Below are 125937 nucleotides of genomic sequence, written 5' to 3'. Positions count from 1 at the left end.
AGGTTAGGCATACAGCCAACAGTCAGTTACCATGGTGATCTACCTCGCTTTAAAGTGAGCCACTGTTGTGAGACCGAAAAGTCAGGGTTAAGCCCAAAGTTAGCTCGCTAACCCTCTAATCTCGCTTCGTGAGACAGGCCCCAGCTAGGTCTATATATTTGTGTGTTTGTGTGTGTGTGCCTGTGCAAGTGTTTGTATGTGTCAGTCTTTGTGTCTGTGTTTGTGTGCATGTGTATTTACAGCAGTGCAGTCTGAGTTGTTTTCTTTGTTTTTGTGTTCTGTTGAAACTGTCCAGGGTTGCACAATGATTTGTGCAGCTGTCTTTGCTTGACTCCTCTCTACCTGCGAGGTAGATAGTGCGTTGAGTGAAGGCTTGTCAGCCTGTTTGATAACAGTTAAATCAAAGTTCTGCTCTGGGCGTACTGATGGAGCACCCTACGTTACAAAACACAGATCTGCTTTTCACTGACAACCATCTCAGCTTTGGCAGCAAGAAGTTAGGCCCACATAATTTCTGGCAGACTCTGAAAGCTTTAGAAATTCCTTAGACTGGCAAAACTCAAAGCATCTAGGTGATACACACATCTGTGTTGTGGATTTACTTGAAGCCAAGACCCAAATGGGCTCTTTTAAAGGTTAAATCATAAACAAGGAGGGTTAAGAAGAAAAATGCATAGAGACAACCTTGGATATGTGGGCTGAGTGTGCCTCTGTGTCTCTTGGTTTGCAGATTAATTCAAAGCTTGCGGCTCTCAATGAAAGCAAAAGTCAAAATCTCTCTCACTAATTTGCAACAAGCTTGAGTGGACCTGGAGGAAATCCTCTGGCATTTAAAGGTCCCATATTATTCACTTGTGTATGCTTGTGTCTGATATATATTTTAGGTGTTTTATTTTATGTTTTTGTGAGGTATTGTGTAAAACAGGATTTCCCTGGCCACTTTGATTATAAAGGAGTTGGATGTGCTATCTAAACATGAAAGTATCAAAACGCACAGTAGCCAACTAAATCCACACAATCCATATTAGAAAACCGAGCCTCTAAACGAGCTGTTTGGACTTCCGTAACTTTGTGGCCTCACGGAGGTTTGTTTTTGTAAGAAATAATAGACTAACACTAAAACTAAGTGTTTTTTTCAAAGCGGTTATCATTGTTTATTACCAGAGAGCTTTCCCTGCCTCTCGCTGTCTGCAGCTGCCGGCTCTGTGGTGTCTCACGTTTCACTCTTGAAACGGTTAGCCAATCAGAACAGAGGTCATTAATATTAATGAGCCTTAAAGGCACAGCAACAGAAACAGCCTGTTCTTGGCGAGGCTCAGAGAGATGCTGGAAAATGAACGTGTAAAAGTGGATTGAGAGTGTTTTTGGTACATGACACCACTTTGACACCGCTTTGAATGGACCTCACCACATAAAATAAAACACTGGAAAGGGACCTTGAAGGTATGAATAGTGAGATGTCTTTTACCGTGCAGCAGTGTCTCTCTCATCAAGACAAATTTCTCCCAAGGGAGACAATAAAATAAAACCTTAACCTTAACTTTTCATGATTTCAAGATAAGGTTTCAAGATAAGAACAATTTGCCTAACCCATGTATTACAAATAAATGTATTTTAATTAAATAGCGTATTTCCCAGTGGCTCCATATTCAGTGAATACCATGGATCCTCCCTTCATTCCAGTTGCTGTAGCCTTCAGTTTGGACCTTCAGGGGTAATTTGGCCTCCAGCTCTTCTGGGTCGGGTTTCCCACCCCGACTCTGACTAGCCCCAAAGGGACGCTAGATTGCTTTGATTTTTACGTGCAATTACTGGTGTCCCAAATGCTGCTCTACAAAAACACCAACCAGGCGGTTTCCAAACAGCTGCTCCTTGGTGGCTCAAACTTTCATTAAGACTCCTTGGCCTTAGTATCATGTTCACGCCACCATAAAAGTTCCAATAAAGTCTTCCTAAAGCTAATGCTACCACGCTGATGAAGGCGACTACGCTGCCACACGCACAGGTCACACAGCCCTTCAAATGCTCCTCTGCAATATGTCAAAACCTGTGAGAGAGAGAAGGGGTGCGCACAATACTTTGCAGGTTAAGAAGCGACTTCTGGATGACAGAAAGTCAGTTTATACTTTGTCTGAAAGATTCTACTTAATCTCACAGGTTTTGGTATATTGCAGAGGAACCTTTACTCCGAATGGTCGGCGTCATCAGCGTGGTAGCATTAGCTGTAGCTCCCAGCTCCCAAAAGCTGTTTTGTGAAAACGGAAGACTTTATTGGAACGTGTCCATGATACTAAGGCCAAGGAGGCTTACTGAAAGTTTGAGCCACCAAGGAGCAGCCGTTTGGAAACTGTGACAAAATGAAGTGCCTGCTAGGTGTTTTGTAGAGCAGCATTTTGGATGGCAGTAATGGCACATACAAATCAGAGCCATCTAGCGTTCCTTTGGGACTAGACTCTAGGGTCTATTTTCATGACAAAGTGGCATTTTCGTTGGGTGCACACAGGTTTTTTTTCTCACCTGTGTCCGTTGGTATTTTAGTGACTCACTGTGAACTTTACCAATGATGATCAAGTAGCACAGTCCAATTTTAGTGTCAAGGATTACCGGGATCCTTTATAGATGTCAGGGACTGGCTGGTGGATGCTCCCTTCCCTGCAGTTCGTCACCAACTTCTGTTTGGTTGTTTGCCAAATATCACTGAACCATTTCCTACATTGAGGAACAGTTCTGCTTCTAGGACCGGGGAAACACGGTGGCTTAATGTGTCTCCTCTCAAGCTAATTTAAGGTGCCGAATATTCATGTAGATTCTGCACCTCCCAGTTTCCTCTTGGGAGACGCTTTTGTGGTGAAACCATGGTGGACTGTGTAATGCGCTGCATTTCAAGGGAAGGAAAAGAGGTGACTGTGGCGCACGAAATTGCCAAAACATTACCAAACACAGAGGCCTTTACACATGATTGCCAATTTGCTCTTTGCTCACGGTGAGATGAGGCGCAGAGCCGAACGCTGAAGCAAAGCAAAGAGGAAAAAGCACAAAGCTACGTCATCAAGAAGCACGGCGGGTAGATGGAAAAGCAGGCAATTTGAAAAACATCCTTTCATAAACTATATGCCAACTATATGCGCAACACCCAAGGTGGCGCCAGCGCAAGGTTAGGCATCAGCGCTCTCTCCATAGGACAGCAATGGCTCAGCTGGCACAAAGTGATTTTGCCGGTGCACATGTGTAGGTAGCTTAAGTCGCCACGCCCTGTGCGCCCACGCCATGCACCATTGACTGTGCTTTGTGCCATGCACCGTGTGCCATTGATTCACAACATACGGCCCTGGGATTGTCATGCTCAAGAAAGCTAATTCTTTCAAAGTTAACCAAGAAATACCATATTAACTGCACAAAATGTATTTAACAAAACAAAACATCATAAGGCATGTTCTTACTGCACATTTTAAAACAAATATAATGAAAAGTGAAAAATATGTGACCCTGCATGCTTGTTGGATCATGTAATTAGTTAAGGAAAGCAATTGAATAGGTCGGTATTTCAGCTATTGTTTAGATGTGGACCTTAGATCTAGACCTGCGCCTCATTAGAGGGTAATTGAGATAGCAATCATTGCACACAATACGCACAATATGACCATTAACTCTCTAAAAGACCTCTCTATTTGTCTGAGATAAAATGTTAATGTAAGCAAGTTCAGTTGAACTAAATGGTATGTTTTGATTTAATCATCTCAACTTTAATTAACGTTTTCAAAATGAACACTGGCAAGGGTGTTCTGTGTGTTGGGTTTTCATTTTAAAAACTCTGTTAGACATTAGAGAAGCCACTCTACCTCAACCTTCTGAGCCATCTAAGCACAGGGAATTTCATCATCTGCTTAATTGCTTACCCTAATTTGCTTTGCTGGCATTGTCACAATCCCATTGTACTGTTATCAAATTACTGGGCACTGTAATTAACTTTACATTGTAACCACCACCACTGTAACTGGCCTGGACCAGCTGTCAAATGGTTTTAACTTTGTTGTCTCTTTTCTTCCCTTCCAGAATGAGTACACGTGTCCACGCCCGCTACCAGGTGCCTGGCTGGGAGACGTGCCTACCATCCACTAACTAGAAAGGAACTGCTTTGAATGGTGCAGCAAACCACACTAAAACAGGGATACAGAGAGAGAGACCCAGCCCGACCCTACTCCCGTAACAACTTTTACATCCAAGGATACAGTGAAATGGTACTCTGTGATCCAAGGACAACCTTGGACCAAGATAAACAGGAAGAGATACTACTGTTTTTTGTTTTTTTTTCTTAAGATTTTCTAATGTTATTTGGCCTGTGGTCTTTGGTCGTCAGCTTTGCTACATTCCATCTTGCTTCATCATTACGTAAACACTGACACACCGTTCGTTGTGGAAATGAAGTTTTACGGTGAGCGGCAGAACCTTGGAGGAAGACTCTTGGGAGCTAATGGATGGTTGTATCTAACTATGGGAGCTTACAAACCACATCGGCTTCTTGTCTCCACCTGGAGAACATGGCTTTGTTTAACCGCAGACAAAAGACTGTACAAATTTAAGAGGCTTTAAAAAGTGTTAACTGAGCAATGAATCATTAATGAACATGCACCGAACAAGTAGCTGTGACTGCTCTGCTAACAAAGCTGTGTATATTTAAAGAGTTGACATCTTTTAATGCCCTGCAAAGCATCGTCTTTTCATCTTTCGATATTTTTTAAGGAGGATTCATCAAAGACCGCGATGGTGTAAACATGCCCTCATTGGAGCAGCAAAGGATTATGAGAGGAGTCACTGGTTTTCAGTGTACCTGTCAGTTCAGTAGTATCTGATTTCATCCAGCTCCCTCGGGGGGAAATCAAGTCAATAGCTGGAGGAGTGTTTGAAGTCTGAGAAATGCTGCCTGAAAAAAGAAACCCATACTCCTGCCAATGAAATTTGGTGGAGATTCTGTTTCTTTTTTTCTTTTTTTTGTTGCTGTCAAACCTCTACTACCTAGTTTCATTTGGAGGAAAGAGGGGCCAATCAGAAGCAAAAGGGAAGAGTTCCTCTCAAGGTTAAAATGTAATTTTCTGAAATTATACAGTATGTTGTACTTTATGAATATGTGTTTCTACCATTTTCAACACCAAATACCAAATAGCCAAATGGATCTTTTGGCTTTTGCCTCTCCCAAACATCTGGGGTCTGGGGAGAACTCTCTGTCACATTTCTCTATTTCTGTAAAATTAAAGAGGCTGTAGTGGATCCAGGATTCTTTCTTAAAATCAGTGAAAAATCAAAAAGCCTCAACTTCTCTTATGTCCAGCAGTGCTCCGTTGCTGAATCAGCTTTCATGTGTGTAATGTGTACGTCTTTGTGAACAAGTGATCTTGCAGTGACAGTCTTCAAGAGGAAGATTTTGTCTGAAAGATAACTTTGAGCACTGCTTACATCTTATGACTTTTGTTGAATTCATTCTCTATCAACCACCACCCTCCTCAAATGACGAGACTATTTCCCTGAAGAGAGACTGCAAATGTTGCCGTGCGCATTTCTGCGCGTGCTCGTGTCTTTCATCTGTAATCAATTCTTAATTATATTTGAGGGGCATTGAGTTGTGAATTGTTTGTTTCATCTTCAAACACTCCTATTAGATTTCTACACTGGAAAAAAGTAATTTTCTATTGTAAATTTCTGCTTTTCCCCCTAAATTTATTGATATTTAGTAATCAGCTGTATTCTTTGTTCACTTTAAACAGTCTGTTTTATAATAAAAAAAAAAAAATGACTTTATTGGTGAGCAATATGAATTGGTCAAATTAAAACATTCATTAATCATTTTTTGTGTTGAAGGTTTGTATTTGAATGTCTGAAACATTTTCTCACTGTGTGTGTGTGCGTATGTGTGTGTGAGTGTGTGTGCGTGTGTGTGTGCTCGCCTTCTCCACGGTAATGTAATAAGGTTGCACACATTCTGTTCATTGTCTCCATACAGACTTTTTGAAGTCTGTCTTATTCCCCACAGATCTTCAATGATGAGGCTGTCACATCAACATTAGCCTCATTAATTTAGAGAGCAGAACATTGATCTCGGTTCGACCATTCTGTTCATGGTGACACTCACTGTGGGCGCTGGTCTGCTCCACCAACCCTCTAATTACGCTTCTTGTGTAATGCGTTGCATATTTCAAGAGGGGGCCAACTTCGTGAATTTTCTCCATGTTCGCTGCACTTGGAACATGTCAAGCTGTCAGCTCAGAGGTCCAGATGGCCAATCTGCCCGACGCTCCCTGTGGTGTTTTCACACACCCCTCTCTACCTATCCCTCTTCCTACTACTACATTCCGCCCTCACACATCTCTCTTCCTCTCTGTTTGGTGCCCACAGCTCACTGGCTTTGCTCTCTTGCCTTCATTTCTCATACTTTTAGTCAGTCTGTTACATCTCTCCCCATCGCTCTCCATCTCTGAGCTGCATCCTCTGTCTCTCTTGCATATCTTTTTGTCTTTCTTTCATACATACATCTCTGCACTTGATATCGTTATGTATTACTCTGTCCCTTCGCCCTCTCTGTTTATCTGTCTTATTCCCCTGTCGTCCTCTATGATCTTCCTAACTCAACCTCTATCTCTGGCACTGCATGTGCAATGGCAACACAGACAGCGCTGTATGCCTGTGAGCAGCCACTATGCATTATTCATGTGGTTCAGGCTCCATGTTGACCAAAGTCCAAACAGTTGGCAGTCCATAACGCTTCCACTGAAAGGCCCCGGGAAGAACATGTTCAGCTATAAGCAAAATAAACTGATGTGTGATTTATCAACTCACCATCGTGGCATTTGTAAGCAACTGAACTGTCACACATACAAACACACTGGTACATTCTGGTGAGTGAGACACACACACACAACAACAGTAATACTACTTTAGGGTAACTACAGAGATTTGAGTTGAAGATTAGAACAAAGCACTTCATCTTCATCTTCTTAAACTGCCTGCCGGAGATTAGTGATGGAGAAAATGACTCTACTAGTGAGTTTCTATCTCACCCCAAGAGTGAACTGCCATTCAAATTGTATTTATTCTTCTTGAAGTTGCGATTCAAGACCAGAAATAGCGGCATATAGGTTCAATGTACCATGACCTGTGCCTCTCTGACTGTTGATTGTCACCACAGTCAGAGAGAGGCTGAAGATTGAGAGAGGTGTGGAAGTCAGCCATCTTTAATCATTACAGCCCCAAGCGAGGCTACTCCTGCATCGATTCACAGTGATCCTTTTCTTCATCCACTCGAGCATTTTTCCCTGCGAGTTGTTTACCTGCCCAGCAGTGGCTCGGCTCTGTCCCTCACGGTATGATCTATTGGGTTTGTGGGCTCTTCATGATGTTTGGTCAATTGGGAGTTGAAAGTTATTGTACAGAAAAACTTTGAAAGTTGAATTTCCATGTTTTCACCATGAAAAATGGCTGAAACGGTTGGCTAAAGTTTTCAGCAACCTTGAATGCAATCAAAGTGCTAAAATTGAATCCAGCTGTGTGTACAATTTTAAATAATAACGGTAAATAATTAATAATGTTAAATAGAACTTGGGTCTAGCAATTATCTTCTTCAAATTATAATGTGCCATTAAGTTCACCTCTCTTTGTGTGTGTGTGTGTGTGTGTGTGTGTGTGTGTGTGTGTCTGTGACTGTGTCTGTGTGTGTGTGTGTGTGTGTGTGTGTGTGTGTGTGTGTGTGTGTGTGTGTGTGTGAGATGCAGGAGGATGAGGATGAATAGTAATCAGATTGGCCAAACCATCTAAGCAGGTGGTCAGGGATATTGTGGCACATTACATTGAAACCCACTGTAAAAGCACTAGTTTCCAAGCCACATAAGTAAGTTGAAATAAAATCTGAAATCTGAAAAGTATTTGTTTTTTTGTCCTCCCCTTTGTGATAAAAGATTATTCAGACTTACTAAAGAACAACAAAAACGTAACGTAGAACCAGTAATAATGTTGAAATACAGAGGACCAGCTTTTGCTTTGAGTATTTTTCAACACAGAGCAGAGTGCAAAAACTAGAGGAAATAGCATACATAATTAGCAAAAAAACTTGTTATCCTTGATACATATTGCCCAATCTCTATTTTTTCACAACCCTTGGGAGGTTTTCCTGATTGACATGTAAAAGAAAAAGTGCACGTTGCATTTCAACTCTTTTCGCTCCTGTGTTCCTCCTCGTTCCGGTCCTCGCCTCAAACAAATATCACATTAATGGCTGTGGATAACATAGTGATGGCTGACTCATCTTTTTAAACAAAGTGCGTGATCTGATTTGACTCGCACGTGATCAAATGGAAGTTTCATTCAACCGCGGCTTTAAAACAGGAATGCAAATGCCTCTTCAGGAGTGAGTCCCGATCACTCACAACCTCACAGATTATCTAACTTTTTCGTTTGTTGAATACTCATTATATTACTCCAAGTCACTGCGTGGCTTTCGCTTTAATAACGGTCTGAACAATTAGTCACAGACTGATCAAGAGAAATCAGAGCCAGAGACTGAAAATACCAAAGTACATCATCAAACAAATGGCTACTCATTATGTAAGCGCCAGTTATTTCAAAACAATCACATCATCGCTTTAGCAGTCCGCAGCATGAGTGGCATTCACCGGATCGTCTGCTTCAACCAGCTGCTCCTGGGTTCTCCTTGAGACACCAGGGATACTCTCTCTCTCTCTCTCTCTCGCTCTCTCTCCCTCTCATATCTCGCCAAGGATTAGCAAACGTTGCCATGGAAGGTTAGGTGTTGTTATTGCAGTTTCGTCTGCCTTTCATGGCTCCATGGTTGATTCTGAGGCTGCGGCATCGAAAGCACCTCCTGTCCTTCAGCATTCATCCAGTCTCACATGGCCTCTTCAGCCTCTTCAGAAGCAACTGTGATATAGCTTTGATACCTGCTGTAGCAGCTATCAAAGTAAAGCAGCTAAAAAGTAAAGTAACCTTGTTTAAAAGAATAATAATATCAATGATCCCTATTCAATTTCTATTATCCCAATAGAAGCCTAATTTAGCTAGGCCGTTTCTGGCAAAGTAAGAAGGAAGTTGCATGGCTCTTAAGTTGAAAATATCGAAAAGTAGTTTGTCTAGCGAGGTGTGAAAAAGACACACAAATGAGTGTTATTTATGCCTAATGTTTTCCAATTGGCCCAGTCAAGAATTTGGTTGTTGATTTGTATCCATTGTAATAAAATACAGATATTGTGGAATGAACTGGAAACATTGCTGACTAACAAGCTGTCTCCTTAACAAGCTGTCTGCTTAACAAGCTGTCTCCTTAACTCCCGAGATTTGTCGTCTTCATGACATTACCGCAGATACACCATGGGTGGATTAAATGGGTTGATAATAATTTATTCTTCCATTATAATGAAAAAACAAACTCAGCTCCTAGTATTTTAGTATTTTGAAATGTACAATGTTATACAACTTGAGGCTAGAGGACGATAGTGGAAAAGGAGGAGAAAGTGTTTGGTGCAAAATTTTGGCGGCACTGCAGAGAGAAATGAAAAGGTAAGCCAATAATAAACCCACATGTATACAAGTAATAATTATTAAGGGGGGAAACCTGCTTGAGTGCTGCTACTCCCCCTCATCCCCCCCATGTCTTTATGTATTGCGCTGTTATAATGTGCAATGTCCATGCATGTAAAGCTTGTATTTTGTTGTTAATTGCTGGTTACGTCCTGAGGAGGGGAAGACACATGGATTCACTTTAGGCTCTTTCTATCAGTTTACCAGTCCAATTAGATACAGTGTAGTAGTAAATATTTATAATGCAGCACTGTAGGGGTTGAGCGCCCTTAGTTATTACTTTGACTACTTTGACTACTTACTTAAGTGAAATGTGGGTGTGCTGTGGAACTTTCTTTCCCTTGTTTTTTTTATTTCATTTATTTAGATTTAAGGTGGATCTGATTGGTTCTTCATCTGCAGAAATTCATTGGGTTATTAACATTGCTGTGCCCTTTTTGTTTTTTTTATTTTGTTGCCCCCTTTTTTTGGAGTGTATGTGACTTTGTGTGTGTGAGCAGGTGTGTGTATGTGGGTCAGTGTATGCGTGCAAGTAGGAGTAGTACAGGAGTAGATAATGAATTGCACACAGATTATGAAAAAGAGGGTTGGATTTTAGGCTCACATTAACCATTCAGTTAATTGTGAGGCTCGCCATGACATCACTTGCATCGACATGGGCATGGTGCTCAGAGTCTCGTGCCTCTGCAATTACAATTACAATTTACAATTTCACATTTGGCAGACGCTTTTATTCAAAGCGACTTACACATGAGATTTGCATACAACACAAGCAAGTTTCTAGATAGGAGAGAACAACAAGAGTAAGTGCTATAGAGCTAAGTTCTGGTCCAACAGGACAAAGGTGCTACGAGACAGTGCAACAAGCTAAGTTCTGGTCCAACAGGACATAGGTGCTACGAGGGAGTGCTACAAGGCAGTGCTATGAGGTAATGCATAGAGTGCATCAAAATTTTTTTTTTTTTTTTTTATGAAAGGAGGTATTCGCTAAAGAGCTGGGTCTTTAGCCTTTTCTTAAGGATAGAGAGGGATTCTGCAGATCGAATGGAGTTTGGCAACTCGTTCCACCACCGGGGAACCACAGAAGAGAAGAGTCTGGCTAGAGACTTAGGGCCTTGCTGTGGTGGCAGCACCAGGCGCCTACGCAGGCAACGTTTTAGTGCAGATGCTGGCTACTATTGTGGCTTTAGTTGCGATTAAGGCAATAATGCAAGCAAGTCAGAGTCTGTACTGGGCTAGATTAAGGGGTGATTCTTACCAATATCTGTCATCCACAATGTATGTACTGTATGCCTTCCCTTTCGGTTGATAACTCAGTATTCCACACAGCTTCTGAGTTTGTACAAATCATCACGGGTGCAGAAGCTGGAGCAGTGACATCCTGGGTGCACACTGGGTGCAGTAGCTCACATGGCTCCATTCTAAAGTTCTCTCTCCACTCTGTGTCACTGAACTCCCTCAGGACCGCCTGCTCCCGCCAGTATTCATGCCATGTCCATCATGGTTTGAAATGCGGGGGAGCCAGGGGGAACTGGACTCCCCTGAAAGAGACCTGCGCTCCCCTGGAAACCGTGAAAGTATACATTTGAGGGGGTCTCTAACAATTGCAAAAACCTCCAACATTTTAAATATATCATTTATATAAAATTAAAATATTTTTAAATTATTATTGGTGTCCAATTGATGGTGAGACATCTCTACTACTAGTGGCTGCACTTCTTCATCAAGCCACATACGTAAGTCGCTGCAGGTTGAAGTAGGAGTGTGGAATAACAGTGCGCTGACTGTCAAATATTAGGTTATCAGTGCAGGGCAGTTGTGTGTGCACGTGTGATTTGGTGGAGGATGTTATTGTCATATTGCTGCATAGTTTTATATTGATTACTGTTGACATTGACTAAATTGCTTTCTGATCAGATGCATACTGTCTGAGTGTCTGTGTGTGTGCGTGAGTGAGAGAGGGAGAGAGAGAGAGAGAGAGAGAGATGTGTCAGTGAGTGCGTGTGTTGACTACTGACTCAGTTGGTGGGGGCATACAGTGACAACGATGATATTCAGTAATACACACATCAACCTACTCCTCAATTTAGACATACAGCAGTTACATAGTACAAGGCGTATTTGTTTCACACATTTGTAGTCGGTATTTAATTTTTGTGTGTATCGCATTGACTCCCGGACATAAGACCCCGACCTCTCCAAGTTCTATCTTTAAAGACCCCCCTGAGAGCCAAATCATAGCTTGATCCCCATCAAAAAAAAAAACAATCCAGAAAAGTTGTTGCTGGTGGTGCAACAACTGCATACGTTGTCTCACCAGAAGCAATGTATTTTTTTTATTTGCAATAGATATATACCTATGGCTGCAACGAACAACATGATGTGGAAGAACAGAATCGTGGCTGTGAACTGACACCATCGTCCACTTTTGCCTTTATTCGCGAACATTGGTTCTGTGCACTACTGCTGAGTAAAAGTTTCTCCTTTGACTCTCAGCAGAGGCTCAGTTCAGGCTATTTTGATGCACAGTGTGGTGCTGGACATTTTGGTAGCTGGACCTACTAAAAGACTTTTTAGGTAATTCCAGATTTCCACCGAGTTTCGCTCTCTTCACATAAGAACCAAAGAAATTTCTCCCGAAATTTCATGAAATAAGCACAAAGACTTAAACTGCAAATACTGTGCACGAAAAGTGAGGGAATTACGCGTTCTCAGCACGAAATTGTTTGAAACGAAACAGTAGTCTGACATTGAAATAGCACGGTGGAAAATGAGGGTGTTGTGGTCGGGGTGGTGGATGAGCGAATGCGCTTGCCTTCAGTGTCGGTGTGGCAGCGGGGTTTATCGCGGCCTGCGAGGGGAGAGCAGGAGCGGTTCACTGGTCGGCAGACACACCTGTAGAGAGTTAAGCTTAATCACTCACCTATTTGTGCTCCTCTCTGCAGTGAGGCTGGGACCACGCCACCAGCCACCAGCCACCAGCCACAGAAAGAGACGACAAGCCCCAGTTAACCTTTGGACTGAGCTGTACGAGCAGTCATTTAAGTTTCCCGCTGTTGGCAGGCTGTTTTGTGTGTGTGGCTGTGTGAATAAACCGTCTCTTGGCAACAGTTACTGTGGTCTGCTGTCTGTCTGTCCCAGCCGAGTAACATGACAGTGAATGGAGAGAGAGACAAGCACAATTCTCCAATCGTCTCTACTGGAGCCCCGGAGCAACAGATAACAGAATCAAGGATTTTGGGGTTATATCATGGCCAGGAAGCTACACAACCCAAGGTACTGCCAAAGTTCAACATCACTTTAAACAAAGTTGTTTTAGTTGCCTAAACCTAACTGTTAACCTTTAGCCGAAAATGTCAATTTGTGTCAAATTTGTGTCATTATCACAGAATACAATTTGTGGTGGAGGAACGTAATTTTAACATAATTCTTGCTCATTTCATGAAATTTTATTAGATCATGTTGGTATACACACATATATGCACTTGTTCTACTGGCAACGTTCTGTATGCTGGCATATCCCCACTTATTTTCTGTGTATATTATTAACAATCTGACAGTAGTGGTAAGTACAGTCGTAACTTATTTAACATATTAGTTGCTGGTTGAGTATATTAATGGCCCAGTTACTGGGTCTGCTGGTTTTGGGTCTTTTTGCTGGGTTATTTTTTTAATGTGGCAGAAATATTGAGCCTGTGATGGTTAAGGCAATGGGATCGCCTGTCATCAGTAGGTAGTTAGTTAGTAGGTAGTAGTAGTAGTATCACTGTCATCACATAGTTATCTTCATTGTGGTGCATTTTTTTTTAGATTTTAACATTAAATAGCCATGGTTAATATGGGCTTTTTATCTTTATACAGAGGAGAGTGCCTTTTTTCTTCTATTTTTTCCTTCACACATAGTGATCTTTAAACACCTTTTTACATCCATTCACATTATTGTCGACTTTTTAAAGTTCAAGGGAATTAAAGCAGGAATTGTTGCTGTTTTGCCATGTTTTCCTTTTTTGTGTGTGGTCAATGTTACCGTGTGTGTGTGTGTGTGTGTGTGTGTGTGTGTGTGTGTGTGTGCTGTGATAGTCACGTCGCTGTCCAAGGTTATGACTCTCTAGAGCATTTCTCCATAGCAGGCCAAGTGAATTCAAATGTTTTTTATATTAACATCGGGACTGAAAGTCGTCGGGGAGACTGATGTTCAGATTAATAAAATATGCATGAAAAATAAATGGAAACTTCTATAAAACCACTGTACATTATTTATTCTGCATAGATGAATACAAAGTCAAGTATTTTTATAAAGCACATTTTTAAAAACAACCAAGGTTTACCAAAGTGCTGTACAAGTATTAAAGTGCAAAAACAAGAATAGAAACGCACACAGATATATTTGCAGGCATGTCATGCAGACTCAGAGGCTGAAGAGTAAGGACGGGTGTTGAGACAGTTTCTAAAAGTATAGATGCAGTGTGGGAGGCTGTGCCACAGTCTAGGGGCTGCAACCTCAAACGACCGATCTGGCTTAAGCCTCAGCCTAGACCGAGGAGCAGCTACGAGGTCCTAGGGGTGGAGGAGGGGCAGAGGAGGTTGGATAAGTAAGCAGGAGCCAGCCCATTCAAAGCCTAAAAAAATAAGCAACAGAATCTTGAAGTCAGCTCACTCCAGTCAGTTCTGGAGTGAGCTGGGAGCCAATAAAGGGAAGCAAGTACAGGGGGTGACGCAGTCTCTGTTCGTTGTGAACTAGCTGTAGGCGGGACGGGAACCGGTGACTAATGACAGAGTAAAAGGAGTTACAACAGTCCAGGCAGAGAGGAGATGACGGCGTAGATGACTTTGTGAGGGAACTTGGACAGAGAGAAAGGTTTTAATTTTGGAAATGGTCCTAAACTGGAAAAGCTTTCACTATTAGGTTGATTTGTTTGTCAAACTTGAGGCTTGAGTCAAAGATCAGGTTTGTTTTTTGGAGGTTTTTGTAGGAGGATTTCATATTAGGAGACAAAGGAATGTGTGATTGTGTGTCTTTTGATAAATGGTTGAGGCCTGTGACAAAAATCTGTTTTATCAGAATTTAGTTGGATACAATTCTGTGCCATCCAGGTCTTAATGGCATTCAATCTTGTCGAATTGCTAATCTGCTAAATTCATTAGGGTTTAAGGAGCCATACAGCTGTGTATAGTCTGCATAGCAATAATAAAATAAGAGGCATATTGAAACTGACAGGTTATATGTCCTAAGAGAAGCACTGGGAGAATAAAATTGGACACAGAAATAAACCCTGAATGAACAACTGGGGAAGCCTATAAAATGAAATAGACTACAGTAGACTATAGTGATGTTCCTAAATCCCAATTCCATATTTAGCAAAGGACTAATAATGCTTTTTAAATAAATATTTGCTCCTTCTGACTTATTTCAATACTATTAGGATGTTTTAATAGTATGGCTATAATTGTGGAGAAAACATATACCTTGACTGTCTTTTCTCATTGAAGTCAGAAGAGATTGTTTCTGTTCCCCAGTCAGTCAGTCTGTCACACACACACACACACACACACACACACACACACAGCTGCAATAGAGAGGGAAAAAGAGAGAGCTGCTTGCTTGTACAGTTTATGTTTGCTCCAGGAATAGTCTTATTATTTTGATTACTACTGCATTAGTGAGGCCATATATTTTAAACCATGATCTTTTATTGATCCTTTGTATGTAACTCATTGTATGTTATGTCCTGTTTGATCTTTTTTATCTGGACCCTGGTCTGAAATAAAGTTTGAATGAATGAATGAATTATTGTTTGGATTAGCTACAAGAGAGTCCTCCTTGTAAACCTATGGCTTCTGACCTCTCCTGCACAATAACTTTATCTCTTTTTTTTCTCCTTTGTATTATTATTTCTACAAGTGGTAAAAAAGCTAAAAATGTGGGAGATTTTTAATGCTTCCCTTTAAGCCATACCCACTTCTCATTTAAGCCAGATCCACTTCCGGTTTTATTCAAATACAAATACAAATTGGTTGAACAAATACAGACACTACCTCCACTTCAGTGGCTGCATCTGATGCTCAGTGTGTTGCAGTTGGTTAACAACTGTCGACACAACAGTTATTAATAATATCTAAAGGCTCATGCAGTAGCCTGCAACAGTATGAAATATAAACCTTTAACCTTCAAAAATGCATAACTTTTTCCAACATGAAATCATGTTTTTCATCAAATTTTGTAATTTGCTGTTGGCATAGAATCTGGAGCAACTCAATATCCAGCACTTCAGTGCACTACAGTTCAACTAAAACATCTGTGCTTTTCTGATCATGTTGAAACCCTGAACCTGGTATGTTTGTCACTTCTCAAGTGCTCTTCTCTCTGGTAGCATTTAAAAAAAAAAAAAAAAAATGGATTAAATAAACTTGCAAAAACAGCATCCTGTTAGTGGTTTTAACCTGCCCTTGTTGAAGTGCCGAGGGGATTACCCTGACAACTCAACTGATGCTGATTATTCTGATAACTCAAGTGCAATATTTTATTACTCACTCCTGGTGGCTCAGTGGACCAAGGCTCGTTCTATGCAACCCTAACCCTGGGACCCTTGTCGCATGTCACCGCCGCCTCTCTCCTAATCTTTCCTGTCTTTCTCTACTGTCAACTATCCAAAATAAAGGCGAAATGCCCAAAAAACTGGTATATATACTGTATATATATACAGTATATATTTTTTTTTTAAACAAGAGAGCAACTCTGTTCAACTCTGACTTGCAAGCTGTAAGTATATGAGCTTTTCTTGAACTGGGAGGCACAGTTAGAGTGGCAGATAAGTCAGAAATGGAGTATGTTATGGTTACATGCATGTGATGTTGTCTGACTGTTCCCTATTTGTCTGGAGTGCTTTATATTAAATATTTTTTATTTTAAGTTCCAGATGACTAGACCAGAAACGTCTATCATCATTCTGGCCTCATGCAGCCTGCAGGCTGCTGGGCTTCTCTCATGATGATGCAGATAGGTTAAGCAGCTAATTTGATCTTTTCCTACTGGGTTAAGTTGGTTGAATAGGTTAGAGGCTAATATCAACATGGAAAAAGCAATGCTGACATTTTCAGTGCCGTAACTATGATCCAGATAGAGCCAACATATGTGTGTAGCCGAATGCCACATAGTTTCACAGAATTACTGCCTAATAATCTGTGTTTTCATCAGTTTGTATAGTCTGTGTATAAGAGCCATACACTTCTTATCCAGTATTTTGGAGTGTTATGATTTCATGATTGTGTTACTGTACATAACTCAATATAATGTTTTTCAAAACTACTGTTTTTAATTTGTGATACAAACTGAACCGTGTAGAGTCTCCATATCCCCAGTACCAGCCCAGGACAGTGTCATCCCAGCCCAGTCTCCAGTCCACAAAGTTTGTTTGGACCACTTTTGCACAATAAACATAATTTTCAATATTTTCACCATGTATTTTTAAACTGATGCACTGATAAAGTGAATTTGCATAAGTGCAGCATTCTTTTAGTATAAAATAAAGTCAAGAACTGCAGTTGTAGTCTGGCAATTTTTGACTGATCATTGCTCTTTTTTATAATGGTAAAAACACATCTGGCATCTCACTTGAGGCAGAAAAGGCTGCTAATAGACAATGGGCCATCATGAATGAATTGAGGAGAATTCTATTGATCAATGGAACAATGGAAGTTGAAAGATTAAACGTTCAGAGGAATGAGACAACAAAGACAAAGTTTGCAGACAATTCAAAACACTTATTCAAAAAACGAAATGCAATCTTTCAAAGTCAATACATTGTATTTATGTCAACAATAAACACAAATTGTACTGAATTGAACTACTGCAACAAAGAAAGCACTTACATTCAAACATTCATTTCTTTGAGCCACACAGTAGTGTTGTAGTCGAGACCACCTAAACCGAGACCGAGTCTAGACCAAGACCAGAGCATATCAAGTCCGAGTCAAGACCAAGACTTTGAGGGGGGCGAGACCGAGTCAAGACCAAGACCGAAGGGGGGCGAGACAGAGTCAAGCCCGAGACCAGACCAATGCGAGTCAAGACCATGTAATCAGAGTGATGGCTCAACATTTACACCATTTCTCTAAAATTCAAGAGAGAAAGCATTATTTAGGAATTTAAGTAAAATACGAATGGATGTACAGTATGTACTCCGTGACAGAAGGCAATCCTTTGATCTGAAACATTGCAATTTGATTTCACTGACCTTTGGAAAGGCTCAAGACACTGGGCAGAATGAAACAGAAGTGTTAAAACACCCTGAGCACAGAGCTTCACTAAAACATTAAAAATTATTATCAGGTTATAGCTGACCCTTGCTTGTATGTGTCACAATGTATAATTATTTGGTGCCTGAAACGAGAAGAAACACTCTAAGATTTTCATAATTTACTGTCATGTATAGGCTACAAATTGTTTTTATGTTATAGTGTTTTGACTTTGACCAATGTGACAACTTGCCCCGCTCTCCCCTACTCAATCTGCCAGAGCCCCGCTGTGCAGACGAAAGTGAAACTTAAAATTCCACAATTTACTCGCCTGTGTTAGTAACGGTATACACAGTAACCTGATAACACGTCTTCTGCTGCACTACAGACTTCAACGGTAACGTTATTACCTTGTGGAATTTAAGTAACGTTAGTGAAATTATAATTTAACCGATAACTGTGTCGCAATCATGTAGGTCCACATCAGGATTGATCAATTACATAACTAAAGGAGATAGTGGGACTTGGTCCACCACCTACAGAATAGAGAGAGAAAACCATTCTTAATCTAAGGCTGCCCAAATAATAACTAAAACATGCATTTGTGTCAAGTATCTTATTCCAAACAACAGGTCATGCACAGTACAAAATACCAAAACTCATTGTATTGTAGTGCACTAAATGTGCACTAAATGCCTCAAACTCAAGCACCAGTCCAAAGTTGGAGCCGCAGAGTACTTGGCCTGAAGTGGGGGAATTTTAGTAGCACCTTTTTGTTCCAGCAAGGTAGAATACATTTCACACTGTTTAAATGTCTCACACACACACACACACACTGTCAAAACTGATTTATATGCAATTCCCCACAGTTTGCAAAAATGCAGTGTGAAATGCAGTGAAAAGTGTGTTTGTGCATGTATGTTAATAATTTTTACTGTCTTATTGTGCTTATTGTTTCACAAGCATGCCAGCTAATGTTAGTTTGGGCATTAATGTCAGTTTAATGTTAACTAGAGTGGTAGAAGCATTAGCATGTGATCTTTACAAATCTGATTAAAAAGCTTCTCTCCTTTTCTTTGGGCAGAAATATTTTCAGATGCAATGTACAGTAAATGGCTCAGTGACCCAGCCAGCTGCAGAGTATCTGTACGCATCGGTGCTTCTGTAAGGCCTTAAAACTTTCTCCACTATATGGAGAGGGACGATGCTAGATATACTGTATGTAGCCTAATGTTAAATGTCATGAAATGGGCAAGGTGTCCAACAAGATAAGTGGTCTGAAAAGGTCTGGAGAGATGTAAGGTTCACACCGAACGACAAGATATTTTCTCTGTATATCCTCTCAGTTCTGCGCCTAGCATCGCTTTCTTTGCTGCTAATACACAAGCTCACTGTTTCCGTTCCCAAACTGCTAATTCTGATTCAGTCTCATTTTAAAATTCAGTTCATTCGGAACAATTAATTCAGACCAGCACCATGCAGACACAAATCTTCCTGATGATGCGGTACCATTGCTGTAACATACCATTAGAAGCCACGGTAAGTCAACATAACGTATACAGTAGCAAAGATATCGTATGAAAAGAATAAGGCTGGTCAAATCCTATAAAAATAACAAAATCAGTAATGAATTTATTTTGCTAACAAGTCTCGTCCATGTAGCCGATGCCCAATAAAGCCATGTCCCAGTAGCCATAGAACTCCATTGTATTAAAAAAACTATTAAAATCACGTCACAGAGCCATGCCGTTGCTCTGGGCAACATATTTCATCATCGCAATGCACCGGACCGGCCGACTTTTTCCTCAAACAACTTAATAAGCTGACCGTAAACTCGTTTTCCATCTCAGGAAAGTAGTTCTGTAGCACTGAAAATAGTCCCCGTTGTAATGAAGAATTTGTTCCCATTTGAATTTGATCTGACTTTTCATGGTAACAGTTAGCGAAACTATGTGAGCTGTATTTCAAGGTTTTTAGCTTACAATTGGAGCCAATGACTTCCGGGTTGAAGGCTAAAAAGGGAACGTGGGAAGTCGGAAAGTAACGGGAGTAGGGTTAGCAAACGCATTGTTGATTTTGTTATTTTCATAGGATTTGTTGACGATAAGAAATGTATTTAAAAACACCAGCGGTATCCTTTAATGCAATAGGTTCAAGTTTTAGTTCATGTGTTTTTTTGCCTTTGTTCATGTTCACAAATATTGATTGGACTCTCCTTGGAATAGTAAGGATGCTTAAATTTAGTGGTATTCCACTTAAAGGCAAACTATAAAGCAGTTCTTTACTAGGCCACTGAGGCTACGGTAATTTCTACCCCAGCGCTGTCACAAAGTCACATAGTAACCAGCAAGGGGGCAATCTGAGGAGGGCGCTATCGTCAAAGATCCACTTCCACTAACCTACCAGCGCGGGAACCATCAACGTGGAACGCTCACTCAAACAAATGCACAGTGACACAGCTACATGCTGCAGAGAGCCTGTTCCCTGAGTCCCATCTCTGCTGCTGTTTCCACCTGGATGTGAATCACGAGCGCTGCACTTGTTTCTGTGGATATTAGCGCTGATCGCGGCCCCATCTCTCTGCCGCATGTTGCCTCTATCTGCCTCATCTGTTTTTCTCACGTCAGTTTACAAGTTTACAAGTTTTTCCTTGTGTGCTTCGAGGTTCTAAGGCTGGTGGTGTCGGTAGGTTAGGCTATGTAGGATAGGTAGGCTGTTATGTCTAACTAAAATCTGTTTTTGTTTGTCTTGTGCTTTGTTCTGCATCCTTATTTTTATCCTTCATCATTCTGTTCTATGGTTCATTATTGATCAGTTAGATCTAGTTAGGCTTAGACTTTACATTCTCTGTAAAGTCCTTTGAGAGATGCGTGTGATAAATGGCTATAGAAATAGTTGAACTTGAACTTGAAATTGAAAAAGCACCAGAGAAAGGGAGAGTGGATACATGCCGTTTGTCCTCATCTGTTTCTCATCCTATCAATTAGTTTTGTTCAGTTTATTTACACACACACACACACACACACACACACACGCACACACACACACACACACACACACACACACACAGTGTGCTGTGCTCTGTGGAGTGAGCATAGAATAGAATAGAATAGAATAGAATAGAAAGCCTTTATTATCATTGTACAGAATTCAACAAAATTAGGAGCGCTACTCCTGAGCAGTGCAATTAAAAAAAGACACAGGGAACAAAACAGCAACAAAACAGAACAACCTCAGCAAAGAAACATCCACAGCCAACAACATAGGTTCTAGAATAATAAGTAAAAATAAATAAATAAATACAATGTGAGCCAGTGAAAGGAATGTCTGTTCCCCTTGTCTCTCTCATTGTCAGTGGTTTACTCATTTGTAACTGTTTTTCACCTTCATGACCATAGTATAGAATTAAGAAGTAGAAGGAAACTATGCATTTTTTCTCTATATTATGTGATGACTTTGTATTATAAGGGAATGCAGGCATCTGCACATTGGCACGCAGGGTTCAAAAACTGATTTCTGAGATATAGATATATGTTTTCTTTGAATTTATCCATAAACTAGAAGGGCACTCGGAGAGCGCAGACCTCCGCCAAGGTTCGTGCTATTATTGCTTGTTCGTGAGTCGAATCCAGATCTGCTCCAACATGTAATGGGTTCTTCCTTGGCCCATGCTAAACCCTTCCACGAAGTTTCATGAAAATCGGGCCAGTAGTTTTTCCGTAATCCTGCTAACAGACAAACAAACAAACTAGAAGAGCACTCGGAGAGCGCAAACCTACACCAAGGCCAATAGTCCAGTCTGCTATGATATGCAAATTTCATGAGTCTGAGTGCTACACCCTTCCATGAAATTTCATGAAAATTGGCCCAGTAGTCTTTCCGTAATCGTGCTAACAGACAAACAAACGGCACCAAAAACATAACCTCCTTGGCGGAGGTAAATATCAGGGACGTTTTTCATCATTTGTATTAACAAGGGCCAGCGCCACTTACCCCTCCTCCAGTTGGCCCCCGGTTGTACCATTTGGTCTGCAATTGTGAATGTCGATTTTGGGCCTGAAAAAAATGCACCATGTGTGAGAAGAGGGTTTATGACATCTTTGATGTTATTATTCACCGACACAATAGTACACTAGACTTGACGGCGTGTTTTAGAAAAACTCTTCAAAGGAATGCTCATCACTTCACAATGATGATGCATCCTGCATAGAATCCAAGAACCGGATTGCATTGAACGACCGCAAAACAGCAGCTGACAAGGCAAGCTGCCAATCCCCCAGATGGTACATTACCACATGCATGCCTTAAGCTGGCGATGACATATACCGTAAGAAGGAACCACCGCGCAGCACAGACGCTGAAATAGCACACCCATCCGCTTTGCTCTGCCTCTCAATGGGGTCAGGCGGGACGAAAGAAGTGGATATTTTGTGTGTAACATGAAGTGCAGTGAGAAACTCAAAGCCACAAAAGAGCCATTACTCTTGTGACTGACCTCCCAAATGACCAAATCAGTGACCAAATGGCGCCAAAAACTGACACATATAAAGAGATGCTGGACTGCTGGCCTGATTCAATCAGGACTGGCTTAAATGAAACCAGGGAGAACAAGCAGTTGATCCAGTGCAAGCTAGTGATAACAAAGACAAATAACAAGCCGTGGCACCAATGGAGTCACAGACTGCTGTCCAACAAACAGTGGGTGTGTGAGATACTCTCTAGGAGAGAAATGGGGACTGACAAAAAGCCTTTCGATCAACTGTGCAATCAAGTGATAGCGATTAAATCACTTTCTCTGGGACGTTATCATTGTATGACCGGTTCATCCATCTTACACTCATTCGAATGTCTGTGGGTGTTTTGGTGTGTGCACAAACGTGCATGCATGCATATGTGTGTGTGTGTGTGTGTGTGTGTGTGTGTGTGTGTGTGGGTGTGTGTGTGTGGGGGGGGGGTGAATATGTGTGTTTGTGAGCCTGGCATTTCCTGGGCTCTGCTCCAAGCTTCTCGAGCAGGTTTTGCTGCTCTTTGGGAAACAATACAAGGCAGTATGACAGCACCATTTTCACAATGCACACTGTTTTGAGCGTAACATGGTGTCAATGAAGCCCTTACAATCTTGGTGACACTTATTTCAATATTTTTATTTTTAAGATTGCAAATAACATGGAATGTTTTTCCTATTGTATGAGCATTATCTACTGCTAGAGACATGATTTTCTTTTTTCATCATATAATTTGAAATGAGCACATGATAAAATCTAGGATAAATTCAAAGAACAGAGAGCCTGTCCATTCAATCAGGAATACCATGGTCCCCTTGTCTCTCCCTTCAGGAGGTTTTATTTTTCTAATGGAATGAAGCTGAGCTTGATTTAGATCTCTGTCCATTTAATATCATTAATATAATTTGCAAATAAGATTGGACAAAGGCTTCAAAGGGCTTGAATAGAAATGGATTCTTTTTACATGCATTTTTTGTAAAAAGGGCTCTTGGAATGATTAAAAAAAATGTTTTGCATTAATAAATCAGAGAATCAAGCACTATTGAGATAAGAGAATAAGAGCATTTTGTTCGATTAGAATGTTGTGAAACTATCATTTTTTCTTTTAAGCACATCAGTTCAATCTATAATAGTCATTAATTTCATAATGCTATACCACAACACAATTATGGTGTAATTATAAAAAACCTATGTGTTTGATCACACAGCACATTGCCTGAGTAGGCATGAGCATGTTCACTCAGCATCACAGGACTCAAACTCCATCCACTGTCCATCCATATAAAGGCAGATTTCAAGATAAAATTACAAGGATTACAGATTAACAAGGATTGAATGCTCCATAAGCGAAAAACTGATGTTTAAAGATGTTCTATTTTCCACTGACTACAATGGTTTCCCTAAGGGCAGAATTCAAATAATTTTTTTTAATTACGTTTTTGAGAAATCTTGTGAGTTTCATCTATGAAGACAACAGAATATTTTATCTTTTTTTACATGAAGATTAGACATCGAGTAAGCAGCAATTTACAGTGGCTGTTTACAGTACCATTTACAGTCAGTCAAACCTCACAATAATTTATATTTGTGCATGTTGCCCTGTAGCGATTTTCACATAATTTCTGAAAAGTATATGGGCGTAGTTAGGGTTAGGATTAGACTTAATTAGTTTAACAGTTTTTGAATAAAAACAGAGGTTAATAGGTAATAATTAAGTATAGATACCAATGTACAGTTTTCTCTCATTTGGGCCAATAGCCTCAGAAAATGGCAGAGCTGTAGCAACTATTGTTGATTTTTTATGATTTTTTTAGACGTTTTAAACTTTAGACCGCTGCTGTAGAACCATCTGGACTATTTGCCCCAGACTAGTGAATGTCGTTTGGCATGGGACTGGAGCTTTGTGCCAAGTATTGTGCATTTTCACGCATTGGAAGGCAGTAGAAAGAAAGAAAGAAAGAAAGAAAGAAAGAAAGAAAGAAAGAAAGAAAGAAAGAAAGAAAGAAAGAAAAATACATAGAAATACAAGAGGGACCGGCAGCAGAGCAAGTAATGCCATAATTTGAACTAATATATTACATTATAATGCAATAATATAATGTAATTTAATCTAATTAATTGTAACTTTATAACTTTGTTAGATGGACTGTACAGTATGTGTCTCGAGCCAATAAAATCTGATATCAGTAGGCAGAGCCAACTTCCCACAGAGGCCCTTTGGAAAAAGAGACATAACTGTTCTTTTGTCTAAATCAACACTACTTAGGTAAAACGTTCACTTGTTTTACAGGTTTCAGTCACACCTGGAAAATATTATACTTGGTAGTTGCAAAATATCTCAAGTAAGTCTTGACCCTGAGCAATTCATTTTTACGCTGAGCCAGCAAGAGAGCAGCACTTATTGTAAGGGTTGCTATCACCACCGCTCTGCGTAGGTATAAGAGCTTGGATGATGATGAAGAGGTGGTGTGCTGCTCTGGGAACTTGGCCGTGTTACTGTGTCGCACTGCTTCCTGCTCCTCCTGGGTCAGGGTCAAAGGGCACAGTTCAGCCAGGACCTCCAGAGCGGCTCGCAGCCCGGCCTGCACTGCACCGCTCATGTAGCCGCACCACTGGGTGGCCGTCTCTGTGCCTGCCCAGTGAATCCTGGAGATCACAGAAATCAATGAGTCACAAAAATGTTAAATGTGAGCTGAGGAAAGTGAGGAAACCAATCACTACACTTTATGATCGCTGACATTTATGTTCCTGTTATGAAAGGCATTTATTGCCTATTTCCCTTAGGAAGAATTACATCTCTGTTAGCACACTTATTTACTGTCTTGAAACAAGCAATGAATACTTTCATTATCAATTAACTTGAGTGAAAAAAAGGATGCTGTTGGCTGATAAGATTTCCAGACTGACAAACTGTTCTCAGTACAATGAATAAACTAGTAAAATATACACATCAATTCTAATGCTTGGAAAACTATTCCTTTCAAGGAATATAATGATTTATTTTAGAATTATTCCGTGTTACAGTTTTTCTATGATAACTTAAATGACTTAATGCATTTTCTTCACTGCTAAAAAAAATAATACGGAGAGCAGCAGCGCAAACAAAAAACAGAACATAGAGCTACTTTTCCACATCATATTTTTGTTTTGGAAAATTTGTAATCACACTGTTTTCTTCTAAGCAACTCTTCTCAATGCGCAGTGTTTATTCTCCATGCATTATAGATCTGTTAACTTAGTAATGCATGAACCCCCCGGAGTCAATTTATACTTAGTTCTTGGCACCTATTCTTTGCTCTTCCTCTTTCTCTTCTCTTCTCTACTCTCTCTCTTTCACCGCACCGTGACGATCCGTAAAAGATGAGCGGGTCAGGGCTCCTTATAAATTATCTAAAAAAAACTTGGACCTTGCATCCACTAGACATAATTACTCTGAGCATACCATAAAAGAAAACGACACCATGATCAGTATTCAGACACATACAATCCCTTATGAAATCCCATAATCTGTCCGTTATTACTGGATCCATTGGGTCATTGTGTTATTACATGGGTTTGCTGCATCTGTGTCTTTGTGTGGGCCTTTCTTCACTGCATGCGTCACATTTGTGTCAAGGTCACAGTGTCTCCTTGAGGATCCATTTCCTATATGGGGTAGGAGGAACGGGGATAAAGTGTACCGCTCCTCTCTCCTCTTCTAGTCACGTTATGTAATGAGCTCCCTCTGCTCCCTATGGACTTAATGCCATTATGGAAATGCATTACCTGAACCCCACTCCCCCCCCTCCCCCCCTCCCTCTCCCCACCTCTCTGCCATCCGTTCAGCTTTGTGCATCTCCTAACAGGCCCATTAGAAATGGATTATGGGACGTTTTCCCATGAGAACACCATTCCTGTTGACCCCTTGTCCATTTCTTTAGAACTAGACTAATGCACGTCAGTGGAGGCATAATCACTCACACTGCTCTTCATTCTGCTCAGGTCAATGATCTGCAGGTGCTGGGTGCAAGCGGGTGATACCACAGTTGTTTGGTGGCAGGGTGCGGGGCAGACATCGTTTCAGAGGTGTAGAAGCAGCTTGTATAACCAGAAACCACTGCTAATACAACATATCTATATTTTCTTGTAACTAAAATGTAACTATAATAATGTAACTGTAACTGTAACCGTGCCATACTTTATTTGTATGGCGCTTTTCTAAAAACAATGCTTACAAAGTGCTTTACATGCAATAAAACCCCAAAGAGACAGTGATATATAAGTACCACAGTGAAATAAAATAAAGCTGAATAAAAAAAGAATAAATAAATAAATAGAAATAAAAGGTAATACAAGGGATACACAGATACAACTAGAAAACAAAAAGAGATACAACAAAACAATTAACATAAAAGTGTGTGTGCCTAACCACATGACAGTCAACACAAGTTGTCCCCTAAAGAGACAGTAATAAAACTAAGTAAAAAAAAACAAGTAATAACACGAGGAACACAATTACAAAATAAAAAAATAAAATGATACCATTTACCAAAATGTGTCTGAAAGACCTCTACGATATCAAAGATTGTTAAAGTCTCTTGCTGGTTCACATTCCACTACATCTTCCTGCATATAAGTTAATGAGTACAGAAATGAAAGGTGTATGAGGGAGAAAGAGAGGTGTGATGCTGGGTGTATATTCATCATCAGCTGGTTGATTACCTGCCGCAGGGTGTCCTCAGGCTGGGGTGGTAATACGTTAGCAGACCCGGTGCCATGACATTAACAGGGCAACCCCCGCTGTAGTCCTCTTTAGCCCAGTCCTGTAATACAGGAGAGGAATGACAATAATAACACGGCATTTCACAGCGCAGCACACAACACCGCGGCTTTGCTTCAACAAAATGGCACTTTGACGGCTCTCCTCTCCTCTCATCTCATTGCAAAGCACAGCATGAAAACACAACATATCATATATAGACCACAGACCATAATCAGAATCCAGTGGTGGAAAAAGTACTCAAATCCTTTACTGAAGTAAAAATATCAATACTATAATGGAAAAATACTTCATTATGAGTAAAAGCCCTCCATTCAAAAGTTTACTTAAGCAAAAGTATAGAAGTATTAGCAGTAAATTGTACTGAAGTATCAAAAGTAAAAGTACTCATTCTGAAGAACAGTCCCCTTCAGAGTGTTAAATTATTGATGCATTAACCTGTAAGTAAGTTTTTTAATGTTGTCAGTCTAACTGCTTCATATACTGTTGGGGAGTTTAAACTCTAACAATGCAACATATTTTATGAGCTTATTATATGTTTTACATGTAAAACCTTATTCTGCAAAATAACTAGTAACTACAGCCGACAGTTAAATGTAGTGGAGTAGAAAGTACAATATTTCCCACTGAAATGTAGTGGAGTAAAAGTATGAAGTCTCACAAAATGGAAATACTCGTAAAGTACTAGTAAAGTGCCAGTACCTCAACGCTGTACTTAAGTACAGTACTTGAGTAAAAGTACTCTGTTATTTTCCACCTCTATCAGAATCAAACATAGAAACTGAGTTTAAATCCAGAGTTTAATTCCACAATGAGACATCCGACATTTTAAAAAAGCGACGCATTCAAAAGTGATTTGAATTGAACTTGCTGGCATGAATGCCACTATTCAAACCAGCTTACTATTGAATATTATTTGTTGTATTTGCTATCTTGAGCCCTTTTCTTATAATACTTAGCATAGGTACATAATAATGTGACTGGATTCATCGGTATATTTTCTATTTGAATAAATAATTCCAGGTATGACATGTTTAAATAAGACATTCCGATGTACGTTCCCAACATAAATTTTACACGATTTTACAAACATTTATTCTTCTTATTGCTTTCTACAAGACTTCATATACAGCTAATCCTCCTTTGTGAATTGATGATATTGCTCTGTTTCATAACCACAAGGCTTCAATAAATCAAGTCAAATTTGTCTCTTACCACTGTGCTATTTATCTATCAGGTATCTGCTTCTTTCTCCTTTCTCTTCACTAAGCACTGACTTGTTGAAACCCTGTTCTATAATATTATGTTCCCCTTGAGCCTCATAGTCAGTCAACGATGGAAAATCATGATCTCTCTCTTGACATCCCTCCCTCAAGTCTCCTCGGGGCGATTGTTCCTTGCCATACAACACTTAAGTGAGGGAAAATCAGCCCAGGGACCAAAATGCTAACATACTGCAAAAGCATACATCTGTTATGCCAATGTGCTCTTTGTCAATTTGTATGCTGTATGCTATGCAGCATGTAATGGAGCCAAGTACTCTGTGTGTGCAGGCGAGTGTGTGTTTGTGTGTGTGTACATGCATTTGACCGACCCAAAGCATGCATAATACCTCACTTTATCCAACAGAGATGAGCACAGCTCTCTGGCAGCTGTAATCATAATAAAACCCATTGATGACAATGTTAAAAGAGAGGATGTAAGATTTGATAGAAGTGCTGTAGCAACTAGTCACACTCACAATATTTTTGTTGGTTTTTCGGGTTATTTCAAAGGTTATGAGGAACTCCACGTCAGGTTTTTGGCATTACAAAAATATGCCTCAAACTAAAACATTATTTTTAGTCTGACATCACACACCAGCCAGCCAGTGAAACACTTACTTTCTCTTCGTAGTGGATGAAAGATGCAGCCTCAGGACCTAGGTATTTCACCAAACTGGCAACCACAGCTTCTCTCCTCTCTCCAACCTGCAAAAAGGAGGAAATAACTCTCTCAATGTGGTACTTGTATTACATTTCCTCATCATTCTCAGAAAAATAGGAGCAGGCTGCTGAAATATGAATGCATATTCAAGAAGCCAATCCAAGCTGGACACAGGCAGCTGCAATCAATGTGAATAACTCAACCCCGGTTGCCACATGCTCCTGGTTGTGAGAGCGCACACAGTGAATTATGTACAGAGCAGCAGGGGCCTCAGGACCAAAAAGCCTGAACACCATAAAGCTGGGTGACAGATGTTGCCAAATTGTCTAAAATCCCTCATCTGCATGTCGCCTCTACCTTTGCTCTCAGCACACTGTCTTGTGCAATAATTCAGAGTTGGAGCTCATAGTCACTTAATTACACTCCTTACAGGAGAACAAGGAGGGAGTGGAAGCACGGTGCCAGATTGCCTTCGACAAGGAATATATAAAAAGCCTCAATGAATTTGCTGCAGGACTGCTAATGGCATCCACTGAAAATCCTATGAAAGTATGTAGCAAATGAAAATGTCCTTTAAATGCCATGGGCCATTTTCACTCTGCCCATCCAAACCAAAGTAAACAAAAATGAATTGAAAATTCAACCAATTGCCACATGTGAGAGCTAGGAAGCTCGCCAATTACACATATTTTATTTTATTTTATTTAGCATTTATTTAACCAGGTTAGTCCCATTGAGATCAAAGATCTCCTTTACAAGGGAGACCTGGCCAAGAGGGCAGCAGCATAGTCACAGTAAAAACAATAAACAACAGATAAAGTTACAACATTAAAACCTGCTCACATAAAAACACTTGCACACCGACAAGGTAGACTGCAATGATTTCACCAGAGCTTTAAACTCATTCAGTGTAACAAGGGCTTGAAGTTGCAGTTGACCTTGTAATTTATTCCAAGCATTAGATGCCGAAAACCTAAATGCTTTCTTGCCCAGTTCAGATCGTAACACATAAAATTATCAACTCACCAAGTGCCTGAAAATTTGACCAATCATTGCACTGCATATAGTGCATGTAATAATGTAATTTACACACATATAATAATATATATTATTATATATTATATTATATTAAATCCTACTTAAACAAACTGTCAACTGTCATTTGACAGTTAAATAAATCAGTGTAATTCTGATGACCACCCGTCTCTCTCATACACCAAAATAATTTCCCTATGTTTAGCATGAAAATAAGGGTTAATTAATTAGCACTCAGCACTGTGCAGCATGGCACACAAACACAGCTACTGTTCAGCTGTGTAGCATGTCAGGAGAAATGACTGAAATGCCAAACCAACACCGGAGATAAATCACCATGACAGAGGCTGATGCATTGAAGTCAGTGGCAAGTATTATTAAAACAATATGGCGGCTGGATTTATTATTTTAGAGAGAGAGAGAGAGAGAGAGAGAGAGAGAGAGAGAGAGAGAGAGAGAGAGAGAGAGAGAGAGAGAGAAAAAAAATGTAAATGGGGTTCTTCAGTGGAAGATGACAATTTTCAATAACAATCTTCAGTTGCGGGGTGGATATGTGAAACATGTCCCCATCACTTGACAATATAGGCATAAAGGGAGATTAGGTCTGCATGAAACCAATACCAAAGCCGTTGCAGCAGGAATTGACATGGATGACCCTAATAATAAGAACACGCTGGCATTTCAAAGGGAGCTTCATACAAACTTGATATAATGTTGTTTCCATAACAGCCTTATCCTGTCAGGTATTTTTTTTAAAGCCATGGCTTCTGGGATTACTTGTTTACGAATATAAATTATTAAAGATCAAGTGCCCTGTTACATTTTAATGGAAACACTTCTCCATTCTATGACATGTTGTGTCTGTTCCACCTTCCACCATTTCATTAGAAAGCTTATCACCTGAGGCTAAAAGTGAATATTCATAGTGTGCTGCCTATGTTTTCAAGGTAAATGATTAATATGTGCAGTTTTCCCAGGGAATGGAGATGGACAAGGGTGTGTCTGATTGCAATTCACAAATACTACACAAACAAATCAAAATTAATTAAAACACATTTTGTATTGAGTTAAATAATCAAATACTTGTTTACTTAATAATTCACAGAACTGACAAAACACATCTTCAGAGAAATGGTAATAAACAGTGCATAACCAAAACCTTTGATTGCAAGTTAAATTAAAAAACTCAGTGGAAGCTATTTATGAAGTCAACTGCTGTGCCGCCTTAGTTTGTGGAATGTTTTTTTGTGCCTCTTTCCGCATCTCTCTTTGCACGTAATGCTCAAGGCTAACCTGATCTAACTGAGCAAAAATATAATCACAACGCTTTTGTTTTTGCTCCCATTTTTCATGTTTTCATTTTGTTTTTGTTTTTGTTTGTTCACAAATTTGTTTAAATCCGTGTTAGTGAGCACTTCTCCTTTGCCAAGATAATCCATCCACCTGACAGGTGTGGCATATCAAGATGCTGATTAAACAGCATGATTATTGCACAGGTGTGCCTTGGGCTGGTCACAATAAAAGGCCACTCTAAAATGTAAAGTTTTCACACAACACAATGCCACAGATGTCGGAAGTTTTGAGGGAGCGTGCAATTATTTCTCTCAAAATTTGAGAGAAATAAGCCTTTTGTGTGCATAGAAAAAGTCTTAGATCTTTTATTTCAACTCATGAAAAATGGGAGCAAAAACAAAAGTGTTGCGTTTATATTTTTGTTCAGTATATATACACAACATGCACCACATGTAGGGCCCCACCCTCCTTGAAAGTGACCTGTCTTGGATTTTTGGAGTCACTATTCCAAAAATCGTGTGGGCGAGACCCACCCGCCTATGCATACGAGACGTAATTAGAAGAAGTTGACATTGTTTAGGTCAGAATTGATCAGTATGATGAAAACTGAATGGAAAATAGTGTCTAGGTTGAAAATGTGTGGAATTATCCTTTAAGTTAAGTATCAGTTAGTTTTCAGATTTGGTTTTGTAGTTTTAATTTAGTTTTCTGGTTTCATAAATGTTTCAGTTTGTATTTAATTTAGTTTTGGTCTGTTAAATATATTTTATGCATTTTAATTATTTATTTATTTATTTATTGTCTTTTAAATGTGATTTTAATGTACTTTCACTTGTAATGTCTTTTTTGTCAATTTTTCTTTAATTTATATACAGCACTTTGAATTGCCGATGCACATGAAATGTGCTATATAAATAAACTTGCTTTGCCTTTTAATTTAGACTTTTTGATTCTTCCTAGTTATGCCCAAGCCTACATAACATATCAATTAAATGTTGTCTTTTGCCTATACCTATACATTTGTTCTTTCTCACATTCTGGGCCCTGATCGCCACATGCAAACTATTAATTGCACTGATGACATTTGGAAAGTCACATGGAATCAGTCCTGTGCCGTGCGTTTTTGCACATCAAATACATATACACCCTGCACAGTATTTTGCTAATATCAGGTAGGACTTTATTTTGCCTTCTTCAACACATGGATTCAACTAGGTGTCAGAAATGTTCCACAAGGATCTTGGTCCTTGCAGATTTTGTGTCGGCACATTCATGCAACAATTATCCTGTTCCACCTCATCCCAAAGGTGCTCTCTTCAGAGATCTAGGCCATTAAGTAAAATAAAGTCACTGCTATGTCCCTGTACCCAACTTGAGATGAGATGCTGCATGCTTAATGACAGAGGGCATTATCCTCCTGGCTGGAAGTATCAATTTGGCAAAGGGTAGACTGACCATGAAAGGATGCACCTGGTCAGCAACAATGTTTTGGTACGCTATGGCATTGAAATTATGCTCCACTAGAAATAATTTATGCCGCGAAAACACTCCTCACTCCATTACCACACCATTATACACCTATTTGATGCACTTGGCATTTACTAGTATGCATATTTCTTGTTTTACATCCGGAAAGTGATGGGAGCACTAGACATATTGCTGAGTTTCAGGTGAGTAAGGAAAGGCTGAATGCTCACTGGACTTCTTAGTCTGAATCTGTGTATCATAATGTGAAGGTGGACATGCCTATATTTAAATATTCATCATCATCATCATCATCATCATCATCATCATCATCATCATCATCATCATCATCATCAAGTTTTTGTAGCTTGATGTGCATGAGCTCCTTATGAATGCAGATTATTATTATTATTAAACCTTTATTTAGACAGGTAATCTAATTGAGACACAGGGTCTCATTCACAAGAGAGACCTGGTCGGGCAACAGCAGCAGTACAACACAAAAGTTACAGACAGACAGGACACTCAATACAGAGACAAGATGGAACACAATCATAAAAGTGATAAGTGCCAAAGTGGTAGCCAGATTTTAGGCACTATGTACAAGAGCAAACCCCCACAAACGCTCTCTCCATATTTCTTAGAAGTAATTTAAAATCCCCAAGGGGAATCAAGCTGGACAGCTTCAGTTCCTGCTGTAGCGTGTTCCAGGCTGAAGGGGCAGAGTAGGAGAAGGCCTTTTTACCAAGTTCTGTACGGACTGAGGGGATGGAGAGAGTGATGAAGCCCTGGGAGCGTAGGCTATAGCAGCACTGTTTACGTGACATATAAGTGGATAAATAAATGGGCAACAGTCCAAGAATGGATTTATAAATGAAGTTATACCAATGCAAAGCTCTGCGCATGGATAATGACGACCAGTTGACCAAAGAATACAGAGTACAATGGTGGGTGAGGGATTTACAATTGGTACTCAGATGAGCCATCTGTGTACCTTGCCATTCATGTTTGTCACTCTTTCATGACACTCATGGTGAGTGAAAACTCCTGTACTTGATTTTTTCCTTTTCTAGTTATTTCCAATTCATGCATCTTGGTTTAAAGACATTGAAGTTGCGACAGTTCTTCTTCTTGCCATTTTGAGAATACAACACAGGTAAACACAGAGCTGAAAACCTCTTCATTCAATTCTGGACAGCAGTGCATATCACAGCAAATTACCGAGTGTTAATAAGTGTTGATTGGACTTTTATAAACACTGGCAGTGCTGATTTTCAGACTTTCAGAGTAAAATTAACACTTTTCCAGATCTAGGCTCATTTATAATTGGAGGATTCCCTCTTTACATCAATTTCAGCATGCCAGCGTTAAAAAATTAAAAACTTTATTTTATTTGTTAGTTTTGCAAGATTGCTGAAAGATTTTTTTCATTATTTGTTATGTTAATTTTAGAGTTAATAATATGCTTACCTCCCACCCAGTTATTTCTCCTTCTCTCTCACTCAGAAGGGAAGCATGGATGCTGCCAATCACATTTGTGTACTTTTCCACATGTATAAAAACATGTCAGTTTTTCTTTTCCTTTCCCCATTTCTTTTGATCTATCCTCTAGAACTGCCATTAAAAAAACTCCCAACTATCTCTTTTCCATTCTGATCCCTCTTCTTCATTCTCTCAGCTTTATAAATATCACAGATACTGCAGGGGTTCCAGGCTCTTCACAGCTTTTTTTTGTTTTGTGTTGTTTTTTTTATACATCTGTACCACTACTACTACTGTATTTTGCTACAGTGTCTGGCCTCTTTCTTGGTCTCTTTTTGACACTAAGACTGTTTTCAGGTGCATTTCTCTGCATCTAAATTTAAATACATGTATCTATCAGAAGACTTCTGTCTAATGAGGAAATAAAGCCTTCAGGGGTTAATTTAGTGAAAAGAGTGACACCTTTCACTAGGTTACTCGCAGCTCAATAACAGCTCCAGATTAGGGCATTGTTCATATGGCCTGGTATAATTTCTGGAACGATTTATTGGAGTGAGTAGTGATCAAATCTTTGTAATGCTTAGATTATGGACAAGACAGAATAAACAGCGGACGATTAACTGAGGGACAGAAGGTAGACGTTAAAGGTCGGTATAAATCTCTAATGAAATAACAGCCGGTTGTCAATGGCAAGGTTATTGTCATCAAGGATTTCCCAGTGGTACACAGTAGGGATGGGCCGTTATCGAAATTCAATATATTGCAATACAAAAATGTGACAATATGCACTGTATTGAATTGTAATATTAGTTACATTGTACTCTGCTGTAGTAATCACAAATGAGACGGCTTTTCCATCACAGTTTTACAAGCTCTACATCCAAATTATATTATTTGCACTTTGTAATGATATTTTCAATTTGTTGTTTACATTCTTGCAAGCCAGTGCCATTGAAGGAAAGATCTGTGGCTCAGAAATAAACATAATTCTGCACAGTCAGTCTTTGTTGTCATTGAACTTTTTATCACATCGTATCGTGGTTGTATTGAATCGTGAACTCCATATCGAGTATCTAATCGTATCGTGAGATTAGTATATCGTCCCATTCCTAGTACACAGAGAATGGTGCTTTGAGCCTTTATTGCAAGTCTGAGTTTGCGTCCACTATCACCAACATAACAACATATAATTTCAAGACATCGCCTCCTCTGAAGAACAAAAAGCTATCATCGACAACTTTGCCCTTTCTTTACCACTTACACTAAAACGTATGTCACGAGGAAAGGCCAAGCCGGTGGCATGTGTTCTGAATGTATTTTTTTTTTATAATAACTAAGAGGATGATTATCATTATTAAATCCCATCCATCTCCTACAATATACCCAAAGCCTCCTTCTAGCTTGAAAAAAGTTTCAGGGGTAAAGAAGAGCTGAAAGCTTGAGGTATGTGCAAATGTCAAACTAAGCCCAAATAAAGCCAGGGGTTTACGCATGGGCAAACAGTAAGCACTGACTGGCTTCATTATGCATGCATGCTTTGAGCACAAGCACGGACGAGAGGCTAATGGTTGGGTTACAAGAAGAATACATTAGCATTGAAAATATTACACATTATCAGTTCAAGATATATACTGATTGTTGTTGCTGTCTCCATCCATCCATCCATCAACAACCCTGTTACCTCTTTGGAGCTCCATTGAGAAGCCTGCTGGCCGGCGATGAAGCCTACCAAAGCAGCATTACAGCTGGGGCTGGTGGCATCAAAGGTAACACTGATTGGACAGTCATTCGAAGGCCGTGCCACTATCTCCCCAGAGAAGCCCTTTTCCCGCCAGAAAGCCTATGGAGAAACAGAGACAACTTTACACTTTCATCATACTATGAAGCAAGGAATCTCTGTCTGCACTGTATGTGTGTCCTTCACATATCTCGAGAACCGTTCATCTGATCTACTTCACACTTGGTGGATGTATTGCTGGGGACCCAAGGATGAGCAGTGTCTCGATAAAGCTGCAAGCAGCAATACCGGAGGCCAAGCAATCGGCCCGTTCAGAACAAGCATGTTTTGAACGGGCACTGCACTAGTCTTTTTAAATAGCCACAATAGTACAACTCAGTACTTCAATGGATTATTAAGTATTTTCTCTTTAGGTCTGGCCTTCCTGCCACTTGAATTGAGCCGCACTTGATCCAAATGTTTTGAACCAACTAATTAATTCACAATAGAAGTAACAAATGATGTGCCGTGGCACAGCATCTTTAGGCTTACCTGAATTGCAAAAAATGCACATAAATGACGCAATTAAAAACCTTGGCCAAAACCTTTATAAACTTGTGTAGTCAAAGCGGATTTTATTTTTCAAATGATTAAATGATTAAAGGAATCGTTAAAGGAATCTATTTTCTTTTCTTTTTCTGCCCTTTTCAGAAAGAGTTTTTTTTTGAGAACGCTGCTACCAAGTTGTGCTGGAAAGTCCCGGGAGTCTTATATGGTCTGACAAACTTCACCTGTGATTCAACTGGCATTAGGGTGAGTAGATAATGACTGAATTTTCATTTTTGGGTGAACTATGGGTGAACTAACCCTAAGTGGAAGAAGAACCAGGAGGGCCCTGAACACTTTTGTGCTAAGATCTGTTAGTCTATTAAATGAAAAAAACACATCTTGGGACTCAACAGCATTGGCAGATGAAGAACTTGTTTTTTTTCTAGCCTTTATTCAGATGGTATATTGTTTGATTTATTGTTTATTAATCACAACTGTATGTCATTATTAATAACATTAATGTGTTTAACTTGTGTTGGTTTGTTTTTCACTGCCTATGTCATTTCAACTGCTGGCTACTACAACTGAAGTTCCCTTCCAAGAAAATAAAAAGCTATTCTCTTCTATTCTATTCCTACCAGCTGACCTCTGACCTCTGAGAGACTTTCTCTACGGGGATAAATCAAGTACCACAATGTTCCTATTCATATTTACTTGATTAAATTCAGCATATGTGTGTGAATAATTGTGGTTACAATATAGAACACAAAATCCCAGATTCACTAAGACTGCGGTTCCTCCCCATTAATTTGAAACACTTAAGCAGCACGTTAGCATCTTATTCAATAAAAAATGTATGCATATTAAACTTACTTGCAGACCTAGTTGCTGCTGTCAAGCCTCTAAGTCATTTGTAAGTATGTCAGTTTTTCTGCCAAAACCAAATTTGCATATAGGATTACTCCACCACACGAACTGAATGGAGGCCGCACAATGCCCGCACTTAAAACGTCTGTGCTGGCAATGAATGTGTAATCTCCTGCAAACTGAATGTTGTGCAATTGATTTGCCCTCATTTTTGCTGTGCAGTTCCTCCCACAAACATCACAAGCTTTAGTGAATTTTGGCCTATGTTTCATTCACCTACATGTCATGACTGTTCTTTGGCACTTCCCAAGATAGTATGACACCCACAAATGTATTGCTAATGCCTCATAAATTCGTAATCATTTGGCTCTCATGCAAATGTTATGTGTAGTTTGTTGGCAACGTTGCTTCCACATGTAATAAGGAGTGACTGTAATGTACCTCTGACCCAAACAAGGCTTTTAGACAGTTCTACAGAACAGTTTTACATCCTCTTAGAATTATTTTTGTGATACAAGGATGGGTGAATAATATCAGCACATGCCCATTTTGAGGAATAAATTTAGCATTCCAGTAATATTGTATTGTCTTGTAAATGTTGCTGAAACAGCAAAAGAACAACTTCTCCTAACCAAACTGAGCTGAAAATCATAAAGGCCGCTGAGTGTATCTAAACACTGCTTTATGAATGGTGAAGGCACAATATTCTTGCGTCAAGACAGTCAACAGTATAACGTTGGATACTAATAAGATGTGATTTTGACTGAATACTTTGAAGCAGCAAACACAGTGAACACTCTGAACCACGGATCTGACATGAGGACTAACTGTGGAGACACTTTTCCTTTCACAATATGATAAAAGATATTTTTCAATGGTCCCTTTTCATTGACGAAACCTCAACGACCTCAACAAAAAGGTGACAACAAAAATGTATTACATACAATTTACTGAAGCTGTGTTAGACGTGTTGCCTTAGAAAGATGTAAGCACATTTATCCACTCTCTGACCTTTCTGAATCAGTTCCTCAAGCTTTCTGTCTCTGTAATAAACACAAACAGCGACTCACTTATAAACAGAAAAAGATAACAGACTATTTGAACAGTTAAAAACACTTGAAACTGCACTATGCAATTTTTGCACGTTGACGGCCCCAAACGGCAGCGAGACTGTTTGAATTTTGAAGACTTCAATACTCAGAAATCATGTAATGTGACATCAATAATCTGTACACAACTCATGTTTACCAACCCAGACAGTATGCAATTGGATAGCAAAGCATACCAAAGGGATGACAGAGGCAAAAGATGTAACAGGGTGGAAAAAACATTCAGCAATCAATGGAGATCTCGCTCACTGATGTTTAGGAGTAAGTTTCATCAGTTGTATTTCACTCATATATCTACTCAGAGAAGAGATCAGAGAAGATATACCGCCAGTGAGGATAATTGACCAGAATTTCATTGGGGCAAATTGGGCAAATCTAACCGGTGTGCAGTATAATTTCAGAAACAGTTTAGCCAAGCAATCAATGACAATTGTTCTAAAATACCATTTAGTCTAATATACAAAAAAGATAATAACCCTGGCCAGCACCTCAATCAGGTGCAGAGGGTTATTTTGATCTTCAATATTAACATCCTAAAAAAGGATCAGACAAATATCAAGCATATAGCTGGGTGGTTTCCCACTTTGGGGTTAAGTAAGTTACAAATAATTGGCTGTCAGCATTAATGCATTAAGAATTTTTCTGGCACAATTAATCGTATTTTGAATTTTTGGAGTACCCATTTGGGCTTTTTAGGTACCCGTGGTTGTGTAAACAAATTAATTGCTGCAAATTGTTGCATGTCATCCCCTCTCTCTTCCCTCTTTCTTGTCTCTCTCTAGTGTAACTTTCTAATGAAGCAGAAATGCAAAAAAGATAATCCTAAAAAAAAAAATTAAAAAAATGAGTTGGGCAGCCACTGATCCATTGTGTCTCTCCCTGCCGCTTATTTCTGTTCATTTTCAATGAGAGCTGTCTGTTGTCTGGACAGGGAAATATTTCACTGGTTTCCTTTAGCGAAGCCAGGGAAATATGATGGAGAAGAAAGGTGGCTGCTCAGTGGAAGCTTTAGATTTAAAACAATTTTGGACAGCTAAAAACAAATATAACCTCTGTGAAAGCAAACTCAGATATCATATAAATATATCAAGTCTGACTCATCACTTGAGAGCCAAACATGCCGGTGTTCAAAGCACCGGCAGCAAATCACTCTATATAAATGAAACTAAAATTTATATTCAATCATTTATTTACGAACTGATTCACGTAACACCATCAAACTTTGTGTGTTTGACTTCCAATTTATTACAACAAAATCACAGATTGTTCATATTCAACATACAGCTGCACAAGGTAGGTCTAAGGTTTTTTTTTTTGCTCCAGTGGTTTAGTGTTTCCAACATCACTGGCAACAATTGTTAAACTTGCTTATATAATAACCATATCTTAATGGGTATTCACTCTATAACTCTGTTTTAAATGGCATATTAAATGGCTATGGAGTGCATGCTAGGCTTGGTAGTCTGCTTTTAAATGACTGCTGTCAGTCTGAAGTCATCCCATGCTGCCACTCCAGACAGTGGCTGCTCGGTCAAAGTAAGGTGGGCGTTTAAATGGGGCATTGTTTTACAAAATAGTAGTCTCACAGCAAATTTTCCAGTGGCAATAAATATTGAATTTTAAGTGAAAATTATTTTGAATTGCCAAATGCTGATGGGACAGATATTATAGAGCTAATATGGTTCGGAGACAGCTGTTCAAAACAATGAAAAGTGTTAAATTAACTCTGTGAACTTCTATAAACACTGGCAAAATGTTGATTTGTACTCTCTTAAAGTTTAATTAACACTGATGATTTTGCTGTGTGCTTCAACACAAATTAATTAAGAGTGTATTATGAGAGAAAACTAAATTTTCTTATTAATTTATTAATTTATTAATTTATTTGTTTGTTTATTTGACAGGGACAGTGCTCAGTAAACACATTGTGTAGTCCCTTGGCAGGAGGCAACAGGCTACACAACACAGTAACAAATGGTAACCGTGTTTAGTTTAAGAAACAGAAAATTACAAGGACTAGTTCGGCAAAAAGCTAATATTTGGCTTCCAGTTGAGATGATAACAGTAAGTTCTGGTAGCAGAAAAAATAATAAAATTTTTAACAGGTTTATTGTATTACCTCCTGGTGAACCATTTCTATCTTTGCAATTTTTTCATACATGCTTGTTTCTATGTTTAAAAAATAAATACAGTCATACTGACATGTACAAAGTAATAAAACATTTATTAAAAAAAAAATAAATACAGTCATACTGACATGTACAAAGTAATAAAACATTTATTAAAAGGCAAATGGCATTGATTTCTGTGCATACATTTGATTTGGTGCTCTCTTTCCTTATAAATTGCCTGTGGTTTCTTGTGGTAACCTGAAGCTTGAGGGATTTTGTCTCATTTCGTAGGAACTTCTTTCAGGCAGAAAACTCCTCAGCTGAGAGGTTTGAAATGAAGGGGGACGTAACCATGGGGGACGTTAGTAATTGGTACAAATAACAAAGTATACGGCAGAATGTCTGATATAAACAAGAATGTAAGTAAAAGAAAATGGAAAAATGGAAAATACACTTGGAATATTCTTTCTGTTTTCATCTGAACTGGAAGCCAAATATTAGTTTTTTTGGTGAACAAGTCATTGTAACTTGAGGTTATTGTTAATTTATTTCCTATAATAACAGACTCTTAATTAATCTTGCTTTGAAGCACAGAAAAATCATCCGTGTTAATTGCAAAAATACACTCATTGGACTAAAGTGGCTGCTCGAACAATTATAAGTTCAAAAAGCACATCTCCTACCTTCTTTGAACTGTTGTTATTAAATCACATCCAGTGGATAGAAAAAGTCTACATACACTTTCAAATATTTTAGATTTTATTGCCTTGAGGCTTGTAATGAAAACTCATTAAAGGTGCTACATGTAGCATTTTAACATCAATAAATCATTACATTGAGACATTAATATAATTACCGTAAATAATAAAGGAAAGAAAGTCTCACACACTTTACGTCCTTACTGGGTTTTTTTTAATTATTAAGGACCAATGTTTGGCATGAAAGCCTCCGTCTGTATAGTTACAGTAAAGATATGAGACCATTGCCAAGAGGATTGCCAGCCTCAGCAGCCTCTAACACTGCAGTTTACATTGTGAGTCAGATTTTGTGGGAAATCTGCTGTACGCTGCTTTATGGCACAAGGGAGATTGCTTTATGGCAGTAGTTCTCAACGTGGGGTCTGGGGACCACCAGGGGTCCTTTTGGGGGTTCCAGGAGGTCCACAGCAACTTCAGCATTATTTAATTTACAAGAAGTTAACACAATTAGAGATTATTATTAGAGATATTGTGATCATAGTTTCTCTGTTATCTCTTACCTACAACACACATAGCCTTGGAATTCTGGACAAAATCATATCTAACAATACAAATATTCTCAGATTTGAGTTCAAGAGACAAAATCTCATCAAATGGGGGTCCGTGGCCCTAATGTGGACTCAATTTTCCTTGATATGACATAATAGTCCTTGATATGAAAAAGTTTGAGAATCACTGCTTTATGGCACAAAACAGGAACTGTTTTATTCCAGTTCCACTATTCCGACTACATTCAACTTCATGTCAGCTGGCCTTGTGGGAATGCATAATCACTGTTATCAAGGGCTGTAATCGGTTCTCAGTTCTCAGTGTGTACTCCCTTTAATTGATATTTAGTCGTAACGCCTTTCACTTTGTATTTGTGGTATTAGTGTGTTTATAAGTCTCTAACAGCTAAGCACATCTAGATTTAGGAATCTCCCATTCTTCTTTGTAGAAGAGTTCAGGCTCATTCAAATTGTAAGGGGACATCCTATGCACACTCCTTTAGGGTCAGTCCACAGATTTCCAACAGGATTGTGGTCTGGGCTGCGACTGGGCCAATCCAGGATACTGACATAATGTTTTTTCCGCCATTTCTTCATTGATTTGGCGGCATGCTTTGGACAGATGTCATGTTAAAAGATTAAATTCTTCTTTAAATTTAAGATTTTTCCTCAAAATATCTTGTAATACGTTGGAGCTGATGTCCCCACTGAAGAGATACAGCCCCACCATGCTTAACCTTGTTCCTTGGGTGATAGGCTGTGTTGGCTCTGTGCCAAACATATCTTTTAGAATTAAGACCAAAAAGTTGCACCTTGGTTTCATCAGACCATAAGACATTTTCCCACATGGTTCTGGGAGATTGGCTGTCTTCTTGCATAATTAAGACGGGACAGGATGCTTTTTTTAGTGAGACATGGCTTCCTTCTTACCCACCCACAGCCAAGAATGTTAACAACACATAAAACGGTTGTAATATGTGTGGAGTGGACAGAATCTACTGTTCTGTACAGCAGTTGTATGTAAGCTGTGGTTGGCCTCTAGATAGCAGCTTACCTACTGAGCTTCCTCCTTGCATTACAAAATATACTCAGGGGATAATGTACAGCAAGCCAGTCATTATTGCAAAATAATCCCAGATAGGGTGAATGAAGACCCCCATGTGAAGCCGAGTGCTTGAAGGAGCTTATTTTGCCTCTGGCTCCGTGTACATTAACCCACTTATTACACAGCTACTTAGCAAAGACATTAACCGTTTGACATGCAATATTGATCTGAAATGATTTTGTTACAAGCTAAAGTAATTTGCAAGCTTCTGCCAGAAAAAACATAGTTCAGCAGGACTGCAACCATAGAAACATCCGTAGCATCCATGCTCTACAGAATAATAATCATTACTTTGAGACATAGAACACAAACAAATCTGGTAGGATTAGTGTTAAGATGTTCACCAGCAATCAAAAGTTTCATGCTGTTGGTGTCTCTCGTTGGCTCCGTTGGCTATAAATTACCCTCTGGGTTCGAGTCTGGCCTAGGACCTTTGTTACCGGTCGACGTCATCCCCCTCTCTCTCCCCAATCTTTCTTGTCTCTCTCTAATATAGACAATATTTGAAAAATGTTATATGTTTCTAATCTAGGTTAGCTGAGTATTTTTTTTTTTTTTGCAGTAACCAAGCATCGGCTTCTTTTTGGCACAAGGTGTTGCTATTTAATTTGATTAGAAATCAACAACCAGACTTCTTAACTGCGGAGTGATTTGGTTAGATATGAAAAAGCAGTTATTACATGCTGGGGAGGAGCACCTGTGTAAGTGTCGGGTTCTGTGTGTTCATTCGTTCATTTGTGTGTAAAGCTTTTTGCAATGCGCAATGCTTAGTGGAATTACGGTATGTGCTGTTTAGGCGATGCAGTGCTGCATAAAGGAATTCATTGTGCGCTCCTACACCAGGCAGTATGGTAGAAATCACCTGGTCCGCAGTGTGTGGGCATTCACATAACAGGAAGTCGCTCTGTGATATGACTATAAAGGCTAAATCAATGTGTTAAATTAAATATTTTGTGTATTTTGTTTTGTTTTGTGTAATTTTTAAAGTCAGCTTTCACTGACTCATGTGACACTTGACAATTAATATGTATTTTGTGGAGTGGCAATGGTAGGGCACAAAAATGGAGGAGGAGGTTATTGAAATACACATTCACCTGTAATTGCATGTGGTATTTAACTCCCAGAGGAAGCACATCCTAACTTCTCAGCCTGAGAAAGCTGTGGCTGCTGTGCTGTTTGTTCAAGAGCACAACAGGCAGAGAGGACGACAAATAACGGAGAGTGATCCATTTGAGAATTGCTTTCTTTCAAATGTCAGAGAACAAGATTAAAAAAAAAATCATAGATTGCTAAGTCATATTATAATCACATTATAAGTCATATGCTTGATGAAATAAACTGGAACCTCGGACCAAGAGGAGTCGTGCCATACCCGCATTGATAAAACTTCTGGCAACCCTTCATCTCATCCGGCCTCTGGCTCAGGAGCAGTGGGGAGTCACAGTCTGCTCTCACCTGCGCTGTCTGTTGCTTTGAGAGCAATGCTGCAGTGTGGGGAACTGAACTGCTGTTGAGTCATTCCTCCAAATCACTACCTTTGTCATCTGTGTAAAATGTTTACCGACACTACATTCAAAATGCTCATTCTAAATGATTACATATTTCCTTTAATAAAGCACAATTTGTATTACATGAGAGTGCTTTTGTTTATTATAACCACTTTTTATGATTGAAACTAAGCCATTTTGCAGTGTCCCTAAGTATGTTCATTCAGCTTCTAACTAGAAATAAAACTTGAATATTGTGTTGCCTAGTCTTCTATCTCTCATATCATTAATCATGATTAATGCATTCTTAATGAAAAGATTAATTATATTTGTGTCCCTAAATCTACTGTCCACCCTGTTACTCTAATGAAACTCCCTAATAAAATATTGGAGTTCCACACGTATGATTTTCACTAAGTGATATCATTTCCATGGAGGGAAACGACAGTGAGAAGTCAAGTAAGTTTCCCAGCTCTATTTTGTCTGTTTTAGAATGTTAAACTGGTGGTAACGATCATAACATGTCAATCCTGTCATCCCGCATTTCAATGGATATAGAGTGAAATTCATATATGTAATGCATGTAAACCCTCACTACATGCATGCCATGTGTTCCCATGTTCTTCATCACATGGAGAGTAGTGGCTGATATTACTTTGGTCAATCCTGTTACCTTGTGCAAAGTGAATGGGATGCCATGTAACAGGGTTGACATTTTGTTAGAAAACAGTCTGTATTAGACCATACATGTAATATTAGACCATACAACTTGAGGGACAGGAACAGGAAAATGTTCTTCAACTCTAGTTGGTGGAGCCCCAAAGCACTATAAATGGTTTTGTAATGTTTTCCAGACTGGAAGCTTCAATAACTACCAAGGTCTTACAGAATTTCTTCTGATATGGCCTGATATGCCTGTATACCCTGTATACAAACACATTAAACTGAGGGTAAGGGTCAAAATTTGTAAGATATATATTAGGCATGGCTGGCCCAAATCAGGCCGGATTGCTAATCAAAGTATTCAAACTAATTTCCCTAATTAACCCCTAATTGGGTTGAGTTAAATGGTTGGGTAATTGCTTTTTCACACCTTTAGATTGCATGTTCGATTACTTTGCACACCAAACAAATGAGAGAAACACTACATTTTGTTATCATTTTTTGCTAAAAAAAAAAAAAAAAAAAACAGCTAAAAAACTAAAAAAAAAGATCTGACCACTTTTAAAGTGAAAAATGTGCTAAAATGGAATACAGAAAATCAAATGGGGGCATAGCGTTCACAGTACTACATATCTGATAGCAACTTTCGTGTTTCTCATTAAAATTTTATTTGAACACTAATTGACATGAACAGCAGGTTAAATGGTAATGCTCCAAATTAATATTGTAAATGCTGCCATGAATTTTGCGAGGATCCCAGAATTTCATTTTTTATTTAGATATGAACACTAAGAATTAAGTGACTTGATATTATTTTTGCATTATAGATGCATTTTGAGACCATCTTGCTTCCATATTTTGATGTATTTCCAGTTGAAACAGGATGCTGGTGCAAGTAATGAGTAACGAACATCAGTGAAGGAGAGGAAGAACAAAACCTTCCCAACATCCGCTAAAATTAATGGGGGACGGGTGTCCCCTTAATTACAAAAAGTTTTCCAAAATTAATATATGACCATAAAAATACCACCTGACACCTAACATTTTTAATTAATTTTTATGTAAAGAATTGTCAATAACTAGTACACAAAGCTAGTCAGCATATTTTTTAATTATTTATTTTAATCTATTTTGAAAAAAGCAGTTTAGTCATACTGGCTGGCGAGTGGTGAGTGTAATATTAACTGCAGTCACATGATGTTGCCTATGAAAACTGTCTGTCTCAAACGATTTATTTCTTTGCTACCTACAGACAAACAAGGATCCTTATTAGGAAGTGTCCTAGTTAGGTATCAAGGAAGCAGGAAGCTACCTTCCGCTACCATCACGATTCCAATTCTACTGGTAGCAGCTTTTAAGATGTATATTTTGCATTATGGTAAATTAGCTAAAAAAGTCATTTTTCATTTCATTGTGACTTTAAACAGGAGCAGGAATTGAACCATTGTACTATGATGGTGTAATATACAGTAGTTTAGTATATAATGGGCCATTCAGGCACAAGAGAATATCAGAATGCTTTCTTTGATCCAAATAATATAATCAATTAGAATTGATATATTCTCTGGCACACATTTATTTAAAGAAATTTACACTACCATGAGTGTATATATTTTTACCATTTTTACCATACCCAGTTAACTCTAGCTAAGTTAAGCTCTTTTTCTGCATGCAACCACTTTGTTAACTAAACAAAACACACTGGGAGATAGTCTGAACTCAGGTTTGCTTTGATTTGGTGCTCCCTTTTGTGCATCGTGACCACCAAACTTTCCCAATCCAGTTGTTGAATTTGCTTTGGGAAGCTATTCACCAACATTTCTGGAGATATCTTGCAGTTAAATCACTGCATAAAAATCTGACCATTATGTTCATGTTCACTTAATTACAGGACAATTTTTGTTTAAGAGAACATGTTTCAAAGTGTGTTTAAGGGATTTTAGGACACTGAAGATATTGTCAACTTTGACCGTTTTTGCTTATATATTTCTCGTTAGAAATGCAGAGAAATTGCTGCCTTGACTCCATCGGCTTAAAATCTGAGAAAACGGTACCAACATGCAGTAGGTGAGCAAATGCAAGTTATTCCATAGAATAGCTTGGGGGCATAATACAGGTTTTCTCAATAATCTATTGTCCAGAATCTGAGCCAATGGATTTGAATAAAGTAAACATAATGGCCAATATGATATACAGAGTAGATATAATATTCCTGAGTATGCAGTTGAAATTACTAAAATGAAGAAAGCTCAGAGAAACAAATGCTGAGACATGCTGAATAATTCAATGAACATTTTCCAAGAGGTCTTGAGTGTCTTAAAGAATGTTTTCTACATCTGATGATACTGATATACAGTGACACCAGCTATAACATTCCATAAAGGCTATCATTGGGTGTTTTAAAGTAGTTTTTTACTACAGTACAATCCAGTTGGATTAAGAGTTAAATGAACGTTTCTGCAATGTTTTGTGCTGGTTTGTGCTATTTTGGTATTCATTTGTTCATCAGAGTTCATCATTGGTTGTAAACGAATGTCTTTGTGACTGTGATGCTAGAAAGCGTTATTTTGCACACAATATGTAATGCCTAGAGAAAGCATGTCTTAATTTTTCAGCCTGTGCCAAATCAGCCTATTGTTGTATGCTACAGGCTCTACATTTTACAATGTACATCGGCCTATTGTGAAAATTGTATTGTTGTGAAAATACGTACAGAAATAAAATGCTCCTCAACTCCTGATCAAGAAAAACAGTTTATGGCATGCATTTTATGTGAAAGCACACATTTTTCACACAGAAAACCCTTGAGTTTAAGTCTTAACCCTTGAGCTGTGGAATCGGGGAATCAATTGATCATTTACATATGACGCACCAAAAATTATGCATGTTTGGCAACTCTTGGCCTATAAAAAGAAAGACTTGGCGCAGCAAAATTTGCATACCTTACATGCAAGCTACAGACTGAAACATAGCAGAAGATCCAAGAAGCATAAATTTACTGAAGCAGAAGCTGACATTTTGGTTGCACAGGTTGCCGCCAAGAGGGGTGTTTTATTTGGCTGTCTTCAAAGTGGGATTAAAGAGCATGAAAACAAAATTTGGCAAGCAATGGCATTATCTGTGAGCAGTGTTTCAACTGAGAAAAGGACCCTCCAGGAGGTTTGTCTCTAAAATCAAAACAGCGTAACTCTCCAAAAATGCCCATTTCCATCCTAACCATGTTATATTAATTCTCAGGTCAGAAAGAAATTGTCTAATATTAACCTTAACACCAAAAAGCTGTGGCAGCCTGTAGTGCCAGCAATTCCAATAGTTTTCCATGTGCAACGCAAATAGCCTATATTGTTCTTTGAAATGAGCAAACATTTTTTCCAGACGTGAGATTGATTTTAGGGCTACAACAAAAATGGAATTGATAAATACCGACTTGTGCGGTGAAATGAGCGTACGCCCACTTTAACATCAGATTTGATTGTGCGATAGCTTGATGAATGAGAGCCAGTGTACATATTTCAGAAACTAAATCAATCTTGTCTATACAGCTGTGATACCTATAGGATTATCCAGATACAATGTTCGCAGCAAACACGTAAACGTTTGGGGAAAGGAAAAACATGCAGTGCTGCTGTAATTCAATGTATGGAGGCCAAATAAGCATACAGTTCCATATTTGTGACTTACATAGCATTATTCATGTACACATGTCTGTGCAAATATGTTTATCCTTCTGTTACTCACTGTTTGGTAGGTGATAATGAACTTTATCATGTGGCCCACCGGCATGTTCTGGGTGAGGAACTCTCTTTGGCCGGGCAGCGCCGGCTGGTAGTGGATCTTGGCTGGTGGAAAAACAACAGTACACAGACACAGACACATACACAACTCTCAACAATGATATACATACATACATTGCAATAATATGCCTTTATTGGTCTCGCCTGTCATAGTTCCATGTGAATAACACAGAAGCAATGAAGAAAAGAACTACAGTAGAATAGGACAGGTATTGCTATTGAAGGCTTAGCTGCTGAAGACTGTAATATAATATGGTCGGTTTGACTACTGTTGACAAAACGTATTGTAAGTCGCTTTGGACAAAGGCATCTGCTATGACATGACATAATGTAATGTAGAGCTGCAACGATTAATCGATTAATTGTCAACTATTAAATTAATCAGCAATTTTGATATTCGATTAATCGGTTTGAGTAATTTTTTAAGAAAAATAAGTCAAAATTCTCTGATTCCAGCTTCTTAAATGTGAATATTTTCTGGTTTCTTTACTCCTCTATGACAGTAAACTGAATATCTTTGGGTTGTGGACAAAACAAGACATTTGAGGACGTCATCTTGGGCTTTGGGAAACACTGATTGACATTTTTCACCATTTTCTGACATTTTATAGACCAAACAACTAATCGATTAATCGAGAAAATAATCGACAGATTAATCGACAATGAAAATAATTGTTAGTTGCAGCCCTAATGTAATGTAAATGTTATGGATACTCTCAATAGGAGAGCAACAAAGGAAAATATGAAAAGTGAGAGGATATCATATAGTAAGTATGTGCTTGAGAGAGATGGAGAAAAAGGGAGATAGAAAGAGGCAGATGAGACAGATAATATATTACTTCGGCTAATCCTTCTATTGATTAGAATGGCTTTATTTTTGAATCATCGACTAGCACTCAGGTAAATTGGATTCAATGCCCTAGTGACTACCACTGGTAGAATGGCATGGCTAAAAAATCCTTCTGACCTAACACTACTGTGGCTGCTGCTGTGCTCTGGATTACTAATTGCAGTATTTACATTTTCAAAGGCCCCACTTCTCTTGTGTGAAGGTGCGGTCAAATAACTTCATTAGCATTGTCAGAGGTAGTGCCTTGGAGTAAATGTCGCACATGCAGAGAAGACAGACGTTTCAAAGCTTGCTCTGGCAAGTGAAGCGACATCTGGCCAAAAGCCAGGCTTTTAACGAATGAACTAGCGGAAGATGTGAAACATCATTTGGAAACTGTCAAGGGCCTGTCAGCAACTTCAAAATGATGCCCTTTATGCTAAACAAAATTGATGAGCTCAAAGCAGTTAAATTGAAAAACAGTGACATGATAAGTGGCTTAAACCTAATTTGACATGGTCACTTAGACGTTCAAATGACAGCACTGTACACATGACATAAGACCTGTCAAGAGGTGTCATATCCATAATGCTGCTTGTTTTGACACTAGAGCCAGCTAGGTTGATAGCAGGAAACGCCTTCTACCTCATTATTTGTCAAGCTGGCCTAATGTTAAATCGACGACAGCTAAATGAGATGTACTTTGGTATCTCGTTCCTTTTGACATAACAAATATTCCACGGTGACACTACTGTCATCCAGTATTCTATACACAGATCTACTGTGACATTTCTGTGGACCTGCATCACAACTCAACATCACAGCTTATTCAGCATGACATTGAATGAACAGGTTCAGTGGGCTGGCAGTTTTTATTTAAATTAATAACCACGAGGTTAAGCACACAATCTCTTTTACAATGTGCTAAAGTGGTGTGTTTATGGGATACGTGGGAGAGTAGGAACAGGCAAGGGGCATCAATCAGTTGAGGCTGCTACATGTATTTCTGTGGTTGAAGGAATCATATTTCCTTATTAAATGCCAAAGTAAAATTGTAATTATAAAGTATACAATAATTTAAAAAATTGTCATTCTTTCTGACTTAACCATTGGAGATATTTAGCTTTTTTTCAAACCCACACAAGCCTCTTGTGATGTCAGAGCAGGTCAGACCAACATCATATCTCTTTTCTCCCTTTTCAAAGAGAATTCCGTGAATGAGACAAGCATAAAACACAAGAATATAACTCACTTAATATAACTCAAAGCTGAAAGTTGAAAATTGAAGGATGTGTCCCAATCAGACATCAAAAGATTTAATGTAACTATAACAACTGTACCTCCTTTTCTTACATGGCAAACAGACAGCATAAAGTTGTTAAGAGGCTGAAGAGGTCAGTTGGAGTGTGGTATATTCACAGTATATAGTATAGTAAATATACAGTATAGTGCTGAAATACAGGGTAACAGCACAGTTAATAATAATTGGAAATTGATCAATGAACAATGAACAATTTACATGTCATTATTCAGGTAATAACAGGTAATATAAATGTTTTTCTTTTTCCCAATTTGTTATAAATGCAGACATCAATTTAAAAAACAAACATAAACAACAAATTCCATGACATTTACAATAACCTTTTACAAATCTATATGTTTTACAGAACTTTCCAATGTCAATTGCTATCACAGCAATTCTCACTGGTTTCACCTGAGTGTACTAAAGAATGACTGCACTTGGCATTTACATAGGTTCTAATCTCAATCACCTAAGACTTGACCTCTCATAAATACAATTCAAATATACTGTACAATACAGTATATTTGACTTTTATTTATTCATCTAAACATGCAGAGCTTTACATATTATGACTTAGTTACCTACACACTATTTAGTAATTTACATAGCATTAACAATTTTAGCAATAGCAAATTTGTGAACAATTTCTAATGATATAGGTACCTGAACCACCATGTATATCAGGAACTTCCTGCTTTATAATCTGACCATAGCAGAGGACAGCAAATTTGTTGGCCAAAAAAGACAAAGTGTTGTTTATCCCAGGGTCAGGCGAGGAGGAGCAAATCAATTTCCCTCTAAAAGAAGCTGACAAAATCCTCATTTGGGTAGCTTTCTCAGAGGCACTCTCATTTGACAGCTTATCAAACTCCCCTCTTTCCCGCTGCCATCTTTGGAAATGACTACACATTCAAGAGAGTCTTCTGCTTAACTGGCTCCTGAGCCCTGACTTCTTAGGACTCTGTTTCCCCCAAAGTGGTTTCCTTTCAGTCTGTTCACTCTCTTTCTGTCTTAATCTCCTTCTCTTTTAAAAAAAAAAAAAAACATTGTGGCATTTGATCCTCTCACTTCACATTTGTGAATCTACCTCTCACCACCGGATAACTTTAACCTTGCTTTCTCAATTTCCTCTATGGCAGTGACCTAGGAGGCAAACACATCTACTATGGCCTCCAGCAAGGAGGTACGAATTTTCCCATTATTTTTCTCACTCTGAACTCATAGCATAGCACATGGGCACTTTCAGTGTCTTTCAATGTCAAAGGGATGAGGAAAGTGAAACACGAAAAGCTACTCAAGGCATAACATCAAAGGGATGATCATTCATAGATGCGGTTTTAGAATGGCAATTTAGAGTGGTACAAAGAAACTTTAAAAAAAAATACTAAAATAGTAAAAGTTTTTGAAGTCAAGTTCATGACTAGTCTAGCTCTTAGAAATACAGGATGATTCTCATGTTTGCTATGAAATTGCACCATCTCTTTTATCCAGACATTTACCAATACACAGGATGTGACGTAACGATCTCTCTCGCCGCAGGGTCTTTATCAGGTGCCTGATTCAACTCAAATGGCTCCTCTCAATGTGGAGGAGCAGCAGCTTGACTCGGAGGTTCTCCTGGATTGCTGAGTTCCTCATATTGTCACAGAGAGTGAGGCCAGCCACCCTGCAGAGAACCTCATTTTGGCCCCTTGCATAGGGTTTCTTGGGAGTTTTTCCTTGTCCTCACAGAGGGTCTAAGGTTGGTGGTGCCGGTTAGGCTAGACTAGGCTAGGCTAGGTGGGCTTGTTGTGTCTTGTGCTTTGTTTGTATCCTTGTGTCTTATTGTATCCTTGTGTCTTATTATTTTGTTTGCATACTGTATTGTATTGATTGTTGATGAAGGGCTATATAAATAAATTTGACTTGACTTGAATTGATTTGACTTGGTGTGAGTGTCGGAATGAAGACTGACCTGAAACTTGAGAACCTTGCTTTGTGGTTCAACTCTTTCTTCTTTGCCATGGTGCATACAACACCGACACAACACCCTCCTTACTGCAGCCGCTGCTCATAACCAGCAGTCAATCTCACAATCCCGTTTACCCACTTGTGAGTAAGACTCCAAGATACCTGAACTCCTCTATCAATCAGGGTTTCATCGACTAAATGGTTAACACCTGTCATTGTACAACATCACTATGAAAAAATATTCTGGCTCAACTTCACCCACTGACAAGGTGCATGGATGGGCAGGTAGCACTGGAAAAGAGTCAATTCCAGCAACACTTACAATACTGAGAACAAAACAGAATGTGTTGTTTTGGCTTGTGGCCTTCATTAGGCTTTGTAACAAAATGATTGACATCCGAAAAACAAACAGAAATGATGGACATTACACATCTAACAGAAAATGTTTGACACTTTCACCACCAGAAAATAAAGTTATTATCCTCTTCCACAGAAAAAATAGAAGAGGAGTCCATGAATATCATTAATAGGTAAGGGGACAAACGTGCAACCTTGTTGGAATTTGGCGTCCACATTGAACGAGTTTGATTTAATGCTAAGCATGCAAAAACGGCTCTCACTCCAAGCTTATAAAGACGGAACAGCTTGCAGCAGCGGCCCTGGCACCTCATACTCCAGCAGCACCTCCCACTGGATACTTTAGGGAACATGGGTGTAGTTTCTTTTCCAAATCCACAAAACAAATGTGGACAGGATTGGAAAAATGCAATACCTCCTTGATTATCTGTTAACAAGATTAAAAGCTGCTCCACTGTTTCACGACCAGGAGGAAATCTGCATTGTTCTTCCAAAATTTGAGGCTCAAAATCATTGGCATGATGGAAAGTTTTTTTCCATCATGTCAGTTGATTCTGATCAATTACTTCACGATATAGCAGTGTTAATTTTGTCAGCGAAAACTATGATGAAAAATATTTGTTAACAACCTTCCTTCCATGATGAAAACAAAATGATAACTAAATAAAAAATTTATTTTGTAAACAAAAACTATGACAAAATGTATTTTGGTAAGGAATAAAAACTGAACAGTAATGTCAAAGACAAGACGGACAAATGGACAAATGAATTAGCTGGGTTTTTTTATATTCCACTGACAATTTTTTACCCAATAACCAGCTTGCCCTCACTTTGTAAAATTTGCTCAACCATACATTGCATGCTTATGACTGGTTGACCTAATGATGTCCTGCCCACGGCCCCGCATGCGCCCAAAATCTCCCCCAATGAGAAGTTGGTGTTACCTGTTGCAAACTAGAATACTAAGAAAATGGGTTTTAGAAATGGGAAAGTAAGCAATAAAGACATCACTTGTGTTAAAAAGAGAATAAAAGATTAATTGGCCTGATAACATGACGTAATGACATATTATTTTGAGTTGTGTATGATGCATTGATGCTTTAAGACTTTTTTTGTTTTCACTGTTTTTCTCTCCTAGATTGAAAGGATACCAGCAGACAAAAGGCAATCAAATGCAGAGAAGCAGGGGACATCACAAGTGAACATCACAGGAGCACTTGCTGCAAGTACAAAGTACAAAGCTGATTCCAAATAACAGCAGGCCAATGAAGAAGCTATTGAGCAGTGGATTGGATGCGCTGGGTTACCTGCCAGAACTATAGAGGAAGAAGATTTAATGCAAATGATGGCTGACTGTGCCAAAGAAAGCCAAAACAGGCAGCCTATAGAGAAACTGTATAGTGATGAGAGAGAGAAATTTAGAAGTAGACTGAATGCAGCACAGAAAGTATCAATCGGCCATATGGACACAAAAGGGACTAACAGCATCATTTCTTTCCATTAGTACCTGCTACTTTTGTGATGAGCAAAATAAAGTGCAACACATATTGTTAACCCTCGAACAAATAACCCGCCCACACACAGGACCATCAATAAAAGCATTTGTGGACAGATGCATATGGGAGTGGGGTATCTCCAAAGAAAAGATCCTAACACTCATCACAGACAATGGCAACAATAGGGTTGCAGCTTTCACTGGAGGAGGATGAGCCCAGTATCACTGAATCTGAAGACCACACCAATAAAAGTGGCAGAGCTAGAGAATGAAGACCAAATGTGTGCAACTTTATTACGGATTAGGAGACCAGCACTCAAATAGTCATTCAAGAAAGTAAAAAAAGGCAGAGAAATCATTTTGTGGTATTTACTGGCCAAGGTGCAAAAAAAGTGTGCAAAAGTCCTCAGAGCAATACAAAGATGACAAAGATGTTCTTACATCTTTATCAGTATCTTATAGATAACAGGTACAAAGTTTTTGCAAACCTTTTTGCACACACAGAGGTTCTTCATCTTCTTCCTCTCCAATTCCCTCCTCTCTTCTCCTCCTCCCCTCTATCCTTACATCACCCTCTCTCTGTTCTCATTGTCCCCTCCCCCCTCCTCTCGTTCCTGTTCCATTTTTCTCTCCTTTTCTCCTCATCATTTCTCTTCTCCATTGTTGTCCCACCTCCATCATTACCCCCATCCTGTCTACCTCTCCTACCCTTCTCCTTCCACTCATCGCCTCTCCTCCTTTGGCATACCTGATGAAGGCCATCTGTGGTTGAAACAATGTCTATAAAGTGGTGATACTGGAGCATGTGTTGTGGGTCCTATGTCTTTTTTTGCTCTATTTTCCTGACACGGTACAAAAGAAGGGATCTGCATGTGGTATTCTCATTCTGCCTAATGCTATCAGTTTGACCTTCTCCTCTAGACTCTGTTAGACTTTCCTTCAGACCATCACAGTTTCCTATGATGGTCTTGCCATCACAGGAAACTGTCTTTCTCTGTGTCTTCCTGTGTGTATCTCTGTCTAGGTATGGTGTCATGGACATGGACAGAACCCCACGTGAGGTAGATATGCGACAACTTGTGAACATGGTGCAAAAGGAGGCAAGTGCTCAGAGACTCGTAGACAAAGCGAGGTCAGTGGTGAAGCTGTTTCAAAAGTCATCTGTGGCAAATGAAAGAATCCTGCAGCAGTGTGGCCTCATCGTTGTGAATGACTGTCTCACCCGCTGGTCGAGTATATATAACATGATCGCACGCCTCCATCAAGTGAAGGGCACACTTGCCAGATTGCAGATGACATGGGATGGGACAGTCTGCTTCCCAGTGAGTGGCAAAAGCTGAGGGCTTTGCATGACTTACTGATTCCCTTCGCAGAACACATTAAAACACTCCAAAGTGACACCATGTCCATGTCCCTGGTGGTAACTGCCCTCGTTGATCTCTTCGGCCACTTTGATAAACATGCACAGGCAACCTACCAGGATCTAGCCTCTCTTGCACACAAAAGGAAAGCAAACATAAACAAGCGCTTCAGATGCGTCTTGGATCCAGAGGACCAGAAGTTCTGTCCCCTGTAGCAGCTGCATGTGTCCTCAACCCCACTGTCTGAGAAAATTCAAGAGCTGCTAAAAAAAAGCTCCTGGTATCAAGCAGGAGATCAGAAAGTATAAGGAGGAGCTTTCACAGCCCATCAGTGATGACACAGGCACAGAATGTTGGCTTACACAATGTGGCACTGTTTACCAGACACTTTAAACCTATCACCTTAGACCTGCGGCAAAGCCAGCCTCTCAAGCATTTGCACAGAGAATTTTGTGTCACAGGTGACCTCACTCATGGTCGACGCAACAGAGCAACAGAGCAACAGAGCATATGGGAGAGAAGTGTTTTCCTTAAAATGAATCGAGACAAATAGAAAATGGTATACAGAATTTGTTGCCACTGTCAGCACTGATTTTGCCCTGAAGTGTAGATTATAAACAACCGCAGTTCAATGTTACTGATTTAGTGAAGTTTCACTTGTTCTTGTTTTTCATTTGAGCTGCTATTCTTAAGAGAGAGAAGACAATATTCTGCATTGACTGTCTTATGTTAAGGTCATATTCAATGATGCCATTGTTGTCTCTTTGTTTTAGTTTTACTTGTAGCTTGTTTTTCATTCGCACTACCATTCAACAAACCTAAGAGAAAAGAAAAATATCTGCACTGACTCTCTTACAGTTAAGGTTATAAATAGGGTTGCAAAGGGGTGGAAAATTTCCGGTAAATTTCCGGAAAGTTTCTGGTAAATTTCCATGGGAAGTTAAGCTGGGGAATTTTGGAAATATTCCAAATTGGAAACTTTCCATGGGAATTATGGGAATTTATGGGAATTAATGGGAATTTATGGGAATTTATGGGAATTAACTGGGTAAATTGAGGGTAATTTAATGGAAAGGTATCATATCCAAGCATAAATATTTGTTTTGTTATAAGCAGACATCCATCCAAAATAACACAATTAAAACAGATTTATTTGTAAGTAGAACTTTATCAAGTGTTAAATATTTTATTGAACAATCAATTCTTTCATTGAAGAACAAAAACATGAATGTTGAGTTGCATGTAGGGGGCGTGGTCTCAATAGCCCTGCAGTAAGCAGTGTGCTATGTGTGCATGTGATTGAGGAATAGCATAGATATTCAACTGTACTTGCATGATATCTGGTTGTTTTAGTCAGGATTATGCTAAAATATATTTTCCCCAACTATATTTAAGTTCCCTATTAAGAGCATACCTTCAATTTAGTAAATTCCTGGTTTATTCCCGTTTATTCCCATAAATTCCCATGGAAAGTTTCCAACTTTGAAAATTCCCGGAATTTTGCAACCCTAGTTATAAACAATGATGACATTGTAGCCTCTTTATTTTTGTTGCTTTCCTTGAGACTTGTTTTGTAATTGCACTATTCCAAACATGTTAGTGAAAGAAGACTACTGACTTTGTCTTACAGTCACAATGTGTAGGCAGGTTATATGCACTGACTGCATTGTATCTACTTTGGCAAATGTTTGCTTTGCATTAAACAACTGAGTGAAATTGTCAGTATTTTGAAATAAAACAAATGTCAAATTCATTTGAAGAAAGAAAGTGGTCAAATTCCTTCCAGGTCGCAATAGCCACATATTACATCTTCATGTGCCCACATATGTGCACATGATATAACATCATCAAAAAAATAAAAAAAAAATGCATTAGACTAAAATTAGACTAAATCTTCTATAGTTTTCATTGACCAAAACTAGACTAAAACAAACAATAAAACTAACTAACAACTAAAATGTGACTAAAACTAATATGCATTTTAGTCAAAAGGCTAAGACTAAAACTAAATCAGCAAAATTAAAACTGCTGTAGAGCTTTGCGTACCTCTAGTTTCATATAGGAAGAGCCACTATCTGATACAATCTGACCGGCCCAAAGGCAACTCAAAAAGTCAAACCCAAAAACCAGTTAAAGCACACCCTTTCAACACAATAACACATCGCACTTACACAGCTTTAAATCACTGTGATTAAATAATTATCACATGGCATCCCAGTTAATAGTCCATTTGACACTTTTTGGCATTCCTCACACACTTCCATGTTTACTCTGCTGGCTGCCGGTCTTCTGTTACAGAAGCGGAAGATTGGGATTTTGTTACTTCTACTTGAAAGCATTCAAAATTAAAATAAATGAACTACAGCAGATGTTTCTTGCTTTTCATGAGTGGGGTTGATTGTATTAGTGTGAATACTGGGTGGTCATCTGAGCCTACACTGCTGGATGGATTGGTCTTCTTTGGTTTCCACTGTTTGTTTGGTTTATGTGATTTTGGTTATAAACTTCACAACACCCCTACAGCATGCTTCCCATTCATCCATGTACTACACTCACTACTGATTATACTGACTTTCACTTCCATGCTATTGTTTGTTTATTTTGGGCGTAATTAAATTACTATTACTTTATCTTAATCATGTGTGGTCTCCCTCTTTGTCCTTCCCATGAGCCGGGTCGTGACACTGATAATTTAGATTTTTAATACCTTGGACAGCTGACATTAGTGGATTCCCTGCTGTGTTCACCGCCTATGTCGTCACACTCATTCAAGAGGTCAAGTGGGAGATATCAGAGTCCGCAAAAAAATCCCACATATCCGACTTGATATTGTCACTAGGAGGTTGACATGAACTTTTCTCCCACTTGGCAGTTTGTATATATGGTAAATCCAATATGAAGGGAACGCGGTATCAGAATACTTGAACATTGTTCTTGCTAAGTTGCTACTTATAACATATCTAATATTGCAATATACTCAAGTTGGTGGCAATATACTCAAGTTGGTGGCCATGGATAATCAAAAATTAAGATGTAGGCAGGTCTCATTGCAGTGAGAGTGTTATTGTGTTGATAAGTATTGGGTGGGGCGTCCTGGCACCTTAGTGGTCTCAGGCGCATACCTTTAAACGCATTATCATGGGTTTGAATCTGGCCTGGGTTCTTTGTCGCATGTCATTCCCCTCTCTCTCTCTCCTAATCTTTCCTGTCTATCTCTACTGTAAAAACTATCATAATACAGGCAAAAGCCCAGAAAGATTATTTAAAAAAAATAAAAAAATAAAAAAAAAACTCCACCTGTGGTTTGGGCCGCTTGGTTTAAACGTAGAAAACAGGAACCAGGTGCTAGAGGAACTAAAGAGGCCTCCCTCTTCTGTGCCTCAGGTGCGCTCCTCCCCTGCTCCCCCTGGACCCTCTGTCAGTCCCTCACCGCCCCAACCTCCCCCAAGTGCCACTGCTGTACAAGCTACACCTCCCAGGTCGGCCAAGCACTCTCGGGCAGCAGCCCTCTCTCAGCTATCGCCCACTCTGTCAACCCTGACGGCGGCTGATCCTCAGTGGCTTTTTTTATCAGAAATGTAAGAGCAAAGAGAGCTCTAACTGACTGCTTTCCTGGTGTGAAAGCGTTGGAAAGTGTAGTCTTATTCGTATTCCTTTGCAAACCATCCTCTTCTTTGCAGCATGACACTCTGGTGAACTTAACACTTTCTAATGTGAGATCTCTTTCAAATAAGAGCTTCATTCTAAATGTATCATGTCTCATAACCTGGATTTTTTATTTTGAATTGAAACCTGGCTTAAGCCTGGCGACTGCTGCCAACAACTGTGCCCAGTCATCTACAGTTATCTAAACTCTAAATGACAGTGGTGGCAGCCTTGCAGTATTTTTTTTTATAAATGCCTGAAGTGTGGTCTTGTCATATCCAGCAATATCTGAGTTTTGTTCATTTGTATCCTCTGTTATTCTTAACTATGATAGAATCATTATGGTGGGTGGATTTAATATCCATATTGATGGCCCATCTATCAGTTTAACCATACATTTTTAAGTATTTCTGAGGCTTTTAATCTTGTCCAACATGTTTCAGGCTTCATACCCCGGATTTGATTTTCACTCTGGTGCTTATTCTTAAATCCAGGTACATGGTGGACTTTGTTTCATATCATAAATCTATTCTCTTTGATACAAATTTCTGGACAGCTGCTGCATGTCTAAAGCGCACTATACAATGTTGCACCTTTAATGAGTACTTTGCTGAAAAAAATCTCATATGTCCTTAACAAGCTCAGTAATAGTAATATGCCAAATGTCTATCACATTAATGAGGTGGTGAGCTCCTTTAATGATATATTCGGCATTGGATGCTATTGCCCCGTTCAAAAATATGTTGGATCATTAGTAAATTTATCCATTTGGATCAATGACAGCATTCACTGCCTGAAAATGGAATGAAGAAGGTCTGAGCGTAGGCGGTTCATTATTTATATATGAATGAGTTACTGACCTCACTAAATGGCAAAATTAAGCATGCAAAAGAGGCCTATTTTACCAACGTAATCACTGCAAATAAGCATAATTACAGATTTCTGTTCAGTACTATCCATCATCTTGTATATACTGTCACATCTGTTGTTTCAGCCACCTGTGCTGAGGACTGTGAAACGTTTTTAGCATTCTTTAATGACAAGATCAATGGTATCAGTGCTAAGATCATGCCCTCCATCCCAAGCTATGCTCCTTCTGGCATGTGTGCTGACCTTGTGACTCAGTTTTCTCCAATTTCTCTGCAAAACCTCATAGACAAAATGCATCTTCTCCTCCGTCCTCGTGGCCTCGACTCCTCGCTGACTCGGCATCCAAAAAGGAGCCACCATCATTAAGGATGTTCCAAACGGTTAAAAGACGCATGAAGGAGCCTTCATGTCTCCTCGCCTCCGTCCTCCAATGAGGCATGGCCGGAGGATACACAGGTGTATCCTCCATGCGGAAATAATGAGTGGAGACAATTCACATGCCTGTATAGGCTAAACCCATCTCCATAGCTTCAGAAATGCGTAGAAAAAATAACAGATAAAATCCACAGTTGTAAGTGGCCTTGATGTGTCTCTCATTTTGCATTAATCTTTCTTGTGAATTGCGTTTGTGTGTGTTGCCATTGAATTTCTCTTCAGGGAGAATAAATTCTTACTAAACCTCATTAACAGCGTTTCATTGTCAATTTTGCACATTATGTTCTTAGAGTCAAATAGCCTACAGGATCACTGCCTGACTCAATTCGCAAAAAAGAATCAAGTTCGACAATAACGCACATACACACATCATAATACATTTCTTTTAGGTGTTGTACCTCCACATAGATGAATTACACATTAATCTGAACTTTGTGAAATGTTTCTATGTGGATGAAACTAGCTGCCATCCGTGGAGTGGAAGGAGATACTGTGCGCCAGGAGCTTCAAACGCCACACTTCAAATGTCACTGTGGCACATGCGAGGATGTCCCAAGTGACAGGACATTGTTCACTTGCTTCCTGTCCTCTTTGCATGTTCTCCTCATTTCCCCCATGACCTTTTACTGTGGAGTCAAGGAGAAGACTCGAGGTGAAGAGACGGGGAATAATCATTATCAAATGGAATGCACCCACTGTTTCTCATATGCGAGTATCCTCTAGTCCTCTGGATGTAATACCCTCACAGTTCATTAAAGAGATCCGATTAGAGTAGGGCCTGCCCACTAAGTGATCACTGTCACTTGTGAGCTAATAAGAAAGTATAAAGCTGCCTGTACTGTCCTCGCTGAGGTGTCGCAACTCCAGCTAGACAGCCAGCCAAACTCCATATAAATGACACGGGAGTCAGGATGTAGCGTTCTAGCTCCAAATTTTATTCCAGACTCAATGTCCCTGCAATCATAAATTAGGAGTGAAACTGAAAAGGTAGCACAACACAATTAACATGATGTCCTCTATACATAGTAGTATGTACCAAAATAATAAACAAGACAACAAAACACAATTGCTACAGCATGCTAGCTGTATACAGGATGTCAATAGCATTAGCATAAACTTGCATACAAAAACTAAACATGACGTTTCTACTATCACCAAAATACTTGCTAATATCTCTAGATGAACTGCGAATACACATATAACCAACTCACAAGCAATGCCTCCACTGGAAAAACAACCAGATGGCATCAGATTCAAACATGAGCTCCTGACATGCAACTCTAGCCCTCCACTAGACCATGTGCTCCCCAAATGTCCTCTTTCAGGTCTGCACAGGAAGTGATGCAGAGCGGTGAGTATTTACCCTGAAAATACAGCAGGGGGCACTAGACTAATAAAAAACATAGAAAATATTTAGAAAATACAGAAAACACATAGACACTGCCTGGGAGGCAGAATACTCCCCGCCTGACCTTTGTAAGGTCACAATTGAGAACTACATTACCACGACATTAACAAGAGTCCTCTTTAGGAAGAAGAAAAACAACTTCTGAGACTGGTCTCAGGTAAATCCTCGCAGAACCTTGGTTTGTGGTCTTGACCTCCACTTTGCGGACTCTTCCATCTTTTCCAGGGAAGGCAGAAGTGATTATAGCCATGGGCCACTCGTTGCGGGCAGCTTGACTGTCTCTCAACAGCACAACATCGCCTGGACATAGGTTTCTGCGAGCTTCAGTCCACTTTCGTCTGCTTTGCAGAGTTGGGAGGTACTCTTGGCTCCAGCGGGTCCAAAACTTGTTGGCGAGAGCTTGTACTTGTCTCCACTGTCTGCAGAGAAGATCCTTGTCTGTGAAGTCTCCAGGAGGAGGTGGGACTCCGACCTTCTGGGTGAGTATCATTGCAGGTGTTAGTATGAATGGTGAGTCAGGATCTGTGGAGACTGGGATGAGAGGTCTCGCATTCATTATTGCTGTAACCTCCGCCATAAGAGTGCACAAGACTTCGTGAGAAAGGTGAGTGTTCTCCTGAAGCAGCATGGAGTCGAGGATCCTTCGAGCCACCCCAATCATGCGCTCCCATGATCCGCCCATATGTGAAGCATGAGGGGGGTTGAACTCCCATGTGCAACCTTGTTGACTGAGGTAGCTCTGCACACTAGTGCTCTGCTGCTCCTTTCCTAGTCCCAGTTCCTTACGAGCGCCCACGAAATTTGTGCCACAGTCAGATCTGAGCTGTTTCACAGGTCCACGGATTGCGAAAAAACGCCTGAGTGCGTTGATACAGCTTGAGGTGTTCATAGATTCCAGTATCTCGATATGGACCGCTCTTGAACTCATACAGCTGAACATCACTGCCCATCGTTTGTTTTGAGCTTGGCCTCCTCTTGTACGTCTGGCGATGACGGACCAGGGTCCAAACACATCCAACCCTACATATGTGAAGGGTGGGCATGTCTGAAGACGCTCAGGAGGTAGATCTGCCATACGTTGTTCCTCCATTTTGCCACGGAGTCTTCGACATGTTACACATTTGTGTAGGATTGAGCTGATGAGTCTCTTACCCCCTATAATCCACAACCCTGCTGCTCTGATGGCTCCTTCCGTAAGGTGACGGCCTTGATGTTTCACCTGGTCGTGGTAGTGCCGTGTCAGCAGCACAGAGATGTGGCTGTGCTTAGGGAGGATAAGGGGATTCTTTTCTCCTGTGTCCAAGTGCGCGTGTTTCAGCCGGCCTCCGATGCAGATGAGATTGTTCTCAAGGATAGGACTGAGCTTCAGAAGAGTACTGTCTTTGGCTACAGTTTTCCCAAGGGAAAGCAATGTGAAATCTTCTGGGAAGGCTTTTCTCTGAGCTGCCCTAACGATGACTTCTTTGGCTTGGGACAACTCATCTGGAGTACGAGGTAGGTTGCAACGGTGCCACCCCTTACATCCATTGGGCTGGTTGGAGTGTTTGTGAGATCTGGCGATGTGGATGAGGAACGCTACAGCTCTAATGAGTGAGCTCAAGGTGGAGAAACGCTGGAAACGTTCAGGAGTAAGATTTCTCTCTTGAATCTTGGTAATAAAGCTGCTTACTTGTGGACGAATTTCTGTGTCTTTCTCTGGGCTAACTAGCTCGAAGGTCTTTTCTGCTGCTGGATCGTCTGCAGAAGGTCTGTGCAGGAAAGCGGGTCCGGTTAGCCATGTTGTCTGTACCAGACGTGATGCAGGGACCAATCTGGTTGCGTGGTCAGCTGGATTATCCTCGGTGCGAACATAGGACCACTGTTCTGGCTTTGTTGACTGGTGGATGCGCTGGACTCTATTATGTACGTACACATAGAAGCGCTTGGTCTCGTTGTAGATGTACCCAAGCACTACTTTACTGTCACAGTAGAACTTGGTAGCATCCAGCTTGAGATCCAACTCATCCTGAATGAGTTCTGCCATTTCAACGGCTAGCACCGCGGCACATAACTCGAGCCTGGGAATGGTAGGCTCAGAAAGGGGAGCAAGCTTCGCCTTTCCCATAACAAAGCCCACGTCGACCTGTCCATCTTCGTGTTCAGCCCTCAGATATGCCACAGCACCAATGGCCTTCGTAGATGCGTCCGAAAATACACACAATTCTGTGTGCTTTGCCTTGGAAAGAGAGGTTGTTGTGTATGTCCGTGGGACATGAAGCTGTTTCAGATCTTGCAGAGAGTCTCTCCAGATTTCCCATTCATGGACTTTCTCCTCTGGGAGTGGCGCATCCCAGTCACTCATGTCCGCAGTAAATTCCCTCAAGAGAGCTCTGCCCTGGATAGTGACTGGAGCCACCAGACCAAGGGAGTCGAAAAGACTGTTCACTGTGGACAAAACTCCACGGCGAGTGAATGGCTTGTTGCTGGTTGACACTGCAAAGGTGAAGGTGTCAGTTGCTATCTCCCAACAGAGTCCTAAACTGTGCTGCATGGTTGTGGTTTCTCCACTGAGGTCCAGGTCCTTAACACCTGCTGCACAGTCTTCAGATGGGAACGCATCCGTGACAGCTTGACGGTTGGAAACAAATTTGTGCAGCCGCAGGTTTGACTCACTGAGGGACGCCTGAGTCCTCTGCAGGAGGTCGATGGCTTCAGCTTCGGTAGGTAGGGATAGAAGCCCATCGTCCACGTAGAAATGGCGCTCCACAAACTGCACGGTGTCAGCTCCATGTTCTCGTGCGCCCTCTCGGACAGCCCTTCTTAGACCATAGATAGCAACAGCTGGTGAAGGGCTGTTGCCGAAAACATGGACCTTCATCCTGTAGTCAATGACATCCTTGGACATATCATTGTCTCTGTGCCACAGGAACCTCAGGTAGTTCCTATGGTCTTCCTGGACGAGAAAACAATGGAACATTTGTTGTATGTCCGCAAGGATTGCAACCTGTTCCTTTCTGAAGCGGATTAAAACTCCCAGAAGGGAGTTATTGAGGTCTGGGCCAGTGAGGAGCACATCGTTGAGAGAGACGCCAGAGTGCTGGGCACTAGAGTCAAATACGACTCTGATTTGGCCAGGCTTTTGTGGATGATAGACTCCGAAAGTTGGCAGGTACCAGCACTCTTCATCTTCTCTCAGTGGTGGTGCTGGCTCAGCATGGTTGTTCTTGAAAATCTTTTCCATGAAAGCAATGAACTGGTCTCTCATTTCAGGCTTTCTGTCCAGTGTGCGTTGTAGCGAGATGAGACGATTGAGCGCTAGCTGGCGATTGTTGGGTAAGCGCTGCCTAGGCACTCTAAACGGGAGAGGAGCAACCCAACTGTGCATCTCGTCTCTGTAGACTTCCTCGTCCATGATTTTTAGGAAGATTATGTCTTCAATGGAAGGGGCAAGTTTATTGTCTGACTTTGTCCTGTTGAACACTGCTTGTCCAAGTGTTTGCTCTGAGACTCTCCTTGACCTGGATAGGTTGTCTTGTCGCTCCCCGCCATGACAGACTTTCTCCTTCAGCCGCAGGAAGCTTTCACAGGGAGTGAGGATAGTAGGACGGCCATTCTCCAACACGTTAGTCTTGAATGTGCTCACACTTGGCTTATGTGCATTCCCCAAACACACTTCGCCCACCAGCACCCAGCCCAGATCCAATCTTTGAGCGAAAGGTGCATTATGTGGCCCGTTAACCTGCTGCCTGACTTTATGCACCCTGACGATGTCTCTTCCGAGCAACAGGAGAATCTCAGCATTGGAGTCAAGCTCTGGAATGTGGACTGCTACACTTCTCAGATGTGGATGGTGGAGAGCTGCGTCCGGTGTTGGTATTTCAGAGCGATTATTGAGTATTTCATTACACTCAATAAGTGCAGGGAGAGCAAGACTGACCTTTCTGTCTAGCGACTCAATCTGGAAGCCTTCTGCTTTTCTCCCAGACATGTCAACGGTACCAGCACAGGTTCTTAAGGAGTATGAGGATGGGTGGCCCTGAACGTCAAACAGCTCAAAGAAATCTGACCTGGCCAATGAGCGGTTACTCTGGTCATCGAGTATAACGTACATGTTGATGGCTTTGTCACGCTGCCCCTGAGGATATACTCTGACCAGACAAATCTTTGAGCAGGACCTAGCTGCTTGGCCTACACCACAGACCTCAGTACATTGGGAGTTGACTGCTGGTGTGTTAGAAGGGTCTTCTTCCCCCTCCCCACCATTGTCTGATGAGAATGAAAAAGGCTTGGGAGATTGGGGTGCTGGGCCTGGGTGCATAGCTGTGTTGTGGCGATTGCTATCGCACTCACTACACTTCACTGTGGCTTTGCAGTCCCTGGCCAAGTGAGTTATTGAGGAGCAGCACCTGAAACATATTCCATTCTCCTTGAGGAAGGCCCTTCTTTCATCAAGAGTCTTTGCTCTAAAGCCCCTACATTTCCTGAGTGGGTGTGGCTTGTTGTTGTGAATGGGACAGTTTTTCCCCGGCCCGTCATTCTTCATCATTGGAGCATCCCTGCTGGGGTCCTTAACTGAAGAGACATCTGTCTTGCAGACAGATATGGGGTCCCTTGTGCTGGTGCTCTTGAAGGTGGGTCTGTCTGGTTTCCCAAGTGCACTACTGCTGCTACTCGGGAGAGTGAAACTCGGGTCATTCCTGGTACGTGCCTCGTAGCAGATGAACTTGGCGAAGAAGTCGAATGGAGGAAAGCAGCCATTATTTTCCTCTTTAAACCGTGAGCCATGGGAGATCCACTTCTCCTGGAGACCATAAGAGAGTTTCTCGACGATGGGGCCGATGCCACGGGCTGTATCAAGGTACGTCAAACCCGGCAAGTAGCCTTCCTCCTTGGCACACTGAAGCTCCATAAGGAGATCTCCCAGCTCCCTTAACTTGATGTAGTCTTTGGCAGAAATTCTAGGGAAATTGTCCAACTTTTTAAATAGGGCACTCTCTATAACTTCTGGTGAGGCATAGCAGTCCTGGAGCCGTCCCCAAGCCTTCCTTAGCGCTGCTTCAGGGTCACCGACGTGCACTGAGCGTATCCTTCTGACGTGCTCAGTGGATTCTCTGCCAAGCCATTTTGTTAGCAGATCCAATTCCTCACTAGCGGTGAGGCCAAGGCCTCTTACTGCATTGTTAAATGATGACTGCCACGCTCTGTAGTTTTCAGGCCTGTCATCGAAGTGGAAGAGGCTTGTGCTCACCAAGTCACGACGAGTCAGGTAACGTGCGAAATCTTCTGTTACAGGTGCAGGGCCGACAGAAGCTGCAGCATGCTGAGGAACATATGACTGGGCTGTGGGGTTCATAGAGTGGTGAGCTGCCTTGGAATCCATCCAGTGCTCATTATCCCTCGGAAGGGCCTTAGCTGCAGTTTTCTTGGGGAGTGATACAAAAGTATTGATAAATGTATCATCAGCAACAGGTAGCTTACTGGTTCCGCCATGTCGTGGGCGTGAGTCATTTTCCAAAGGAGTTCCCCATGTGATGAGGCTTTCATCAGGAGCAGGTAGAGATGAGGAGGTGGGAGGAAAGGGTGAGCATGTGTGTGATGAGCGGAGTTTAATCTGTGCGTCCACGTATTCACTTGTGCGCTCTGCAACATTCCTTTCTGACACTGGCTTTCTGGCCTTGTCCAATACCATCCCTTTTTCCATTTCTTCAGCTGCCTCTAAGGCCTCAGCTTGCGCTATAGCTGCAGCTGCCTCTCGTTGTAGAGTTAACGTTCCTAGTTCAGCCTCTAACTTAGCCTTACCTAATTGCAGTTCTGCTTCCTTTTGAGCCTTTTCCATTTTTAGCTGTGCCTCCTTCTCGGCAAATGAAGCACGTGCTTTCGCCGCTTCAGCCTTGGCGCGGGCTCTTGCTGCTGCACTGGCGGATGAGGCTGTTGTGCGGCCACTCTTAGAGCTGGATACTGAAGCGCTGTCACCTTGTTTTTGTTCCATGTTTAGATGTGAGGAGGTTTATCTGTTGCCGCAGCTGTTGAAACTCCAGGTAGTCTCTGCTTTTTCACTGTACTGTCCTCGCTGAGGTGTCGCAACTCCAGCTAGACAGCCAGCCAAACTCCATATAAATGACACGGGAGTCAGGATGTAGCGTTCTAGCTCCAAATTTTATTCCAGACTCAATGTCCAAGCAATGCCTCCACTGGAAAAACAACCAGATGGCATCAGATTCAAACATGAGCTCCTGACATGCAACTCTAGCCCTCCACTAGACCATGTGCTCCCCGCCATGTCCTCTTTCAGGTCTGCACAGGAAGTGATGCAGAGCGGTGAGTATTTACCCTGAAAATACAGCAGGGGGCACTAGACTAATAAAAAACATAGAAAATATTTAGAAAATACAGAAAACACATAGACACTGCCTGGGAGGCAGAATACTGCCTGTTTCTGGCTGGCCACTTGGAGGCTGCATTGTTTGGTGAACACTGGTTTTGTGTACTTACTCACTTTAAGCAAACAGCAACCCAATTTAAAGATACTTCAAGAGAAACTAAACCCTAAACCAAAATCTGTGTAAAGCCTGACATCTAATGGTAAACACCATGCTGCTGAAATGTCCCTCTGCTATTGGCTGATCTTTGGTGACATCACCTGGCACCAAAGATCAGCAAATAGCAGATGACTATTTCAGTTTAGGGTTTAGGTACTCTTTAAAGTTTGTTTGCAGCTACACATTTGCTTTTAAATTCTATTACGTTCTATGATTTTAACATATTCATCATCTTTAGGTGATCAGTGTTCCAATTGCAGCAGTAGCATTGGGAAGGGTAAGAACCACATTAAGGTATGGATGTTCTTATTGGATATTTATGTTAAATATTATTTCAGTGAAGGCAAGTGTTTAAACTGTGTGTGATCTCTAGGTCATCCCAGATCTGCCAACTATTGTGCCTGCCTTGTTGTGTGCTTGAGTGTTCGTGCACTGTGCTAAAAATAAAAGGTAAATATAGTATTGTTAGCAGACCTGGAAGGGGAGCGGTGTCCCTGAGGTGTTGTACTACAGGAAATGTACGGCTCGGCCTCAGGTAAATGTTGAATTTCATTGTATTGTTTGTTCTGTTGGATGAAAGCCTTATCATGGCTGTTTATACATGTAAAATTGTAATCGGGTTGATGAAATAACATGGCATTTGTAGTTTTTACAGTCCTACATCCCCCTCTAACTCTCATTGGTTGGTTCCAGGTTGGTTCACACAATTAATCATTATAACACTTGCTTTGCATAAGATCATTAATGGGTGTAGATTGTTATGCAGTGCACTGAGTTCTGTTCACTTTGTTCTGGTGGTAGTCCCTTCACTCCAGTGGGTCTGGGCCTTCTTCCCCTCTTCCCCTAATGATTGGTGATTTTTAATAAGGTTTTAATGAAAATAAAGCAAATTGCATATTTTTCTACTGGTGTACTGTGTGGGTCTAAATAGTTGATTGCAATAGTATAGAGTATTCTCTTTACTCTTTATTCTGTTATTGAGATTTGTTGCTATTTTGGATTGTTTACATATACTAATGTTACATGTGTATCCTTTAGTCCAGAGTACCCCACCTTGCTTTAGTCCTGAGAATTGCATGGGGAGGGGAGGGGAGGGGCTATGTTCAGGCAGGTGTGTCAGGTAAGATAGACAGGAAGGGGAAAAAATTAGGGGGAAAAAAATGTTTGGTGAGGGACTAGGAAGGGCGTACATTTTCTTTGAACCACATTAGTTTTGAATCCTGATTTATCTACTTGATCCTTTTTTATTTTTTCTTAAAAATGACAAAGCGAAAAACACTGATTTGCTGATTCGCGTATCAAAGTGTGCCTAGTCCCACCAATAATGGAAAACAAAATGGAATGGAAAATAAAAAAAGCCGATACAAAGGGTCACACTAGGAATAGCTGGCTCTGATCTGCTTTCCACTGTAAATGAGTCTCTGTGTCCCTGATTTTTTAAAGTCGGACACTGTTCAGCTTCTTTTTTAAAGAAAATTACAAATTATCTTGTTTTTTGTAAGTCCTTGAAAAAGTGGTTGCTGAGCAAATTCTTGAAATAACATCTTTAAGAAATTTCAGCCTGGTTTCCACCAAATACACAGTACTGAATCTACACTTTTGAGGGTCACAAATGACATCCTTGTAGGTGCAGATGCGGGTGATTGTTCTGTTTAGGGCTACTTGATTTGAGCTCCGCTTTTGATACCATTGATCATTCCATCTTGACTGACACATCTGGGTCTGCTCTTAGTTGGTTTTCATCGTATCTAACTAATAGAAAATTTGTTTCTATAGGTGAGTTAGCCTCATTGTCAGCCTCTCTAATGTGGGGTGCCCCAGGGGTCGATTCTTGGTCTGATTTTCTTTTCTTTCCGCTTGCCTTGAGGCATATTATTCATCGCATTGGGTGCATCTCCTACCGTTACTATGAGGATGACACAAATATATCAGTCACACCCAATAATCTCATTAACCTGATTATTCTTCATAACTGTTGCCTGCAATTAAGGATTGGATGTCTCAAAAATTTCCTTCAGTTAAACTCTGAAAAGCAGAAGTGCTAGTTATAGGCTAAGATCTTATAATCACTAACATCTGTCAGTCTACTGGGCTTCTGGCACCAAATGCCAGGTCCACTTCCAAGAATCTCGATGTTTGACCAGAACATGAACTTTGACGTGAACACTTATTCTTGAATTCTTTGAGTATTGTCAAAGAAGGCCGTACCAGTCCCATGACCATTGAAATTTAAATGGTCACTGTGGTTGAGAAGCAAATAATTCATGGACCTGGATCCAAGCTTGCATCTTTCTTTTTTTTTTTTTTTTTTTATATATTTATTTTGGGCATTTTTATGCTTTATTGATAGCGACAGTGTGAGAGAGAGACAGGAAGGTATGGGACAGAGAGGGGAGGACATGCAGCAAATGACCACGGGCCGGATTCAAACCTGGGTCACTGCGGGAAGGACTGAGCCTTATGGTACGCACTTGCATCTTTCATAGATAAGAACATCATCCCGTCTGTAGAGAGCAAAGTCATCTACTCTTTTGCGCTTATGTCTATTTTGTTTGCGTCATTGATCAGCCCTGAAAGCAATTGCCTCAAGAGAACAAATCTTGTATCATATCATATCATTGGATGTATTGCATTGTATCGTCCATCCAAGACTTGTGCAAAGCAACGGTGGGCTGCAAGCAACAATGAACAAGTTACCACAGTTATTTTTGGATGGCTGATCGAATAATGCAACAAATAATACAAATATTTTATATAATCATGAACAGAACCAGAATGGCCCAGCCACCACTACATGTGCTGATGTCGCTAAGAGACTGTAGTATTTTCATTAGCTCCTGATTGAACTGTACATGTCTAAAATATCTGTGGTAATGCCATATATAGGCCAGCGGATTGCCCATAAATTACAGCTCTTGCTACTGCTACTAGCTTTCCCTGCAATCGATTAGAAGATTGCTTTTACCATTTCACATTTCTCTACTATTCAAATTGCTTGTGGAAGCCTTTCACTATCTCATGGAAGTCCTTTTATTTGCCTTTGTCATTTTACAACATTAGATTGTTTGAAATAGTTTTTGTATATTGTTCCTTGGATTTAGCCTATTTGTTCTAAGTGGGCTTAATTCCTTGTTGAGGATGTGACATCAATGTACTAAGCCTTGCTATGTGTATGTTGTAAGTAGGCTAATATTAGTTGTTTAGTTGTAGTGTAGTGCAGCTATTATTGGTGAATGGATTTTAGAGCATCATTTGCCAAGATACTCACAGCTGGCAAGCATGTAGCACTAAGCTAGTTTTCACCTGTTTTGTTTTTTCGTTTGTCAACTCTCCCTGTGTGTGTGTGTGTGGGTGTCTGTGTGTTTGCCAGGCTGGTGAACCCCATTCTGTGGCAAAGCGAGATACAGAGACATCAGGCCTACCGAGATAATGATTAAGATGAACTAAACAAAAAACAATCTTAATGAACTCAGTGCACTAAATCCTTCATGGAACTATGCACTCACTCCTCTCACCTCTCCTCTCTTGCCTCATTCGTCCGATCTATACTCAGACAGAGCTTCTGAGGTTTTTGAGGGCAAATCTCACACACAAGTCGGTTGAATTTCAAGCAGCTGTCCATTGCCTTATTCCTTGCACATCTGCCTGACACTGTGGCTTGTTCCTGGAGTGGGGGGAGTGTGACGTGTGTCAACATTTCCACCTCGCGTAGACAAAGGAAACTGTCAGTTCCACCAGCAATTTTTGTAATCATATAATGAGTCGGGCTTGTTGTCTCTGTGACAATATTATGTGAAGGCAGTCTCACCTATTTGTTCAATCCACACAGTGTTTTCCCGTGCCATTTCCCATCCTACCCCTTAAGTGTTCATAATTCTCATCAAAGTATTGTTCTGAAGGCATGTGAGTAATCATATCTGTCAAATTAGTTTTGATACACTTTTGATGGTGCTCACTGTCTCAGTGGATAAAAGCAACAGCCATCTAATTGTTGAATAGCACGCTGCAGGAGGAGAAGCAGAAACATTTACCAACATGTGTAGCCCATTGTTCTACTGGCACCACAGGGGGCATTTTGTCTATTTATTTTCCAAGTCATGTTTTTATTTTTATTAACAATTGAAAACTAGCTTAGTGCTAGTTTCAAGCTCGCCACCTGTTTTGTCTGTAAACTGAAAATATAGTATCTAAGCCAAGCTGATGACAACATAACACATTTGACAAGAAGACCCAAGGCAACCTGCTTAGGCCCTTCTTTGCTTTTAGGGATGAAATGCATGGCATACACTTTACATGCCCCCCAAAAATAAAGCATTAACAAACTCACTCTTTCTCTGTGACTGGAAAAGCTACCTGTTTCAAGATTCCTGTTTAGCTAAGGCTACAATTAACTTTCCTTTTTTTATGCAACAAGAGGTTAACAATATACAAGCACAGTAACAGGACATTATAAGTAACATACAGTAACTTTGCCTTTGTTTGTTGCTTTGTTGCATTTTTGTATTTGGCTCATTTACATTCACATTGTCAAATTACACAGTCCTCCACTTTCTGTGCTGCATCTTGTGGTTTTTATCATTACAATGGAGAGAAAAGATAAAGCAAAAATTGCCAGAAATGTATAGAAGCCATATCTAAAAAAAAAAAAAACAAGGGAGCAAAAATCAGGGAGCATTCAAGACCAATGTTACCTCTAAGCTGTTTGTCTAATAATTTATCACATCTGTTATCTTTTCAGTCATGAGTCATTGTTCTACTTAATCCCCAGAAATTTAGTCAAGGTAACACTTTATTTGGATAATACAATGTTGATACTCAACTATCAGACAAGCAGATGTTCAACAAAGTGTCACTTGCCTGTTTTACAGATTATGCAACCGTAACCCTGACCTTTGTCTAACCTTAACCCCATTTCTAACCCTAACCTTACCTTAACATGAACTCTAACCCAGACATTAAATATCTATACTCTACTTTTTGCACTATTATGAGAATCATCTGAAACTCAGTAGACACATTTAGTGACACATTATAGCCACTTAATAGGAAGTTGAGTATCACCATTTGACAATCCAAATAAAGTGTCAAAATAAACAAGTTTAGAAGTGTTCTTGGCAAATGATATTAGATGTGTGGCATTTTACCAAAGTTTATTGAATTGACACCGGGTCTCAGCCCATAATGTCAGGGTTTTATGAATACCAGTTTTATGAATAACCCCTCATGTCATTTCCAAACAATATTGTGTTATGAAGCATTAACTCTTCTCTTTAGATACAAAAGTTATACTGGGGAGATTTTTGGCTGCCTCTGCTGTTCTGACACATCTAATATTCACCCTATTGATCCTGCAGGCGCTGGTGTCAAGCCAGTGAAAATAAAAAGTAGGACCTCAGTTACTAAAACCCTTTATGATAATCATTTCACTATTTTAAAACAATGCACAGAAATGAAAATAAAGAATGCATTCAAGGAGAAACCTGCAATACATGAAACTACAATTGCTGTTGTTTTTGGGTTTTTTTTGTTTTTTTTAATGATGGAAATGTACTTTTCGCAGCAACTATAGGCCTATGCAGAATGTCATATACAAATATATTCTCAAATACCAAACACATACCAGACAACTTGGAAGGGTGTCTACCATCTTATAAATGTCTATTTTAACCAATTTCAGTAGTAGCCCTGTGTATATGGCATCTTGCATAGGCCTATATGGCTATTAATATATGCTGTGAAAAGGACATTTTGCAAAAAGATGATGATGATTGCAGTATTTTGATACAATTTTTGTTATTTTGTACATCGTAATACTAAATTATTATTTTTTCCAGAGGTGACAAAGTTTCCGTTTTTATTTTTAAGGCAAAATCACCTTACTTCGGGTCTTAGCTATTTCTAGCTGGCTTGACTCAGCTTAGACAGGCTGGACAACTAGGGCGGCTAATTAATGTCCCAAGGGCAAAATCCAAATTTAATTATTGTACAAAGCAAAGGTTTTGTATAAAACCATGAGCAAGCGAAGAGGCACACCCTAAATTCTCAGTGCGCACATTGAGAAGGCCAAGTCTGAATAGGTACAGCTAAAACATTTATCTCAATCTGCGGAGGTCTTGTGTGACTGTGTAACTGCACAGTCTGAATCAAGAGCATCATTGTCTACAAACAGTGAACATTTGAGAAATACCAGCACCCTTCTCTGTCTGTTGATATCTAAACCTTGACTCCAACGAGCACCTTTTTTGAAACTTGGTAAGCAAAGCAGCGCTCCTTTAGCTTCATTCTATGTGTTAAATTGTTACTTGAATATCCAGTGACTGCTTCCATTTAAAGATATCTACAAAATTGTTACGCAGAGAGGACAGAAACACATCCTTTTTAACCACAGTATTGACTGTGGTCTGTCCCTTTGGGTTTTTACGTAACAGACTTTTTCCACTAGTGAGCAAAGCTATGTGAACCAAATTTACTCAGCAACAGGAGAGATACAAACTTCACAAAGATAGCTAAATTCATTTCCACAGAGTTTAAACTCACAGCAAGATAAAAATCACATGGCATTACTTATCTTCAGAATCACTCCGGTGCTACAACAGCTTCCACTTTATGTTTAATCCCTAAAGTAGGCTCCATTAGTTTCATTCACGGCACAACAAATGCTGGCCTAGAATCCTGGCACATCACACACAGTGGCAGTTGGCAAATCAATGCTAATGCACTGCTTACCTGTTTTCTACTAGTGTAAACAAGGCTGTGGACTAAACTGTGAGTGGCAGTTCTGATGGTTTCCTCGCCATTGCCCAAGCCTGCTGTCATTACAGCGGCTCCTCCTCCATGGGAAGATAGATGGCAACATCAGATGTAGTGCCGCTTGGCTGCCTGTCAATTGCATTCAGCTGAAATCCCCTTTTAGTCAGGTAGAACAACTTTGAGAGTGATGTCAAGAACTTCACCTCAGCGGGGGTAACTTCACCCACTCAACAATAAATACCGTTCGCATGCCCGCACAGACACACAGACGCAGATGCAAGCACACAGGCAGACAGTTGGCATGCTCTGCCGTGACCTCCTACTTGATATACATGAAGAAGGACAGAAAAACACATTGAAACAAAATGTTAATTTAGTAAGTGCAGAGCTGTCTGCATAACTGCATGGCTGAATGTTGGACTGTGCGCCTAATTGCATTATACTCCAACTGCATGCTCCGAAAGTTTCATTAGGACTTTTTTTTTTTTGTTACGTAATGTATCACAATGTGTAATACACATGGCAACATATTTACCAACTAAAACATGTATATACCTCAACCACATTTTTAAAAGTCAACACATCGCCAAAGTTCTCATTTTCACGCTCAATATCCTTTCATGCATAGCAATCTAATATGCAGTCAAGCCAAACAGTTCATAAATCATTGAGATGGGTGAGAAAAGAGGTAAAAAACTGACTGTGCTCATTATAAAAGATGGATGGATGGGGAGATAAATCCAGGAGCCACGGACAGGGACAAACATAATGTATCAGAGAACATACAACTCACACACGGATCGCTATGGGGAAGGCATGCATGTATTTGCGTTTGTTTGTGTATGTGTGTGTGTGTGTGTGTGTGTGTGTGTGCGTGTGTGTGTGTGTGTGTGAGAGTGTGTAGTGTATGGTTTTGTGTCTTTTCGTGTATGTAAAGGCAAATGACTTCATGATTAATTCGGGATGTGAAGCGAAAACATCCGTAAGGTAAGAACCAAGTGTGAGAGTAGAAACACTACAGAATGCACGGTGTGATGTTCTGGAGTTCCGGAATACTGTGAACAATGAACAAACAGTTCCACTATGCATGAGAAGCTTGGAATGATCTTGAGTCATAATCGCCATTCCCTGTCTGTGTTAAGCTCTATCCTTCGCTCCCCCACTGACTGAAAAGCTGCTCAGGTTTACTCAGTTCCAGAAAATTAAAGTGAAACATGTCACACAGACGTATTTAAGCGGCAATCCTCTCTTTTATTTATCCCTGACTCCCTTTGGGCGAGGTGACGTCTAAATCACTGGCCCGCATTCCGCTTTTAAGAGTCCCTGTCAACCTCCCCACTCACTGATTTAAGGCCAATGGGTGGCACCGGCATCAGAGCCAGAGCAATCCATGCTGCATAATTCAACACTGCTCTCAAACCTGTCTCATTAAGGATCCTGGCTATGGTCCATGCCTCTGAGTATGAGGCTTTGAGTGACAGATCTGTTGCCAGCTTAGTACAGACAGGCACAGCCCCAGCCTCATTCAGCGTAAGCCCCAGCTTCGGATTCAGTTTCAGCCCTTAAAAACCTGGCGAAACCCTAACTATAACCTCAACATCACCCAGCCCCGACTCCAGTCCTGCTATCAGTAGATCTGCAGTAGGCACCCCAGGCACCAGCCCAACTGCTTGGCCCAAATCCAGCTCCAACTCTAACTCAAACTTGAGATACTACACAGACTGCCCTCTCTAAACCGTAGTTCTCAGCTCAACTTGCAGCTCCAACTCTTGCTCTGGTTCAATCCAATCCATCCAAATCCTCAGCCCTGGGCTTAGCCTCAGGCCAAGTCCGAATCTCAATCCAAGCCACAGCGACACAGGCACATGAACCGCACAAAGCCAAAACGAGTTAGGGGAATCATAGATTTATCTGCTTGGATGCAGTGTTGCCACATTTGACTGACTTGGTAAGTGAGAAGGAGAGATTGCCTTCTGCATCAGTGAGAGTTTCATTAACGTGTTGACAGAGGTGGGAGACACACACTGACCTGCTAAATGAGGGGGGCAGGTGACAATCACAGTTCTACACAGGAAGCTGTTTGTGGCAGTCTTCACCTTGGCCCACTCACCATCCTGTTGAAACACATACAGCAGATTTGTTGGTATTTCCTGTTTGGTATGGTGGGGCTATTTATAAGTGTATTTTTCTTTTTACAGATTTTAGAAAGAATTTGCTACATATGCATTTTACATACAGTAACTACAAATTGCAATTAAATGAATTTATCTGGAGGCATTGCTGCTTCAGGGAAGCTGACCCCAAATTCTGACAGCTCACATGTACGTAGGGGTTTGTCTATGTGCACATTTTCAATTACCTCTTCTAGTAAAACTCTGTCCTACTTCAAAGCTAAATTCCATCCTTCTGCAAATTACTCTGCATAGACTTTTTACAAATGCTACACGGGCATGTTTTATTCTTTGAATAGGCCTAAACCTTGGTCTTTTGAGAAATGGGGTTCTTTCACTGTACATCCAGCCAAAGTACTATATTCACTCAGTATGTATTGAAGAGTACACTTTAAGGAAAATATAACATCCAAAGCCAGTAGACTTTATATGCTTCTAAAAAGATTACTATTCGCCAAAAAAATGATCATAATTTTACAAGTTTGACTGATTCCTAATAAATTATCTTTTATACTTTTACCAAGTCAGGTAATCTCTTAAAGACCTTGAAAATCCCAAAGACTCCTGCATTGTTTGGAAAGCTATGGCTGTACAGTAGACAGTGTTTGGGCAGGTGTATCAACTACGCCTCAGAGTGTATACAAGCCATTTATGCAAATGAGATGCTAAAATAACGGTTCAAAGTCTTTCCCTTATAATTATGGAGCTCTTACGTGCCCAACCCCTTGGTCTCTTATGTATTTCCTCTCCACTCACAGCCTCTGGTGATAATTAGAATTCAACCACAACAGAAATGTGCAACATAGGAAGTTCTTATTTTCTGAGATTGTAAAACAGATACATATGTTAACGTACTGGAAATCAGGAATAAAAAAAACAGCTTCAAATTAACACATGTTCCCTGCACAAAGGTATACAACTGTGATTGTTGTGACTTCTCTTAATTGTCACCATAGGCTATGAGAATAGGGTTTAATAATGATGTCATTATTACTATCATTATTACTATTTTTAGTAGTGATAATAGTGGCAGTGGTGGCATTATTAGTTTTATTAGTAGTATATTTTATGGGAATCGTAGAAGTTCAAGTGGCACAGACTCCTGGCTGGTGAAATATAGTAATCAATCAATACACACATACACGAATGCATGTATAAAAACAGCAGTGATATACTGCATATTTCCGTGATGAGGAGCATTGGTACAGCTCCACTCTAGCATGCATGTGGCAAACTGGGCCTCTCAGCTCCGGATAAGGAAGACAGTCAGGCGGAACAGACAGCCCCCTCACAGGAGACGGCCTGTTTCCCCACTGAGGAAGCTGTTATCTCTGTGTCGCGCCTCATCAATCCCTGAGTGAGCTGTTACTGTACTCTACCTGCCATATGGCCGTCACAGCCGAGCCCAGCCGGACATTCTCCCACCCAACACGCTCTGCCATACACTCCGAAAGCTGCTGTGTGCCGCCCTGTGGAGAGACAGATATTGCAGTCCAAAAGTGGCTTAAAACTCAGGGATGCCTTGCCTGGAAGGCTTGAACTTGAATACGTTGCATAATGTAAATGGGAGGTACTTATGGGCACCAGGAGATGCAAGCAGTGTGGAAGTTGTACTAGCTCCCAAGGCGGTGGCTCATAATTTTAATCTGGGCTAGAGCACATTTGTTCTCAGTGGCAAGAATTGTGGCTTGAAGAGTAGTGCAGAAAATATACCCCTGTGTGCATAACATAAAAGCAAAACTAGAGATTTTTAGAGAGCTACATTTTCTTGAAGGCTCATTTAATGCGCCTTCAAGTTATATGTGTGGGCAATATGGTAGGACCCTTTGTAAAAGCTACAAATACATAAGTGGGGTGTATTGGCAGACTAACTCAGAATATCCAGATGTTACAGGATAATTTCATCTTTTGTGTATGTTTGATGCACTTGAGATTGCAATGTTTTTTCGAGCATGAACTCCATTTTACTTTTGCTGCAGGATAATTTCATCTTTTGTGTACATTTGATGCACTTGAGATTTGAATGATTTTTCTACCATGAACTGCATTTGACTTGCTGTTATTATTAATATTTTTTCTTTCAATCAAAACCTGACCAAAAACCTTTTGGTCTGGTACTCTTTCTTTCTTTCTTTCTTTCCTTATTTCCTTCTCTCTCTCTCTCTCTCTCTCTCTCTCTCTCTCTCTCTCTCTCTCTCTCTCTCTCTCTCTCTCTCTCTCTCTCTCTCTCTCTCTCTCTCTCTCTCTCTCTCTCTCTCTCTCTCTCTCTCTCTCTCTCTCTCTCTCTCTATCTTTGTGACTGACTCTTACTGATACAGCCAATTAGCAAAAACTACCACTGACAAAACAGCAGGCCCATTCTAGTTCACATTTAACTCAGCCTCGTACTGCAGCTGTGGCGTAGTCATACAACAGTTTTCTTATTTTCATTCCCACAGGAAACATCCGGTATATGTGATAATAAGGAAATGGACAGAGCAGAACAGATGGAGAAAAAGTGGAGAAATGTGCTAAGAAACAAGTGTGGAACTCGGAACACAAGTTCACATATTCTTTCATGAGAGCCATCGTTTTCTTAGCCTTCAACATTTGTACTCCACCACTGTGAGGGGAGACAGTGCTCAGAAGCAATATATTCCACAAAAATAGAATAGTATGGAACCGTAACTTCAAAGTGTTATACATATTATTTCACGCTGAGCGAAGGCATGCCGAAAAATAGGAAAATCCAATACAGACCATAGCTGAGAGGAGGAAAAGATCTGAATCAACGGTGCTCAGAGGAAGAAGAAAGTCAGTGGGTTTGTTGGGGGGCAGGTCTCAAATGGGTGGGGATGAGGGGCTGGGTGCTGAGTGAAATAAAGCAGACCGAAAATCCTGCAGTTGAGAGTGAAAGCGCCTGATTCAACAAAGTGCTATGTAAGAAAGATAAAAACGGTCTAGGGGAGGGAAGGAAGTGGGGTGGGTACCTTGACCTTGAGCTCCTGGGCAGAACCTGGGGTGCTCTCCAGCAGCGACATCACCCCTCCAGCTGCTGCAGCGTACATGAGGAAGAACAGGAAGGACATCTGGGATGGCTCCATGCCAAACACAGCCCTGCTGCACAGCCCCATCTCCTCTTTTAGCTCTGGAAGAAAGGGATGTTTTCATACAATAGCACTCACACATACATTATGTACATGTGCATGGTGTGCATCACGCAGTAATGATTCATTCTGGGAGGTTGTACACGGTAGTTACACAGCTAAACTAGGGCTGGGCAATATATCGATATTATATCGTTATCGTGATATGAGACTAGATATCGTCTTAGATTTTGGATATCGTAATATCGTGATATGGCATAAGTGTTGTCTTTTCCTGGTTTTAAAGGCTGCATTACAGTAAAGTGATGTAATTTTCTGAATTTACCAGACTGTTCTAGCTGTTCTATTATTTGCCTTTACCCACTTAGTCATTATATCCACATAACTGATGATTATTTATCAAAAATCTCATTGTGTAAATATTATGTGAAAGCACCAATAGTCATCCCTACAATACTGTCGCAATATCGATATCAAGGTATTTGGTCAAAAATATATGATATAATATTTATATGATATATGATATTTTATTTTGTCCATATCGCCCAGCCCTATTTACAACTGAACATTTAGCCCACTTCGTAGAAAATACCGAGATATATATCGTGTATCGCCATTCAGCCTAAAAATACAGAGATATGATTTTTGGTCCATATCGCCCAGCCCTAAGCTAAACACTGTACACTGCATTCTCAGATCACTGCATCATTTATTCTGCAGGATGTCTTACCATCCTTACACTGCAAAAGCTGAAAACTTGTTAAGTTATTCAATCTTGTATCCAGACTTATCAAGCTTGTTTCAGGATTTTTTCAGTGAAATCATCTTACTGCACTGGCAAACAAACATATGTCATAATTTGGCATGTATCAAGTGAAATGTATTTAAAGATTGAAAGAAGATTATCTGCCGGTGCAGTGAAATAATTTGACTAAACATATCATGAAATAAGCTTGATAGGTCTGGAAACAAGATAAAAACACTTGACAACTTGTCATTTTTGCAGTGTAGGCAGCAAATAAGCCACTGATAGGGAACACTTAACAAAGAGAGACCTGACAGGATGAAAATGATTTCATATTTAATTCATAATTTTAAATAGTTATTTTCCTGTCAACTGTAGATGCTTGTTTGGCCTGTAGTCAACAAATCTGGTGGAACTACAGAGCATTATTTAACTTGGCGTAAAATCTAGGCACAGCTATTAAATGTCACTACACTTACATTATCTATACTTACAGTAGAAACCATCTATATTGCAAGCACAGATCCTGTACAGATCCACAGCGCGTGTGTTCAATTCAATTCAATGCACTGATGTATTATGACACGGTTATTGGTTAAATAATTCCACTAATGTCACTTAAATACCACAGGTAATAACTGCACCTAACGTTAAAGGTTATAGGGCAACGGAAGACGTGGATGTATGTAAATTAATAGTGTGGGGCTCAGTGCACTAGTAAAATAAATAGTGACATGAGAGTGAATTTGCATAGTATGGTACACAGTATGGAGTAAAATTAGACTTAACTTTAACTTTACTTCAGACCAATACGGCGGCTACCATTGCCTGTATTCCACTTGTGTATTTTCGGTTTACTTGACACCAGTAACACCAGTAGCCAGAGGCGTCAATATATCCATAAGATCTTAATAAACCGCCACTGACAGGAGCGTCATATTCTCTTTTTCCACCGCATGGACATGATACTTTTAACAGCAACGTATGGGCCCAAGACCGGAGAACTGCTAGGAACAACCACACTGTGAGGAAACAGACTGGATAGAAAATTTGAGAATGTCTCACAACACTTATCTACATCTTTTTCAAAATAAGGATGATGATGTTGCGTAACGTAACGAGTGTTGCGCCTTACGTCACATAACCACTAGTTGTCCAGTCCGGTTCTGGTACACACTACTCTGACTCACCGACTCCGTCCTCAAATTCAGTAGTCAACACCTGAATTTTCAGGGAGTGAGTTCGGTTGTAGAATGCGGTTCTCTGCTTAATAACCAAACAGTGTGAACCGTATTTAGTTGCAGTCTAGTGGCATTTAGCCCATAGGTGAGAGCCCTCTAGAGGCCATCTCACGAAACGACATCTCACAAAGCGACATCTCACTAAGCGTTACCTGACTGACTGACTGACTGACTGACTGACTGGACTGACTGCCTGACTGACTGACTGACCTGAATTTGGCTCGTGATGCCAAGCAGAGAGATCTCCTCTATTTCAAGACACATAAGATAAGATAAAATTGCACTTTATTGACCCCCTGGGAGAAATTTGGGTGCTATAGCAGCAATTGGCAGAACAATGACAAGTAAGTACAGGAAGGGTAATAAGAAATAATACAGGAAAGGTAATAGGAAAGGTAATATAATGAAATTGTCATGTGACCAGCTGTTCCATTGCCTGCCTCATCTCCTGACCTGCCTGCCTCTCCTACTCCTCTCTGATCTCTTTGTCTGTTTGTCTGTGTGTCTTGTCTATGTGTTGTGTTTCTAGGTCCCGTTGAGAGCTTCAATCAGTCCAGTCCAGCTCCTCCCTGCACCAGCTGGCCTTAATTCACAATTACTCTAGCAACTTATATATACCAGTCACTTTGCCTTCAGTCCCTACCAGATTGTCTAGTGCGTTCTGCCTAGCTTTCCTGCATTTCATGTTCCTGTTTGTAGTATTCGGTTATCTGAACTCTGCCTTGCCTGATCCCTGCCTGGATTAGTTGCCTTTTTGTATTTTGCTCAACTCTCAGTAAAGTTTTTTTTTCATCATTTTTCTGCCTCTGTGGCCCTCTTTACACCTTGCATTAAAATGTGTTTTGGGTGATCGGATTGCAATCGGATGGTGCTTGACCACATGAAAGTACAGGTGTAAATGCACCCAAGACGCATTGAGGACGGATTGTGATCCGATCGGCCAAACCACCTCCGGAGGTGGTCAGGGACGCATTGTGACCACATTGAACACAAGTGTAAATGCAATTGTGTTTTCAATCCACATACAACAACTATGTGGGCAGAAATACGTAATCGCGCCGACTTCCGTCTTCGGCATTCCAGTTGAGCCACAGCATTTCATGGTAAATGCGGTAGCAGCGCGGTGTTCACGGAGAGTGCAGAATCTCCTCCTATTGTCCATTTTTGCTGGTTGTCAGCTGTCACTTGGCTGTCATTCGATTACACTTACTTCCCTGGTAACCAACTAACATAGCAACCGGAGCGCGGAGCTCGGTGCGGACCCTCCGCAGACCCCCTGCGGAGCCTAGTCCATACAATAATAGCGCGGCTTCACGGATGGGTATCATCTTTTTTTTTTTTGGACCCACACAAACAAGAGGAGGATGTGACGTTCGGTTGTTTGAGCTGGACAGAGTGATCAGATCTCAGTCGGATCTCAATGTGGACACTGGAGACACATGTTAATACCAGGTGTAAATGTAATCAGGTTAAATCATATCTAGATACAATCTGGATACGAGACGCATGTTAATGCAAGGTGTAAAGAGGGCCTGAGTGTCTGCATCTGGGTCCTAGTCTCTGCCTATCACAGAAATAAACTATATGATAGTGTATAGTGTCTATAAATGATTTGGAGAAATGAATGTTTCTCACCCCAATTGCAGCTTTTTTCTTGCTTTTTTAAGAAAAGTAAGATTTTGAGACTGAATACATAGAATGACTATTCTGTGATCAGTATTTTTTCACCACAAGAAGGAAGAAGGAACACCAGAGTGGTCACTTCAGAAAGTGATGTGAGCTTGCGTCATCTCTGACCTCTAGTCCAGGCATGTTGCTCAACGTAGGAGTGAAGGGTCATGCTATCCAATTCCACAGCATTGGGAGTCCTGGAGGGGTCCTGGACACACACTGTGGCACACAGTCTGTCAATCTGTGTGTAAAACGCCCCAACACACACACACACACACACACACACACACACACACACAGAGGTTTACTACTGTGGATCAAAAGCATCCTGTTGATACAGATACAGATAATATTTTCTACCACCACTCATTTTTTTCCTCCCACATTTTCTACTAAAACCATTTATCTGAGACAATAACATTTCTGGTACTTAGTTGGGTGTGATAAATGTGCTCTTGTGCTATCAGTCCAAATTCACACAGCATTGCTAATGTACAACATCATTACCACGTCCATTTGGGACACCATATTGATTCCCAGCATGGTAAGGATATTGGACAATAAAGCTGATTAAAAAGATGCCTGGTTGAATTGTATTGTAATTGCCCTCTGAAGAAATATCTTGAGTGAGATACTCATTTATATGGTCTGTAGTCTGTCGTCTATCAATTTACTGAATGAGTCATCATCCGGTTTTTTTCCTGCTACACATGAGAAATTCAACAAACAACAATTAAACCGCTTTTCTGTTTTGTTAGTATTTGGCCTCTGAGATTTATGGTTATGTAGCTCATCCTTGTCAAATAGTTTTAAGCATTATCTGGGGCATTGGAGAAGCAGCTCTGAGTGAGTGAGCGTAGTCCCAAGTACTGAGTGTTGCTGTGTAACTCCAGGCTGACACTGTCGTCTCACCTTCCACATGAGCTGGGTAAGGTCCATTAGCACCATCGGGGATAGCATGGGGATACTTGTTCTGTAGGTGCGGACCTTGGCGTCTGGCCCGCCCATGTGGTGCACCTTCTTGCCAATGTTGTATTGCGGGTAAACCTCCAGACCAAGTTCCTGTATGAGCTCCATGACGTGTGTTTGGGTGCTGAAAGAGAAAGGAGATGACCTTTGGCACGAGTAAAGCAGAGGGGTTAAAAATGTTGTAATGTTTACATTTACAGTGTGCCAGGACTTATAGGGTCACTTCACTTTCAATTGATATATCAGAATCAGAATCAGAATCAGAAATACTTTATTGATCCCCGAGGGGAAATTGGGTTACATTGCAGCTGCTCACATTGTAGAAGTGAATATATACAAGCGTAGAGAAATTATAAGAAATTATAAGAAAAATAGAAATACGAAAGTAAGAAATATGTAAAATATGTGCATTATACTACAATATATAACAATGAGAATAAAAATAATAATAATAATATAGAAATAAGAGAAATAAGAATTCTGTACAATATGCATCATACTCCAATATATACATACACCAGTGTAAATAATTAAATAATTAATAAGTATTGCACAGTTGAATTATTGCAGTTGAATTATTGCACAAAAAAAATTGGTATTGCACAGTTAGATATAAGTTATAAGTTATGGGTTATAACTGCTATAATTATAATTATAATCGCAGTAGCCTAGGGGCTCGGGACCAGTTTGGCAATTTTGTGAATCCCTGATTGGCTGGGAAAATCTGGGCAGGGCACCAAGTCAAAACCCAGTCATCTAGATCAGTGGTTCTCCAGTTTGTGTCTCTCTTTTGTGACTCTCTCTTTTACTTTGTGGCTGGCTTTCCTTGGCCAACTGTTGCACACACAACTGAGGTGGCAAAGAGCTGTCGCTGCCAAAAATGCTGTTGGAGTCATATATTGTGTGATGTAATTACCAGCCTTTGCCGATTCATACTGTAAACACCTCTTAATAAAATTTATGAGATTTATAAAATTATTAAATAAAGACTGTATCAGAGTTTGGTTGCTTAAAACGTATGATACGTATAATTGCTACAAACAAGTTATGAGAAGAAGGCTAATAACCATTGAATACATTTAATCTAGTTTTCTATAAACTAGATTAAATGTAAGACTTCTAAGTCTGACATCAGTTGCGCTTTTCCAACTACCAGTAGCCTATTGACAACTGTTTGTATGGTGAGACTGCAATTTCTGAAGTTTCTTTTTTAAAATATGGATTTTTTTTTGGTGCACATGGCAGATTCATTTGTACTAAACTGTGCTCACTGTCCAACAGAAAGGACTGTTCTGGTCACACATACTGGTGATCATATTGAATGAAGCTACCTTCAATTTCATCCCAAAAATGTTATTTCACCTGGCTTTTTCATTAGCCCTGAGTCCTTTATCTAAGTTCTGATTCATATCTATGCTTATATATTGTACATCCCTCACCATTTTCATGCAAGTTAGCTCCTCATAAATGCCTCATAAAAAAAGATTACCAAAGGCTAATTATTGATCTTTGTACTTGTATTCAACCACTCTCTATTACTGTTAGGACTTTGAGCAAAGGCGGAGCAGAACATACTGACTTGCCAGCACAAGAGGGCAAAGGATGCATATATTGCAAAATACACTTTATACAGTATAGCTACATCACATGGTCAAGGTGCCCACCATCAGTTTGTGTCACATCCAGCTTGCATCCCTGCTGCCATGTGTGAGGCGGTTCTCATCAGATGCAAACTTGCCCTCTCATTTTCTAAGTAGTGAACATACTCCACAGTGACAGGCACCCTTAACTGTTGGGGTGCAGCAAGGGTCAGATCGATAGCTATCCGTAAAATAATCCTCAGTCTGTGTCTGCAAGGCAGTGTGTCAGTAAGTGGATTTGTAATGATTCTCATCTGGATGAAGCTCACCAGTCAAACTGAAGTTCAATTTCTCTGCCTGTTCCGACATTACCAGCGCTTATGGTTTTCTTCAAGGTCTTCTGCAGAATGGACTATTTCGTACGACTAGGGCGTGAAAAAACCCAAACTATCTGTGATTGATTCTCCATTAAACACTTTCAGCTATTTTCAGCTTGCTCCAGAGTGACTGATTGGTAGCCTGTAATCCTCTCACTGTAACCACTTTGCAGACATTACTTCTACAGGCCAAACCATTTTTAATTTGTCAAATGTACAATTTAACTCTACTGTATTTCCATTGCTACCAACTGCTTTTCAATAATATAGGTCAGAGAACAAATTACTATCATGAGCAAACTACTCCTCTAATTCTGTTCTTGTCAACTGGAAAATGTCTGCAGGCCATATTCCTAGACTAGAGAATAATCTTAGAATAATCAGTGATATCTTCTTTTTTTCTGATCTCAATTGGAAAGACATCTTGAATTATCACTTTTGCATGTGTTGCTTTGCCACTTGGCCACCTCTGTGTTCCTGTAATGAATAAAATGTCCAACATTACCTTCCTACCCACTGCCCTCCAAAGTCCCACCGATCAACACCTTTGTGTGCTGGTATTTCTGTGGACACCGTGCGGCCGCCCACTCGGTCTGGGAGGCACACAAGACATGATTTAGTTAGACAGAGCAATATCTCTTCTCAAGAACGACTAAACTAAACAAACCCACTAGAAAATGATTCACTGTTGCATGTTACAGTCATGATACGGTCAAACTTTACAAACCTTTTCCTTCCAGTATCAGCATCCTTAACTTGGCATTCCTTTTTCTGAGCAAATGAGCCGCACTCAATCCAGATATTCCAGCGCCGACAATAATAACGTCCCAAATTTCTTCAGTCATACTCAAACTCAAGTGACTGTGACTTTATGTGTCAAATGAGCATGTGCTGCTAAACTGTGAAAACTGTCTTCTCTGTATCAGTTGGGTTATCTGCAGCACCTGGGCTGCTCTCATAATAGTGCACTTTGGAATTAAGAGCCACTGTGCGTTTGACCTACTTGGCATAAATCCCTATCCTGTGTAAACTTCAGCAATAAAAGCCATGGGAGGCTTTACAGTGATTTTAGAACAGCGAGGAGGCATTGTTAAGTGCAAAGTTTTGGGTGGCTTATGCTTTGTAATACCATTGTGTTAAAACATAATGCAAATATATATATTTTTTATTTTAAATCAATAATTAATAATAATCAAATGTTATGCATAAATATACAAATGTACATGCCATATAAACATAAATACACAAAATTAGAGAAGACATTTATCTTTAATTTGTATTTTACACAGATGTAATATGTATCAAATATGTGTTGGGTTTTTTTTTTTATCAAGGATCAAAGCTAAGAGACGCATTCAAAAGATTATTTGGCATAAAGAAATTTTGTGCATAATTTTCATGGACATTTTTCCTTTCTCTAGCAATACGTACTGTGCATGTGCACACCTGAGAATTAGTTGACAGTTTTATATCATGTCCCCTCTGTGGTGTGAGCTACAGTATTGTGGTACAAGTCTTGAAGGACAAACTATGAAGAATGAGAAGAAGAATGAAGAAAGTTTCCACCTGATGGAAATTATATCTGCTACAATGCATGGGATGTCAAGGGGAACGGTACATTTTATTATTCTTGTACAGGAAAACACTGAAATGTAGGAGGCACGATACCATTCACTACAAAATGTGGTCTAAGTGTTGAAATGAGAATTGCTGGCTTATAAGGTGGCTGGTTTTATCCAAAGCACTTACAAAATGATGAGGCCTTTAGCAAGGGTTTATATTACAGAACATTATTTAGCAGATGCTTTTGTCCAAAGAGACTTACAATAAGTGCATTTTGTCAACACATGTCTGGATTCCTATTGTACTTGTTTGAATTGTTTGTTTGTTTATATTTCTCCACTAAAAGTGTTTACAGCTCAGAAATTGTGAGTCCCAGAGCAACCAAACTTGGCAGGCAGACTCCTATGGTGTCCCACTGCTCAGTCAAGGCCAAAAACCAATGTTGCATGATGGTAACACTATATTTAAATGTTAAATATTTTTAGATTTAAAAGGCCATAACTCTCACAAACTATGTCCAATTGAAACAAAACTTGGTATACATACGCAACTGGATGTGCTCTACAACACCGTTTTTGGCAATAAGACGTTGTAAATTTTTGAGCTATTGACGCAAAAATTGGTTCATAGCTCAAGATCAGATAATAACATGGCCACGATTGACCAATGAACTGTGCGTAGTTAAGTACAAAATATATCATAACTCTAGAACCATTGGGGCAATCATCATAAAATTTGCTGTGTGGCTAAAAAGATAAAGCACAATAAGACTGGGGATGAAGAGGTTACTGGTTCCCCGGGTATGGAAATTTGGCATAAGTCAATACGACAATAAATAAGACAATATTCCGATTAAGTTGTTTACATGGGTTCCTTATAGAACTATTCCATTCATATTCCTGTTTACATGCTGCGGAGTGCGGAGCAAAGTCCGATTAACAGGACAAAGGAGAATCACTGGAGCACACGGACAGTTTAAGACTTTATTGAAGGTGCAAATAGAATCCTGCAAAAAGGTTACAAAAGCACGCACATCCAAACGCGATGAATACTAGGTGCTGGACAGAAGTAGCCTACATGTGAAAAATGGAAAAATAGAGTCCGCACACTAGATAATGCTCCCATGAACATTTATTGGTATACCATATTTATTTTATTTTATTTTATTTTATAGAGCATCTGTCGTCAAGCTGTACAAGCTGAAGTTGGATTGCTGCAGTGAATCCTCCAATAGAGAGTCACACTTGGATTAAAGTGTCTAAAATGCCCTTCAATAATGCCACTAAAATCAGAAAATTCCACATGTCTTAATGCGATTATGCTTACTACATGACCTTATTTGGGTTAAGGTAATCAGAAAATGCTGTTTACATGCCAATTTCTTATTCAGATTATTGTCTTAATTGGGTTAATAGCAGATTCTTGCTGTCCATGTAAACGTGGCCACTGTTAAATTCTGCATAGCATTTTGGATGAGACACTTTTAGTTTCACTATTCATATTTACAAAGCCTTAATATTTCCTAAATCGGCATAACTCTCTTTATTGTAGGTGGCATGGTGGCTCAGTCGTTAGCACAGTTGCTTCAAAGCAAGAAGGAGCTGCATTTGATACCAAGTCCTGGCTCTTTCTGTACAGAGTTTGCATTTTCTCCCAGTGTTTCCGTGGGTTTCCTCGTGAAGTTCTCTTGAAACTCGACTGATGAGATTTGAGTCAAGTTGGAGGAAATTGGCCACAAAATGGCAATGGAGCTGTCTTGAAAAAAAATCATTACAAGACAGCTACTAAAAAGGACCCAGGCTGTGCCACTGACTGATATAATTACAGTTTTTCCACAACTGCTTACACACATTTACTGAAATGATACTCCAGTTTCCCAAAACTGTAAACACAAAACCAAACCCCATACTGCTCTGGCCAAACCTCAGACTTCTAAGACAAAATGAAACACGTTGGGGTTACATTTAAAAATAAAATTCAAGTTAAAATTCTGCATCCACCTCCTCTCATTCACACTCTTTCTCCACTGTTACCATCCATTGTTCCAAAACATATAAACTCACCTGTGGCTCTTATATTCATCCAAGATTCTGTTTATTTTTTCCTACAGTTACACTCGTTGGTGTTTGCACCTTGAGGACTCTGTGTGTATGAATTGGGTTAAGTTGTAATTACTGGAGTTTTGGATATTGAATGACAGTGGTTTCTATATGAAAACATGGGGTTACCTGTACTTTATGAAGAGACTTGGTTTTCTTATAGCTAGCGAAAAGGTTGATGTTTTGTTCACAGAAGCAGTGTCAGTGTGTAAGTGGAAAAACTGATTTGGTTGATTATGTAAAGAAGTTGTGTACAATCCAGTTTTTTAAATACCATAGAAGCAGAAACACTGTTGCAGTAAGTCATACTCTGACCTATGGCCAAAGGAATATATTTTCTGTTGTGACCATAATACCACCAATGCATGTATGTTCTTATTCTGTGTCATTTAGGCCAGTCTAAAAAACCTGCAGAGGATGACATGTACAACAGCACATGCATTTTCACTAATCCATTTTCTGTTTGTGTCTTTTTATAAAGATCCATTTATAAAGGGGTGTTTCCCTGTAGATGTGCCACAAAGATATGTTTGTTGGGTTGCATACAGCCAGGTGGTGTACAAACCTTGCTTGTTGTTTTCAGTTGAATAACCAGTTTCTTGTCACTTGAGACCTGAGAGCCCCACGTCTCTTTGGCCCCCTCATTATTTGAAACCACAGACATTTGACAAACGGAGGGTGTTAAAGTGAGTTAAGTTGTTTTTCATCCTGCAGGATGTTGTGCTGTTAGGCTTTATGTTCTTATTTGATGTAAGTGTATGGGGCTTTATTTCAATCTGTCATGTACCTGTGTCAACTCAACAGGAGATTAGTTTCATGGTGCATTATGTATGCGAGAAATGAGAGGGTGTGTACTTGTGTGTTTCTGTGTGTGTGCGGGTTAGGGGATTCGCTCTTCATTATGAAGTGTATGCTTTTGAGGATGTTTGACTTTTACAGACAGACAGATGGATACATAGATAGATAGATAGACAGACAGACGACCAAATAAACAAATATACAAATAAATAATATTGACTGTTAGACAAAGCCAATAGTAGACAAATCAATCTATTCGGGGGTTTCTCCTTCAGTACTTTGCAACCCTAAACACATTAGCACACCATGACTCCAACCACCTCATCTGCATAAACCCATCCCATTGGATGTGTGCTCCTCCTGCTTTACTTGATACTTTACTTAATACCAAGGGATGGCTTGATATTGTTATTCAACTGCTTAGACACTCACTTCTTAGAACACATTTTTACAGATTGGTTTCCATGTAATTTGGTTTCATTTAGTGTACTTGTTTTTAATTGTCTGGAATTTGTATTGTTTGTCTTATCTTTGTTATGTTTATTTTTGTAATATTTGTTTATCTTGTAATATTTTAGAAGTGCAATACAAGTAGTAGTAATAGTAGTAAGTAAATCTTTATTTATTCAGCACCTTTTAAAACCATAGTGCTTTACAACAGTGAAAAATAAAAGGTAACTAAATAACTAAATAATAAAATATGCATATAAATATTTATATGTATACATGCACACATACAAAAAGACCTACATATACATACACATACAGTGTATGTGTACACATACATATACATAGACACATACACATAAATACATACCTGTATATATATGCAAACACGCAAATACATATAGGAGCAAACATGCTGTTGTATAAAACATAGTACTAGTACTACCACATAGTAGTAGTGGTATTTAATGGGAGGAGGTATTTGGAAGAGTTAGATGATCAGCAGTGTCAACAGGTTAACAGCTCAATAACAATACCAAGCTATTCCCCTGGTAAACAAGTAAAACAGGTGGAACGAACATCCAATGGGAAGGCTTTATGCCAATGAGGAGGAAGTAAAGGAGAAGCCGACTGTAATGAGAGCAAGAGCACCAGGCAACACAATGCTGCTTGATCCACTGCGCTCCATGGCCACACTTTTGGATGTAGCACCTGCGCTCAGGTATTATTACTGCTGTTAAGCAACTTTCACATTCATTTTCAATGTGGAATCTGCTCTTGTCTTGTTTTACTTAATTTGTCAGTATGATACAAATATTCAAGTAAAAGCTTAAACATTTTCTAATGATTCTTACCAATTGAAAGAAATTAAATATAGCATAATTAAATGTATTGTGTAAACTATGCTTTTCCAAATAGTTTACACCTGCTCTAAATTACACTCAACTGAAGTAATGTTTGTTTCTTAGCTGCCCTCCCTGGCTGTCTGTCTTTGTGTTATGCACAGCAGGTCTCTTAATTACAGGTAAGGATATATGAACTCAAACATACATGCACATACACACACCACACATACAGCATATACACAAGCATACACATGCACACATTCAGACACCGTTTTGTTGTTCAGTACTCTGAATTCCACAAAGAAAGGCCATGCAGTGACAACACAAAGCAAAGCAAAGAAAACTCAGCATGATATTTCTCCGAAACCCTTCAACATACTGTAAATAACGACCGAGCGAGGCACTAAGATCTCCATGTTGTGTTCAACACTGCTGAACAATAGGCCTCAGAGGTACCCTGCCCGTGTGTTGCCATGGCACTCACTGTCTGTCCAATCAGGCTCTGACTTTGGCTCCAGATCACTGTTGTCTCCTCTAATGTTCCAGGGGTTTCGGCTGATTAGGGCGTGGCTCTTTTTAATAGACAGAGCTTTTGACCGCATCTCAAAATACTACTGAAATCTCATGTGCCAAACTATTTCCAGTAACTCTTTACATGGCTTAGCAACAGAGTAAGTGCTCATTCTAGTATATTCTGCTTGAATTTTATGTACTTACATTATGTTTTTGAACTGTTGTAAGTGCATTAATAAAAACTTGAGTGGGAGGCTTTTTATATATTACATGGAAGAGTATTATTTTAAACACAATGCCTTTCCTTAGGTTAAAACAAATGTGGAACAGTGTATTAAGTGTAAAGAACATTGTAAAGTGTTAACTGATTTTTATTTTATTTTACAATTGCATACTTACTTTCAAAACCAATTGAGACTATATATAAGTACTTATATGGTATACATTAAATATAAATAAGTATTACTTAAATTAATTGATGACTGCCTTTCTTCCAGGCCACATACAAAACACCTTGTAAACAAAGTAAAGCTGAAAGGCCTGTCTATGAGTCTGCTTCCACATTATTTGTGCACCTATATCTTTAAAAAAGATCTTGGTGGAAAATACTGTGTACAGTCTCAGGAATTGTTTTTGTCCCTAAGGTCCAAACTAAATTAGGCAAAAGGGCTTTCATTATACTCTGCTCTCTCTTCATGGAAGTCATTGCAAAATTATTTAAAACTAAACGCGCTGGCCCCTCTTGGTGAGCTTAAACTGATTACAGAGAACCTTGAGGCAGACCCAATAAAGAGCTGTCTACTCTTTGCTTAGTCAAGACTTATTTCAGCTTGTCCCCTGAACCTGCTCATCTCCTATTAGAGTAGGCTAGTATTGCTTTCTGAGCTCTTTTGATTTGAATGTTGAATTTGCAATTATCTTCTATGTATTTTGGCTTTGCATATTACTGCTTTTGTATTTTTTCTATAACTATTATGTTTGCTGCTTTCTTAGCCAGTTCTCTCTTGAAAAAATAGTTGTGTTTTCTAGCCTTGGCCTAGCCTTTATATAAGTGAAATCAAAATTAATTCAAAAACATATACAGTATTTAATACTAATGTCAGACCTGAATCAATGTCAAGTAAAAAATTAAAAAAAACATGACGTGGCTCAGTGAATGTGAATATGACTCACTGAATGTGAATATACTGAATATTACTCGTCCTTGTGTGAAATTAACTCATATCAACTCATGTCTTAATTCAGTATCAGCTAAATGAATTTGAAGACTTTGCCTGAATCTCTAAAGAATTAGGATGCGCCAGAGGGATGCAGCTGACCGCCACAGGCCCCCAGACGGTCCAGAGGGCCGAGGGAGAGAGCGTGACTCTGGGCTGCACCTACACACCGAGCCCCTCAGACACCGGAGAGCTTGATATTGAATGGTCTGTGGTCAGCCCAGACACCACCCAGAAAGACCAGCTGGTGAGAGCCACAGTGAGAGCGGTGCATAGTGGGTCACACTTAACTTGGATAGTGCAATGTTGATAATAACGTGTCACTAAAAAGTCCACAGAGTTTCAGGTGATACTCAGAATTGTGTGAAAGAAGCCTATAGATACCCAATGTCTGGGCTAGGGTTAAAAATGGGGTTTAGGATTAGGCTAAAGTCAGTGTTAGGGTTAGATAGTCTGTAGAGATGCAGCAGGTAGGCAAGTGACATTAGAACACCTACTTTTTGTCACCTGATAGTTGAGTACAGTGGTGGAAAAAGTACTCAAATCCTTTACGTTCTGTTAAGTAGCAATACCATAATGGAAAAATACTTAATTAAAAGTAAAAGCTATGCATTCAAACGTTTACTTAAGTAAAATTATAGAAGTATCAGCAGTAAAATGTACTCAAGTATCAAAAGTAAAAGTACTCATTCTGAAGAACAGTGTTAAAGTATTGATGCATTAACCTGTAGAAGAAATATTTTAATGTTGTAGGTCTAACTGCTCCATATACTGTTGGGGAGTTTAAACTCTAACAATGCAACATTTTATGAGTTTATCGTATATTTTGCATGTAAAACCTTATTCTGCAAAGTAACTCGTAATTCCAGCTGTCAGATAAATGTAGCGGCGTAAAAGGTACAATATTTACCTCTGACATGTAGTGGAGGAAAAGTAGAAAGTCTCACAAAATGGACATACTCAAGGGCCAGTACCTCAAAATTGTAATTAAGTACAGCGCTTGAGTAAATGTACTTAGTTACTTTCCACCTCTGGTTGAATATCAACATTGGACTATCCAAATAAAGTGTTATTGCATATTGTATTATTATTGTGTGGGCCTCTAAAAGTACTGTGATGGTAAAAGCAGGATTCACTTGGGATGCTTTATGAGTCATTTTTTCTGTTTTTATTTTAGAGGGTTGAAAAGGAACTCCCTTGACATCCATTTCACCATCAGTTCTCTTAAGGCAAGCTCCCGAACGAGCAAATTAGGATTCAGAGGATGATTAGGTTAGCATGAAGCTAGAGGAAAGGTTAGGAATGTATCCAGGACACTAACTGCCCTTAGTCTCATGACCCATGCTGTACAATCCTTAATGACAGGGACAGGGAACTTTAAGATATTCACTCTATTCAAATTTCTGAGCTCTTCCAAACGATTAACCTCGGCTGATGTGCTTATGCCTCCGCCCGTCTGAATCAGGATTCAGTGCAGGCATGCAGGAGATTGGGGTGTGGATGAACTGCTGCACCTTTTTAATTTCCTAGGAATTAGTTGTTTCTCCCATTTGCCTTTTAAATTAAACGAGTCATTAACAGTAAAGTGTTGGAAGGATGGATTTTTTTTATACAACACACTCCCCATCTCCACCCTGAGGCAGTAGACATTTTACCACAGCCGGCACAAGGATTGACCAACTTCTGTTGAAGCGGTGTAATCGTCGTCAGCTATCCACTGCAGTGCAATATGAATATTTCCAAACTACAACCTTTCATTATTAACACCAATTAAAGGCAGAGGTGGAAAGTAACTAAGTACATTTACTCAAGTAATGTACTTAAGTACAGTTTTGAGGTACTGGCACTTTACTTGAGTATTTCCATTTTCCACCACTCCACTACATTTCAGAGGGAAATATTGTACTTTTTACTTACTTTTTTTATAAGGTTTTACACGCAAAAGATATGATAAGCTCATAAAATATGTTGCATTGTTAGAGTTTAAACTCCCCAACAGTATATGAAGCAGTTAGACCAAAAACATTAAAATCCTTCTTACAGATTAATGCATCAATAGTTTAACACTCCGTTCTTCAGAATGAGTACTTTTGATACTTTTGATACTTAAGTACATTTTACTGCTAATACTTCTACACTTTTACTTAAATAAACTTTTGAATGCAGAACTTTTACTTTTAAAGAAGTATTTTTCCATTATGGTATTGCTATTGTACTTTTTCCACCACTGATTAAAGGCCTAAATGTCATTTATTGACTTTTTCTTCTTTATGTATGTTTCAGCTCATGTCCTACACCAGCGGCACAAAGTACATCCACGCCGACCACGCTCTCGCAAAAGGGCTCGACTTCAGTGCCGGGGACCCCTCGATGGGTGACGCCTCGCTCTCTATCGCTCTTCTGTCGCCTGCCCACAGTGCTACCTACCAGTGTAAAGTCAAGAAATCACCTGGCGTGGACATGCGCAAGGTGTCACTGGTGGTAATGGGTAAGACCGGGCTTCGGGTTACAACCTCGGGCTAACACATGTCACCGGGCTGCATTATTTATGTCCAAGAACTGTTGCACAGTAACCAGATTTAATTAGCTGTGAAAACCATTTGTCAGAGGTCTCGACGAGGCAACGCGCACTTTGGGATGCATATCCAAATTAAAAGGGTTGCCTTGCCACGCTGCAGTATGCAAGGCACCATTGAGGCCAATATGATGGCACAAAACAATCTCAGCAAAATCACCTGAAAGAAATCCCTATACTGAGTGATATAATGGCTCTGAGTTTTCCACAGACCATTTGCCACAAAGCAAATTTAGAAGTAAATGCTTTTATCTCCTAAGAGAACATGCAACTGCATCATTTATTATCCCTATCTCTCTCTATCTCTCTCTAGCTCTAGCTCTATCTCTATCTTTATCCCTATCTGTCTCTCTATCTCTATCTCTATCTATCTATCCATCTATCATCTATCCATCCATGGAGTTATAATTACACACACCGAGAGAATCACAAATTTGTTCACATTTAACTGGAAGTAACTCTGACACATTCATCCTTTAATAAACTGGCAATTATTCCACGGAAATTATATAGCAGAGGGCTGACAGGTGGATAGGCTACAGTAAGTATAGCATTAATCTGGCACAGAGAAAGCATGTATATGGAGAATTAAGTGGTCCAAATCAACAAAGAACAGTCCATCTGAAAGGTAGCATATAAACGAGTTAAGTTGGTGTCATAGATTCCACACTGTTTATTTATATCTGTTAATGAGAAAAGTAGTGGTCACTTTTCTCAGTTGGCACAATGATGTCAGTGAGAGCTAAAATGAAGCATTGGCCAGTGCTTGTGGTTATAAGAAGGCTGTTTGTCAGTCAGATCTCATTCTATACTGCTGAAAAGAGTCATGGCTCCCTAAAAAAATAAAATATTCGTTCTAAGTGCCCAATTTTCTCTAGCACTTTAATGAAGAATAAGAGCTTTGAAATAGGTCCGTGGTTGTCCAAAGGCTGATGGATACAGATTGGCTGTTTCTTAAAGACAGACTGAACAAAAGCTCCTTTCTAATGACACTGCAAACAACTTCACTGCAGCCCACCTCTATCTTAATTAGCCACTTGATGTTGTAATGTCACTTAATTCCAATCCAATGGAATTTGTTTGAAGAATTCCATTGAATCAGATGACGTTGTGAAGCAAATTAAGAAATCTGCCTTATTTCAACATGCTGTCAGCTGTTTCAAGAAAAAACCTTGATATAGGTTGACATGTATTGGGGAAAATAGTGAAAGTTTGACACCCCATTGGCATATTATTTCATTTATGATTTTAACACTGAATACAGCATTAAATAACCTCTTAAGATAGATCTTTTTTGCAGTGCAAAGATGTTTAATGATTGAACAAATAGTTTGGCAGTTTCAGAAACCTCTTTCAGTTGTCTAGTTGAGGCTAAATCAAAATGGCAGGAGGAGCATTTTGCTATCCATCAGAGTATCTGCACAGTTTTAAAGGAGCTTAGGGTGGCATGTAATGAAAGGTAACAATCATGTCATTCTCAGTAGGGCTAATCTGATGTCTGATCTCTGAATTTTCTTAGAGAAACTCCTCACATTCTTCAGTGTCACAGATTGACTGAGGATTGATTTTATTTGACTCTTCTATGTTACAGCTTGACTGAACCTAATCGATGATGCTAAACAGCACTTTGGCATTATGAAGGATATAAAAGATCAAGTTAAGCAAATATCACTCACATGAAACCTTGTCAGTCTTACCTCTAAATGAGCCTCTTACATTCCTTTTTTTTTAGTTAATAAGTTAGTCTTTTCTTTATTTTAAAATGGGCCATGGAACATTACGAGTAACTATCTCTAGCCCATTAAAGCAATTTTGTTGTTTTTCTCAGTCAGAGTCTGAATCAGCGTGTAGGTGAAAGGGGGGGGACATTAATAAAATGCCTCTGTCTGTCATAACTTCAATTTTTCACATGAATTTCCACGAAACCTATAATCATCTTCATTACTCCAACTTCCAAGTTGACAGAGCACAAAGTATATATTTAAATCTGACGTAAGTGGTCAAATTGAATAAAGAGAAAAATTACTTTGACATTATTGGCACCCAAGACATCAGTAATTGACAAAACCTAGTAAAATTGCATTAGTGTAGAATTAACAGTTTTCTGTAAATATTGATGACTCTGTAATTACTGGGAGGAACTTATCTGCACAAAATTGATTAATTATACAATGTATGTATCTATCTTAATGGACTCAAACCCCACAGCAGAACCTTATTGACTGAAACATTACCTAAATAGCCATATCTGAGCCTGCCAAACACATCCAGAAATATCACCCTTTGCCAGTGTACCTAAAATTATACATGGTGCATCTCTCAGCAAGAAACTCACCCTGACTTATTTCAGCAGCAACAAGCTGTACACAAACATTCCAGTATCAGAGGGTTACAGTTTGGGTATTATTAGATAAATCATTTGCAGCAGAAAATGCAGAGGCTTTTTTTTTTACTTTTGATCTATGGATAGAGAGCTTTAAGTTTTGAGATGCAGGACCTCAAAGTGTTTATTTGGGCTTTTTCACTCTCTCAGATGAAACCACTTCCCCCATTATGGAAACTAGCAGCTCGCCTGAGTGCTATTGATCATTAACAAATAACTGTTGAATGTCTGCAGCTAGGCCTCACATATCAATAGCCAGGCTATTCACACCTGATGATGACCCCACCCCAGAACGCCCTGAGATAGGCTCTGTGAACCAACAACTCATTTTATATAACTCATTTTCTCATATTCCCAGCATATGTGTGATTATACTTTTTAGTTAAGATGTAATATAAATGCGAAGGGACACACTTTTAAATGTAAAATTTATTTTCTGTGCAGCAAAGCTAACAATATAACTGTGAACTGTATTCTATTCCGGATCATTATCGTTTTGAATATCCTCTCTCTCCTAGTTCAATACTGAGGTTAAACCCAACAGCTTTAACTCATCAAGCTTAATGATGTTTGATGTTTTTTCTGTAATTACACAATTTCATTTTTATGCTATCCTTTTTCTGATTGTTGAAATCCAAAACGCATCAGATAGTGGGAATCACTCATTTATGTTGATGTGTTATTAATGTCAGACTGAGAGTAACTACTCTCATTCTTACCCATTTTCTCTGTATTATTATAGAGAATAAAGCTATTCTGTTTTCAAGGAATGGAATGAATATGGCAGTGCGAAATTATCCATTTATGTTATATAATTTCAGCAAAGCCCTCTGTGCCTAAGTGCTGGGTGGAGGGAGGAGAGATGGTGGGGGAGGCTGTCTCCTTGCATTGCAAGTCTGCACAAGGCTCCACTCCCTTAAAATACATGTGGAGGAGAGAAAGGGGAGGGCCCATGCCTTCTGCAGCCACACAGAGTAAGTCTGACCTCTGCTGATGTCACAATGCTACTGCATATCAAAGAGCACGTAGTTTGTGTGCGTGTGTGCATGTGTGTGTGTGTGTGTGTGTGCGTGTGTAGTATGTGATGCTGTGTGAACAAGCCTCAACACCAATTTGATTCTCAATTTATGTCTCAGTTAAATAATCTAGTGGCTGTGGGAGAACACAGCATCCTCATCTGATGTTTCCTTCACATGCGTCACTTTAATCCCTGAGGTGTGTGTGTGTGTGTGTGTGTGCGTGTATTCTGTTTGTTCTCCTCAGATAGTGTGACCGGAGAACTGGTAATTAGTAACCACTCGCAGAGCTTTGCAGGAATATACCTTTGTGAAGCCACCAATGCTGTTGGAGCTGAACAGTGCAGGATTAATCTGAGAGCCAACAAACGTAAGGACAAACCCTCACACAGAACATGCCTGTTCACACACACATGCACGCACGAACACACACACACACACACACATACACACACACACACACACACATACAAACACACACACCTTGAAAACATCCCCTTTATTTTTCATTCTTTGTTATTGTATTCTGCCAAACCTGCCTCGTTGCTTCACTTCTCAGAGAAATTATAGGATAATGTTGCAATGATTCTGATTGCGTTTAATGTCCGCAGTTCTACTAATGCCTACCAGAATCCATTAATGTTATTCCTTTAGACGAGTGGTTTTCAAGCTGGGGGTTGGGACCCACCAGAGGGTCACAAGATAATTTTAGGGGGTCACAAGATGATTTATAGCTGTGGTTCTCAACCTTTTTTGAGTACTGGACTCCTAGTGAAGTTGACCTGCCTTAAGGATCCCCTTACATGCATTGAGAATACAGTTATAAAACAATTGATGCATAAGTGAATGGTAATACAATTCTAACAATAACAATAGCACCATAATTTTCAGTTTCAACCAAAAACATATTTCTGCTATGCAAATTTATGATCATGTTTTTGTTTTTTTCCTCTGAAATAGTTTGAATAGTTTTCAACCTCTAGGCCTCCTCTGATAATTAATCAAATGAAATATCGTGAAAAGGGAAAATCATATGGGTTTCCATATGCAGCAGTAGGCTTTGCGTCGTTTTAAGCGCTCACAAGCCAAAAAGGTTGAGAACCACTTCTTTAAACTAGGACAGTCCATTTAATACTAGTGAACAACTCTATCCCAAAGCCAGAAACCAGAGAAGTATCCGAGCCACCTCACAGGGAATTAATTTTTTAACACGGTGAAGGTGACTGTGAGAGCACCGAGGGGGAGTAGAGTGATTCAGAATACCATTACAATAGAATAAATCTCCTTTGGGTGTAGATTCAAACAAGCTCTCTGTAGATCCTCAAAATGAGTCTGTCTTTCATCTGTGGAGCAGACCCAGATCTTACAACTTGTTGACACCGTAGCTTCCAGACTTGGTGCTCTGCTTTTTGGCTTTGGGGGAGAGTCGATCATTTTGGTTTCAAGTTCAGTGTACTGTTCTAGACCATAGGAATAACATATATTGATTCTTACACTGAGTAATGTTGCCCTTTAAATTAGTGCCACAGTGCTTAAGAGAGACTAATTACTTACTGTTATTCACACTGATTTTCCAGCTCCGAACAGAGCAGCGGTGATAGTCGGCACCGTTGTGGGTTCTCTGCTCCTCATCATCCTCCTGCTGCTCTTCATCTGGCTTCTCCTCTGCAAGCTCAGCGACAGGCCGCGCTATGAGAAGGAGGTCTCCAACGAGATCAGGTACAGTAGGTCCAACAGATACAGCAGGGCAGACTGTAAAGGTGGTGGCAGCTTGGTGGTTAGAGAAGTGGGCTAGTACTAGGAGGTTTTCCGGTTCAAATCCACACAGACTGTCTGGGGAAATCTCACCCAAGTCTCTCCCAATCCTCAGCAACCGCAATCAAAATTCCCATGAGTATGAAACTTATCACTCTCTTACTCCTGTGTAGCTGCTGACTGTGCAACAGTACAGTACTGTATTTTTACTGGGTAAATCCCTAGGTGTAAATATGTTTTGCATCTAACCCTCCATTTTCTTGCAAATACGTCCCCAGGTTGTCACTGTAAACAAGATAGAGAACTTTGTCAGCTTGCATGTTTAGATCAGGGTTGAAACTCAGATAAAGCATCATTGTGTACACAGTTCAGCAGAATTTTTTTATTAATTATAATAAAGAATTAGAATAGATTAGAATTAGAATAGAATAAATTAGAATAAACGTTATTTATATTGCAATTTTAAGAGAGTTACAATATGCATTACACAATGTAAAACAATAATATATCAAAGCCAATACGATAAAAATAGATAAAACAATGTATAAATGCCAGACTTTAATTAAAACCAGGATTACAAAAGAATGAAACAAGACAAGAAAAGAGGAAAACACAACCTATGATGGCAAAGGTTCGGCATATATAGTCTTGATTTATCAATGTTTACCCAAACAGAAATAAGAGCAAAAGTGTTTAGACAGGTGGTTGTTTGTGTAATTTGACTCATCTACAATGTAATATGGATTTTGCATTAAATAATCACATGGTGCAAAAAGCTTGGAAATACAAGGTTTTATGTGATGGGTTTAGAAACACACTGATTTTCTTCAATTGTATAGATGCAAGCGATGATATTGATATAGTTTTGCCTTCTACTTCATCTCACAACTCGAGTAAGATTAATTAAAAATGATAGACTGCTGAAGACAGTGACAAGTTTGATCTTGTCTCTCCTCTTTGAACTTCTTCCTTTAGAGTTGGCAGCGGATGTGTGGCTCTGCGTTGTCCCCACTCTTGCAAGCACGGATTAAGAATGCAGAGGCCCCTGGGCACAAACTCTTGGAGGGCCCCCCCCCCCCCAGTAGTAGCGTACTATCTGTTGGAAATACCTGTAGTTTATACAGGATTTGCCTTTGATCACAACCTTAAGGACAATATCAACACCTGTAGATATCTTCTATCATACAGGATTTACACCACATGATTGCAACAATACTTTCCTGGGCCAGCGGCAACAATATTAACGAATTACCCTACAGTGTGCAGCTCAATGGCATACGCAAGCACATACTGCCCCACCTCCACCAATACAGTTCTATGATTCAGATTATTCCATCAATCACACACACACATACACACACACACACACACACACACACACACACACACACACACACACACTGCGATCGATTCATACTGCTATGCGTAATAATAATATATGTTACCTGTACTTCCTTGACTGTTGAACCAATCCTGCATTGGTGATCCATGCTTAGGTCCTGGTTGCGGTTTGTCAGGTTCAAGTTGAGGTGGGGCTGCTAATCTAGTACCCACCACCGGGTCTCTGCCATCCGCTTCGGTGTCGGGCTGGGCCTCCGCGTCGGTGTAGAAGGGCTCAAGTGGAGATGGGGATGGGGCAGTTGAACAGGTGGCTGTCGCAGGGCTCTGGTTCTCTGCCTCAGTGTCATGCTGATGGTCAGGTCCTCTTGGTTGCTGGTCTGGTTCAAGTCGAGGTGGGACAGCTGAACTAGTAGTGGCTGCTGGGTTACAGTCCTCCTCTTCGCTATCAATATTAGCATCGTCCTCGTCAGGCTCTTTGCTAGCGAGCCGACTTTTGAAAAGAGTTTAGATAGTCGGTATGTTTTTCCGAAGTACAATTCTCTGCTATCCTTTTGTTTTTCAGCCTTTCGCTTTGCTGCTCCACTGCTCCATCGTTTTTTATCCATGTTTGTTAACGTTACTTAGCAGCTAACTTTAACGTCGTCTGTTCTGTCTTAGCTAAGATTCCCACGGTCACGTGTCACCGGCTCTCGTCATCGTCATCATCATGATACAGACACAGCCAGCAAACCAATCATAATATTTTTTTTAATTAGCAAATAAAGTAACTCTGCATTAATTGGTTCGTATTTCAACACACACGCACTCAAATAATTTATTTGATTTGATTTAAAAAAAAAAAAAAGCAAAGACAGGATGAGGCCACAGTTGGTGGGGTTTTGGAGGCCCCTAGAGGTCGGAGGCCCCCGGGCACCGGCCCAATCGGCCCGGTGGATAATCCGTGGCTGCACTCTTGGCTATTTTTGTCTTAGCCTTACACAATCAGAGAAGTTTCATAGCACAAAGCATCTTTTAACAAATCTTGTGAGTCTCGCACCACACTCTAGATAGGCTGCCGCTTGTAAATCTGTCTTTAAGACCTTTCTGGGTGAACCTCTGTCTTTTTTGTTTAGTTTCATACTCACCATTCAGTGGAAACAATTCAGAAACGTGGTTACATGTAACCCAGCAGTGTGAATACTGTAACGAGCAGAACTAACAAGCAGGCACACAACTGCTGTATCTTACGGGGTTTATTGATCCCGATGCATCAAGAGAAAAGCATAAACCAACCTGAGAACAAGCATCAGCCTCTGCCTCATTCTGCACCAAGGCCAGCCAGTCTATTATATCTCCCTCCTCCCGTCACAGCAGGAGTTCTGGTTTTCTCTGTCATGTTTGCTCTCCCGGCTCCATCCTGCGCACATTCAGAGCATTTCAAGCTGTGAGTCTAGGTCAGAGGTACAGAGGGATACAATATGCATCACATTGTCTGTACTGTGCGCCCATCTCTGATGTCCTGAGGTTCTGTATTCCTTAACTAAAATTCATACCGCTGCCCTCCTAAAGGTGAGATGTGAGAGAGTTGCCTTACATGGTAAAACTTGATAAAAAGTCCCCTTTTCTTTTTGTCGGACGCTGTTGAACTCTTATATCTTCAAGATAAAAGTTCAAAATGACACGATTTGACACTGATACTTTCACAAAATTTCAAATAAACTCCCACACACTGCACTCTTGCACAGCCGGTGAAAACATTTATCAACATTTTGGTATTAAAACCTTCAAATAAACAAAGACAGCCCGCACTTGTTATTTTCTTGTTTTTTGGCATGGATGTTTCAGCCACACAGAGTGCGTCCTGTCTTTATTTATTTCAAGATTGTCCATATTAGCCGATGCACCAAAAATAAACAATAGAATTCTGTTTTTTTGCACTAGGACTCTATGTTTGATCCAGGTATTAAAACCTTCGCCAGAAGGACCTTAACCCTAACTGATATTTTCACACAAAAGCAATAAAGATCAAGCCAAACCCAACCAAAAAAATAACAAAAAACCTGAAAATCATAAAGTAGAGAGGGAGACACAGTGAGGGAGACACAGCAGAGAAAGCTGTGCTTGTATTTCATCTCGGGGCAGCAGAGGGACACACGTGGTTCCAGGGGAATTAAATACGCGACCATCCCCAGATGCAGCTGAATCATATCCAATACTCACGTGTATAAAAACCTTAACCTTGTATCTTGAAGCAACATTGGCAGACATAGCAGACATAATGGCATGCTTACAATATCAATGTTATTGCACTTGCATTAATGTAATGGAGAAAATCAATGTGTGACATTCAACTAGTTTTATACTTTTATACTTTGGATTTCCTTCAAACCACAGAAATGAAATGGCTGCCATAAAATTTTTGATAATTGTGTCATGAAAATGAGCATTGGTTTGGCGTTTAAGACTCAGAAAGATTGAGTTGTTACCATGGAAAAAAAACACCTTGAAGTTTAAACATTCATTTATTGGAACAAAAGGTCATACAGTTATACTTGGCATTAAAACTCTGCTCTTTGTAGAAATCCCTGTACAAATTCAAGCAAGCATGCTTCAGATATTGCAGGAAACTCAAACAATTGATCCCCCAAATGTCCTTGCATATAAATGTCCTGGCATATAAATATATATAAATATAAAGAGTTATATGCCAAACACAACTGCTCTTCTACCGCCACATATGAATGATATACTGTAGAGCAGAAATCCATTTGCATTTCCCTTGAATGCATGCTATTTGCTATGTCCTTCGCATGTATGAATAGGAATTGTACAGTGGCACAGCCACCCTTAAATTTATATATGGTAAGTTAGACATTGTATCTTGATACAAGAGAAATATCCTACAATTATGTAAATATGGATCGTGTGTAGTGACAAGTTTATATCTCTTTTCTTGAGGGAATTTTCATTTGCAAAGTGCATTTCCAAACATACAATCATCCATATCAATGTAAGTGACAGCCACCTACTAATGCAACATACTTATTAGAATGAAACGATACAGATCAGCGTCTCCCATCTCTACAAACATTTGAAGGGTTTCATTCCAAAATATTATACATCCTTCTTTTAGGGAAAAAGTTGCCTGATTCATGGCTCATTATTTAGGGAACAGAGACATCACATTGTCTAAAACTTTACTGTTCTGTGTAAATGGCTCGAGACAGCTAATAGCTTCAATAATATATTAAAAAAATAAAAATAAAAATAATAATAATAATAATACTTAATAATTTTACTTTCATACCACTAATCATTTTGTCAGAATAGATGTCACAACTTCCAAATGGTGGATATCTCATTTTGGAATCAAACTCCATATGCCCATTTGCAATTATCCATTTTGCACATTTGCGCTCATAGCCTTTTAAGCTGACGTCATCTCCTTGTGATCAAGTTATGGAGGCAGCAGGGTGGTGCAGCAGGGTGAGAGACTGTCCTTCAACCAGAAGGCCCAGGTTCAAGCTCTTGTGATCCATCCTGATGAGCAAGGCACTGAATCCAGGGTCGCTGTTCTGTGGCTGACCCGAGTAAGCACAAAGAGAATTTCCCTTTTGCAAATAAATGGAGTATCAAAAAAGAAATGGGACCTAGGGTTCATATCCACTTCAGCAAACTACAATCTTGACATGGCCTTCTCAGCATCTACAATGCACAGGGGTTCGTCTTTCTCCACATGAAAATGTCATTGTAGACACCGGGTCATGGAAGAGAGAGAACAAAGCAGTATTTGAGCAGTGACAACAAAAATTCCTTTTGCATCTGTCAGTTTTGAGTGTTCAAGGAGAACGGTAAACATAGCAGCTTCAATGGAAAAATCTGAAAGAATGAAGTATGCGGAGGATAAAATAGTTTCAGTGCTAGTACTGTATAGCCCACATCTATGTAATCTATAAATGCAGTGAGGAAAAACAGACTCCGACCAGCTATCCGCATCAGGACCAAAACAACCTAGCTGTAAGTGGGACACGAATTTGCACGCTAAATGTAAAAAGAGGGAAAGAGGTTTATCATTGCCTTCTTTATTCTCTTTGGTGCCTTGAAGAGGAGACAGATGGAGGGATTACCAAGCAGACTACAAACTGATAAATCCATACAGCTGAATATCTACAAAAAGTACCTTAATCGAAGAGGGCGGTAGTTTGTGTAAGAAAAGTTAATTATCATGGCACAAACCACAAGGATACTAAAGACAGTATAGCTATTTAGGAGGCAGTACAGAAACTATGACTATGCTGAATCAAATGTTTTGATGTCGTTCTTGCCAAATCCAGTCTGGTACAGTATAACAAATCGGCAGACGAGATGCAAATTAACAGAATGTTTAAAATCAAATGTCATGGCCATCCAGCAGGCAAATGTTTCATTCTGTTGTCTATGGCTGTAATTAACGTATGTGAAAAAAAACGTATGAAATTAATTGGCAGAACATCCAGAACAAATACTGCAAGGAAATTGTTGCCAGATAATTAATGCGTATTTCATGTATGGGTGTGCTTCATTTGTCTAAATTTGTGGACATTCTTGTGCGCAGGGCTCCAAACTTGCATGTGTGGCGACACACACATCCAAGGAACATATAGCTCCACACTACAAGATTACAAGGCCTCTTATTGCCCATTTCAGCTGAACAATAGCAAATTTAATCCCTTTACCAGCAAAAATCCTGAGTCCTGAGCTGCTGCGGGAGCAGAAAATCTTGAAGTCAATCAGTTGTGCGGCTGTTTTTTGACAGATGAGCAGATCCCAGCCGGTAGTGCAAAGTAACATAAATGCAGAATGCAAAGTAGATTCCAAGGCTTGAATGTTGGCAACCATGTTGACAAGGGAAGATTGTATGCAACTTGGACCAGTTTGCAGGTTGGAAACAGCACCGGAGAGAATTCACATTCTTCAGCGGAAGAGAAGCAGTAAAGGCAGGATCTCAATGAGAGCAGGGATTCTTGAGAATAGCTTCCAACTAGGCAAGCAACAACAAAGCGTTATGCTCGTGGAGTTTTCAGTCTCCTCCCCCACTGGGCAGCATATCTGATTTAGTAAATACATCCCTCCATTTGACAAAATCCTTTTTGATCAAGATGAGACATATTGAGTGCAAGACACATAGGAAGCAACCAAAACAAGCTTATTACTTTTGGTAGAGAAAGTGTACACCAGCACTGGGCAGAAGGCTCTCATTCACCAAGCAGAAGCAGCAGCATCGTGAATGTACAGTGAGAATGAGTATGAACCAGGCCAGTTTAAGTAGACTGACATACTTTCAGTGTTTGATTGTGATTTGTGCGTGTCATGGATCACTTAATGGTGGTAATGATAGCTGACAGTTGTGTGCATGACTGAGTGTCATGCCAGCATCACCCTGACGCTCCATGAAGTAGTTGTACTGATTCCAACACTCTCTCACACACACACACACACCTACACACACACACACACACACACACACAAACACACAATGCTCATTTTCATGAATACTATGAATGCACATTCCATGAATTAAAATTCTATGGTAGCCTTCTAGCTATTGCAGAGGAAGTGGCAAACCCATTAAAACAAGTTCTGAGTTCTCATGGAATTTCCCAAAAAGCGAGTGGTTCCATTTCCTTGCATGAAAGTGTGCAAACTATTGTAGAGAATACATCAAGTCATCCTTTATTTTATAGCATTTAAAGTTTTTCACTTGAAACAATGTCCTTGGTGGGAAATGTTTTATAACTTTCTTGTCCTTCTCACCCTGTCATGCACTGATACCCTCCAGGGAGGATGCCCCGGCTCCTGAGAGCCGCCCCATCAGCCGCGGGGGAAGTCGGAGTGCCAGCCAGCACCCAGAGGTGACATACAGTCAGGTGGGCAAGTCAGAGCTAAGCTGTTTTCACGAAGGACGCATATACACTCCCTCCACCAACAGCCCTGGATGCACACCGGTCAAATATGACAGCAAGTTTGGATATGCAGTTTGACAATGAACAGTGGGCATGTCGTTTTTCTCAGAACTACAGTGGTCTGACAAGCAGTTACCTCTCATTTTAATGTTTGAATATCAGCTGTATAAAAAGTCTCCTGACATTGAAAACTCAATATTTGGAGCACTGGCAGTCTTACACAGAGCCTAATTAGATCAGGGTGCTCTCACAAAAAGTCCTGCATTTCAAAGCTGTGCAGTATGAAGATTTTATGATAGCATTGTTCAACTTAATTGCTTTAACTTAATCTTAATCACATAGGATGTGTTGTGCTTTTTCCCCGTTACTACTAGACAATGTAGGAGGCACGCATAACCATTTTTCATGATTCATTCAACATGCAGGTGAAAGTCACTGTGTGTAATGAAGTTGATGTTCATAATGTATTTAATGTGAAGCAATTGTTATGGCAGACAAAGGCTTTATTCCAGTGTACTACTTCTGGTTTTGTACCTAAACAATAGTATTGCAAAGCTCTGTTCATTTTGATAACAATGCATTAGTAGTGTCTGAAGTTGGTTAATCCTTGGCAATGAAACACTCAAAACTCCATCCATCATAAGAATGAACAATTCAATCTCAAATTTAGACCAAAAGAGAAATATTTATTTCATTATAGACCTCATTTGGAAATACTCAACCATTCAAAAAAATGTACACGATTAAGTACTTTTTTTTTTCTTTTTATGAGGATGTACTGACAGGAGTCGAAATATCAATAGCCACATGCAATGGGTTTTTGTCCACTACATAAACAGCGACTAAATCCCCCCTCCCTCTTAGACAACATGTAGGCCGACTGTCCCTGTCCCTCACCTGTTCTTCCATGACACAGTGGTAGGACTTGTGTTTTGGGGGTGGTTGGCCTTTGCAATACACACATCATAGACAGTCAAAGTTTAGAAACTAAACATGTCAGCATCTTCTGTTCCATCAGTCTTTGTGAATAAGCCTTGATGTGCTCAATGTTTGCATCTTCCTTTTCAGTCACTTACTGGTGTATGTGGGCTTAAAGAGTTAGTTCAAATGTTTTGGATAATAAACTTGTTTTTTTTCCTAAGCAATAAGAAGTCATACAGACTGTTTTTACAATCATATCTCCACTTTTGTGAAAGGTTAGTTTCCAGCATTTGGCTTTAATGTATCATATCAGGGCTGTATACAGTGTCGTGACATTTTTTGTACAGTGAAATTTTCAAAATTTCATTTTTTTCCAAAAGGTCTGCATTTGCATTTATTCTATGTCCCATGTCTCCATTGACAAATCAATGGAGAAATGTGTTGGTGGGTAAGTGATATAACCAGTTTTTAAAGGTAAGCCCCCATAAATCTGGGAAGCCTAGCAAAACTTGTCAAATATATCAAATTTATCATCAAAAATATCTGAACTAACCTCTTTAAGAACTGAGCTGACTGGGTCAGTAAACATCAGAATAGCTCTATTTTTTTCTGACTGTACATTTATGTTCAGTGAATAATCATGTCCTCTTCTCATGTTCCCTCACAATGTTAAAACTAATAAAATCTGGCAAAATGACATCATAAGTGGACACTGTCTGTGTGCTACACAAACTCAGAGCGGGCAAAGTAGTCCAAGATAGCTATAACAATTCTGACGAGAATGGACGGCACTTGAAAATACTGGAAGTAATTGGAAACACTAAGCACTGCACCCCTAAATAATCATTATATTATTTGGGGTCCTTCTGCTGATTTTACTGTTATTTAGCACACAGACAAAGTTGCCCTTCAGATTAAAAGCTTCTGACACTGTTTAATTTCAGTCTGCACAGCACCAAAATGTCTTTCACGCATGAAAAATGATTAACATTAAAAAAAATCCCATCACCTGATCATCTGTAAATAAGGCAAGGTACAAAATCATAACAAAAGATCAACATCCATGCAGACCTTAACACATGGTTGAATTTGGCTTCAAATAATAAAGGTGTTGGTCCAGTTATCAAAACTTAAAATTTTGATTCTGTGCAAAATAAAACAATAAAACAAACGAACACCAAGATTTAAAAGTGTGAAATGGTTGTTAAGTGGAATATCCTGATGTTTCCCTTTTGCATCCAGCTGATTGCAAGTACCCATAGACTCATGATGCCAAGACTGATGTGAACTTTGTACTTGATTGTTGTTAAGATATTTGGCTGCAAAAACCCTTCAATATTTTTCCCACCAACTGAACTGTGCATTGTCTATGGGAGTCCATTCAGTCTCCAGTTGGGATGAGTTAAATACTTCGCCATCTTGTTTTCAAGGGTCCAGAGTGACAACCGACCCCAAATATGTTCAATAAGTGCCCTTCCCCTTCTCTAGATGTTGTACAGCAGTGTCCAAAGGATGGGGAGTGGCTGTCTTTTGTGGATGGCAATGTTCTTGACTGGCTGATGTTGAGGTTCTGTGAGCAATGACCATTCTTCAAAGGCACCATACTGTACATTGGTCAGGATGTAAGCGTGTGTGTGTGTGTGTGTGTGTGTGTGTGTCTATGTGTGTGTGTGTGTGTGTGTGTGTGTGTGTGTGTGCGTGCACATGGGCACATGCATACACGAGGAGTAAATCCAGTCCAATAAGTCTTTTCCCTCCACTGGTGTCAGCCCACAAGGCATCGCCATGACAACTAAGGCAAAAATCTCCCAGCATGAAAACAGAGCATCTGTGTCTTACTTTTTTTTTTTTTTTTTCTTCATCTGATTCTTTGCTGTTACTAATATCAACTTTTACTTCCTCACAATAATCATTAGTATCTCTATTCAATAAATTATCTATACTGTACATTTATTTCCCCTTGCATAGACCTGCAACAAAGGGGAGCTTTACCAATGTAAAACTATCCACAGTCAGTTTCTGCCGTGTGTTGGGGCTCTGTATAGCATTCTCTGTTCAATAAAGCCTCTGCAGAGCACACACAGGCTGACAGACAGTAAGCCAGTTTTTTTCCGCACAGAAATTAAAACAGGACCTACCAAAAAATACAAACAAAAGCAAAGCCGATGCATACTCAAAGATAGAGAAACGGGGTAGAAACGCTCACTGCAAAAATGAGTATCCAGCAAAAAAAGTGTTTTTTTTTCCTTGTGTCGTTCCCCTGGAGACCGAGTAGTCTTTTCTGAGGACTGTGGATAGAAGATGTGGATTCTGATTTGAAGGGAGCCGGCAACATCCAAAGGCTTACTGCACTCCTTCTTCATCCACGTAGGTAGAGGGAAACCATCCAATCTGAAATGTCAGGTGTATTAGTAATTATAAGAGGCAGCAAAACAAGTGGTTTCAATGGAGTTTCCATTGGAACGCCTTAACCTCCCCATATCACTGTACATCTGAGATGCAGCCACATAAGATTAACATTTTTGGTAACACTTTACTTCAAGTGAATTTTAAGTGCATTGTAAGTGCATAATGAGTGTATTATACCATGGCCTCTGAGAAAAGTGACGCTGAACTGTTTAATCACTGCTTTAATTAATTAATAATTAATTAAATAAATTAATGTGCTTGCAAGGTTTTGACACATATGGTGCAGATCAACCTTATATCATCATTAATATAATTATACACAGAGTGGGCACTGATTTAAAACCAAAGAAAAGACCCCTGCAATGTTGGCATGAACAGCTGAAAAGTATCCTGAAGCAAGAACAATGTACTTTGCTTCCATAACGTGGACGTTCCTCTCCAAATCATCATGGGTAACAGCACTGATTTATGCAACAGATGCGCCCTTATCCCTCATTTGTCTGTGGTGTCACACAAGAATATTTATATTCATCTTACGAAGGAAACGTGTATCTGAATGATGATGTTGCTAATCTCTTTGGCAAGGCATAGACCGACCCAGGGCTTAACAGTGAAGCTGCCAAACAACATAAATCAGGAGTTGTGAAGGTCAAGAAGATCATGCATAACCATTGTCTTTCCATAGAGAGTAGAAGCCTCCACCTCCAACTCTGAGAGGAACTGATCCTCCTCTTCTAGAGATGCCAGGGCTTGCAAACAGCACCTCACTAAAGACCAGAGAAGTCAGACGCATTTTCCACATCCCTCAGAGATCAGGGCCCTTTTCCACCCTCTGCTAAGAAACACCCGGATTCCTGTCCACTCTCATGTCAGGGTTCTCCTCCTTCCTTCCTCCCCTTATTTAGAGTTCCCACACTCCTCCACCTATTTTCCAGAGATGTCAGGTCCCTCCTCCTCTATTTCCAGAGATACCAGGTCCCTGACCTATATCCAGACTTGTCAGATTCCTTGTCAGAAAAAACAAGTCCCCCCCTCATATGAGTCTCCAGAGTTTCCAGAGTTCCTCCATCCTAGATCCAGAGTTGCCAGTTTTGCTCCACCCAACTCTCAGGTCCCTTGTTTGACTCCTATCCCGAGTCAGCCAGCACACAGTTTTCAGAAAATACAGCTTCTACTACCTTACTAACTTTACCCTATATGCCTTGCTGCATCTCACTTCACTGCATCCTTCATATGCAATCACCAATATTTCATCAAGCCCACTGTCTCCCTACCCACCTAGCCCCTGTAAAAATTGATTCGCACTTCTTAGAGTGCAAAGGTTATAGCAAATGGAGTGTTGCCCATTGAAATATAGGAAAGTTGTCTGACATTTGTTGCTTTGTGAAAGTAAAGGAATTGTGTCAGCTACTCCAAAAGATCCTCACAATACTGGTGCATGATTAGACAATCAAGCTACAGCAGCACCACAGTAGTTATCCATGTCAATAGGTTTCAACAGAACTCTCATCTCTCAAAAGCCCAGTTTGGTTTAATTTAAGATCATTGAACAACAAGTATTTTGTTGTAGTGGTTTTTAATGGTTTCATTTCTTTCAATAGCCTTTATTTATGTTGAAAGACATGGTTGAAAATACTGTCAGGTATTCATGAGAATAACTTTTAAGTGTAGCCCTGCCTGATTTGGGCAATTATCCTCTTTTGAGTAATAAGAAATAATTCCTTATGTATGGATATCTCAACATCCAAGACATAATGCTACTTTCATTTCTGATTTCTAAGACCTTGAACCTGAGATGTCTACAGTATCTATCACTCTATTTTTGGAGACTGCAATTATTATTCCTGTTTTAACTGTTTTGTCCTTGGAACTTCACGGGTCGATTCAGAGGCAGTACACAAGCAGCAACACAGCTGAATAATAACAAAGTTTTCTGTGCTTGATGCAAAGTTGCACGACCATCATGACCTTGCAAAGCATGAATAAGCTTGCTGGCGCACACCATTTTGGAGCTAAAGAACCCTCTTTGTTGCCAGGTTATTGAGGCTTCTCCTGTTAGTCCTGGAGTAGTGCGGTAACATTTCCATTGCAAAAGAATCTCATATATGAAATTAGATTATGGGATAGGAGTAATTGTGTTCCAAGTAGTACCCAGACAGTCTGGTATTAACAGGAGTACAGAGATATTGCAAGCAACAAGTTTGAATTTTAAATACCAAAAGCCTGCAAGTGAATGTTATATGAACACTATTTTTGCCGGACCATGGAGCGGGGCTGGCCAATACTAGTCTTTGTTCCTAACTGACTGACTAACTGACTTACTCCCCATTGTTGAAACGCGCATTTGTGACTTTTCCATCCATAGGCTCGCTGTGGCGCACCACCACAAAAGTTGGTCAATGTATAGAAATTGATCTAAATCACAATTTGTACTCAATCCGACAGTCTCCCATTGTGAAAACGAAAGTGAAACTCCATGTGCTAGTAACGGAATTTGTAAACAGTAACATGTTTTAATCGGAGATGTGTCAAACTGCTCAACACTCAGAGAGTTAACATGACTGGCATATTGCGCCTGTTACCATTGGATTCCACCGGACACACTGCTGTCACTGTAGGTAAAGACAAGTAATTAATCCTATTGAAATTAATTGCACTGAGTCTACTATATTTGTCGATTTAGAGCACTTTCCATTCCATTTTCTGCCACAGCAGCTGTTTTAGGGCACAGTTGCCCAAGAGCCTGAAAATGTTGCCCTACGTCTTGTTGACTTTCAACAGGGAGGAAGAATCTTCAGGGACCTAGAAGAGGGTGAGAAGAGGGTCCAGTACCATATATGGACATTTATGGGTCAAATGGCTACATTCGTGGTCCGGCTAAACTAGGCTTCCCTAGCTGAACTTGTTTTTTTAAGCAAGTGGCCATGGCATATGCAGACACTATGTGTAGATTAAATGATTTGAATGGCTGACACAGGGGCCAAGGGAGCCCATCGTGTATTATCCCTTAAATTATTATTATCCCCTAAATTTCCATAATGACATAGGTGTTAGCTATATACTTGCAGCATAAAGTATTCAGCGCCTAAGAGTTATTGTGTATTGGATGCGTTGTAGCATATTTTATCATGTTGCGATTATACTGAATATAATTCACTCATAATGTGCTTATAATGGACGTAATGCCTCAGGAGCAACACCTCAAGTAAAGTGTCACCAAGATTATAGTTTTACCATCCAGTAGTAAACATATTTTCAAGATTTACTCACTCGTCCGTTGGCCTCTCCTTTCCACCACCCCTGGTCTCCGCCGATCTTGCTGTAAATCTTGACGATGTCTCCTTCTCGTAGCGACAGCTCTCTCATGTCTCGCGCCGCAAAGTTATACCTCGCTACTGCTGTACTGACGACCCGGGGAGTGAACACTGTGAACATGGAAACAATGTGAGATCAATAGATTTTAGGAATTAAAACAAATGCACTTGTCTGTAGCAATTATAAGTGAGACAGTAAGATATGCTTAAATCTATTTATCATCAGTATTACAAATGGCAATTATTGGGGTTATTGCAAGGGTCAAAACGGTAGTGCACTGACAGGAGAATGAGTAAAACATTCCCTAAAGTATTCAAATATCATCCCTAAAAGAGTGCTAGGTCATAGGGTTGTGATGATATATATCAAAATTCAATATATCGCGATACAAAAATGTGGCAATACGTATCGCGGGGCAAAAAAATGAATCGCGATATTAGCGCCATTTTATTCTGCTGCAGTAATCACAAATGAGACGACTTGACCATCACAATTTCACAAGCTCTCCATCCAAATTATATTATTTGCACTTTGTAATGACATTTTTAAATTGTTTACATTCTAGCAAGCCAATGCCATTGATAGAAGAATTTTGGCTCAGAAATAAACATAATTCTGCACAGTCAGACTTTGCCATTGAACTTTTATTTATTCCATCGTATTGTGGTTGTATCGAATCGTGAACCCCATATTGCATATCAAATCGTATCATGAGATAAGCATATCATCCCATCCCTACTAGGTCAGATATCATCACTATAGAGAAATAAGGACCAAAAACACTTCCAGTTTGATGAGAGGATGCAAGTGGAAGTGGAGGTGATGGGAGATAATTTATAGTAATAACAGATAGTTGATAAGGATCGACAAAATGAAGATGGCCAGTTCTGTGTTCAGCATGATACATTATAATCGCAATGAAAAACGGGACTATGATGGGGAAAGACAACAAGCTGTTCCATTATGGGGGACAGAATTGGATTTATATTTCTTGATTTAATGAGAGAATGTCATCCTGGGAAAGAATGAAATGTTCTTATTAATGAAATGAGCACCATAGAGAAAAATTTAATGAGGTCAGGAGCGCAGTGGCTGAGAGGTTGTGAAATTACAAGCAACGAGGAACAAGAAGGCAACAGGAGAGTGAGAGACAGAGAGAGAGAGAGAGAGAGAGAGAGAGAGAGAGAGAGAGAGAGAGAGAGAGAGAGAGAGAGAGAGACAGAGAGAGAGAAAGAAAGAAAGAAGGAAGGAAAGAAAGAAATAAGGAAAGGAAGAAAGAGTACCTGACCAAAAGGGAGCTGAGCTCTGAGAAGAGGAGAAGTTGAGCCCCTGTGGACTGAGGAAGGAGAAGTTGTAGGAGGCGCAGGTGGCTGCTGAGAGGAGGAGAAGAAGAAGAGAGAGGAGAAGAGAAAGACAGAAAACGCGTTAGGATGCATGCATACAGAGCTGGAGCCCAAGAAGCAGAAAATTAAAAAGGAAAAGGCCTGATGCGTTGCCTCCTGCAGCATTCTGCGCAGCAAGTCTTGTCTCCTGAAATATAACCATGCTCAGCCCACAGACACACACAAATGTGCAGGCGCTTGCACACACACACACACACACACACACAGAAAGAGAGACAGAAAGAAAGAGGGAAACCATCATTAGTGCAGACCCAATTGTCTCCTTCCATTTCCAGATTCAACCAAAAAAGGAGGGAAAAATGCTGTTGTAGTCGCCAACTGGGTCTCAATGGAGGGCCAACAAAGGCAGTCCAGTGTGGGAGGCGAGCCAGCTGAAGGCCACAGCCATTATTTATAGAGTCTAATGGACAGAGAGGCCAGCCCAGCCAATTCAGATGGCCAGTCCACAGGCCTCTGACTCAGCTGCCAAAATCTTGCTCTTTGTCTCTGTTTCTCTCTCTCTCCCTTTCTCTCACTGCTCTCTCTCTCTCTCTGTCTGTCTCTGCCTCCCTCCCCTCTCCCTCCCTCCTCGCCCCCATCCAGCAGTCTGGGTCAGGAGAGGTAAAAGGCCTGGGAGGGAACAGAGCACCAGTGAAGAGAAACAGAATGGGAGGCAGTCTAACAAATGGTCTGTCTCAGTTATTTTACCCTCCCTTGCTGTATCCACAGACAAAATGGCAAGGGACTAGATTTCTGACTTGTGGACAATAGGTGAAGGTATGCGCTAGACCTGGACATTATTATGTATCTCGGTATTTGTTATAATCGAATAGAAGAACTATTCTTTAAAGAAGCATTTCTGCACTCCTTTGCTTAGACGCCTGCATTGTGTTTTTGGTTATCTGTCCTTGTATCGCCTCATTTTCGATTGCACAATATATACTATGGAGGGGTTTGGTTATTTTCCACATTTATGCCATCACCCACCATCCAATTACCAATAATTAAGAACTAAGAATTAATCAAGAACCTTTTAATATCCCAGAGAAACCATATGTTCTTTGGGATATTAAAAGGTTCTTGAAAGGTTCTTTGTGGAACCACAAATGGTTCTTCTATGTTCCAGTTCACACCTGTATTTTTCTGAATTCACACTGAAGAGACACTGACTGAGAATTAAACAGGTCACATCCTGGAATGCGCATGTTGATTTTGTCTGTAGCAAGGTGAAGCAGCGGATTTATTTTCTCTGTAGGCTAAGATCCTTTGGAGCGAGCAAACAGATTGTTATCCTTATCTCGCTGCTCTGTAATTCAAAGTGTGCTGGCGGTTATGGAAGAACCGCCTGGTCTAATGGCCTCTCGGTAAAAAACTTAAAAAAACTAGGCTAACCAGGCTGCTCAGAGTGTGCTCACAGGCTGTTGGTGAGTCTCTTGAAAAAACATACCAAACACAAGTACAAGAAGAGCACGTTGATATTGGCAAGTTGAATCACCGGTGACGCCTCGCATGTCTTATGCCAGCTGATGCCATCTGGGAGGCAGTACAGGATCACACAATGTAGACTAAACAGATTTAAACACTCTTTTATTCCAGAGTCAATCTGAGTGCTGAATGGTTCAAGTTAAGCTGTGTTATATATTATATGCCTTTAGGATTCTACACTAGGAAGGTTCCCGAATCCGAATACCATATTCGGCAAAGCACAAATAATGTCATACTTTTTCCTTCTGATTTTTTTTCAGTATTATTCGGATGGTTTAATATTAATGCCTATAATTGTGGAGAAAACATCGGCCTATTCAGCTGATTACATGGCTGGCTTTTCTCATCATTGAACTCAGAAGAGATGGAGAGGGAGAGAGAGAGAGAGAGCTTGTTTGTATGCTTGGTGTTTCCTCCAGGAATAGTCTAATTATTCTGATTACTAATTCAACATTAGGGATGCCGGTTTTTCGGGTCTGATCTGCTCTGCTGATAGACTCTGCGAGGCGGAGTTGGTTTGACTGGAAGTGGATGAAGACTGCCTGTCCTCTGAGTCTGCTCAGTACAGCGGGGATGTTGTATCTTCCCTTGTCTTCACAAAACAGCCTACTTTGAGAAATCTGAGTCAGGGCACAGCAGCCAGATATGCTTTTCCTCCCAGGGAAGATTTCAATTTTTCTTCATTTTTATTCATACTAGAATATGCAAATTAAACAAAAAGGAGTGGTAAAATAAAAAAAAGATTTTATAAATACGTTGATACAAAAACATACTATACACAGAAAAAAACAACTTTATGCTATTTAATTTGCAATTTTCATCTGTTCGATTTTTTTCAGTTCATAGCATAAGGTAGTTTATAATGAAGGTGTTTCAGACTGTGGGGAAGAAGTGAGAATTTACATTTTGATTTTCTTTTATAATTGGCTCTTTACTGTCCCCCAGTGTTCATGCAGTTCATACTAGCATACCAGAAGTTCAGGGTGGAAATTTTTTTTTTCCTGTCTGTACTTGTTTATGGCAATGTTTGTTTATGGTTGTGTTTTTAAGAGTCCATGTTTATGGTTACATAACATCTTGGTTAGAGAGGTAGGTGAGGTGAGAGAGGGCGAGTAGTGGAGACATGACATGGTTGGTGAGTTTACCTGGTGAGCGGGTACTGGCCCGTGTTAGCGAGCGTTCTCTGGACTTGTAGGGGTAACGTAATGTGGTATCTAATAACTTGAAGCTTTCTTTCAGTGAATGGGTCTGATAATACTCCACAAGCTCCTGTTACATAAAACAACAGAGAAGGAAAAAAACATTGTGACAAACAGTGATCATTTGATTTGGGTTTTTTTTTTATATTGAAAGGTATGTACTCTAGGTATTATAATATAATATATTATAATATTATAATATAACTTACTAGTAGACTTTCAAACTTCTTGGCTTCAGTGATGTGAATCCAGCTGTCTTTCTCAATGACTTTGATGTGCTTCACTTCATCATTGAATCTGTAAAAGCCAGACAGCATAGTGACTATAAAGAAAACACCAGGAAGAAGAGCCAATAGACACCCATGACAACACATCACTGTATGACAGCTCCAATACGAGCTGTTGCATTCTCCCACAGGGAATGCGCACGAGAAGCAGGATCAAACAAGCAATTACGGAGCGGTAATTAGGTAGAGTTAAAAGATGCTCCAAAAGCTGACTGGGGCGTCCTGTGAGAATTTTATTTCCCATGGGATCAAAACCCCCTCCGAGAGATATTTCTGTCCTGTAAGATGTGCAACACTCACTTGATGCTGATGGCGAACCTCTCTGCCTCCGCTGTCCTCTCTCTGATCAGGTACGTCCCACTGCTGTGGGACTTTAAAAGATTGTCAGCCTGCTGGCGCTCCATGTTCCCTGCAAACCTGAAGAGGAGCGAAGAACATGGGTACAGTGAACCAATTACAAATACAAAGTTATATCATCTGATGACATGGTATAGGTTTAACACATCCATGACACCAAAAAAACAAACAAAATAGACTTAAGATTACTGCCATGCTTGGGGTCAGTTTGCTTTGAATTTTGGTCTAAATGTTGGTCGTTGTTATGTTTTAATGTTGCCCAGTGTCCTTGTTTTTAATTTAAGACAAATTCCCTCTGGGGCATTCATTAATATTTCATTCATTCATTGAATTCAATTGATTCAAGAAGTGGATTTTTTTTTCAAAATCTAAAAACTGAAAATCCTTTGCCAATGAGAGGATAGTATATAAAATCTACTGTATATATAAATTGTTGCAAATAGCGGCTCTGTCATTATGTGATTTTCCATTTCAGTTCACATTTTGAATCAAGTGAATTGAAAATGAACAGACCGCCACACAGTGTTACAGGGTAATAGCTACATGGTCACCAGAGTAAAAGCTCTTGCAAACTAGGTGCTAGTATGAGGGTAAAATAATCGTTAATAAATCCACAACCCTCAGATGCATAGCGTCTTACCAGGGATATCCATAGTAGTCTGTTTCCCTTGAGGACTGCCGGCTGGGGAATGACTGGAAAGGCTGTCGCAAATAACCGAGACCCCATTAGAGAACTTATAAACAGAACAGAACCACTGTGCACAGGCAGATCATTACATATTTATGTCCCACACAGGTACTTAAGTATACACTAGAGCAGCAAGACTACTCTGTTATGCCCTCTGATATCAAACATAATTATTCTCTTCAAATGCATATGTGGGTCATTTACCTTGGGGTCCAAACAAGGCTTTACACATGAACTGGGGAAGAAGCCACTCTTTTGGGTTTGTATTAGCTTTCCCTGGAAGAAAAAGAAGTTACACCGCACGTCAGTGTCCAGCATTTTTATTGGTATGACATTCAGAATGAAGGTGTTTATGTTTTTCATCACTCTGCATGTGAGGATACTGAGCATATATAGTCAGTGGCATTGAGAGGTCAGTGAGGGTTCAGGTAGGAGTGGGTCCACTTGTAATTGCCACCAGCGTACGGCAAAACTGGCCCGGGTAGGCAGAGTCAGCACTTGATATTAAAACAGGCTGCTACGCCGTGACATACGCCGGATGACCTGCTTCAACCTGGCAGCCGAAACCTCATTGGCTGAGATACTGAACGGAGTTAGAAAAACAACCAGACAAAACACAAGCAGACTGAGAGTTGATGCTTTCTCCTTCAAGATGTGATTTAGCTTATAATGCTTTTCTATTCTTGTGCCAACATGTTTTGTGTTTACACCACGCATAGCTGCTGAAATAAGGATTTCTGTTGTAAAATATACAAGCACCACCCACCGGGTGCCTTTTGCACTTGATTTTAGTGGCGAACTTCGCCTACGTCAAGCCCGAGCGCCCAGCGTGAATAACAAGTGTAGCCAGTGATTCATTACTGTACCTCCCACCAAGAGGTGTCAGGATCTCCCTTCAGCAGCTCAATGAAGTCTCCAGTTTGAAAAGAGAGCGGGGGTTTCCCCGGGGGCGCCGGTGTACCATGGTAGTTCCTCACTGCCACCATCTTAGGACCTAGAAATACACAGTCGGATCAAGTATGTGCAGTGAATTCTTGTAACTTAACTGTGGTTTTATAATTAAGTGGGAGAAAAAGCTAGCTTGATGGCACAAGTTAAAAAACAAGCTTGTCTCCATTAGAGCCAATTCTTAATGAGGACAATTCTTATTTTAGGGCTGCACTAAGCAAATTTGCATGTTGGTGGTTCCAAATGGCAGCGATCACTGCTGTTCAGGAGACAGTTTTGTATTTCACTCTAGTTTTGATTTGTCCCGTGGGTGAAGTGTACATACACAGTCTATGGGGTCTCAGTTAGGGGGATGGGATGCTCTTCTGTTGCAGCCCCACTTTGCGATTTAAGGTGATAAGACGGGTGTATATTATTTACATAAAAATCTTGCTTAGTGCAGCTTTAAATGTAATCTCAAAACTGCAGTTCATTACCTCCTGACTCAGCATTGCTTATTGATTACTTCATGGTAGACCAATTGTGATATCCTTGTTATGTCAAAGGGCTTTCAATTTTTGAATGTCAAATAATATCCACCTCTTGAATTGCAACCCACCCTCCCTGCTTGGTAATCTTTATGTGGTTCATATGAAGTGGAATTATCCACTAGATGGCAGTAGAGGGCTGTGCTGTTGCTCAACTGCACCTCTACCATAACAAACTTGTTACATGACAGCTGATACAGACAGAAGAGCTGAGCTTTATCCAAAGATGTTCTGTATCATGTTGAGCTGACAACGTGAAACATGATTTGTAGCTTATTTCTTTATTACACACACACACACAAACTTACCTGACGACATCCCAGGTTCCTATGAAAGGGGAAAAGCAAAATATTACATCAGTAGCAATATTGGCAAACTGAAATCTTAATTGCTTCATTCAGTGGTAAATCTTTTATGAAAGAAAAACATATATAAAAGAGGCACTTCACAAAGCACTCTGTCATTTCTGAGAGGGTGATAATTCTGCTGTTCGCTGATAAGAGGATTTGCTCACCAAGTCATGGGGATCTGAAACAAAAGACAGAGGAGAGGAAGACTGTCAGAGAGGCATCGCAACAGGACTACATACTAGTGACCCCCCCCCCCCACCCCCAAAATAGTAAGTCTGGGTCTGGGTTTCTACTAGAGAGTAGAGGAAACACCTACTGATTTTGCAGATGGTGATGACTTCCAGGCACTCCTTGTGTGCTCCTGTCCCACAGCGAGAACAGTAGTAGCCCTGATAGAAGATACCCCTGGTGGACGGACACACACACACACACACACACACACACACACACACACACACACACAACAACAGTCAGAGAAACTGCCAATATACTGCTTGCTACAAAAAAACTGCTATTGTAGTTACACAACTTATCCCTACCCACATCATTTCCGCTTTATTTTTTAAGTTCACAGAATCAATTTACTCCATTTAAGACCACATACTAGCGGTCAGCATTGCAGCACATGTTACGTATACCATAACTCTGCATGCATCCCGCACTGCCATGTTTAATAGAAAGTGCCATAAATCACTGTGGAATCCACTGGGGCTGCAGCTGTAATTAGCATCTTGCACTAAGTGAGAACGCTGGTCCCCGCTTCCACTAGCAGCGTTGTGAATTTAGGTCAGTCTAGCCATGAAGTTTGTGGGTCAATACGCAGAATCGATTTTAGCCCAGCTAACTGTAGAGGTGAAAATGGTGATTCAGTGGCGCGATTTACACTGAGCTATTCCTGCTGAAGTTAAGCAGCACACACATGGGGAGAGGTGTGGTCAGAGACACGGTGGGAATGCTTAAAAATATTATCTATCAATCATATGTAGTAGATTATGTTCTGCTTTTAACATTAGGTTAACAGCAGCCATGTTCATGTTTTCGTCAATTTATCTTTTAGCCACGTCTCCCTTGTAAAAGAGAAATTGGTTCTCAATGGGACTTCCTGGTAAAATACAGATTAAATAAAAAATAAATAAATAAAACCTGATGAAGGCTATCTTAGCCAAAACATACTCCCTTTGTGACTTAAGCCTCTTAATTTGTTGTTCACCAAGTGTAGCTGGATTTTTCTTCAGCTCACCACTTCCTTCAACCTCCTTCTTATTCAATCATGCTTTGTGTCCCTGAGACGTGTGATTGACTTAAATTGTACTAAATTATATTAATGCAGCATAAAACATGGATAAATCTTTCTGCACACTTTACACAGCCTCAGGGTGTATTAAATAAAAGATTTTCTTTTGAGTCTACATAAAAAGTGCATGTCCTTGGAAAGTCCATTTTAGGATGGATCTATTATTTGACTGTACTAAGTGTTATGCACATAACACAATCATTACCTCAGCAGCATCTTGCAAGCCCGACAGTTGGTGTTCTTATCGAACGTGTGCATCTGGAAGTTATGCTGATTGGCTGTGGCTCTCTCTGGCTTGATGTTGGACCTTGATGGTGGGAGGATAGAAGTGAATCATTACGAATGAAAGGAACCGATTGGTCGAGGCAGCTGATAACGCTGCTGATTCTGTGTAATCTCACTCACATAGCCATCTCAAACTGCTCCATCCACTTCCTCTTGGTCTCCTCAGTTTTACAAAAGAACTGGAAGCCCTGCTTCCCTTGCAGGTGGATCAGGTAGAAACCATACGACCACTGGGGAGAGAGAGTGAGTGAGGAACAGATGGTGGAGAGATATATGGATGGCAATGAAAGAGATAGACAAAGAGGCCTGTGACACCTGCATATCCATAAC

General features: G+C 40.0%; 3 protein-coding genes across 3 annotated transcripts; 1 reads left to right on the top strand and 2 right to left on the bottom strand.

Moving 5' to 3' along the window:
* Positions 1–24616: 24616 nt before the first annotated feature.
* On the bottom strand, positions 24617–88532 carry LOC139653124 (probable flavin-containing monoamine oxidase A). Its single transcript, XM_071530076.1, has 12 exons — positions 88415–88532; positions 88193–88280; positions 85674–85854; positions 84888–85002; positions 80988–81145; positions 79398–79487; positions 77877–77961; positions 48871–48971; positions 35960–36118; positions 28962–29048; positions 27021–27121; positions 24617–24965 (listed from the first exon to the last, which is right to left on the bottom strand). Exons 1-12 carry the CDS (start codon positions 88530–88532, stop codon positions 24617–24619), a joined length of 1632 nt encoding a protein of 543 aa, XP_071386177.1.
* A 6728-nt stretch (positions 88533–95260) lies between these two features.
* Positions 95261–110238, top strand: vsig8a (V-set and immunoglobulin domain containing 8a). Its single transcript, XM_071530075.1, has 6 exons — positions 95261–95416; positions 97453–97657; positions 100949–101101; positions 101391–101513; positions 102721–102862; positions 110037–110238. The coding sequence occupies exons 1-6, from the start codon at positions 95261–95263 to the stop codon at positions 110236–110238; spliced, it is 981 nt and encodes a 326-aa protein (XP_071386176.1).
* A 627-nt stretch (positions 110239–110865) lies between these two features.
* Positions 110866–125837, bottom strand: LOC139653121 (guanine nucleotide exchange factor VAV2-like; the record flags this gene model as incomplete). The annotated part of the gene is made up of 13 exons (XM_071530073.1): positions 110866–113472; positions 116761–116915; positions 120818–120941; positions 121081–121168; positions 121459–121575; positions 122156–122217; positions 122408–122479; positions 123070–123197; positions 123987–124005; positions 124193–124206; positions 124345–124433; positions 125528–125629; positions 125728–125837. Coding segments are annotated over 13 exons (1128 nt in total), but the record flags the coding sequence as incomplete, so codon positions are not given.
* Positions 125838–125937: the final 100 nt, after the last annotated feature.

Source organism: Centroberyx affinis, unplaced genomic scaffold (assembly GCF_046629955.1).
Source record: "Centroberyx affinis isolate AG114_WGS23_722 - 3 ecotype Tasmania unplaced genomic scaffold, CSIRO-AGI_Caff_v1 ptg001879l_1, whole genome shotgun sequence".
Classification (NCBI taxonomy): domain Eukaryota; kingdom Metazoa; phylum Chordata; class Actinopteri; order Beryciformes; family Berycidae; genus Centroberyx; species Centroberyx affinis.
This window is presented reverse-complemented; position numbering and strand designations above follow the sequence as displayed.

Excerpts from the sequence above, each read along its gene's own strand:
- LOC139653124 (XM_071530076.1), bottom strand. The coding sequence starts at position 88,532 with ATGACTGAAGAAATTTGGGACGTTATTATTGTCGGCGCTGGAATATCT. Across the intron at positions 85,003-85,673 it reads TTACCCAGCTCATGTGGAAG|ATTGACAGACTGTGTGCCAC; the intron begins GTGAGACGACAG and ends TTTTACACACAG. Across the intron at positions 36,119-48,870 it reads TCATTATCACCTACCAAACA|GCTTTCTGGCGGGAAAAGGG; the intron begins GTGAGTAACAGA and ends GTTTCTCCATAG.
- vsig8a (XM_071530075.1), top strand. The coding sequence starts at position 95,261 with ATGCAGCTGACCGCCACAGGCCCCCAGACGGTCCAGAGGGCCGAGGGA. Across the intron at positions 97,658-100,948 it reads GGTGTCACTGGTGGTAATGG|CAAAGCCCTCTGTGCCTAAG; the intron begins GTAAGACCGGGC and ends ATATAATTTCAG. Across the intron at positions 101,102-101,390 it reads GCCTTCTGCAGCCACACAGA|ATAGTGTGACCGGAGAACTG; the intron begins GTAAGTCTGACC and ends TGTTCTCCTCAG.